Here is a 144,179-nt window from a genome sequence, read left to right as displayed (position 1 = left end):
ACCTCAGTAAAAAGATACAAAAGAAAAGTACAATTGATTAAATGTAGAGGCAAAATATTTATGTTTTTGTAGAGGTGGAATATTTTCCAGCACAAGATTTTTATTTGGATGGCGTTTCTTAAAAAAAGTGTAAATAGTCAATCATGGGAAATTATTAAATGTGTTGAAAGGCGAAAGGCGTCAGCAACATCCAGAATAATGTAATTAGGTATTATATAGGTACTCGTATAACTTTACTAACTATTTAAATCAATACATTCAACATAAGGATTTTAATTTTGTGCAAAGATAAGCAGACCGGTTTTTCTACTAAATATTATAAATTTAACAAAATTTTAATACCTTTTTTAATTGACTTCCAAATCTAAAATTAGGAGGTTATCATTGTAATTCATCTAACGACCTACAACTTAGAATGAAAAAAAAATTTATGCCTATTAAATACTTATCGGTTAATAAACTAATTTTGTAAGCATTTCATACCAAATTCATGGCAAATAAGCCAGGCCACTTACTACAAATTTTATCTCAAATAATGTAAGAGCATGTTTACTAGTAGACAGCTTGAAAGTTAAGTAACACATCGGCCGGTGACCGCAAGCGCCAAGTCGGAAGCATTAGGGCTCCATCTCGGCTGAATTTCCACGCCCGTGCCCGCTCCTCGACACGCCTTTGCACTCAGACGTGCACAATGAAGTGGAATAGTGTACTCACTTGGCAATATTTCCACTTTTTCCTATAGGTACTTTGTTTCTTGGCGTTGCATCGGGCCATTTAGCTTTGTTTGAACGATTGGTGTTTGGATTTCTATTATTCTTGAGGTTGTATTTTGATACGGTTAAAAAATAATTCATCAATTGACCGACGACGTCTCTTATGAGGAACATAACCTTCGAGAATTATATTTGATATGCGTCTATACGTAATACAATGAAACATATTAAAAGAAAACAAAAATATTGTATTTTTGATAACGGCATTGAAAACAGGTATGTAAATTGTAATTTTGCATATCTTTTATTCATAAATATGTAGGTACTTATAATACTTTCATAATTATTATTTACAAATAATATTCAGTTACCAACGAAGCTGGGGGCTTTTATCGATATAGGAACTCCCTACATATCTTTAAATTTTGCCGCCTGGCATGTTGTGATCTTTGATTCTAATTAGCTAAAACAGGACCTACTTAATTTTTGCTATGACCAGAAATGACCAACGACGCGTTTGCGCACAAAGTATCTTTACTTCGCAAAAAATAAACCACTCATAAGTCGGGGCAGTTTCCACTGGAATGACACCTCTGGGCGTCTTCGCAGCCCGACAAACGCCCCGTGAAATTGAAACAGACTTTACCATGCATTCCAGGGGCTCACGACATCGAATTCCTTCCTTCGAATCTTTTTCCTCCGGTCATTTTCCCGTACTGTGTAAGAATTTCGCAGATTTACACACACATCTATACTTAATTTAGATGTTGTCGGAATGTGTTTGTGTAGGGAAGGGATTTTCTTATGTTTAAATATTACCTACTGTTTTTTAAAAGTTATATTATACATATTAAGTTATGTTATAAAAAAAATGTTACTAAAACTATAATAAAATTATGTAGATATAATGTATGTATAATAAAACAAATCATATAGTTTTTAGGTACGTATATAATTAGCTTCGGCTCGTCCTTTGTTCGCGTAAAGCTCATTATTTATATTATCTAATTATGGTATTTAATTTTATAAAACATTTCATTTCAATTATATCAGGTAATGTAACAATAACCTAATTTGTAAACAATCGAATGACAACCTACGTGTATTTAAACAGCGTCCGTGAAATTAGTATTTTCTAGAACACAAGTTGTTAAACTGTATCACTTCTAATAACTTATTAGCCGTAAGATATCCCTCATAGGTGTAAGTTCGCCTTTATACTTTCTTAATCAAATGTATGTCTCCAAGTACATGTAGGTATTTGTTTGTTTTATTTAGCTACTTAGTTATAGCTTCCTATAGCAATATTGGTAGGTACCAGTAGCTAAGAGTAAGAAAATGGTATAATAATAAGCCTAAACGTGAATAATCATGACTCATAAGTATCAGTATTCATGTTGAGTATGGCTGCTCATTAAAATGCGTACAATAAACGGGGCTCGGACCCATTGTGGCCGAGCCACTTTTACCGCGTTTCAATCTGTTGTTATTATTGCCTTCATTGTTAACCCATCCCACTCGATTTACTTTCGCACAAATTCATTTAACCAATTGTAACGACCAAGCCTTAAAGATCAAAATGACGGTGATAGAAACTGAAAAAATTTCAAAATAACATTTGCGTCCCGTCCATTGCACACCGATGATTTCATTTTACTCCCCTGGCCTTTGCTAGCGTCTATAGTTTACGGTAACAGCTTATCATCAAGACAACCGTATGGTTATTTAACTGATTTGCAAGACCGAAAGTGATTCTAAAAGTGTCCCAGAACAAAATTTTGTACGAAAGCACCAGAGAAAGATTTATCTTATTTTACTTTTTACGCGGTCCGCGGGTTGAGTCATATCCACAAATTGAAACAAGTAGTAGTACACACATCTATTCGTTTTGTACCTATCTGTATTTAATCTACTGTGCACAGTAACCATTAATTGTTCTAGAAAATGTCCGGAGTTCACGAATAGTTTCCAGTATACGCAAGGAGATATAAATAATGTGAAAACTCTGAAGCCTAGCAGATGTCCGCAGCCGTGGCGTGTCCTACTGGCGACGCCCAGGGCCTGTTCTCAATATCTATGTGCTCTAGACCCGCCCACGCCATTTTCATGTGAGGAGTTATTAGCCCACATTAAGTCTATTTTAGTAACTTACTGCATAATTTATAGACTGAACTTACCCTTTGACTATTAATGAGACATTTACATTTAGTACACCTGTTACAGAAACTATAAATCGGCAGCTAAATTTTCAATGTCTAGTTGTACAATTTTAGTTTTCGCGCGTTTGTACTTACACTTACACTTATAATGTTTTTTTTTTTAAGTTTCTCGATAAACTTTCGTTGGTCTAAAAATAACAAGTTAAAACTATAAGTAAAGTTACATAAAGTTACATACTACTTTACTTTATTTTACTAAATATCCATTATGTGATGTCCCGAGTGACAATTTTATTTTTAGGTCAGATAAATCACTTTTTAATAGCTTAACAAATGTGTCTAACGTAGTTTCTCGGCTTTCTCCTGATTTAAATAGTTCAATCGAAGTACGCTTCCAAGTTAAGTGAAACTTTAATTTCCTCGTACCCCTCGTAGTGTTGTCGAGCAGGTTTCAGCTCGGCTGGGCGCGACACCTTTTACATTTAAGACTTTGGTAGCGCGCTGGCGCTACACTTAGGGCGAGTTGTCGAACCGTCTGCTATCCCAAGTTACTACACTTCAATCTTAAGATTGTAACTACAATGTTCTAAAATTATTTTGGTTCTAAATATATAGTGTTTATAATATATTTAAATATTATATTACTCACAGTCTCAACTCTATTTTAAAGAACATAATTGGAACTTTTTTGAACTAATTACGTACCTATCTAAATATATATACTTAGTATAACTTTTGTTATAATTTTATCGGGCCGAGTGTAAGGGAGGACCGATATAGATTCAGGATAAAATGGGCATTTGTACCCTAGTTAGTTATATGTACTCTAATTTCCACTTCGATTGCGAGTATAACCTCTAGCCGCCCAGAGACCTATAAAAAGGTCTCCTGTTCCATTCTAAATTGATGTTGTTGGTGTTGACGAAATAAAATTTCATTTTGCTTGGCGAGGTTTGACGTATGGGCGGCTAGAGTAAAATATAGAAAAATAAGCTAAAGTAAAAACCGGGCAAGTGCGAGTCAGACTCGCGCACGAAGGGTTCCGTACCATAAAGCAAAAAAAAACGGAAAAAAATGCAAAAAGAAAACGGTCAGTGGTCACCCATCCAAGTACTGACCACTCCCGACGTTGCTTAACTTTGGTCAAAAATCACGTTTGCTGTATGGGAGCCCCACTTAAATCTTTATTTTATTCTGTTTTTAGTATTTGTTGTTATAGCGGCAACAGAAATACATCATCTGTGAAAATTTCAACTGTCTAGCTATCACGGTTCGTGAGATACAGCCTGGTGACAGACGGACGGACGGACGGACGGACGGACGGACGGACGGACGGACGGATGGACGGACGGACGGACGGACGGACGGACAGCGAAGTCTTAGTAATAGGGTCCCGTTTTACCCTTTGGGTACGGAACCCTAAAAACTAGCGACCCGCCCCGACTTCGCACGGGTTAACAAATTATACACCTAAACCTTCCTCATCCTTAACGGTTAAAATCAATAGAAACATTAAATTTCCCCGCGACATCGTCATCGTTAGCTACACAAAGACGCTACAGGTCGAGGAAAATAAATATGTCTGTGATCTATCAGAATTAGAAGACCCTTTTCCTGTCACTCGTATGATCGATGTGCGGAAATTAAGACGATCTTTTTCTAAGAGCACCAAATCGGCACTTCATCACGACTTGGGCACATAATCACATGGTTATGCTAAAATTTTGCATGGCGTATGCTTGGTTGCACATTCTTACCAGATGAGTTTTGAACGAGTACTTCCTATTTTAAATCCTTTGTAATTTAAATCCTTTCTATTTTAAATTATAGGTACTTTGCTTTTAGTCTAAGTTCGTGTTAAGGAAAAACTAAAGATTACAATATGTGTAAAGCCTAAAAAAATTACAGCTGATGTAGATGGCGCTGTACGGCTCCGTGCATTATGCGGTAACTTGATTTCTCAATATTTGTTGGACAATCCAGTGACTACAAAACATATGGGACATTAAAGCGCTATTTTTTATTAATTTTAGCTTTCACATAGGTAGGTACTTAAAATAATTCTAGCCTTCATGCATGATATATCGGGTGTGGCCTGTAACACGAGCAAATAATTTAAACATATATTTTACTCCTCAAACGGTGACACTTTTGTTCAACACCTTTTTAAAAATTATGAAGTATTTAGATTCCCTATATTTTTCATACAAAATAAATATTATCTTCAATGGACACCATCGCCACGCCATATCATTGCGATTGATGTTGCTTGTCACGCTTTAAACATAACAAAATTAGCAATACATTGCGTCTTAGAATAAAGTGTATTAAAAACCAAACCACAAGTTATTTTTAAAAGTCGCTGTACAAATGTTGATCAGTATGAGGAGTACAGCCTATAGTTAAATTTTTTGCTCATATTACAAGCCACACCCAGTATTTATCGCTGTCGTAGTACCTGCCTATATAATAACCTAAAAAAAGAAGATTTCAAAAAGACTAAAATAAATAAGTAACGGCTCGATTCGGGAAATTAATTAGAGATTTACTAGATATGAAGATATGTGACGTTCCACGGCATAAGGTACCGCAATAATATTATTGCGGCGCTATGCGAACCTTTTGCCGTGGATCGTCACATATCTTTACTATTTCATATTTAGTGAATCTCTAATTCATTTTCCGAATCGCGCCGTAATATGCGTTACCAACTGATATGTTACAAGTAAGTGCCAAGCCAAATAGTAACAATACCGATCAATTTTATGCCAATAATCAATTTTATGTCAATAAATCATAATAAGTACATCTCACAACGTTAGGTACAACCAAAACTCACTAATTACTACCTACCACAAGTTAATAGCCATAGTGAACCATACTAACACATAAATAATGAATTTTTATGTAATGTAATTAAAAAAATAATTTAATTATATTTTAGTAAATCACTGAATTAAACTTTCACGATTTTTACACGTTCTACCTTCCAAAACTACCTTCGACCATTCGAGGACGGTGTTTCGAGTTCCCCTTTCTTGGAATTGAAGTCAGGTGTAAATAACCAGATTTGACGAAGCATGTTGTGAATACTACTTTTGGGAGTAGCAACTTATGACGTAGCCTGCGCTGTAGATCCATATTGTATTTTGTGCTAAAAATAACTACACAATATATTAGAAATGAATCTGTATCATAACAAGAAATAATATCGTAAAATGAATGCCTTTTTGTTTATCCAACTCTCGTCTTTTGACCGGTGGAGCCGAGAGCGCATTCTGTATTTGCCAAAGGCTTCACAGCTCATGTCGAGGGATTGCCAATCCAACGGAATGCCAGTGAGCGCCGGCCATTTGTGAGGAATCAAACGAATCCATTGATTATTTGCTAATCATGACCCGTGATAGGGGGAATGTTATTAATGTTCCAACTTTTTATACGGAAAAAGGTAACCTTTTCGTTGGTAGTAAGGTTAGAATTTTTTAGATCTCTTAAGAGAGAAACATTCTAGAATTCGATAGTTGAGATAAATAAAAAGGTCTAATACTTATGTACAGTGCGTGAGATCTTAGAAGAACCTTCGTAATTTAGAAAAAGACTTCGGTTATCGGCGGTAATGCACGAGGTGATACTGCTGTTCTGCTTTCTTAATAGCTGATAAAACTTTTTGAAGTTATCGTAAAAAGTTAAGTGGACAATTAGCATCAACATAAAATAAACCCTAATCTAAAGGCACTTAAATTAAATTTCGCTAGATAACTATAAGGCGATTAGACTTATTGTCATAATTTAAATAAAATGGAATCAGAATTTGAATTTCGACCGGAGGTAAATTTGAAAACAGAATGTCATCTCACCATGTATCGCTTCTGGAAGAAATTATATAGAGCTGAGAATACCTATCGCATATTGGATTTTCTTCGATCATACAATCAGACGTGGCACGCACACGCATTAAAAGACGTGCTTGGAGTGTCGATGGACGAATGAGTAGAGGGCGTGCACCCAGAAGATGGACAGATGTGGTCCAAGACGTTAGGGGTCATCCATTAATTACGTCACACGAATTTCTAGGTTTTTTGACCCCTCCCCCCCTCCTTGTCACACTTGGTCACATTTGGCAAACCCCTCCCCCCTAGTGTGACGTCACATTTTTTCTACGAAGTCGCCTAATCGAATTAAGTAAGTACCTAAGTATTATTAATATTTTATCAAATTATTTGTGACGATATAAATATTAGTAATTTTATAACCCAAAACTGCTTAGGAAAGTAAATTAAACGAATAAAAACGATAATCGTTTTAAAAACTTGTTATTTAAATGTACAGCTAATAAAATAACTATTGACAGATATACCCTTTTTGAAACGTGTCTCCATTAAAATCAATTTTTTAAATATCTAATGAAATAATAACGAATATATTATGGTGGTATTAACTGCTCTATATAGTTCAAGACGAGAAAAACGACTGCACTCTTTGGGTGTTGGACTGCCACTAATTCGTCAACCAAAGTAATTGAAACTGTCATTTTCTATTACACGATTACGTCCGATTATAGCCGAGACCCGAAGGTTCTTCTAAGATCTCACGGACTGTAGGTACAACTAACAGTACGATGAGTCGATGACGCAAATCAGAGGATAGAGTATAAGTTAAAATTAAATATATAATTTACATTTATATTGACTTTATTATGATTTATTTGCATTTGCATGTTGTTATTTTATGCAATCCCAGTTCAAACTAGGTACCAGTATAAAGTAAAGTACCTAATAGTCCTATAGGGACCGTGTGCGTTGGATGGTCTGCCATCTTGTGGCCTGAATCGGAAACATAAACTGTACATTGACACCTCACGTGTGTGGTGCCGCCACAGTTTATACAGGCTCTCTATTGAATGTAAACCAAGCAGAAACCGAAATTGGACTTTTGATTAAAAACCCAGCGGAGATAAATAACTTTTTTCCCAAATAAAAAAGGCTTCAGGTGAAGTGAAGCGAGCTAGCTTTGTCCCATGAGAATCAGGAACTGGAGTGAGTTTGCAGTAATTACGTGCAGGTATATCCGCTGGATTAATTAGCCAGGAAACTGCAGTTTTAATCTTTATATGTACAGTCGAAGAATTTAATTTCCGACCGGTTTCGTACTTTGTCACAGTGACAATCAATATGAAAGTCGCTAGAGACATCATACTGATAAAGTACAAAATGGGTAGAAAGTTAAATTCTTTGACTGTAGGTACTACTTCAGTTTGGTAGTCAGATGCAAGTCAGATGGTAGTATATTTCCGCACAGGCCGCATGTAATCGAATATTGAATTGGAATCAGTGATAGCTTTTGGCGTGGAGGCCTGTATTTTTAATTACTGTATGCATGGTGAAACCACAGACTTTGTTACATTGTTTATACTGTCGTGTAACTTGTAGGTATCTTATTTTATTTGACTTCAAGGAAATGCATGGATGGAGGAATGGATAAGAATAATGTTTAGAACAAAATCAACAATTTCAAAGGTTATAAAACACAGAATTTCGCTTTAAGGATGACTTACGATAGTCCAGGCCGTGCCCGGGCCGAAGCGTCCGACATGTCATTTTCTATGACGGCTGATCGGTGATCACGTGGTGCTTTCCATAGAAAACGAAGCTCCGGAAGCTCCAGCCCGGCCACGGCCCGGTCTAACGTGAGTCATCCTTAAGGCTTAAATTACAACTGAAAGTGATTTTTTAAAGTATACATCTGAAATAAAACCGGCGAGTTCCTATTAATTATTAAGAAATATATAAATAGGGGACCCCCATAGGGTAGGTACGTGGAGCCGTAAAGATCTTGACGCCATAAATTACCGTGGTCCGCGAGGAGGCAGCGTACCGACCTCTCGCCGTACATAAATCGCAGATAGCACCGCTGCGTCTGCGGTGCTAAGCTAACTACCTCCATTTGTTTACAGCACCTCTGATTACACAGCCTGATAGTTACTTACATTAAATAATAGCACCTTATAAATTAATGGCGAACGATCTCGCACACTCTCAGTATGTTTCACCCGAACCCTTGAAATTTCGACCTTTATTTACTTAATTGAAACTAGTTCTTAGAGAGACACTCATGTTAAAATACATGCGATGGTTTAATAATCGATAGTGCTCAGAGATATAACATTTTAAATTAAATATAATATAATTTTGCCTTTTAAGATACCAGAGTAAAATAATTTTATTAGCGCCACTTGCACTATCTCACTAACCCGGGGTTAAGCGATTAAAATTAATCCAGTGTAAAATTGTACTGGTAATCATGGTAACTCTAGGTTTACCCGGTTAACCTCGGGTTAGTGGAATGGTGCAAGAGAATAATAAACGAGTGTAAAAAATACGGTATGTTTTTTTTATCAAACAAATATCCTTAACTTTTAATGTGCCGTGACTGTTTATTTATTACCCTTGACTATTGATATAAATTCAATCTTCTTACCTTAAACGATATTTCTTTTTTCATAGGTCATAATTACGGGTCATTCTACTCGTATTCTGCAATAAATGCTTAGTGCACTCTTAAACAGGATATAACTTCCTACACCCAGTCCGGATGTAACATGTCGTTAATCCTGTTTAAATTCCACAGATGTAGGAAACCTTGTTAGGAGTATAATAGGAGCAAAGCGTTAGGGCGTGCGACGGAAATCGTGGGTCGTACCAATAAGTTTATCGGAACTTGTGTACCTACATTAGATTTTTGGATCTATATCGGGATAGTTATTTTTCCATTCCTAATATTTATATCCCCCTGTATTTAGCATTTGTTGGTTACAGAAAAGCATTTGATAGCATAACCCATTCTGCCATAGTAACCGCACTAATAAATCAAAATATTCATCCTACCTATATAAACTTAATCAAAAATATATACAGCAATAGTACTCCGGTCCGTCGTTCCCTATACAACGAGGTGTTAAACAGTGTGATCCGCTGTCTCCTAAACTATTCACAAGCACCCTCGAAGAAGTTTTTAAGAGGCTGGCGGTTTTTTGGGAGGCTAAGGGAATAGTCGTCGGTGACAGAAGGCTATCAAATCTTCGTTTCGCCGACGACATTGTTCTCTTTGCCCCTTCTGCAGCAGAACTACAGCAAATGGACTTCAAATGAATCGCGCAAAGACTCAAGTGATGACCAATAGCAAGGAACGTAGTAGTGTCGAGGTGGACGGGCAGATCATACACTATGTTGACGAGTACATCTACTTGGGCCCGCTAGTCTCTTTCAGTACCTAACAGGCAAGACAAGGAAGTTGAGCGCCGTGTTCAAAATGCCTGGAGGAGCTACTGGTCCATGAAGGGCGACCTTCCTATGTCACTGAAGCGCAAACTCGTTGACATGTGTATTCTGCCTGTTCTAACCTACGGCGCTCAAACTTGGTCACTCACAGAGATTCAGAAGTCCAAACTGAAGGTTTGCCAACGCGCCATGGAGCGCAGTATTCTAGGTGTCAAACTAACTGATCGCATAAGAAACACCACGCTGCGCTTCAAAACCCGCATTGCTGACGTAGGCGAGAAAACCGCTAGGCTCAAATGGGACTGGGCCGGTCACGTCTACCGCATGCATCCGGAGAGGTGGGCTAGCTTAGCCACCAAGTGGATGCCGGTAGAGAGACGTGGCCGCGGTAGGCCCAAACGGAGATGGCGAGATGACCTGGACAGCTTCCTGAACAACTGGCCGGAGGAAGCACCAAATCGGGAGTCGTGGAGATTAAGGGGAGAGGCCTTTGCCCAGCAGTGGGACACCCAAATAGGCTAAAAAAAATTATATCAATATTTTTTCTCTTTATTATACACGGTGGCTAAAAAATAATTGCATTCCTGTTGCGAGGAAGGTCTTGGGACTATATTGAGCAACTTTTACAGAGGTAACAACTCCGAAATCGCGAAAAAAATGTACCCTCCCATAGAAAATAAACCAGCCAAAATGTATGAAAGAGCCAAATTTTTCGCTAATTTGGGGTTCCATAGTAAAAATTGCTCAGTCCCAGAACCTCCCTGGCAATGGGAATGCATTTATTTTAGCCAACTTGTTTAAAATTAAAATGATCTCCGATATTTCGAGAGCAAATTAGCCCTGGCCTCGGAGAAAGACTGGCTAACTTTGACATCAACGCCCTTTAGCTGCGCATGTTTTTGAACTACCCAAACTTAATCTCTTGTTCCAGATCGGAAAATAAGAAATAAGTTTTTGGCAAAAATTTCATTTTTGGTACAAGCTTTTATCGCTGAATTTACTTGTCTTACGACAGACAACTAATACTCATCGAGACAATTCTAAAAACCCCTAACACAATTAGGTAGTGTTGTTTCATCACAGAGTTCCTATGGACACCTCCTGTCTCCATCATCAGATCAGCTCGATGGTACCATAATATTGCATTGTCATCCGATTTATACATGCATGCAAAATTTCAGCTCAATCGGAAACCGGGAAGTGGATCAAATTTTACTTGCAAGATTTGATTACAGACAGACAACGGTCAGGTGAAAGTAAATAAAAGCTTGTAAAATACCGTGTAATGTCATTTAAATCAAATCCTTAGCAGCCCTTAGCAGTACCCTTACAAAAATAATTAACTATAACTTATCAGTATCTAATATCATATGTATTTACCTCATCAAAAAGAAAAGCATTCGTAATTCGTAACCTAGCGGACAGCGGTAAGAGCATGTGACTTTCAATCACTGGATCTCGGGTCGTTTTTCGGTGAAGGAAAACATCGTTAGGAAAGCGGACTAATCGCAATAAGGCTTTTGTTTCCCCTCTATGTTGGAAGGTCAGATGGCAGTCACTTTCGTAAAATGTGCCTACGCCAATTCTGGGGAGTACAGAAAGCCGGGACAACGCTAGGAAGATCAGGATGATGACTATATTCAGCCCAGATGTATGATCCCCTTGGCAACACTCTAGTGCTCTCTGAAGCAGACATCCATAGATTTACGTTTATATGTACCAATAGTATCAGATGGATAAGTAGGTACCTATTTGTGTGCCTCCATTACGATAGAAAAATACAAGCATGAAGCCTAAAAAAACCTTTAAAGCATCAGTCGTGTATTTGTCAAAGCGGAGTTGACCTTTCGGATTCCCAGCGTGCAAATAGGGGGCGGCGGTTGGTTGACTCAGCTCTTGATTCGCCGTGTTGCGAATGCACGCTCTCTCGTTGTTGTCACAGCCCGTTGCACCCCGGATACGATCATATCATAGATTACATAATAGCCATGATATTCAGATAAAAATAAACTATAGTTCGTTTATTTTAGCATTAGAAAGAACTCCACAGAAGCAAGCGTGCAGTTTTTATCAGGCTCTTTAATTGTTAATAATTATTGAATTATCTAATGTAGCATGGTCAATACATCTAATTTACTTCAAATGATTACCGCTAAAAGTGCCGGATTTGGAACCACAAGCTTACTTCTGCGAAGTTCTTTCTAATGCTAAAAAAAACGGACTATAGCCACGGAGTGGGTGCCACAATGTAAATGCCGGCATGGTCGGCCTAACAGGAGATGGCGGGACGACCTGGACACATTTCTCAGCAGCTGGACAGATGCTGCACTTAATCGGGAGGATTGGAGGTCTAGGGGGGAGGCCTTTGCCCAGCAGTGGGACACCTTATAGGCTTAAAAAAAATCAAATAAAAAATATGTAAAATAAATCATGATATGACCTTACGCGCTTGGGATATGTGCAGTAGAAATATTTCTTAAAATGATTTAAAGTCTGGCACATATTTTTGTCTATGGCGATTAAGACTATTTAATTGTGAGGTCGCTGTGATAATGACCAACAAAGTATTTTATTTAACCTCCTAAGTCCCTGCGTACATTTTTTGTACATATTCCAAAATCTATTTTGAACTTTTATTGTGTAACTAAAGGTTCCAATTTCAAAAACAAAACAATGCTTCTGGGTTTCAGGAGGTTAAAATTTTCACGAGCTTATCGCGAGGTCTACAACTACATGTCACAGAGCCACTAAATATAACTATGATGAAAAAAAAAATCTTAAAAAAGTGATCTTTGATTTTAGCGCTGCGTGTCTGCTGTTGCATTATTTAATCTATTCTCATACATTACGAGCTACGAGTAACCTATACTGAGTAAAAAACATCGTACCTTTTTTCATTTAGACTGCAAAGTATATTTTTCGTTCTACTACAACACAGCAATAAATATACAAAATAATTAAAAATAAATCTGAGGCCGCTAACGGAAACTGAAAAGAGTAGCTGGGATCAGTTGAAAACTGAAAAGGTATTCGAAGTTTACGTATTCGTAGATGAGCTCTCGCCGTGGCAAACAATAGTCGTAGAGTAAAGAGTACGTGGCATTTATGTTTTTAATTACTTAGCCAATCCCTTGAATCTACGTCAGTATTTTTCTGTTACAGAAAATTATTATCGTACACAGTATGAGCATTAAGATATTATGTTGCAAAATGAAGTCAACTAATTAAACTAATAAGCAAGACTATACAAAATTACACACTTAATTTTAAAAGCCTAAGAAAACACAGAATCGCTAAAACTCATCAATTAAAAATACTTAAAGCCAAAGAAAACACAGAACCGCTGAAACTCATAAATGTAAAATAATCAAAATGTTTCAAAATGATGTAACGCTGCGTCTTACGTAAGCGAACAACTCGCAAACGCGACGCGGCGCGGCGCGGCGGGCCCAAGGCGTTCGCAACGAGATCAGGATCACCCACGTAGGACACTTCTACGTATAGGTATCAAAGGATTGATTCACCCCGCGCCGCATCGCTTCGTTTCGCGTTCGCGTGTTGTTCGCCTACGTAGTACATACGCTGCGTAAAAAGGGTAAGTAGTATGTACCCTTTTTCGTTGTATTAAATCTTGCTAAGTAGTCATTCAATTATAAGTAACAGCAACGGTGTAAAGTGCTAAAGCGAATATTGCACCACTAAACTGTAATAAAAAAAACTTCTTACTTAACTTCTCTGAAGCGTTGGCTTCCTGTTCTTAAAACTCCATTGCTTTTTTGCTTGAATTGGAGAAAGAACTTTTATTTGCGAGCTTTAAAACAGCATTCAACATCAACACCTTAACCATGTAATGTTTTGTATGTCTTCCCGTTTATAGAACTATCACCTTTTTTTTATCCAAATGCAAAGCTAGTTCGTTTTTTTTTGCATTAGAAATAAGGTCTTGATCTCGATGTGTCTTTTAATTAAAAAAACACATTTTAAAAATAAGTTACGGCAAATATGTAACAATTATGAATCTAATACGATCATTTATATTCTTCTGCTTTTATAAGTAATAGTTTATGATTTTTTTAAAGCGTTTTTCAATAAAAAGACATGTCAAGATCGGTTACCTTCTTGCAAGTTCTTTCTAATGCTAAATTTTAGTTTTAATTTTAATGTTGTTTTTATTATCACTTTATTTGTTATTGGTAAATAAAAAGATATATATATAAAAAACGGACTATAGGTAGAGTTATGCTTTAAGCAGCAGTATTTGTAGATGTGTATCTATTTAATCTTTACTGCACAACACCATAGTATTAGTATACTTCTTAATATTTTCCATTGTCCATGATTTTTTAGTATGTTATTGACACAATGAAAACCTAGGTTTATTTATAGGTTTTCCTTTTTTCAAAATTTGCAACACCTATATCCTGCGCGAGATAACTGTCAAAGCTAGGGTTATTACGAGATCCAAATTTGGAATTCCCTGTCAATTTTCCTGATTTGCAAATATTTTTCCTGACGCTCATGTACAAAATTTATATAAATTCCTGACAAGCTTAGTATTATTTGTAAATAGTCATCAATAATTAGTATTTAGCATGTTTTAATACCACCCTATGTAAAAATTAATATGGACGCAATAAAGATATATGAAATATGACATTTTTGTATTCCGGCAGCATTCCTGACAAACGGCTAAAATTCCTGACATGTCAGGAAAATCCTGACATCTGGTAACCCTAGTCACGGCGCGGCGCTCTCGTGCTACATAAATAGGTAAGTAAAGCTAACAAAATAAATTTGCAATAAACCCGTTACAAATTGTGATTTAATGTAAGTGTTCAAAACCAGATTTTTTTTGTTAAACTAGAGTTAATTAGTATTTTGGGCCTTGTTGCCTGATTTAAATTTCTAAATAAATAAAGATCGCAAAATCATGTCAATTTTATGAGTCGTACGACAGAATAGGAAGATATAATACGAGTTTCAGAGGGCCTACCGCCAACCACGTTCGACGTGTTGCCTCCCTGTCTCGCTTACGTAAGAATTTCAAGTGCGACAGTGAGGCAACACGTCGAACGTGGTTCGCGGTAGGCCCTCTGGCTCCGGGAAACGCAACGAGGCGTGAGCATAGAGCGGCCCGGGCCCTAAATGACAGGCAGTTGACATCGGCTCCAGCTTTATTGTCTTCAATCTTGTTTGTGGCAGTTTACTCCCGTGATAATATTTTCATGAGACCTCTGGCAATTTATTAGCGACGTTTTTACGAATTGCGTTTCATTTTTTTATTTGAATTTGCGCAGTGATGGGAAGGGGGCGAGTTAACGTGCGTCAACTTCGCGAGTTAATTAAAATGTAGGGACTCTTTGTACTAGTAGGCACGTAGGTACATCATCATTATTGAAATAAGCATTGCCTTTGTGTGTTCTTTTTCAGAGTTAATCTTGTTAGCTTGATATGATACGACATCTTCACTTGATTCGTGTCTTTCTTGTAAATAATGCTGCCGCAATATTTACCAAAAATATTTAATTAACATGCACTGTTATCTACTTGTGTCTAAACATGAATTTCAATATCATAAGAATAACACACCGATTCTAATTCAATCTTGATACGCCATTTAAGCGTCACAGAATTAATCCGAAGGTATTTAGGTATTATAAGCGTAAACATCAAGAGGTTTCATATCTCATTATCTCACCCCTATCATTCATTTTTGAGTTTACAGAAGGAATCTGATTCAATTATGCGCTTCTATGGCAGACAATGAGCAAAGCCTATCACGGAATCTGGCGCGTTATGCTCAAACCTGCATTAAATCAAACTTGGTATTGAAATCACATTGGCTGCGAGCGCTCGTTTGCTCTAAAGTACAATTGTATGTGTGCGAGTGCAATGCATAGATATTCACTTTAAATTAGTATTATATTGGTATTGAAATTTCGCTTTTGCATACGGCCCCTGTTGGGCACACCTGACGCAGTGACATACGGAGCCTCTTTGTTCGATGCTGTCTGTCTCCAGACCATTTACCAATCTATATAATCCATACAAATCTATGTGCAATTCCACTGGCCTGGATTGCTTTACCGTGTTTGTGGGTACACATAGACATTCGAATGGGCTGTTGTGGATGTAATGGTAAATCATACAGCTGCACATATTTGCACAAACAAACGTGATAAGAAAAAAATGTGTGTGTGTGTGTGTGTGTGTGTGTGTGTGTGTGTGTGTGTGTGTGTGTGTGGGTGTGTGTGTCAACCCCGACGCACGATTAGAGTTTACTCCTTGCGAGCGATTATAAAAGACATTCGTGATAAAATTTAAGATCAAAACTCTACCATTTGACAGTTGTTATTTGTTGATATTTAATAATTTAATAAATAAAGTTTTCCCATGCAGCCGTTGCTAGATAAGTTGCGTAAGAAACATAACGTACCGTAACTTTTGATTTCACTTCCCATAAAATCGATTCATAAGGAGTAATCTCAAAAATTTTTTTCAATAACATTATTTTAAGCAAAAATAAATACTAAAAATAATGAGCAAAAATTTGTTACCTAACTCAAACAATTCTTTAAAATTAAGTTGCTTCGAAAGTTGGTTTTATTTTTCAAATTTAATTAACGTGCCCCGCGTTACCCTAACTACATTCAACAACATTTATTTACATTGCGTTTTGTAGATTAATGTAATTATAACTCGTCTGGCTCCATAATGTAAACCTACATTAGTGTTTTAATGATCGTTTTGCTACAATAACGTTAACGATGTTGCAAGCTAAGTATAAAGGATTCGCTGTCACTGACGCGAGTAAGTTTACACTTAGTTAATTAAAAGATTACACACGAATGGGTAATTAGGTAAGGATTTGTTCTCTCATCTGTTACGCGTCTCGTCGGGGAGTAAATCCGGCTGGAGGCAATCATCGGGCGTTAAGGTAAACTCGGCGAAAATCTTTTTTTGCATCTTTCGCTTTATTTTTTATGAAATATTGGAATTGTGATTTAAAAAATCCCGGTTATGGTATTCCCTGTCAAACAAGTTTCGGGCCGATTGAAACAAAACGTCACTTTTGACAGTGACACTTCTTCTTCCTCGCGTTATCCCGGCATTTCGCCACGGCTCATGAGAGCCTGGGGTCCGCTTGACAACTAATCCCATGATTTGACGTAGGCACTAATTTTTACGAAAGCGACTGCCATCTGACCTTCCAACCCAGAGGGTAAACTAGGCCTTATTGGGATTAGTCCGGTTTCCTCACGATGTTTTCCTTCACCGAAAAGCGACTGGTAAATATCAAATGATATTTCGTACATAAGTTCCGAAAAACTCATTGGCACGAGCCGGGGTTTGAACCCGCGACCTCCAGATTGCAAGTCGCACGCTCTTACCGCTAGGCCACCAGCGCTTGGCTTTTGACAGTGACACTGACACATCTAATCCATATACTTTCTAGATTTATTAATTGACGTGCCTATCTTAAAGTTCGAATCGGGCAGTTTGTGAGCGAAATTCCAATTTTCTACGACGATAACCCTTGGCGCCTATATATTTTGAATTTGCTGCTTTTTCTACTGACGGAAATGACTTGACAGTCATCAGTCATCCTGCTGTAAATAAGCAGCATCATCGGGTCATTCTGGTCATAGACCTGGTTAAAGATCTAGGTACCGCTACGCAGGCGAAGTTTTAGACCTTCTTTTCGGTATTCCTTGACATAAAAAAACCGGGCAAGTGCGAGTCGGACTCGCGCACGAAGGGTTCCGTACCATAATGCAAAAAAAAAAAACAAAAAAAATTCAAAAAAAATCGGTCACCCATCCAAGTACTGACCACTCCCGACGTTGCTTAACTTTGGTCAAAAATCACGTTTGTTGTATGGGAGCCCCATTTTAATCATTATTTTATTCTGTTTTTAGTATTTGTTGTTATAGCGGCAACAGAAAAAATACATCATCTGTGAAAATTTCAACTGTCTAGCTATCACGGTTCGTGAGATACAGCCTGGTGACAGACGGACGGACGGACGGACGGACGGACAGCGAAGTCTTAGTAATAGAGTCCCGTTTTATCCTTTGGGTACGGAACCCTAAAAATAGGTATTATGTATTGAACGAATTTGCAACTAACTCATGCCATAAGTAACGCATAATATATGGTTTATTTATGTTAGCATATAGAAGGTTTACCTACTAAGTTACACGGTATATACATGTAAGTCAAACAAAGGATTAACAGTGGTATAACACACGTTTTGTTTCACAAATATTTTTGTGTGATATTTATACGTCATAATTAATTTCATAGAGTCAGACCAAGCATAGTCTGCAGCGGATTTGTTAGCCCACGCAGTGAAAGTGTTATTTTAAACGTCAAACTTCTATGAAATTACGAGTATGACGTATAAATGACACCTTGCACAGCATGGGCTATCAATTCCGCTGCAGACTTTTTTGGTCCGACTCTAGAAGTATGAAGTTTAAAATCACACTTGCACTGCGCGTGCTCTCAAAATCGTTGCAGACTTGTCTTGGTCTAACTGTATCTACCTACTAGAGTGAAGTGGCGTAAAATGGGAGTTTTTGCATCAGACCTAAAGTTAAATGGGAAAGGTGTAATGGCTGATATAAACGGCGCGCGAACTCGCATGCGATTTTAGTTAGATTGCGGACTGTTGGTCAGGTTCAATTCAACCGACTGATCAAAAACCGCAATGTAATCAAACTCGCATGCGAGTTCTCGCTTCGTCTAAATGAGCCTTACATGTTTTAGTAATGTTTGCAACTTGTGGTGCACCAGCCCCCATTACCAAACGGGTTTGACACATGTCGCGCACGTCTGAGACAGTGCGGCGTACCGCAGCACCGGAATGCTGACCATGAGAGATACCTTTGATATACCAAACGCGTGAATTGGAATTACCATATGGTGATAGTTAATTAATTAGTATATATGCTAGTTTAGTAGTTACTCTGGAACAAAATTCTAAGTATGAGAAAATAGTGCCTTCAAATTCCTTTAAAAATTTCAAATGCCTACGTAAGTACTTAAAATAATAATAACCTCAATCAAATGGTGGTTGCACACTGGCTGTTATAAAATGTTATTCATATTTATACCTATCATTGTGTGACAGGGACAACATACTAAAACATTATCAATACTACCATTTGTTACCCCTGTCACACTATGTTATAACGTTTTATAACAGACAGTGTGGGACCACCATAAGGACGTTTTTGACCTAAGTAGGATACTGACTTTGACAGCTAAAATTACTAAAAATGGGATTAAATTATAGACGATGAGTGCACCCAAGTTGACTGACAAAAGTAAACAAATAAGTTTAAGAGCAACCGGAGAAAACATCGAAAGGATAATTATGTTGATAGAAAATTTCTTATTTATTCGTTACCCGATAGAAAAACAAATGGCCGAGAAGCTCAAGTAACATCGTTATTTACGGAGCGCTCCAATACTGGCAATAAGTATAATACAGGGTTAAACAACTACGGGTACAAGAGCCAAGGGGTATAGTAAACGGGCGATTGGATTTGAAACAAAGCTAACGAACCGTTGAATCATGTAAACAGGAGTAAGACGACCGTCTTGTTTATCTAAAGAGCCTTTGCTTCATTAAGTAGGATCCAATTTACTGTCAACAAATTTATCCTTTCAGCGCTATTGTAGTATGAAACAACTTTTAGGATTGATAGTGGTGGAATACAACAACGTCTTACAGTAGAACGTATTACGTCGGGAACATCATTGTGACTACAGTTGACTGATTGGGACTTCATCAATAATTTAATTAATTATATTTGCGAGTTCCTATAATTGGCTCTGTAATGTAATGCTATCTAAAATGTCTAATGTATCATTCATTTTCAGCTGTTGGCATCCCTTGTATAAATAAATAAATAAATAATAGCAAGGGAAGAACATGTCTAACAGTCACTTTAAATAGTAACATTTTGATTACTTTTGAGTAATCGCGTTTTTAGGGTTCCGTACCCAAAGGGTAAAACGGGACCCTATTACTAAGACTTCGCTGTCCGTCCGTCCGTCCGTCCGTCTGTCACCAGGCTGTATCTCACGAACCGTGATAGCTAGACAGTTGAAATTTTCACAGATGATGTATTTCTGTTGCCGCTATAACAACAAATACTAAAAACAGAATAAAATAAAGATTTAAATGGGGCTCCCATACAACAAACGTGATTTTTGACCAAAGTTAAGCAACGTCGGGCGTGGTCAGTACTAGGATGGGTGACCGTTTTTTTTTTGCTTTTTATTTGATTTTTTTTTTGCATTATGGTACGGAACCCTTCGTGCGCGAGTCCGACTCGCACTTGCCCGGTTTTTATTAAAGTTTCTAACGTAAGTCATCCTTATTTAGGTTATCGAAAAGACGTAGATGTTTAAATGTATAAAGGTGTGTTTTTTATTACATACTATAAGTCGTAACAATTAATGCCATTAAAGTCAGCTTACTTACATAAAGGTAATAACACAACAAAAAATAATTGATATCGTTCTTCAATGCGGACCTAATAAAGGAATTGCTGAATGAACCCACTTCAGAAAGCAAACGGCTAAACGGAGCGCAAAGGGCAATGCATCACAACTAGGAACTTTTGTATTGTAAAGTTTTAATTAATTGCTTTCCCAACAAAATAAACAGAACTTTAAGTCTATAAAATAAACGTCGATATCAGAATAAGAATAACAGGTAAACGTATATTTTACCTTTATATTCATATTATAAATAACCTAACTTAAAACGAAAAATAAATAAAGAGGCAGGTAAACAAAATTGTAAAAATATATAACCAGGTAAAAAACTCTGTTAATGTTTATATTGTTTATAACGTCCCAGACTGCCTAATTTAAGTAAGAGTACCAACAATACTTTCTTTACACAACAGCTGCTGAGACACCCGCACAGGCGTCACTAGTTAGTTTAAGCAATCTAATTGCGAGTCGAAATACGCAAATTAATTTAAAATACGTGAGCTTCGAACGGCCCAGACTTGTTTGTAGTACCTGCAATAAATTGCAATTAAGCAAGCTGTTCTGTGTCTTGTTATCGAGTTAGCAGCCGTCAGACCTCTCTCGTCGCAGACACACTCCAACGGAGACGCTTTAGAGGAAATTATTAACACCCAAGTTAGTTTCATCAATACGGTAAAACTCTTTTTTTGAGAGCTATATAAATTGTAATAACCCGTAGCGCGGTATGCGAGCGGTATCCATACATTTAAAACTAACAACAGAGGCATCACTGGTACTTAAGTCCGATGCACATCAGCAATCATTTTTTAAAGAGTTTTTGAGCATGATTACCATCTCAAATAAGGTGAAAAATTGCATAACTAGGCAGATATTCCTTATATGTAAGTACCTTATAGGGTATTGTTAAACCATCGACTTAAACTTAGTTATAAAGTTAGGCCTTACGGGCACTAAGAATGGTGCTAGTTCAGCGGAGTCGCTCACGGATTCGAGCCAATCGTGCAGTCTAGTAGTGACACTACTAAACTGGCCCTATTCTGTGCCCGTAAGGCCCGTCTTTATAAATGTAAGTCAATGTGTCAAACGTATTGATGGCGATCCGGAAAATGCTAATAAAAAATAGGCCCCAAACTTTGCTTGACCGTTTTTACATCTCGCGGTCTCGAATCCCCCTCAAGAGGTCGAGTGAACGAATATAAATGAATCTTATATTTATGATACTTTTTTCGTAGCTTTTGTTCTTGGTAGCGTTTTATTGCTCGTGAAAGGGTACGAATTGTTTTGCTGACAGATTTACGAGCTAACATTCGGCGTTTATTTATCACAAGCAGTTTTATTTTCAGATTAAAAAAATAACGATAAACAATGATGTGTTTTTGAATGTGTTTTTACTTCGTAGATCAAAAATCCAATTCTGTTTACTTTAGCTGCTGTCACTAATTCCACGCAGACGAAGTCGCGGACAAAAGCTAGTCGTATATGTTTTCCACACCTACGGCCCGATTCGACAAATACTTATAAGAAGTCACAGCGGTACGATACCGATCTGTCAGTGTCAAAAAGTCGAAGTTGAAGAAATTACACTTTTGAATGGGCCATCATTTGGTATTGAGTACACGTCAAAATACACATTATGTATCCCAAACAAATGTATTCATTGCAACATTCGGACAAATACAAAACTCACATTGACGTGTTGATAACGTAAAATAATTATTTGAAACGGTAAAAAGGTTTGAAGAACAAACTGCCGTAGGCATTTTGACCGCTTTAAATAAAACGCCTATCAAAAGCCAATGAGTAACTTTTAAATTAAATTTGAACAAAACCTCAGACCCTTTTTTGAAGCCAGCACTCGAGTGATTCCGCACAATCGGTAATGGTTTTCAATATTAGAAGTTAAATAAAAAAATTACGGCACAAATAAGTGCGGAACTACCCAGAAGGCTTGTGTGCTATTAATGCTATTATAATACAATGTACAAAGCAAAAAGCGCTTTTATAACGTTCCTCATACACATAATACAAGCCTCGATCATCTAAGTATACCTAATCCGTTTGCCTTTATCTGTCATTTTGACCTATGTAAGTATTTATAAGAAAACGATAAAACAAATTAAATAATTTTTGAGTAGGTAATTTAAGACTTAAAACTCTCGCGTTTTGTACACACATTTAATTACACAAACGGGTCTACCACGATATACTTTCTTTTTTTTTACCTTAAAATCCGACGTTACAGCTGAGTTGCACTAGCTGTGGTTAAGGAAAGACCTTATTATACGGAAGAATTAAGTAATTGATTGTAAAGATTTATGTATTGGTCCGCCTGATATTTCTATGCCTGGCCACATGTCCCGCCCAACTTGTATTTTACTATGGTAATGACAGTCTTGTCATACATTGTCTATCGTACATTTTCCAGCATTTTTGGTGCAGCGGAGTGGTGTTAACGAAATTGGTATAAATAATTTCAACCCTAATGATTAATTAGCGTTAATTACGTTAATATTAACCTTAATTTACCATTTTAGTTGAAACTGACTATACCGATTCCGTTAACACCACTCCGCTGCACCAAAAATGCTGGAATATCCCACGTCTTGCACCTTTACTCGGTGCAGCACACTCGGTCTTGAAGCTAATCGGAAATCGGAATTATAGTATTTTTAGGCAAACTCGATGTAACTTTATGATTTTGTGTTCATGTCATAGTTTATTCTTCAATAATATTATAGAATTTAAAGTAATGTTTAACCTGAAAATAAAATAAATTCAATATAGCTAATAAGTACTTAATAACAATACAATTGATACCTACATGAATATCGATTCAGAAACATAATTTTATTAGTAAACTTTTCTGATGTAGTTTAAGCTGCACGTTTTACAACTTAAAGAAATCTGAATAACCTTGAAAGCTTCTTCTTCTTCTCCCTCGCGTTGTCCCGGCATTTTCCCATGGCTCATGGGAACCTGGGGTCCGCTTGGCAACTAATCCCAAGAATTGGCGTAGGCACTAGTTTTTACAAAAGCGACTGCCATCTGACCTCCCACCCCAGAGGGTAAACTGGGCCTTATTGGGATTAGTCCGGTTTCCTCACGATGTTTTTCCTACACCGAAAAGCGACTGGTAAATATTAAATTATATTTCGTACATAAGTTCCAATTTTATTGGTACGAGCCGGAGTTAGAACCCGTGACCTCCGGATTGAAAGTCGCACGCTTTTACCGCTAGGCTACCAGAGCTTAAAAATAACCTTGAAAAGCATGCGCCAAAAAGAAGAATAAGGCCCACTTGCACCATCCCTTTAACCCGGAGTTAAGCCGTTAAACCGTTCACCCAGTGTCAAATTGTACTGGTAACCATGGTAATACAAGGTTTAACCTGTTAACCCCGGGTTAGTGGAATGGTGCAAGTGGCCCTTAGTCATAATTGCCAGATTAATAATGAAACAAGAGTTACAGAGCGCGGTGTAATTTTGTCACCACGCTTTATTACGCACGTACGTATGTACATATAACCGTGCGGTAATTAACTGAAATTTGATTGCTCTGCACAAATTAGACTTCTATTGATGCTGCCAGCAACTCTAATAGGCATCGCTTGTGACATAAGCACATTTGCATATAAATCAGAGCGCCTCTAAACTACGTGTTAAGTATTGCTGAATACGAGGTGTCTATAGTAAAATGTTCCTGTTACCTACAAGTAGCATGGTACTGATTTAAACATTCACGATTTTTAAACAATGATTGATTGATTTTTTCCGTGCTCTTATAACCCGGCAACCTTCAAATCAAGAGTGAACAGGCACCTTCTGGGCGAGCTCGCTCCATCGTAGGCCGCGTCTACGCCTCGGCTAGTCTGTGGCCATGAGTAAGCCCATTCATAATAAAAAAAAAAATATTAAGACCAAGTGCGGGTAGTTCGAAAAACTCGCGTGGCTAGATGTTGATGTCAACTATAGCCAGTCTTCTCCGAGACCACGGGGACAACGCCGTCCTCGAAAAGTCGGAGGTAAATCTTAAATCTTAAATACGCGATTAAGTCCCGTTGTACAAAGTAGCATGGTCTCCCTACTTCTTTATTATTAGATTTTTTTGCGTGACTGTAAACGATCGCTAAGTAAAATATATTTAAATCTTTACATATAGATCTTGGCTCTCAATTCGAACGTTTTTGGAATTAAAAGACATCAGTTTGCTTTCATTGAATGGATTGTCATTGAGGACTTAGAGTTAAACCGAGAAAATTTTGCAGCGATTTTGATAGCCCACGCAGTGCAAGTGTAATTTTAAACGTCACCTACAACCTACCTACCTGCATGTTACCTACAAGTAGCATGGTCTCTCTACTTTTTAGGGTTCCGTACCTCAAAAGGAAAAAAACGGAACCCTTATAGGATCACTCGTGCGTCTGTCTGTCTGTCCGTCTGTCACAGCCTATTTTCCCGGAAACTACTGGACCAATTAAGTTGAAATTTGGTACACATATGTAAATAAGTGACCCAAAGATACAATACAATACAATACAAATACTCTTTATTGCACACCTCATTACAGAAAATAATACAAATAATACAGGAAGAAGAGGTTAAACAACAGGCGGTCTTATCGCTAAAAAGCAAAGATGGACATTTTATTTATAATTTTAAAATACAAAGGGTCGAAGTTATTCAAGAAAATAGCCACCAAGACCAAGACCATTCCCGGCTTTATCTCCGAAACTACTGGGTCTAAAATTTTGAAAAAAATACACAAAATAGTTCTTTACCTATAGATGACAGGAAAACCTATTAAAAATGTGTAGTCAAGTCGGACTTATGTACGACTCGCACTTGGCCGGTTTTTGTTACTATTCGATTTGCCCATTGTTTGATTTTTTGTGTGATGTTTTGATGTGACAATCACTAAGTAAAACCTATTAAAATCTTTACATCTAGATCTTGGCCTTCAATTCGAAGGGACGTTTTGTAATTAAAAAGACATCAGTTTGCTTTCATTGAACGGATTGTTATTGAGTACTTATAGAGTTAGACCGAGAAAATTTTGCAGCGATTTTGATAGCCCACACAGTGCAAGTGTAATTTTAAACGTCAAACTTCTATGAAAATATGAGGTATAAATAATACTTGCACTGCGTTGGCTATCAAAGTCGCTGCAGATCTTTGTTGGTTTAACTTTACCTTATTTTTTAAATCATCTGGAGAGTGAGGGGATCACTGAATCGCACTTGGGCAAAGCCTACAGCTAGTTTAGGCAGTTAATTAATATTTCCCGGGTTTATTTTCCCTCAGGGTTGAGTTGTTCGACTTTGTAACTTCCAGCGTAGTTATTCCAGGCTCTGTGTTTGCACTGAACGCTCTAACGTAAACGATAACTACTACTGAGGGTCTACCGCGAATCACGTTCGACGTGTTAATCTCTTGTTAGTCACACTTACTTACGAATTTACAAGTGTGACAGAGAGGCAACACGTCGAACGTGGTTCGCGGTAGGCCCTCTGGCATTTCACTTGTTTGCTTTCTTATTTTGCTTTGTTTTGATATAACAAAGCTCGCGAAAATTTTGACTCCGGTTGATGTTGCTAAGAGAACATTAAGTAAATAGCCGAGATTGTTAATTGGGGTAATAATAACGCTATGAATATGAGTGAACATATTGTTATGGCAGTTGCCCGGACGTCTTTGCAATAACCTCTCTCTAAGTCTCATTGTCTACCCAAGCTTCAATCCATAGACGGTATACTGTTCACTTTTTCTACAATAATCCCAATGCCTGCTGCGACCGGTTCATGCCTGGGTGTCTATCATCCCGAACTTTAAGATACGTGAATTAATAGATCTAGAAACGGTATGGATTAGATGTGTCAGTGTCAAAAGTGACGTTTTGTTTGAAGAAAAATCGGGCAATATTGTTGCATTTTGTTGGGCCTGTGGACAGGTTTCAGCAGGCGTTATACCATGACGATAAATCTCTCCAAGAGGACTCTGCGTGTTGGATCTGGATCTCCACGCAAGCATATCAAAAGACCGGGATGTACAGGCCCGTGAAATCCAAGAAGACACTAGGTATATATGATATTCTTAACATAATAAGTAACCATAAGTATTTAATATGTTCATTTATATATGATTCCTGATCAAAACCCAATCTTTTAAAGTTATATTACAGCGAAGCCCAGCTTACAAATGTTGGTTTAAAACCATGTCCCCGTTAAAACTTTCCTCATGAATAATTTACGAAATTTCGCCAGAGATATGGTCTTGCCGCAAAAGATAAGAATTAAATTACGCGAAATTAATTTTTATTATAACATCTAAGTAAAATATAAGAGAGGTCATTTGAATAATTACATATTAAATAACTTTTATACAATTTAGCTGATTTTGCGTTTGGCTTAGATACTTCTACGTAAAGATTTTTTAATAAGCTAACAGAAACTTTAGAAATGTAGGTATGTACTTGGGTACTAGTTAGGTACAGTCACCTGCAATAATATGTTACCCTTCGAAGTCCGCAAAAATATGTGACACGCTCTTATGGCTCTACAAATAAGATAGTGTCAGATATTTTTGCGGCCTTCGGTGTAAAATATTATTGCAGGTGACTGTACTTATTTAGAATAAACCCAACATCACAGCGTGCGCGTCAGCTCTGAACTTTTCTGTGCTAAAAACGCAGAGGTTTGTGCAGCGCTATGCACCGGGTGCGGGAACGCGATGAACAAGTTGGGCGCTTCTACGACTCCTCAGAATTCTTTATTCCTATGAGTCCTAAGACTGGTCTGATTCAAATCTCTATGAAGTACGTTAACCGGAAGAAATAAACTCCTACCTTCAAGGTTGACATCGCTTTTGTACATGAAGTCGCCATCAGATATATCGGAGCGGCCAAGGTGATCACAATATCTGAACGCGCACTCTAATGCCTTGACAATATAGGCGTGTTCAGATATCTGTGAACACCTTGGCTGCTCCGATATATCTGATGGCGACTGTACATATTTACCTATGTGTTTATTTCGTATTATATTTGAAAAGCTTATGTACCTACATCAGACACTTTATGAATAGAAATAATTTATTTGGTGTAAAACATAAAATATTACCTATAATATTATTTCATTCTAATATATTCTAACACCAAATTTCACCAAAATGGATCCCACTCAGCATATACCGAAGACTAAGATACTTAGCCATGGCGCTGGTTTTCAAGGCAACCAGGGAAAAAACAATAAAAATAAAATAGAACAAAACCAAGCTAACATGTGGTAGAAAGTGAGTTTACTCTAATATTAATAGACAAACTGATTTAAATAATAATATTGACAGTCGGCGTTAGTTCTTGTTGTGTTTCAATATATATGTAGGTACATATATCACCCGGACCCGAGTATGTCCTTAAACTACGTCCAAGACCACCGGTGAACGGGCAGCAGCGTCCCTCAAATTCGGTGTACTCGACTGCGATCGCCAACCCGCCTGCCAAGCGTGGCGATTATGGCATTCACCCCCCATAACAAGGGGAAGGCCTATGTTCAGCAGTGGACGTCTTATGGCCGAGATGATGATGATGATGATGACATATATCAAAAAGTTTGTTAAGTATATGGGTAAGTAGATGAAAATAATGATTTGACTCGAAATCTTTGGAAGTGGGGGTTGAAGTGGACAGACCGGCTTCCCGTAATTTTCTCAAGTACCCTTTCCTATTGAGTGATGGCACTTATGCTTGAATTTATAATATTACTGCTGCTCTAGCCCGGCGCTAAGTGATGCGGAATAACGATTTATTGTTGAGTGCAGCCCTTTTTAACTGCCCGTTATCATAAGGTACTTACTGTCCTAAGCACTCGACACTTGACCTCTCGTAAGTTTTGTAAAATTAACAGTATCTGGATCTTTTTCAGCTTGGCTTATACTTATTTAGTTCTCTTTTTAACATATAATTATTGAAATTAATGCTAGCTATTTAATTTAGTAAATATCACAATAAAATAGAAAAATAATAAAGAAGAAAATAATTACGTAGGTATGTTATTATTATAATACTTAGTATTTTTATTACGAGAAAATAATCAACACGGGGAAAACCAGGAATTTTCATGCTATTCAGAAATCGCTGTATATTTTTTCAACAACATTTTTCATCTTTCATTTACTACTTCCAGCACCTCTAGCACAACTGGCCGCGACAGGCGTGAGAAGTGACAGATCGGCGCGACTTGGCGGCTTGTCGCGTGTTGGCAGCACAACTCACGCGCGAGAGCCGCGACAAACTCGCGATCAGGTGTCACTGTCAGAAAATGACAACGATCGCGACTTTGAACTAAAATCCGTAGCACAACTGCCTATTTTGAGACAAAATATTCTCTCGTCTTTATGTCAATCCGCGAGTCGAAGTCTACGCGACTTTATAACGCGACTCGCTCTCGCGGGTGGTTTGCTTGTACTTTTTTAACTAAACTCTTGATAATTATAACTTAAAAACAAGTTTCATATATTATGTAATAATATAATTTGTATAATTACTTATTGCCCTAAGGAATACGGAAGTATGGAACAATCACTAAATGCGTTTTACGCACTCTTATGTTGATTATGCACGGTGATACCTACAAGTACCACAACACACCCATCATGTTTACAACTTTAATTTCAAGCAGCTAGTTTGTAGGTACTCAATTAAGTAATTAGGTACATATGTAGGATTTTTAAATTTCAATTCAGGTTCGTAAGTTTGTAAAAGTAATCCTAAGACTTCCTTACACAAAACTTTCATCAACCTAACAACGGAGCCCGCTTGCTTGTACATAAATGAAGCCGATGAGGTGGGTAGGTACAAATGTTCAAAACAAACTATCCAACTTATTAAGTAAGCCATAGTCTTAGTAGTAATATTTAGGATCACGGTTACATGTCTAATTTCAACAATCTCTTACTATTTAGGTACCGTTTGGAACCTTCCTCGGCTTCAACAAAACATACCTATGTACATGTGGCCTGTGCCCGCTGCATCGTACTGTAACAGAATGATGTAATACGTGGCTATAACAGGATCATGTCCGGCTCAAAATCATGCTTTGTATGAAATATTATCAGTCATCACCCACTAAACCATTCCGTCCCCTGACAACACCATACCGTGACGTGACTGGACCGAGCCGACCAACAATATTTTGAAGGAGTTATTACGCTCATGTCATAGTCTGCGTAGGTAGCATAGGTACGGTTATCATAATATATGGTCTACCATATTGAAACTCCTCTAGATCAAACCCGTGTTCTAGATGTTTCACTTCATGTTTGACAGGGCCTGATACGATCATGCTATGATAAGTTGCTGTCAGCATTAGGTATGAAGTGGGCCTTGGGGAGCTAATTAATCATGGCTTCTAGGAGTTCTAGGTACTTACCTACCTACTTTATTTTTGTTTCTTTTCAGGTAAAAATACAGGAGAGAAAAAAAACAATATTTAAATTAATAGTATATTGCTTTGCCTTATATATTCTTGCAATATTCGACTTCTTATTATTAAACCTAATATATATTAACATCTAGAACCACTATAGAGAAATTGTAAGAATCTTCTTTATTACCCTTGAAAAGTATTTTCTCTCTTCCTTTTTCTTCGACATGCGGCGTAGGACAATTAAATATCACCCTGGAAAGAAAATTGGTTTATAAACAAGACAATAAAATATGGTCATGACTTCATCGAGGACTATGAAATAAGCTTCTCATATCAATTTGTCACATCATAAACAGTTAGGTACACAGTACACACACATGCCATCCATTATTGGCACAAGAAAAACTATATGAAACTTATTTGAGAGTTACTGTGGCAGCTTAGATAGGTACGCCATAACCATTAGGGTTATTATTAATAGTTCACTTCGTCGGTGGTGTTCTTAAAGCTAAAGCGGTTCTCACATCTTAGTTAATTTAGAAAAGCGGACAGCTCCGCGTTTGAAACCTACAAGCTTGCCTAGTGTGTTTCTTTTCCTGAATCTCCACTTCGGGTCCCGTTGGCACGTTCCTGTTAATAATATTTTCCTTTGGGTGCTGGGATATCAATCGTGTCTAGGATAATGCTGAACTTATTCTGAAAAAGAAAAACACTATTTACAACAGGAATATGAGAACAAACCCAATAATAGCAATTCCATTATTATAGTTACTTACAAAAATATTTTATTTAAAAGGTTTATTAAACAGAAATTTTTAAACAATATATATTTTAAGGAATATTATCAATATTAATTATATAAGGCTCTATTACTTACATTTTTTCATATTTTTTCCCATAATTAAATGCTGACAAAATTTGAAAGTTCTTTGACTTTGACAGGAAAAACTTAACCATCGACAAAAAACTAGATTTTTTACCACCAAAGAACGAATGATTTAGCGCATCCCTGGTTTCCGATTCAGTGTTGCCACTTGCAAATATCGATTTGTTTAGACTTTGATTTCGCCGGGTAACACTGACGAGTCGCGCCGCGACTTTGAGTTCTCTACGCGGCTGTTGCAGTCGCGGGTACAAGTTATGCTACGGAAATCGACAGATTTGACAGCCGCGGGAATGGCGACTCGAGTCGCGGTCTAAGTCGCGGATGCAAGATGTGCTAGAGGTGCTGTATTGGTATTATTGTTCTTACATAGGTACCTACCTATCTTTTGAGCTCGACGTAAACATTCGCCGTTTTCTTTGTTTAAAATAACATTAATTATCCGGTTGAGTCTACGCGTGGGCTTTTGTAGGCCCGCGCTTTTTCGACAATTCGAATAAAAACCGTTTTTAATTGTCTTATTGCTGGAATCAGAGCTACATTGTCTAATACAAAGGTGTACTAATGAGAGAGCACGGGGTACGGCAGGAATGTTGATTAGCTACTTAAAATACTTGTCGCAGAATTGGACGGAGTTGCGGGCACCGACTCGGTGCTTCGTTAATATGTATTGTTTATTTGGATTTAGCTCATTTATTCATTGTACTTATGTTGATGTAATTGTTTCTTGTGCTTAACCTTTTCTATTTTTTTAAATCGTGCGTTCAAAGTGACGGAAGGTTAAAGTGGTGAACACCGGCCACCGGCATATAACGTTTTTACTATTAGAAGTATTAGAACAAATTAAATTATTTTCAGAAAATATTTTAATTTGTTTTTATTACAAGTAGAAACACTACTATATAAATTATTAATTGAAATAAATGTCATATACTAAGAAAACGTGACCAAGGCCTCCAGTGCCCCAGGGTGGAATCGAACCAACGTCCTCTGCTATCGCGGCAGGTGTCACCGGGCCACAGCGGCATAGGTCGAATTTTTCCAAGTACTATATGCACTTTTTACTGAAGGCTTATGGCGCCCCCCGGCCATCCCTAAGATAAAACAGTATGGTTCGACCTTCTAAATGGATCATCTTTTAATGAAATAATTTTATGTGTACAAACGCTATAGTTAGAAGTGATGAAAGAGCTTGTAGACGTTCTTAGTAGGGACTTAAATATTTATGTTTAAGGAAACAAGATGGCATAGTAAGTTTTCGTGAATTCGTAACAAATGAATAATCTCAACTTAGTCATAGGTATGTAGTCTGGAACATGAAAGGCATATTTTTCATTAGCTTTTTCCCTGTTCCCTGAATTTTGTTGCATGGGAAATTTAATTGTTCATTACTGACTTTCATCCGTCCATCAATTGTGGTTGGTGCAACTGGCCCCTAGTGTCCCACAGCTAGTCAAATGTCTACCCTCATTTTCTCTCCTCAAACAATCCATAACCGACTTCCAAATCTCAAAAGGAGGTTATCAATTCAGTTGTATGCATGGGTACCAGGACACCAGGGAGTAACGGGAAACGAGAAAGCAGACGAGCTGGCGAGGATAGGGGCGGAGACGGAATACATAGGTCCGGAACCGGCTCTGCCTATGTCAGCTGATGTCACGAAGGGAGTCATAGAGAAGGTAAAAGAGATGGAAGCACAGAGAGAATGGGAAGAAGAGACTGGACAGACAGTCGAAGATGATGATCAAAGGTATAGACCACAGGAGAACCAGGTATCTTTTGGAACTAGGTAAGAGCAGTCTGAGACTACTGACAGGTATCATTACAGGTCACAATACTCTCAACAGACACCTTAAGATAATGGAAATTAGTAGAGACGCCTCCTGTCCACATTGTGGTAAGGAGGAGACCAGCTTACACTTACTAGCAGAATGTACTATGTACGCGGCACCGCGATATAATACATTCGGTAGAGACACACTAGAAGAAAACGAACTAAAGGACGTCGAACTCAAAGATGTCCTTCTGTTCTGCAGGAAAACAAGAAGATTTGAGGAGAATAGTGTGGGAATGCCGCCGGGACAGTAACCTGCAGCTCCAACTCCAGGGAACCGGGCTGAATGAACGCGACAAGCGATCGACAGCCCGCCTGCTTCCGGCCGGGCGTCCCTACACTACATCTACATCTACAGTTGTATGTTTTTTTAATGTTTGTTACTCCATATCTCGGTCATTAAAGGACCGATTTTGAAAATTATCAGGCAATCAATAAAGCCGTAAAATCCCGTAAGTATGGGGGCGCGTGGCTCTGCCAAAATTGCTGATGACCGCGAGCAGCGGTGTGGTGTTGTGCCAAAAACCAATTTGCTGCACTAATAACAACACTGCCTATTTATAGGGAGCGTAAAGCCAGGAAATTAGAACGAAACAATAGATATGTCGTCGCCTGAAACTTGAGATGGAAGATATGGCCATTGCGCGAGTTTTTAAACTATGTAGGTACTGTGAAAATTTACTTCTAAAATGTTGACGTTCGTAGATCTTTGATCATTCTCAAACAATTGAAACCTCTAATATTGATTGATTCCACGAAAATACCGTATACCATTTTATGCTGTTTATGACCATAAAAGGGCCCACTGATTAACAGTCCGCCGGACGGTATCGGCCTGTCAGTTAGAGCAATAGTTTGACAGTTCCAAACAACTGACAGGCCGATACCGTCCGGCGGACTGTTAATCAGTGGGCCCCGTTAAAGAAACAAAGTTTTTTGAGGAATACTAAAAATGAATCCTAAATACTTTGCGGTACCTAATGAGTTTTATAAGGTTTCCCTTTTACAGGCAAAATTTTCAATCAACACTAATTAAATCGTTTTCCGAACGACCTGAACAAAAACTTTCCCCGCTCTCAAAAACAGCGATAGAAATACACCTGGACTTTTGAACGCATATAAAAGTTTTCCAATTTACAGGGGCTGATTGGAAAATTTTTGCCGGCTAGGGTGTTAATCGGACCTCGACTTTCCTGATTTTTGGAGTGTCTACTGAAATAAACATTTACTTGAGAACCGTTTTAGTTTCCTATTGCAACAGAAGCACTGTTAAATGGGGTGAGTAGGTGCCGTTGTACGCGTTCTACATATAGGTACTTATGTATATCGCTACAAAACAGCTTGGACAAATATTTCTTTTAAATTTATCTTTAAATAATGTTTAATTAAAAAATTACCTACATATATTAGCTATATCGTTTTGTCAAAGTTATCAGAATTAAAATTAAAACCCATCTACTGATCTTGTTTCAAAGTAAAAAAACTTTTCTCATGAATATTTCTGAGTTATGAGACCGAAGCGGAAGATAATAAAATTCGGTTTGATTTAATTTTTACTGCAGCCCGCAATGAACAAAAGGGGCTTAATTGTGCATAATAATTAGGTTTATCTGAAGTACAGTCACTAGCAATACCTTTCCCAATGAAACGCGCAATATTTATTTGTTTTAAGTACAACGGAGAAACATTGTTGTAAGCAACAAGACCCTTGCTTGGTTGGGTTAAGGTTAAAGACTCTTGAGGTAATATTGATACCCGAGCAAAAGAAGTGTTCTTGGTGTTGTAATGTCTTCAAGGCACGCACGAAAACGAACGAAACGCTCGAGTGAAACCCAAACATTTTCACATCACCAACGCGAGGAAACTAGTATTTAGTAGTAGTCATTACAAATCAAATCTAAAGTAATGGTAACATGCCATTTCTAACCACAGCTGCACTATCGGTGCTGAACGCGTCGCTGTCATTGTCAATTTTCATAGTAAAATGAACAGTAATGCAGCTGTCGTTGGAAATGGACTGTCACCTTAACTGTAATAAATATTTATTACTTATTCAAAATCATTACTTAAAGTCAACTCTATTAGTCAATATGAGGAAACAAATCATAAGTTGTATAAAATTAAATTACTTTGCTACTCATGTGGATAAAATTCATCAGTTTTTGAAGAATAACGGACGCTTGTACGACGCTGTGGTGAAGATAGGTACTAAAAATACGATTGTTACAAATATTTAAATCCGTAGCCTATACTTGCATCTATTTATTCACAAAATAAAATGTCGTAATTAACAGATTTTTTAATTATAATTGTGTCAATTTATAACTAATACGACTACAAAGAATAGTTCACTATCGTATGTACATCCTCGGGTCTCAAAGTAATATGTAAACCAAATTGTATCAAAATCGGTTTAGCGCCATAAGCTTGAGAGGTAACAGACATACGTACATTATATGAAAATCAAAACGGTAACAAGTTGTTTTAATCAGAATTGGGCTCAATGTCTTTGTAATTGAATGCTGAAATAACATTTGTACGCTCCTTCAGTAATTACTCGCGTAATTTAATAACTGTGTTTATCTGCAATTAGGACAATACTAAATGTTTACCAATTTGAGACTATTACGTAAGTATATAAATAATTTATAATTATTCGTTGGTTTTCGTTTAGGTACATTAAGTTAAACGAAAATTGACCTTATTTTAAGAGGATTTTTTTTTATATTATAGGACATTTTTGCACAAATTGACTAAGCCCCACGGTAAGCTCCAGCAGGCTTGTGTTGTGGGTACTCAGACAACGATATTATATAATATATAAATACTTAAATACATAGAAAACAACCGTGACTCAGGAACAAATATCTGTATCATAATACAAATAAATGCCCTTACCAGGATTCAAACCCGGGACCATCGGCTTCATAGGCAGGGTCACTACCCACTAGGCCAGACCGGTCGTCAATTGGATGGCCGCTTCTCCATACAAAGGTAGTCTTCATTTTCCTCTCTGGATATTGGCCTTACCATTTCTTTATATCGACCATACCATTTAATGAAAAAGAAAATTTGCGAAATCGGGTACAAGTAACCTTTAAAAGACAGAAAATAGAAAGGAAAGATTTTTAAAAAGGGACGTCTAGCAGAGACGGTTTTGTAAAAGAGCATTTTACGAGTCATAATATGTGTGCCAGCCTCATGATATTTGTAATATTTTTTTACTTTAAATTTTTATACAATTTTAACATGCATACCATTATTGAAAACCTCTAGGGTTTATGTAATAGTTGGCGAGATCGCGCGATCCAATCCGCGTTTGCTTAATACTATTATTACATTTATTACATGCTTAGTTGTGGTTCGGTAAACCCAACTTAATCTATAAATATCAAAATCTCTGCTTCTATTTTATACATTAGTCTAGACTATCAATCTGTTTAGTTTTGTCGATAACGAAAGTTAAATTCATTCATCCCAGCAACCCAAAGCTTATTAGATTTTAATTCCCGTCACAATTTTATTTATACGCACCTCAAACCTGGAGGCCAATTCCAGTTAACATTTTGATAGGTATCTAAATGATGTCATTTCGTTATCATACGCAAATTCATTTCACTCTTCGCCCGGGCAAATGACACTATTTAAATAATTCCAAAATGTACGTTCGAATTGGCCTCCTGTATTAGATTTAAGAGAGGCGTTAGTAAAGTTGAAATAAAATAAACGAGGGCCCGTTCCGGAAGGCGCCGGGAAGGCGCCTACTTATCTGCATTTACTGTGTAATAAATGTTTATAAACTTTAGCCATAATTTCCTCTTTTAAGATGGAATCTTGTGGCAACTTGCGTTCTGTTCAAACAAGCATGACCTCATTAATCGAAAACTACGATGATTCCCAAAAACGTGATTAGTTACTGTTTACGGTAGGTAGTCACATACTTAAAAATAAATCAGTGTAGAAACTAAAAAACCTATAAGTATAGTGTACCTACACGGTAGAGTAGTACTTAAGAAGGTACCTCAGTATGTATAATATTATGCGGTAACGCCGCCTGTTCACCTTTTGTAAAACAATTATGTACAATTAAGTAAAAAAAAATCGCCTGTTAACATTTACTTTTAATTACATATTTTATTATCCTCAGTATTGTTGTTGTTTTCTTTATTGAGATGTGCAATAAAGGGTATTATTTATATGTGTCAGTACGTACCTAATCAAATACGTTACAATTTCAAATGAAAATTTCAGAAATATTATCAAAATTATAAAATAATATCTATAATAAGTACATCTTATATTGCTTTGATAATATTTCATCACCTTTCTCATCGCTCTTTCTTTGTAAATATAAAAAAAAAAATACATATTTAATTTTTTCATAAATTTATGGCACTAGAAAAAACCACAAAGCTCACGCGTTACAATTATTTAAGGAAGCAACACACATTCGTTTCAACGTTTTTACACGGCGATTACCAAAATTAATCGTTATTCTGGCAGCAATGATGAATGACACAAGGAGCGAATTCAAGTTACGTACAAATTGCGAGCATAAATTATTACGCTTTAATAATTTCGCGTACGGCCCGCCCTCTCAATCACTGACTGCGATCCGCCAGGTGTCGCCAACATAAATCCAGCCTAGTTAAAAATTACAAAGATTACTTCAGGTAGTCCAGGTATTAATGAACCATTAAGACCAGCTGAATAAGGTACCTACTGCGAGCCAAATTCATTAGAAATGGTAGAGAATAAAGGATGACTCACGTTAGGACGGTCCGGGTCCGGGCCAGGCGTCCGACACTTCTTTTTCTATGACAGGTGACGGTGATCGCGTGACGCTTTCTATAGAAAACTGAAGTGTAGAACTAGAGCTAACTTATTTACAACATTGTACATAACTTTATGCAATTAGGGCTCGTTAAAGACCAGGTAAGCGTGTTGCAATCAATAACAGCAAACCAGTATTGGAGAGCATCAGTTGAGTGCATCCTATGACATATTGAATAGGTACCCCGGCACCAAGGTATCGTCATAACATGAAACGCTACATATGGAAGATGTAAGTACCTGCTTGTTCAGAAGCTCTCGGCCTGATTCGAACTTTAAGATACGTCAGTTAATAGATCTTATTTCTTTCTTCAAACAAAAACGTCACTTATGACACTGACACATCTATTCCATACCGTTTCTAGATGTAATAATTGACGTATCTTAAAGTTCGAATCAGGCCGAGAGCTTCTGAACAAGCAGGTACTTACATCTTCCATATGTAGCGTTTCATGTTATGACGATACCTTGGTGATACTAAAAGAAGAGAAGGTGCCTACACAATGGACGGAGTCTGAAATAACTCTAATATATAAAAAAGGCGATCCATGTGATGTATCTAATTATAGACCGATAAGTCTCATGTCAAGCATCTACAAACTGTTTTCTCAATGCTTACTGACAAGAATAGGCCCAAAAATAGATAACATACAACCAGTGGAGCAAGCAGGATTTAGGCCTGGCTACTCCACAATGGATCACATCCAAGTACTGAGCCAGCTAATTGAGAAATATAAAGAATTCAACTCTCCGCTGTACTTGGCATTTGTCGACTACCAGAAAGCATTTGACTCTATCTCCCATGAATCAATTAAAACGGCACTAGAATATCACAATATAGAGGAAAAATATATAAAGTTAGTAACTAATATTTATGACAACTGTAGAAGTCGAGTAAAGCTGGATAAATTAGGACCATATTTTCAAATAGGGAGAGGCGTCCGCCAAGGAGATCCACTGTCTCCAAAAATATTTATTGCAGTTCTCGAACTTATATTGCACAACATTGGATGGAAAAACAAAGGTATCAAAATAGGCCCTAAGTATTTAAGCCACTTAAGATTTGCTGACGATATCGTATTATTTTCCAATAACGCAGAAGAACTTTCAAATATGCTACAGTGCCTCCATCAGAGTAGCGAATCAGTGGGATTGGAAATTAACTTTGAAAAAACAAAGCTGATGACTAACTACAAGGAAAAAAAGATAGAATTAAAAGGAAGAAAAATTGAATATGTAAAGGAATACATATACTTGGGCAAACTAATATCATTCTTGGATACAGACACAGCAGAAATAGAGAGACGCATAACATCGAGTTGGAAACGCTACTGGTCACTAAAACATCTGTTCAAATCAAAAATGCCAATACCACTTAAAAAGAAACTTATGGACTCGTGCATTCTACCAACATTGACATACGCCTGTCAGACGTGGAGCTTAACGAAAAAAAACGCCCAAAAAATTTCGGTTTGTCAAAGGGCGATGGAAAGAAGCCTACTCAATGTCAAGATTAAAGACAAGATTAAAAATAAGAACATTCGAGAAAAAACGAAAGTAATTGATGCATTACAATACGTCAAGAAAATGAAGTGGAGATGGGCAGGACACATTGCACGCTACGACAGCTCAAGGTGGGCGAAACGAGTGACAGAGTGGAAAGGACCAGGGAGTGGAAACAGGCATGCGGGACACCCGCTCAAGCGCTGGGTGGACGACATCAAGAAAATTGCCGGCATAGGGTGGCCACAAGTGGCCCAAGACCGAGACAGGTGGCAAAAGCTGGAGGAGGCCTTTACCCAAGAGGGGATCCCAAAATAAATAACATTTAGGCAACTTTATTTAAAACATGTCAATGAGAGATCATAAATAAAAGGCTTTTTATTTTATTTTATTTTTATTTTATTAAAGTTCGAATCGGGCGTCTACTTATTTTCTTTACGCTGACCTTTTCGTTAAACGCGTTTTCTTCTTTGAGTCTAAAGTTGTTTTATAATATTCCTAGAATTATTCAAATACCCGTTATGTGGTAATAATGCTCGTGAGCAGTGGGACCTTTCATTATTTATGTTTGTTTTACTATTAGGTACTAATAATTTGTTATTTTCTCTGCATCTAAGTTAAATGGTCAATTGTTTTAAATATTTTATCAAGAATTACGTAGAAACTATTGCAAATACCCTATGCAATAATTTTTCTAGCTCGGAGGAACAACTGTCCAATCATAACATTTCAATAAGCAGGTAATATTCTCAAATCAATACTGTTCAATCTAAGGCTTCCTAAATCGAAAATAAAGAAAATTTTAATTTAGTGGAAAAAGCAACGAACCGTTCCTTTTTTATAGCTGGCCAATTGAAACGTTTCCAGCTCTCTGAATAATTCATCTTTCGTTTGAACAAAGACGAAGTGGGCCGCGCGGCGATTCTTTGATCTTTTGTAATTGGAATCGATGCTCATATTAAAAAGAGAAATTCTTTAGAGCAACCGATGAAATGCACCAAAGCCATTTCTTCGAGGCGATTAGAGACGGCAGTGATTCGTGATCGACCGGAGAAACATTTCAAAGTTGCTTGCGATTTCTTTTATGTGGAAATTTATTTATTTGTAAATTATATTAGAAATATTAGAACAAATTAAATTATTTTTCCGAAAACTGCAGCGATAGCAGAGGACGCTGGTTTGATTCCAGCCTTGGGCACTGGGGGCCTAGTTCACTTTATCTTAGTACTAGCTGTTGCCCGCGACTTCGTCCGCGTGGACTCTTATCTTGAACATTTTACATCTTGAGTACCTATATGCAAACTTTATACTTAATACAAACTTTTAATATAATGTTAATGCCCTTTTACCAAGTTAGAAGTTCCTAGCTTGAAAGCTTGAAAAAAAAATGTTTGATATTCATACAAACTTCAACTGCTTTTGCACCACGTTGGGGGATGAATTTTCAAAAACGCTGAAATGAGTTTTCTTGTATTTTAATTTAATACCTTTTTGCAAAGTTTCAAGTTCCTAGCTTAAAATAAAATTTGCACCCGAAGACGAACTTTCATCCCCTTTTTAACCCCCTTAGGGGTTGAATTTCCAAAAACGTTGCAATTACTTTTTTTTGTAATCAGCTATTACGCCTTCCTAAGAAGTTTCAAAGCAATTGTAGTGGATTCAAACTTTCAACCCCTTTTTAACCCTGTTAGGGGATGAATTTTACAAAACGCTTAAATTACTTTTCCTGTCTTTTAATAATATCCCTAAATACAAAGATTCAAGTTCCGCGTTCGAAAAATTTTTTGATATCCATACGAACTTTCAACCCCTTTTTCACCACCTTAGGGGGTGAATTTTAAAAAACGCTGAAATTAGTTTTCTTGTATTTTAATTTAATACCTTTTTGCAAAGTTTCAAGTTCCTAGCTTAAAATAAAATTTGCACCCGAAGACGAACTTTCATCCCCGTTTTAACCCCCTTAGGGGTTGAATTTCCAAAAACGTTGCAATTACTTTTTTTTTGTAATCAGCTATTACGCCTTCCTAAGAAGTTTCAAAGCAATTGTAGTGGATTCAAACTTTCAACCCCTTTTTAACCCTGTTAGGGGATGAATTTTACAAAACGCTTAAATTACTTTTCCTGTCTTTTAATAATATCCCTAAATACTGTCTTTTGTAGTTTCGGCTCTGCGTTGATGAATCAGTCAGTCAGTCAGTCAGGACACTTGCATTTATATATATAGATAGATAGATATGACATTAATTTCAGTTTATTACTTGTAAATTATCCCCAAAATTCTTACAAAATTGTTTGCAACTTAAAAATACGAAGTAGATATTGCTTAAGATTATCTCTGGAATAAGAACGACGTGTAAGTATGTTTAACATGCGATTTATGTGATAATACGGTGCTACGGAAGCGAGCGCCTTAAGTTTTCCTTGGCTGGCTGAAATTTTATGAAATATTGTAATAATATTTCACTTGTGCTTAAATAAAAAATAAAAAACTATATGTTTAAATCATATAAGTTTTTCACATTGCGTAGCATGATTATAGCACATACCTATACGTCTCGAATTATAAAGAGTGTACAGTCATCAGCAATAGTATGTATCTTACACAACTAGGGCCGCAAAAATATATGACGTGCTCTTATTGCGCTCCAAATAAGAACGTGTCACATATTTTTGCGGCCCTAGTTGTGTAAGATACTATTGCTGATGACTATGTATGCTTAGGCAGATACATGATTTATAATTTTTAAGGTGAGTACAGATTGTTTTTTCCGATAGATAAGTAACCGAAATGTTAATATCTGGTGTCCAGCAATATTACGGTCGATGTCTATAACAAAGTTTGGTAACAATATCAGTTGCAAACTTAGGCAATAACATGCCAATTTTGTACAATTATATCAAAATGTTCATATTGGTACAGTCGAGCAATATACATAGGGTATAATATTATTATAACAAACAAAACACGACTTAAAGTATTTTAGAAAAGAACCTTCTGATAGGTAGGTATATTAAAATACAAACAAAACATTCAGAACTCTGGAACACACAATGTCACTCATTCCACTTTCAAAAATTAACTTGGTTTTCATCCTTCTTAATAATATGTATAAGTATGTAATATTAGCTATAAAGTGATGAAATACGCTACTTATATTTCCATTTATAGTAAGCGGATTAAAAATAAAATTAACTAGCAGGTACGTGACCATAAACCTACCTTACCACAAATAACTGCCGAAACATCCATCAGCGGACTTATTCAATCGTTTACCGTATTTTTCCGCGACAAATTCCAAATTTAAACGGGTTTCCAATGGTTGTTACTACTATGTATGGTATTGCGATTTCTGAGAACACTTGACAGCACTGCACCGCTGATACATTATCGCCACTCATGCGGGCGCAATACAAGCACTGCATATGCTATAGTTAGCAAATATTGTACATGGTACTTAGGTATTTGCTAACTTGTCATCGTGTTAGCTTGGGCAAGTAAATGCATGTGATATGTCAATAGAGTCTGGCTAATGAAATATGAACCTGCAAAAACGCGGCAATTTGAAGAAATCTATAGCAGGCAATTCTTTGATTACAAGGATTGAATAATCTTAAATATGATACATATGATTTTCGGAAACTGGATAACCCTGATTTTATTTTCATTATTATTCAACAGTCTAGTATGTAACCATAACAAAAGAATATATATATAAATATTTTGAACCTTGCTAATTGCCGCGTTTTTGCAAGTTCAACTTTCATTAGCCAGACTCAATAAATTAACTACAGATATCGTTTGTTTTTTCCGTACACGAAAAAACAGGATGATGTTGAGCCTTTCCGAAGCCAGAAATAGAGGGCAGGAGCGCTCAGGTACGTGAAGTCGCTACTCGTCAACAGCTCACCACAAGCTGCCCTACATTTACTTATTGCATTTGTAAAACCGTTGGATAACGGGATAGTCACATCCCTATACCATAAATTGTTATTACGGGTAGTTGCTACGCAAGCTCCTGCTAAAAGAAGAATTCCACTAGCATCCATAGAAGCAAAATTGGGAATTTCATGATCTGTCTGGTCATACAGCTGGTTTGTTAGTGCACGACACCTTGCATTTTTTGACTATGCGCTGAAACTTGGCACAGTTGATTCTTAGCTGGTCAGGAGCAGATACAGACCCGGAGCCATCGAGAACCACCTCTCATTTAGTGGGGGGAAGGGGTGGAAGTTCGACGCTGCTGCGCTTCACTTGGAGCTACATTTCTCTAAAATTTTACCTATTAGGGCATGTGATATATCATTTTTAACCGACTTCCAAATCCCAAAGGAGGAGGTTATCAATTCGGTTGTATGTTTTTTTTTTTTATTTTATTTTTTATGTTTGTTACTTCATATCTCCGTCATTACTGGACCGATTTTGAAAAATATTTTTTTGATTGTATGTATATGCATACAGATTGGTCCCGTTTTTGTCAAAATCCAGTTCTGATGATGGGATCCATGAGGAATCGACGGAACTCCTCAAATCTTAAAGGCATACATATGGTGATTTTTGTGTTTTTATCAACAAATCAAGCATATACATTCAAAAACGTGACATTTGATGAAGTGGAACTGCTGATGATGATCAGAACGGAACTCTTCAACGACGCATAGTTCACCTTTGGCGATTTGTCCTCTTCGTTATGTTTGTTAAGCAAGTTAAGTTTTTAAGCCACAATTTTATCAAGCTTGAGTTCTGATGATGGGATCCATGAGAAATCGAGGGAACTCCTCAAATTTTAAAGGCATGCGTATAGAGATTTTTGTATTTTCATCAGAAAATCAAGCATTTTCATTAAAAACTGTCGCATTTGATGAAGTGGTACTGCTGATGATGATCAGAACGGAACTCTTCAACGACGCATAGTTCACGTTTGGCGATTTGTCCTCTTCGTTATGTTTGTTAAGCAAGTTTAGTTTTTAAGCCACATTTCTGTCAAGCTCGAGTTCTGATGATGGGATCCATAAGGAATCGAGGGAACTCCTCAAATCTTAAAGGCATACGTATAGAATTTTTTGTATTTTCATCATAAAATCAAGCATTTACTTTAAAAACTGTCGCATTTGATGAAGTGGAACTGCTGATGATGATCAGAACAGAACTCTTCAACGACGCATAGTACGTTTGGTGATTTCGAATTTCGATTTTGACTTGGACTGGGACCCGGACTCATACCCGGATCCGGTTCGGACCCGGACTCGGACTCGGACTCGGACCCGGACTCGGACCCGGACTCGGACCCGGACTCGGACCCGGACTCGGACCCGGACCCGGACTTGGACCGGGACTCGGACCCGGACTCTGACTCAGAGACCCGGACCTTGACCCGGAAAACCACTATGATACCTAAACTAAATAAGCCACTATGATTACCTACCATAAAATGTGGGTATGATGATGCCAAACCCCTCCCGCTCAAACTCCCGTACACCGCACCGCATGCGCCGTTAAGTGGGTTAGGTTAGGTTTGAACTGCGATCCTCACAGAACCGAACAAAAGTGGGTTAGGTTTGGTTAGAACTGCGAGTCTTACAGAAACGAAATGCTACTAGAAAAGTGGGTTTGATTAGGTTCGAACTGCGATCCTCACAGAACCGAACTGCTATCAGAGAAGTGGGTTAGGTTAAGCTAGATAACTACGACCCTTACGGAAACGAAATGCTACTAGAAAGTAGGTACTGGTTTTACCTCCTTTTCTACATAGTGCACCATCTACCATAATCTTTCACCGGGCCCCATAGAAGTCGGATTTTTTTTCTTAAAAATTATTAGATAAGTAATCTATTTTTAGAACAAAAACAATGCACTATCTAACATTTTTATTTTCGCTAGGATGAATATAAAAAAAAGGGAGAAAATATATTCTAAGGTCCCCTTTTTTAGTAATTCGTAAATAACTCGTAAACGATGGCCAATAGCAAAACTTGTTTTATTACATGAATAATTTACATAAAAATTCCTACAAAAAAGGTTATTCAAACTTTTTCGCTAGGGTCAATATTAAAAACGATATTAAAGAGAGAAAATAAATTGTAAGGTCCTATTTTTACCATATTTTTCACGAATCATTTATGTCTTTTTTATACTTAAGCTCTTAAATTTTTAAAGTTAACTGACAACACGAATCCATCGAATATTTCCGCAGCGCGTGACACCGTCCCTATTAATAGCATAAAAGCACTATTCCACAGGTATTGAACAGAAGATTTCATTACGCGTAGTGGCCGGTATCGTCTTTATGGTGTCATAAAGGGGAAATAACATTAAAGGGGGGTGTAAAAACGACGACCTGTGGCATATGGCTGCATTCAGCGACAATTCCAAATGGCACCTTATGAGGCTTCCGTGCGGTTAGTCGTATTGAACACGACAATATCGAAGGCTTTTAAAGTTGTAAAGTGTTTTTGCGATTCCTTTTTGTATTGGCAGTAAAGGACAGTGCCAAGTTTGGCCTAAGAAAATAGAACAGGCCATACAGATGAGCATTGCTAATAAAATTTTTGAATTTTATTTGCCAACATAAAAAATTTCTACGTAAACTTCTATTCCCCAAACCAAAGAGTATGTACTAAAATTTGGGCTTTGAGTCATTTATCGCTGAAAGGAAACTCACATGTCTTATTTTGGCTGGAACGAGTCATTTCGCCACCTAAGTTTGTGACCAGCTAAATCAACCTGGCCAGACATTTTGTAGAAATATAATATATTCTATCCTCATCGAGACAGGACATCTTTAACTGCGACAAGTATTACTCTATTTATTAGGGTTACGTACCTCATGAGGAAAAACGGAAGCCTTATAGGATCACTCGTGCGTCTGTCTGTCTGTCCGTCTGTCACAGCCTATTTCCTTGGAAACTACTGGACCAATTAAGTTGAAACTTGGTACACATATATGTAAATTAGTGACCCAAAGATGGACATATTTTTTTAAGAAAATAGCCAAAAAATAACCACCCCCCTTTATCTCCGAAAGAAGAAAACCTATTAGAAATGTGCAGTCAAGCGTGAGTCGGACTTATATACGGAACCCTAGAAACGCAAGACCGACTCGCACTTGGCCGGTTTTTACTATTAACACGTAGCATTGTTCAAATAATTTGCATTACTAATACAATTTGTCCTTTGATAACGTTATTAGTGCCAATTAACTGGTAACCTCAGCACGTGTATGGCAATTAAACGGAGTGATACCTTACTTCCATTAGCCCGTATTGTTTACATCAATTAACATGCATGATCATTTTAATGCGTTCGCTACGTGTGGCGCCGGGCTTGTGGGTTTATGCCATATTGGCGTTTTAACTTTGATATAGTGTTTATATTAGCGGAAAAATGGCACAGGATATCGTGAGCCTATGAATTATATAAATTTATAACATACATTTTGCGGTAAAATGACAACTGTAAGCGTCAATTTTTGGAGTTGATATCTTATTGTAGAATGAATGTGGGTTGACACATTATTGCTTATCAGAATTGTATATTACTGTAGTCGAACTGTAAATCTGTCGGTACTTGTATAACGGTGTACTCAGAAGAATTGATGGGTCTATGACACTGCTTTCTTCAGTCCACTCAACATTTTGCAATTTAAATTGCCTTCGACTTGACTCAGAGGAATTTTCTCTTACATACATTTTTTTTTAATTTTAGTTATCCCATTATTTTGTTTTTCTTTAATGAGCTAATAAGTGGTGGAAACTGTATTGGTTTATGAAGTTTGTATAGACATTAGTTATAAGAAACATGTACCGTTTGTGCCCAAATAAACATTAAAACATTAAAAACATATGTTCCAGGTGTGGAAACGACTTCCTGTTTAGGTTTTGTTGAACTACTCCAATATTGATTACTACAAAAAAGTTTCTAAAGAGACAGCAACGCCACAGTAAAGTGCCTATTACCGTGTGCTGTCGTATTAAAAAATACATCCGTAAAACTTTGTAGTGGATAATTGCCTTGTTAGTCAAGTAGGTAGTGTAGAAAGTTACAGCATTAACAAAGTCAGACGGAGGCAAGCGTGAGCGAGTTACTCGAAGAACAAAGTGCCTCGTTTCCACCTAGACCAAATAGTCGGTCAGTGCATTAGCTAGATGAATGGGTATGCCGTAGTTTCTACCAACTTTACACATGAGTACAATCCGTTCACTGACTTGGAACAAGAGTATTTGTATTTCGATTTAAATAATTGTTTATTTTTGATTTTATGACTTGTGTGGCAAAATCTTGAGAGTAGTTCACACACGCAAATAACGGCGCGATTCGGGAAATGAATTAGAGATTCACTAGATATGAAATAGGCGGCTGGCGCTTACGTCGCATAGCGCCGCAATAGCGTAAGCGCCAACTGCCATAAGGTACCTTTTGCCGTGGAACGTCACATATCTTTACTATTTCATATCTAGTGATTATCTAATTCATTTCCCGAATCGCGCCATAAGAACGTTTTTGTCTGGGGCCAATATTTTATTTGTAGGTTTTTTACTTTTTAGGTACTTTTAGTTAATTAGTTTAATTCTTTTTTCTTTGTCTATATTATTTTGCTTATATTTAAGTTTAGTTTTTAATTAGTTTTATGTTTAGATTATGTAGTGTATTTTTAATTGTATTATTGTTTACAAATTAATTGGTTATATACTTAACGAAGTCAATTTTTGTCTTGCTGGAATATGTAGGTATTCAATAGCTGAATTTCGTAATTGCGCACTACAAGTAAGTATGTACTTTAATCAATATTAATAAACAAGGGAATAGTATTAACTCACATTATAGACGAGCTAACGCGAATTTCTACCCCAAACTTTTCCATACACTTTCGTCGGGTAGATGCACAAATCTCTGTTTTGACATTTTGCTGGGACATCAGTCAGCCACGACCACGACCAGTGTAACCTGTGTCGAAACGTCGGTAAATCAAGGTTATTGAATAAAATTCGCGTTAGACCCGTCTATAATGTTAGTTAATAAATAAAATAAAATAAATAAATAAATATTGGGGACATCTTACACAGATCAACCTAGCCCCAAACTAAGCAAAGCTTGTACTATGGGTGCTAGGCGACGATATATATACTTATATAGATAAATACATACTTATATACATAGAAAACACCCATGACTCAGGAACAAATATTAGTGTTCATCACACAAATAAATGCCCTTACTGGGATTCGGACCCAGGACCATCGGCTTAGCAGGCAGGGTCACTACCCACTAGGCCAGACCGGTCGTCAAATAATATGTAGGTAATATGTGTTCAAAACGCGAAAGTTAAAAATATTATAAGGGAATAGTAGGAGTAAAGCGAGCAACAAAGACAAGGTGCTAAATACGAAATTCACATCGCTTCAACTAAAGCAAATGTTAGTGAATTGCAATGCAGGGACATGCTTGTTTTTGATTGCTCTCTGAACAGCAATTCAGGCATAATCTGGTATACAACCTCGCTGGTTTCAACAGAAAAAAATGGTCTTAATTTACATTTTGTTTTACAAGCATATGAGGTAACAGTAAAGCTATTTAAAAAAATGTTGAGCAACAAAAAATAACAATACCTTGATAATCTAAATAATAAAATATTGTATTTACCGCTGCTTTAAAATTATCACGTTTAGGGTAGGTGCCTTTTACAGTTCTGTTCAAAGTTCTGACAAGCAATTCCTTACTCAGTATCCAAATTTGAATATAATTGTTTAATTGTTTTTGATTAGAACAAAAATAAAAAAAAACATCATTGTGGCTAACATTGAGCTCGCTGTGAATGGAACTTATAGTTTTATAATTATAAAAAAAACACTGTTCGGTAGTATTTAACTACCCAATTAATACGCCATACAATTTTTAAACAATATTGTATCGCTAAATGCAAGCATATTTTGTAGGTTTACTACCATCGCTTTTTAGGCAAGTCTTCAAATGTTCTCCGCAGTGTATTTATAATCTAATAATTATCTCATGATCTTAGAAAAAAACACAACCTCCAAAAAGGCATTTTCTAATGAACCTAGCAAACCCTGTTATATCCAAGCAGACATGTTATGATGTAACTTTTTTATTAAGCCCATTAAGGTATCATGGTTTTATAGTGCTTGAAAAATATTAAAATGCTAGAGTCCACATACGCCGATTCAACGAGTCAGTTTGCTCTCATTCGCACAAAATGCACGCTATTTACAATCCCCGATTTTTTAAATCTGGGCATTTGTGCTGAAACACCAGGTAGCATATATATGAGATTTAAATGTATTGTTTTACGAACCAAATACGTTTTTTTTATTTTAAGTTATTCAGTGTGCTGGTACTTTTATGCGGAGCCATACCCACGTATAATATATGTACTTACTACTTTTAGGTAATTAATATTACAGTACTCCGTCTGTTTTGTGATATATATGTTTTTAATGAGAAGTAAAATGATATACGTACTTCTTACATGATTAGTACTACTACTAAATAAGTGGTCGTTACCAACAATTTTATATAATCACAAATTTAAAGTATAAAGCCCACATGCACCATCCCGGTAACCCGAGGTTAAGCGGTTAAACCGTTAATCCAGCGTCAAATTGGTTAACCTGGGTTAGAATGATGCAAGTGGGCCTAGGGCGATATATAACCATGACCTCATCATCATCATCATCATCTCAGCCATAAGACGTCCACTGCTGAACATAGGCCTCCCCCTTGGACCTCCAACCAACCAACCACAAGAACCATGACAAGTGCACAAAAAAGTTGTTTCACCCATGCTCAAGTAACGACAGCTTTTGTTTAATAGTGGGTTAATAAAATCTGCTTGTTTACGATGTTGCCAATCGGCCGCCAGTCGTAACCTGCCTCCTGCATCGGTATTCACATCGGACACGACCGACTTCATTAAAATGCGTGGAACAATAAATGTGCCCGCGAGACCTATTGTGGCGGGAGAGTTTCAACCGCGTTTCAATCTGTTGTGCGTTATTATTGCGACCATTGTTAACACTGACTCCCGCTCGCAATTTATACTGTTACATTAAATCGAAACGCAAATTGTGGGCTAGTATAAAAATAAAAGTTGTTTACCAACATCATCAGCGTAGCCTATAGGGTAATGGATGGGTGTACCCTTGTTTTGCCGACAAACTTTTCATCGAATATTATTTCATCGACAACGATTCATCGAAACGTTAGTACTAGTAATATTGTTTGGCGCTATTTTGTTTCATATACTATTTATTTCAATTTTTCTTACTGCGTGGAAATACTATTCAACGAATATTATTTGATCGCTGATTCATTTCAAATTATTTTAATTTGCACAACTACTAAACATTGCAATTCATTTGTTCGACGTATTACTTTAATACATTTTTATGTCGTACTACTCATTTATACATTTTTCTGTTGTAAGAATTTTAGATTTCGGTTAGGTTAGAACTGCGACCCCACACAGAAACGAACGGCTTTCAAAGTAGGTTTAGGTTAGGTTAGAACTGCGACCCCACACAGAAACGAACGGCTTTCAAAGTAGGTTTAGGTTAGGTTAGAACTGCGACCCCACACAGAAACGAACGGCTATCAAAGTAGGTTTAGGTTAGGTTAGAACTGCGACCCCACACAGAAACGAACGGCTTTCAAAGTAGGTTTAGGTTAGGTTAGAACTGCGACCCCACACAGAAACGAACGGCTTTCAAAGTAGGTTTAGGGTAGATTAGAACTGCGATCCCACACAGAAACGGCTTTCAAAGTAGGTTTAGGTTAGGTTAGAACTGCGACCCGACACATAAACGAACGGCTATCAAAGTCAAATATCACAAATTGAAATAATTTTATGCGTAATAAATTTTATTAAATGCAATCCAAAATGAAATAAGAAAACCCGTAAAGAAATACCACGATATAAACTATATATGAAATAACTCGAGTGCCAATTAAAAGTCCCCGATGTAAATTTACTAGTATCAATTCTTCGACGCAATGACTTGTCGATGAAATGAAAATACTTGAAACGTTGTCTTCGAAATAACATTCGATGAAATGTCTGTCGGCAATTCAAGGGTAAACCAATGGATGCTGATAAACAGTAATGTGTTAACCCACATAAGCACCATTTCGAAAGATTTTTCTTTGTCTAAAGAGAAAGAAACAACCTTTGGGTAGCGAAAACAAAGCATTTTATTTTATTTAAATGCTTTGTTTTCGCTACCCAAAGGTTGTTTGGAGGAGATCGCTCTTCAGCAATAAGACCACCTGTTGTATGCCTCAATGGTGACAGGTTTTTATTAAAGATTTATGTTTTTTGAGTTATTCATTTATTTCGTAAACATTATTAATTTAATCATACATATTTTTTTAAATATCATCAGTGGCGACTTATCTACATTAAATAAGCTGTTATGATTTATACAAAGGCATTTTTAACATTCTTAGTTTTGTGGTAAATTAAAAACTGCCATGTAAAAACTCATTTCCGGTCTGTCTCTAAAAATTACTAGCACCGCGTAACAAACCCAAAAGCCAATCACAGAGCTGACAATCACAGACGTTACTGTGAATTTCATGTTACGTTGAAGTTCAGACAGATCTTTGTAGATTTCATGGAATCTAATTGGCAATCACGACAGGCAATCACGGCCCTATTCGAAAATATTTATAAGAAGTCACAGCGGTATCATACCGATCTGTCAGTGTCAATAAGTGACATTTCTTCAACAAAAAACGTCACTTTTGACACTTACAGATCGGTAACGTACCGCTGTGACTTCTTATAAGCGTTCGAATAAGGCCGCCAATTCGATACATTCAAAGGGTAGACTCAAACTGTTCCACTAAATGCGTTGAATATACCGAGTGTGCCCTGTAATATTAGCAAAAAATTAAACCGTAGGCTATATTCTTCATATTGACCAACATTTGTTCAGCGACTTTTAAAAATTACTCGTGGATTGATTTTTAATTCACTATAAAGTTTATTCTAAGACGCAATGTAGGTATTGCGAATTTTGTTATGTTTAAGGCGTGAAAAGCAACGTCAATCACAATGATAATGGCGTGGCGTGGCGATGGCGTCCATTGAAGATACTATTTATTTTGTATGAAAAATAAGGAGTCTAAATACTTCATAATTTTTAAAGTTGTTGAACAAAAGTGTCACCGTTTGAGGAGTACAATCTATGTTTTAATTATTTGCTCATGTTACAGGCCACACCCGGTATAATGTTATATTAATGCATTTTATAGTTTGAAACTAAATTGTACAGTCAAGTGTTAAAATATGTGCAACTTACTCAAAAATATGTCCCATAGTTATTAATTCGCTGACATAAGAGCTATGAGACATATTTTTGAGTATGTTGAGTGCACCCATATTTTTACACATGAGTCAGCACAAGTGGCATCCAAAAGTGCAAGGATAGACGTCGACCGTAATGCCTTAATATTACAGTTGAGACTTTTCCATACACTTTTGAACGCCAGTGTACATGCATTAAACTAGTAGCTATTCGTAAAATCTACAGTTAATTTTCCTTCAAGTAAAATTTAATGTTTTCTATTAATGTAAAGATTTAAAACAAAGATAATCACCGCATCATCTTTTGTAAGCATCTAATTTAACACCTCTTACATGAATAACGTTGGCCGACAGTGGAAAATAATTAAAAGTAATAAATCTCTCAGCAGGTAACAAAAAAGGTGAAGAGCTTAATAACCGTCGCATGTCGGCGCCTGCAGAAGCGTGGGAGCCTCCATGTGTTTGCGCAGATTAAATAGGTTTACAGATACCCCAGTTTCAATCTCCTTCGTCAACTCAACCAACCTGGCCTAGGGCCTGGGTCAGGCGTGGATCACTCCGCGATTTTGTTGCGTCGCAACAAGTATCTATACAAGTACCTACTTGTATAGCTACCACGACCTACATCCGTCCCACACCAATTTTGGTGGCTTGCCATAGGCCGCGAGTGGCGCTTGCGCCACCTAGCGGTCATGTCTGTCCTAATCGTAACAGACGCGTACTATTATTTATTCTGTGCCAGGGTCCGCTTTCCTGCTCAATCTTCTCCACTTTGTCTGATCTTCGGCATCCTCAGGTGTGAGATTGTTCTCTTCCATGTCCGTTATCACGATGTCCAGCCAGCGCTTCTTAGGCCTACCGCGGCCTTGGCGACAAACTGGGGTTTGGCACCCCAGTTTCAATAACAATGAAAAATGGCATCAGCGTTGTTAATATCCATAAGTGGTCAAAATATTTGAAATTCATTAAGTTTTGTCTTTTGTTAGCAATGTGACTTACAAGAGTCATAAATTTACACTCTTTTTGTATTTTTGGTAAGGGTTAAGGTAAGGAAAAAACGGAAGCCTTATAGGAACACTCGTGGGTCTGTCTGTCTGCCCGATCATTCCCCCCTTATTCTCTAAAACTACTGAGTCTAAAATTTTGAAAAAAAAATACACAACATAGTTTTTTACCTATAGGTAGATGGCAGGAAAACCTATTAGATATCAAGTAACAAGTTTTTTCGAGAGTGGTGTATTTTTTACTGTAGTTAATAGTTATGTAATCTGTGGTAGATCCTGACAAAAACACCGCTGTTACAGCGAGTGATATCCTCCTGGCATCCTTATCCATCGCGTCTGTCCCCTTTACACGCAAAAGGGACAGCACTATGTACACCGCAAACTACAGCGTCATTGAAATCATTGAAAGCTTTTGTAACACGAAATAGAATGGACACTTGAATTAATTGTCTGTCTTAATTTTATTTTAATTACGATCGTTTCTTAAGTTCAATCTGTTATTGTTATTTTTAATTGTCTCATGAAAATAAGTTTTAATTTTTTTGTTTATAACGTGATTGACCGAGCGAGCGCGAAGCGCGACTCAAGCGTCCGATTCAGCTTGTATGGGCCACAAATGTTTTCGTATCCGGCTGTCCGTCTTCTCTACGCGTCTAATTTTTCAACCAAACCTAGGTTGAGCAGATTTGATTAGGTAATTTTTTTTTTCTAACTGATTTCGCTTATGGAAGTATTTTAATATGGCGGAGCCAGGGTTCCGAGGTCTATACCTCTCAGACCCAAGTAGTTATTGACAGTTTATATGCACGGTATTTTATTGAGATCTTTCCGACAAGCTGAAAGTTAACTCGATTACGTTGTTTTATCACAGTTTATTTCTACAGCCACTTTTCAGTCTCCTCGCCAGATCACCCCACCATAATTTTGTATTGTGAACGAGTGCATGTCAAATTTCAAAACAATAATATAAATACAATAATATATGTAACTACTAACGCTCGACGTGTTACCGATTCAAAGTATTTGCTAAGCGTAACTATACAACAATATCGCGGTTTTTCAACACCATGCCATTACTCAGATACCTTATCCTAGTAAGCCGCAGTTTCGTGGAACTCGTGTCGTGGTTGCTCCACACGCTTCCCTACAGCGATATTGGGGTTAGGTGTGGTATTTATGACCGAGACTGGATAAAATTATGGACCGCCAAGCTAATATTGCCAAGAAACGCAGCATGTGGCACTTTCCCACGCTACGCTTCGTAGCGCAGCAGCAAAACCCGTAGCCGTAGAGCCCGTAGCGCATGCAATGTTTCATTTCGTAGTCATGCTTTGAGATCTACCCACGATCTACCATTTGTAATGCTACGAGTGTCACACATGTTTTGCATTCCTATTTTATCTCCCTTTTGTTTAAGCTTTGGGAACAAATCATAAAAATGCTGGAAAATGTACGATGTCTGGTCATTACCTTACCTACATACCTGGAGGCCAATTCGAACTTTCATTCCGATATCAAATAAAATGACGTCACTTTTTATTTCCCTCGTACTTGTGCGTACTTGTAACGCCAATGCGTGAGCGAGACGTACGGGCGAATGATAAATTGATAACAAAATGACAGCATTATGGCATCAATGTTAGTTCATTAGAACTTTAGTATTAGATTGTAAAAAAGTTTTAGTTTACATGTGGTAAGTTTTACTTACCTATGCACTATGCATATATCTAGTGTGATAGTTGACTAAACATGCATTTTTGTAAAGTTCCAACTAAGGTACGGTCGGTGCCCCAACTGAAGTACCCAAGTTGTCATATTGTATAGAAAAGTGGATATTCATGTTAGGAAACCAACTGGTACACACTATGTTTGTACACACTATGACAGCTTCCAGTAAATACCTAAATCATACAAGAAACTTCATTTCTAGACAATAGTTGTGAGCAACAATCGGATACGACTAGTAGGCAAGTATTGTACCGAGAGCGCTTGAATAATTTACGATTGCGCCAACTTCAGCGCGGGCCTGTTGCCTTCTGATTACGAAATCAAGTCATTTTGAATCTTATATGTATTCTACTAAGGTTACTAATGGTCAATTCACTCTCACAGGTATACATACATATATGAAACCGGTCCGAAAGTTGCAACTTCAATAAAACTTCAGTGAAACTTACTCAAACGCGTCGGCCGGTGAAAGCTGTTTTTAACTTCTACCCTCGAGGGATCACCCCTATAAATATAGAGTTAGTCGATGTATAAAAGTGGATAACATTTTTAGGGTTCTAGCGGAATTAACATTTCTTTGTGAGAGATCAAAATGAATACTGTAATGTATTAATTTTATCATTTATGGTGATATTCATATTCATATTCATATTTATTTATTGCAACCATGGTATTTCTATAGATATTACAATGTCTGGGTAGTTCCACATGGACCCTGTGAGGGCATAGCAATTATTACATGCTTAGGATCTAATCTTAAATCTATGTGTATAATATGAAAGTACTTACAATTTAGTTTTTTGTTTTTAGATGAAAGTCGAATTGAATTTCTTTTAATTGTCAGTATGTGTATTCAATGGATTATAATGACTTAATTAATACGGAACCAACCCCGAAATCGCGAAAAAAATTTGGCTGATTCATACTTGTACATTTTGGCTGGTCCATTTTCTATGGCACGGATTTTTTTTTGGGATTTGGGGGTTGGTCCCATAGTAAAAGTAGCTCAGTATAATCCCAAAAAATCTCTGGCAACAGAAATACAGTTATTTTTGAGCCACCGTGTATATACATATTATGTATATACACGGTGGCTCTAGTTAAGTTGTTCTTTTACTGTCAGTTTAACGTTAGACAATAATTATCATCTTTCACCTTCAAGTACCTACTCAAATGTTTCTATTTAAATCCAAATAAATACTTCCCTATTTATATATAATTGGACGGAGCCGTATTTTGTAGATAGATCAAATCAACCCTTTATTTAGAATCTCTTCGCAGAAAGGGTATCGACCCCACGCGAACCTATGAACCTCACAAACCCAAGGTAAAGCATTAAATACGGTATCTCAAAAGCATTAAGGTATACTTTAGTTTAAACATTATTACTTGTTCAACCTGCGCATTTTGTAGGTGAATAAAATTTCAACGTCTATCAACTTCAAAGAGTACAAGTCTTTTACTACGGAACCTTATGCTAAGTTAATTTCTCACTTGACTGGGTTTTTCGAGTTTCACTCTCGGTCGAACATAAGTATTTTTACCGAAAGTATTGTTCAAGTTTCTTGATATGTATCGATGTTGTGAAAAAAGTGAAATACGGCCGTTCGGAATTTCTCTCGAAGTCGATGGTGTTTGGATAACTTTTGCTCGAGCTCGCGAAGTTGCTAACTTTGTGAATATTTTTATAACTGGTGTGAGAATAGCACTGAATTTTGTATGGAAATCGTCTTTTTTGTTTCGTAATAGGGAAGACATATTGAAATAGTTGTGTTCGTTCTACTATTGCATCTCATTCTTCACTGTACCGTTTTTAATGGGTTGTGCACGTTGTGATATAATATGCGGCTACCTCGCACAACGTATCAGCATTGGGATACAGCGAGGAAATGCCGCCAGCATCCTTGGTACAATGCCTGAGGGACCTAGTTATTAATTTCGTTTAGTAGTTCCACTGTATATAATATATTGTATTACACCTAAAATCCAAGACCACCGGTGGACGGGGAGCGTCCCTCAAATTCGGTGTACTTTACTGCGATCGCCAACCCGCCTGCCAAGCGTGGCGATTATGGCATTCACCCCCCAAAAAAGGGGGAGGCCTATGTTCAGCAGTGGACGTCTTATGGCTGAGATGATGATGATGATGACACCTAAAATAAAATACGTCTTTATTTGGAAGAAGTGAAGATGTACTTACAGGAAAACAATTAAGTCAATCTTGAGCATGTTTTCCTATTAATTTTTTTTATAGATAATATAATGTAACCACACATGTACACATATGTTTTATCTAATGTAACCAAAATTCCTATCTTTTCGTAAAATAAAGTTTTAACTTATGTACTTACTTATAATAAAAACACATCGGCTTTCTTGTTTTTCCGACTTCTTGCTGCAGCTCGTGGGAATTTGGTATCCACTTGGCAAATAATTCCAATTGGCGTAGGTACTAGTTTTACAAAAACGACTGCCATCTGATCTTCCAACCCAGAGTGGAAACTAGACCTTCTCGGGATTAGTCTGGTTTCCTCACTATATTTTCTTTCACCGAAAAGCGATTGGTAAATAAGGCCCAAAAAACTCATTATTCCATTACCTACCGTATTAACCTCCGTATTAAAAGTTGCACGTCTTTACAGCACAGTTATCAACACTACCGATTCTCGTTCTAATACCTACTTATTACATGGAATATGTTTTGATTCTAACTTACCTACTACCAGGATGCTACACTCTATTCACATATTCATAACAGTATTTGAACAACAATCCAATTGGCTTCGACGACTGGTATGCAAGAGCTATAAAACTTTTAACTAGTCCAGTCAGAGTTTGTTGCTTTCGACTTTAAGTTCACATCATGCTCAATAAGTTTATCGCAAAAGCTGCCTTGCTGCTATCAATTAAGGTCCATGTTAAAAATTAAGGCAAATATAAAATGTTATGTTACGTAAGTTAACAGTACCTAAATGTAGGTAACAGTCGCAGACATTACTTATACAGTCTGGTCTGATATATCGGAGCGGCTGAGGTATTCAAAAATATCTGAACATGCACTCTAACACCTTGACAATAGAGGCCTGTTCAGATATTTGTGAGTACCTTGGGCGTTCCCATATATCTACGACGAATGCGCTAGCAATTACCTGGAGCAGAATTTATACATATTTTATCCATGCAATAGTAAACTTAGCACCGCGTAGTTTGCGTTGTCAATGTTCACAGGGAAAACTGCAACACACTATATAATAATAATAATTTAGCCTACATACGTCCCACTGCTGGGCACAGGCTTCCTGTCAAGCACGAGAGGGTTTGGGCTATAGTCCCTAAGCCCAGACAAAATGAAACACGAGTATGATACTGCTATTCTACTTTCTTAGTTACTCGCAAAGCAAACAAGTTTTGTGAAAATGATGGTTATTTACTTATGGTAAAAAGTTAAGCAAAAAATAGCCTTCAATGAAAAGTAAACCCTAATGTTAAGGCCAGTGCACACCGGCTGATGATGCGCAGCAACCGATCACGATCATCGCAGCTACACAAAAAAATCTGGACGTATGACTTAGACAGCAAGGAATTTACTGACATACAACTCTAGACGCTTGTGTACAAAGTAAATAAACTAGTCGTTGAAGTTCACACTCGTTTTGGAGTACATACTCCAAGTTGTGTATAGCCATCTACTCAATACGCCAGCGAGCTCAGCGCTCAGCGTAAGTTCCAGCGAAACCGTGACCTGAAGACCTGTTAGGACCAAGCCTAACTTAAGATTGCTCTATTCTGGTTCAGCTTCACTAGAATGTTCGGTTCGCATTCCTCGGTAAACGATTAAAATAACTATCCAACGTCGCCCTCGAGCAGAGAGGGTGTGCAAACACTCCACTTGATTCATATTATACGCGTATTGATTTGATGAAAATATTTTCTTTAAATGACTGGGCTACGCGTATTAACGAAGAAAGATAGTCTGAATACAAGTATACATTATAGCACCTACACCGAACACTATACTATAGTTCGTTTTTTTTAGCATTAGAAAGAACTTGAAAGAAGGTAAGCGATTTTGTCATGTCTTTTAATTGAAAAACGCTTTTTAAAAATCAATAACTATTACTTATGAAAGCAGAAGAATATAAGTGATCGTTTTAGATTCATAATTGTTACATATTTGCCGTAACTTATTTTTAAAATGTGTTTTTCAATTAAAAGACACATCAAGATTGTTTACCTAATTTTTAATGCTAAAAAAAACGAAGTATAATTATTGTCAACCTTCAAGTAAGCCGAAATGGCTCTACTCGTAACAACGTAATAAATAATTACTTAATAAAATTCTAAACAAATGCGTATCGGATCGCAATTTGTTGGTTGTTAAATAAATGTACTTATCTGTCTACAAGTGATAATAAAAAAACGTTTGACTACGTATATACCTTCACTTATTTTTTGGATTTCATTAAATTTTTATTTTCTTCTTCTTGATCGGGTCACTCTTGACAGAGCGGTCGTGGTCATCATTGGAAGTCTCCTTTTGTGACACGTTTGACGGCTCGTCTCCGCTCCTCCCTGACAGCTGCGCGTTTATTTTAGCGGCAATAAAAATACACACATTGAAGATGGCGGATATATGACATTAAAAAAAACCGGAGCGGTCGTCGCTGTTCAAGTGTTTACCTTGTATCTTCGCCACTGAAGGGTTAAAGAAGGAAATAACGACACTAAGTAGGTATATACTAGAAAAAATCCTGTTTTCCTCATCTTTTTTACTGACAGATCGTAACGAGGCAAACCTGATGCGAGGGTTGTGTTTATTTTCTACGCAAATGAGCAGAACAAAACACAAAACGAAACGGATGGCATTGCTGATACTTACCTACGCTTAACGAGAATTTCAATTTTTTTCTATCAGAAAGGAAACTGCAATGCGTACATTCTGTGAAAACTAATTATTTTTATGAAAAGGCGAAAAGTATTGGTTTAGATTAGGTTAATAAAGATAAATAAAGAGAATAATACACAAATTAAGAATTATTTTACATACTATTTACACACAAATCAAAACACTGAAATGCGTTAGACCAGGTATTATTATCGCATTCCGAGATTAACATAAATCTGCTTAAGTATACGGAAAATTATAACACCCACGCCCTTTAATTGACATGGAATATGACCAAGCCTTCCTTATTTTACGGGAATTTAATACTCTATTATATTATTTTTAATGAACTCAATTTGTGTAAGTCTATTAGCCCCCGGAAACTTTTCCAATAAAGTCGGCTCGCGTTCCGGAGCGGAAAATCGAGCGATTTATTTCTTGATATCTTAATCGAAAGTTCTACGAATAAACACGGAAATTATGTTAGTTTCGTACAAATTCAAATATATATATTACATAATATATATATATATTATATAAACAAAATTAGAATACGCCTGAGAGTTATTTATTGATAATAGAAGAGGTATTAGCAAATAAATACCAATACGAGGTGAGGTGTGCAATAAAGAGTATTGTATTGTATTGTATTGTATTAGGTACCTAGGAGTAATTCCAGCGGCAAAGTTTTTTCTTACGGCGTGATTCTGATTTTAATTAAAGTCAAAAATTATATCTCGATACGACTGTTCTTTTTTCTATAAACAAAAACGTCACTTTTGACACTGACAAATCCGATCCATATTGTAACGAGATCTTATTTTAAACGTACCTATATTCAAACTCTGCAACTGGGCTGGTCAGCAACATTAGGACATGATGTCACGATCCTCAGCATTGAGGGAACGACTGATGATGATGATATTCAAATTAGAATCAGGCCATTAGACTTCACACATGTCTACTATCGATTTCTCTTTGCCTTTGATGCAAGAAACATTATGTATAATCGTGTGGAGACATATATCATTAGTTAAACCGTAGAGTCCACATCACGTATTCATCGAATACGAAGGTAAATGGTCGTTTTGTGATGGGACTCGATTAAATTAAGTTGCTGCAGCGAAAAAGAGAGCAATTTCGATTCTCATAGAATTCAAACGAGTTTTTTATTCAAACTCAAGGTTGAGGGGTACACTAGGACAGAGACGGTTTCACTCCATTGGTTTAAAAGGGGTATTTTAACTTTTGAAAATGTAGTATTATATATGTAATTGACAAACTGATAAAAGATAACTAAGATTATAAATCGTCATTCGACTTGAATATTTTGAAACACAAAGAACTAGAGTCTGCCTGCTTTACCTACCTAGCATCCAATTGGGTTCGATAAATGATAAAACACATTATTATTTAGTAAAACAATTGTAATTTTCTTAAAATAAAATCAGAACAAAGCCAATAGTTACATATATATTTGAGTTGTATAATAGATTTATGTAGAATGCTACTATTTAGTACGGCTATTCTATAATTAAATAATTAACCTAATGCTATACCTTTATTAAAGCTATATGGCTTACAGCAATTGACAAAAGAAACATTCATTCATATTAAACAATTTTAAGTCCTACTTAATGACAGTCATGTGAACAGTTTAAATGTAACAACTACTTAGAAAAATTAAATAAACATATACATATAAGTAGGTACAAAGCAGCTTTATACTATCTAAATCCATAAATTGATATGCGCGATGTTCTGATATTAATGTTACAAAACATTTCATTAATAACAATATTAGTATTAAGTAAAATAATACTTTTAAATATTTATTTTAAATATATGGAGAGCTTCAATAAAGAAAATAAATTTAAGTTAGGATCCTTATGTCCCAAAACAAATTACCTTGTATTTAGTAAGTTAATTAATTAAAAAGTAATAATATATTTTTACATAACTTATGTATTGTTCGTATGATCTGATTAGTACTTGTGTAAAGTATACAAAACCGTTTATTTTTATACACGATTGATTCCTAAATTATACTATGTCCACTACTTTGTAAATTACTTAATTAAATATAAAAGACCCGATGTTGAGGGCAAATCTATCCGAAAGTATTTTAAGTTATTTAAGAGGCCGATGTTTTTTCAAACTATAATTTACCTATAATTCTTTACTAATAACTATATATTACATTTTTAGGATAATTCCATTACAACTACACTGGGATATGGATCTATAATGCGAACTTTGATTATGTAAGTATTGATATGACATGATCAGCTATTATTACAATATCAACGATTCTACATTTTTTAATTTAACTTAAGGGAAGTATATTTTTTTAGCAATACTGTACAAGATTATATACAAAATAAGAGTTAATTGGTTTACATTGTTTTCTACGTAGCTTAATATACGAATGCTCGTCGTTATAACACTGTATAGAAGTCTTCAGTACTGAGTCCAGCTTTTGGCTGAAAATAAAACACAAATAAATTAATAAACGCACATATACCGGGTGTGGCCTGTAACATGAGCAAATAATTAAAACATAGATTGTACTGCACAAACAGTGACACTTTTGTTTAACAACTTTAAAAAATTATGAATTATTTAGACTCCCTATTTTTCATACAAAATAAATATTATCTTCAAGGGACGCCATCGCTACGCCATAATCATTGTGAATTGACGTTGCTTGTTACGCCTTAAACATAATAAAATTCGCAATACATTGCGTCTTAGAAAATAAACTTTAAAGTGTATTCAAAATCAAACCACAACTTATTTTTAAAAGTTGCTGAACAATTGTTGGTCAGTATGAGGAGTACAGGCTACTGTTTAAGTTTTTGCTCGTATTACAGGCCACACCCGGTATAAAATGCCATAAAAATAATAGTTGAAGAAGTATCTTATAAAATTAAAACTAAAAAAAATCTTGAGAAAACAATGTTTAAAAAGTTTTGTTTTTAGCCTCGCCAACCCTGTGGTTTAAGTATTAATATTTTGAGGCATTAACGGAATGAAGTTGTGGCAAGTGCAACTCATAATGCAACTGCAAAGTGCAAGTATAAGTGGCATCCCCCGTTCGGGCAATGACGGTGCCTTCCAAGAAAATATTTATCTTACCTTTATAATGCATATCTCGGTGCATACTCGGGCAAGATTTTCCGGGATACTGAAACAATATTATTGTAAAAATAAATTGGCTAAAATTTATAAGACGTAGTGGCGTTAACGAAAATTGTATGGAACAACAATCCTGATTGAGGAGAGCAGGAGAGAGAATCGAATCGTTTTAATGAAGGCTTCGCAAATTAATATGGTTATTGTTATTATGAAAAAAATTAGATGAATTTGGATCGTTCTAAAATTTTATGATTGTGGATGACCGCAACTAGTATGAACTCAACTCCGTCAAACTACGTTTAGTATGGTTTGACGGAGTTTAGACGCAGGCACAAATCTGGAGAATGACCCGTTTAACAAAATTAGGTTTGGATAACTAGTTCGCTCTATACTCGTATTACCTTGCTCAGGTCAAAGTCGATATTGGTACGCAGAGCTCGATGATGGAGCGGCTGTGGAGGCCTAAAGTTGTTGCCAAGCGGCGCCTTGGGGTGGCGCGCGTCGCCCTGCATCAGCCGACGTAGCCCGTGTAACTGTAGCATAACCATGTGTTAACTTAAGTACGTGTTTTCTGTTTATAACAGCGGCGGGCAACCTTTTAGCAGACAAGGGCCACATAGTAGTTAACGAAGTTGACTCGGGCCGCTCTTTGTTAATATTTATGACTTTATCAGACATTGTCGTTTGTCAATATTACATACAAAATAGCCAGGGAGGCGCGCGGGCCGCAAATGAGAGGTTCGCGGGCCGCAAGTGAGAGGTTCGCGGGCCGCCTGTTGCCGACGAATGGTCTAAACGATCAAATCAAACTAATAATTAAAAAGAACGTATTTAGTTATAGGTAACAACGTACTATATTTAACAAAATAAATAATTAAAACAAAATAATCTTTATTGCAACTTTGTTACATGACATTGGTGCTTGGCTCTCAAAGAATGTTTCCCTATGTCTCAAGAGCCAGTTCCTTCCTGATTACCTAAAAGGGTAGGTAATCTTACAATGTTACACAATGTTTTAATTATGTAGGTACATAAATTGTTGTTCCTGCGATACTTATAGATATAACGGCGCGATTAGGGAAATGAATTAGAGATTTACTAGATAAGATGTGACGTTCCATGGCAAAAGGTACCATACCCCTGCTGAATATTGGAGCGGCGTTAATAATAGCGTAAGCGCCAGCCGCCATAAGGTACCATTTGCCGTGGAACGTCACATATTTTTACTATTTCATATCTATTGAATCTCTAACGGTTCGATTCGGAAAATGAATTAGATTTCTACTAGACTTCAACAAGTTACGATATGGATAATTTAAAGATATTTGTAAGATAGATATGTCAAATTTGACGTTTCCGTGATTCTGGAGGTCCTCTTGAACGATTTCGACAAGTTATGACTTAGATATCCAAGTCACATCTATTCGATATCTAATGTGGATCTAGTTGATCTCTAAATCGTCTCTAGATCTTGTGATTATCTCGAAATCCGAATAGGCCTGTAATTCATTTCCCGAATAGCGTCGTAAGATAATTTTTCCGAACTAGTATGTTGAAAAATAACTTAATTTGTCTATAAGCATACACTATATTCAATTGTCGCATGTATTAAATATTAATATGGTAGACGTGGAGTCTCGGGGTGGCGCGCATCGGCCGCCTCGGGCGCGCGCCACACTGCGCCAGCTACAACTTGTAATTTACAATCAGACTTGTATGAACAAGTTATCAACTACTTTGTTATTCTTACAACAAATCAACCAATTGTGAAAATTATTTGACTGTGGTAATAACTCATTTAGCATACGTGTTGATTATTTCATGGTGATGATATACGAATAAAGAAACATACTCCTATACAAGGTGGAACCTTGACGTCCAAAAAGGATTTGTCAAGGATTATGTCACAAAAAGAAACAGTCAAAAAAGTTCAATAGTTTTTTTTTTAATATTAATTGCTTCATCCTGGAGTTTCTTAACAAAAATTAAAAGTAAAAAAAATATCATAACTCGAAAACTACGAAAAATCGGCTAAAATACATGGGGTATATTCTGATAGCCCACGCTATGAGGAATCTAATAAAAAATTTAGGACGTCAAGGTTTGGACCATCCTGTATACATTTGACTTGTTGACATTCAGCAAATTACTTTTCTAACCAAATCCTTGTCCTCACACTGATTCAACATCTCTTATGCTTATTCTTATTCTTATTCTTAATCGAATTACCTCAAATTCAGTGCACTTACTCGAAGACTTTTAGCATTATTGGATACGATAACAGAGCGTTCCGCTTTCGTTATTACGTTGTAAACATGTACAAAGGCAGCGAGCGATTTCAGGTAAATTGAAAATTTTTCCTTTTACGTTAGTGTAGTGTGGAGCCTTAGTAGAATTAACGGGCTGCATACACGCGACCGCTGTTGATTCGACAGGAAAGCGGACATAAAAGGAACCTCAAGTGTCGAAAATTATCTTGAGGTAATTGGCGTCCGTGATTAACGTGGCCCGTGGGAAGTCAGACAAACGCGGCCCGATTCGAGCTTTAAGATATTTAGGTACGTCAGCAGTTAATAGATCTAGAAAAGATATGGATTAGATATGTCAGTGTCAAATGTGACGTTTATTCAAACAAAAACGTCACTTTTGACACTGACACATCTAATCCATATATCGTTATATTAACTGAGTTACCTTAAAGTTCGAATCAGGCAGGTAGTCTTGCAGTGAGAGATGGGACTTTAGTAGCCAAGGTAACTAAGCTAGGCTAAGCCCTCCACTCCTAATGATGACAGTATCCAAACTGCCATGAAATGAGCCGCCGCATAGGCGTAATTTTTTATGCAATAACAATAATTATCATTGATGACAAACAGACAAAGTGAACAGTTAGATCCGCCTAATGTTAAGCGGTTACTGTAGTCTATGAGCAAGTGCTTCTGCTCCTATTTTTAATTACCCCATATTAATCTTTATAGGAAACCTCGGCAGGGATTTCATACCACAATCGTGTCCGCGAAAGGAAAATCCTCTAAAAACTTGACGTGCAGTTTTTGGCACTGAATTAAAGGTATATTTCAATTACTTTCGACTTTGGTACTTAGTTAGACTTATGTAAAAATTGTTTGTACTTGTAAATAAAATATTATATTTTATGTTTTAGGGTGCGAATTGAGAATACGAAAAATATGAATTGAGGACGATTCGGCGCCAGGAAGTGGAGACGGGTGCTGGCGTCACGGCGGCATCTAGTTAGCGTAGTTTCTGTGTATTCAGCCGTGGCCGGGGCAGCGTAATAACATTTTCATTTGTGCTCACGCTACAATAAACAACTCACGTCCCTCGCCTTCAGACAAAGACTCCGTCGTGAATTATGTACGTGTTAAAAGTAAACTGAAAGTGCCGCGTTGTGTGGCTGTTAATATAAATCATTGCTTATGTTTTCCGTTTGCGTTGGGGAAATTAAGTGCTAGTGGAAACTGTTCGCAATCTTGGAGTTGAGTGAACGCCGTGTGGCTATTTCTTGAAGCGCAATCTAGCAGCTTGCATGTGCATGTCTTAAACAAATGGTGCGCGTAATGCAGTCCGCTGAACCCATTTGTATACACTTGTATGCGTCATAACTGGAAATATTATTTGATGTTATTGCTAATTTAAAACTGTTTTTATTATATGTATATGATATGTTGTTAAGGCCGCCGGAAGACGCTGGATGCGGGTCGCTTCCAACCGGTACGAATGGAGGTCCAAGGGGGAGGCCTATGTCCAGCAGTGGACGTGTTATGGCTGAGATGATGATGATGATGATATGCAATATTTATTTATTTACATACCTATTTAAGGGGCGTCCAAACCTTGACGACCAAAAACCGTATTTTTTACATGTTTATGCAAGTAGCTGACGGTCTTTCCACCGCATATTATATAACCGGCATTTTTTTAAATTCACGATAGCACCTAAACTATAATCTGACGAAGTATCAAGCGGGAGGCGATGACTGCCGATATTTGCTCCTGGCCCGCGATCTATTAGTTTGACAGTAAAATAGCGCTATTTAAATCAAAATTTATTATGGGCAAATAGCCGTTACGGACGAAATCACGATTTAACTCCACTACTCAACAGCTTTAAAAGGCCAAAGCAGGTAAACGGTATTTGATTGATGGTGTCATGCTATTCTCTAAGGTAAATTAGTACAATTCATGGTGGTCGGTTAATGAGTACCTGTTGCTTAGTGATGTAGATTGGCTTGTTGATAATGATCCACGTGACGGTCTCGAAGCAGGCAGGGGCCGTTGTGGACCCGTCGTACGTCATGTAGTAGTCGGTCTCGGGCAGCAGGCCCCGCACCGACAGCTTGTTTATTGGCATCTCTGCTCCTGGTAAGTTAAAGAGGCCCACTGATTAACAGTCCGCCGGACGGTAGCGGCCTGTCAGTTGCTCGGGCAGGCCGATACCGTCCGGCGGACTGTTAATCACATGCCCCCAGAATAGGCTATTTGACTGTATTTAAAATAAATTATTTTACACCAAAATAAACCACCAGAAGATTAATAGAGAAACGTAGACAGCAGTTATTTTTAGACACAATTTACATTTTTAAACGAGTATAAAACTTTAAAGAGTAGGTAATTTGATTGTAACGTCACATGCTAGTGTTTCATATAAATTCCATAGTAGCAAAATCGTTTTGACAGTTCAAAAAAAGAAACGGATTTGACTAGTAGTCAAATACCCTATTCTATGATCATTAAGGGCCACTTACATTATTATCTAACTCGAGGTTAACCGGTTAACCCTGGTTACCAGTACATTTGACATTAGGTTAACGGTTTGACCGGTTAACTCCGGGTTAGTTTTAACATGTTACTTGTGTTATTAAAGGTTTTCACAAATCTGCGCGTCATCGTGGATGCCACGAGCTATAGATAGGCAGACCTATACCTATAAATATAGTTACCGCTATAATCCGCTATACCGATATAAATGGATTCAACAAAATCATTTTCCTCATATAAGACAAACGCCGTACGTATATTTTATCCGCTAGGTGGAATGAAGGTAGAATAAGTTACAGACGTGGCCAGCATTTGATTTATGACTTTTAGCGATATCCGAAGTTGGTATTAGTTACGGCCGCAACTGTATGTCAGATAACCCGCGGGATCGGATTGATAATTATAATAGTACATTGTGTAACGTGGGGAGTAAGTGAAACTGTGGAGAAGAGGGAATTAAAGACCCGAGTTTGCAATATTCTTACCCCCGGAGTTACACACAATGTTTTCATCACAATTGCGAAGAAATAACAGATTTTTAAACTAAATGTTCAAAGGGATGACCCCTTGATTATTGATCGATTGAATGGCTTTGTTGTTACCATCTCATATGTACTAGTTATAGACAGTAGAGTTAATCTAGATTACATTATTCCGAGATCTCAGTATTTCGGTAAATTCATTCGGAATGCAGCAAATTGAAGCGTATATTTAATTGTTACATGTACAGATGGTACAGTATATAAATAGCGTTAATTTATATGCGGTATCTCGCAAATACCAAGATTAAAATAACATTCACCGAGAATCTAGTATGTAGGTGTACGTTACAGGTATATGTACAATACAATACATACTACGAGATATTCTAAGAGCCCGATTCTGATTAGTGATTTCTGGTCCAGAAATGTCACTGTTGACAGTTGACAGAATCATATCCATAACCGTCTCATAACAAGACTATAAAATCAGAATGTGGCTCCAGGACGTTACGACGTTAGAGTTAGACCAAGAAAAGTCTGCAGCGATTTTGATAGCCCACGCAGTGTAACTGTTATTTTAAAGTCAAACTTCTATGAAATTCTGACGTATGAATAACACTTGCACTGCATGGGCTATCCAACTCGCTGCAGACTTTTCTTGGTCTAACTCTAGCTAGTTTTGTCTTAGTTAGTCACTTACCCCCATATTTAATATTTTCTAGTTCTTCAGTCAATATCCTTAATTCAGGATTTGATAAATCTCCGAGCTGTAATAATAAATATTTTCTATTCATGATTGCTGGAGAAGGATAAACTAAAATTTATACGAGTAATAGGGTAATTTGCCAGTAACTGGCCACTTTTAGTAACTGGTCGCCCTGAACTAAAATGAACTATTCACCTACAAACAATTCATTTTACTGCCTATAAGGTTTCAATAACTGACCAGCTTTCAATAACTGGCCACCTTATACTAAAATGAATGAATTATATTTATACGTGAATATTATTATTCGTTTTTAGTTTAGGGCTAGTTACTAAAAGTGGCCAGTTACTGGCGAATTACCCTATAACCATAAATATAAATTGTGTATCTTGTCTTCAATAATAATTAATGAAAAGTAATTAAAACGCTGCCCAAATGTGGAATTCTGACCCGATAGTGACTAGCACTATAGTTTTTACCTTCACTCAGGCAGTTCTTAATTTGAACTAATAGCTTCGGTGGATAAACCAATGGTGCGCAGAAAATTCCAATTTCCTTAATTAATCCCGCAGTTTGGGTTGAACCTATGAATAGGCGCGGTCAGACACTATTTCGATATTTCCAATTACTATAAAAGCATACTTGGGTAAATAAAAATTAATAATTAATAAAAGCATTTCCTTGCTTAGTACATTATTGCGCTTTGAATTATTATTGGGCGAATCACGCAACTTAAATGGCCTTTTTGCCAAGTGAGTAATGACTGCCTACGAACCAGGAGGTCCCGGATTCGAATCCTGGTAAAGTCATCTATTGATGTGTTCATCACAGATAACAGTTCACAACACACAAGGCTTACATATTGAGCTTACTGTGGGACTAGGTCGACTTGAGATTGTTCCATAATATTTAATTTATTTATTTGCTAATAATTTCTTCAATCGAACTAATATGATATGAATCAAATGATTAAAGTTACCTGTAGGAGAAGCGAGATCGAAACAATTCCTTGAGCTTTGTGCAAAGCTTCAGAGAAATTTGAATAAAGCTGCGAATTGAAACCAAATATTTGAATCTGCAACAATTGAAAAGTTTGAATTAATAATTGGTCCTACAATGTGTTTCAGTGTATGCTTTGCAGCATTATACTGCACAAGAAACGTTCTTAAAACGTTTTTAAAATGTGTAAAACTTTTTGGTAAAACAATCTAACGTAAACCTTCCTTAGTGTGCCTGGCCGTGAGTGATTTTTTCTCTTCCATCCGGAGACAGCGTATGGCAGACGACTTTTCGATTTAGAGGTGTCAAGTGAAATTTACTAATGGTATTTAAAAAAATCTTTTATTTAACTTGATTCGATATCTCCTGTAATTATATGACATCTTATGTAGGTACACAGTTTACAATTAAATAATAAATACTTTTTTACTTTACTTTACTTGCACGATAACTCTGGATACCACAACCTAAGATCCTTTTAGTGCATTTTGTTACGTATGAGGATAATTTCGCTACGAGTTGGTAGCAATATTCCATATTGCAGGTAAGTTCGCGTACTTTTCTATTCGGAGTTTAAATTTATTCTCCTCGTTTATCTTTTCCATTTTTTAAATACGGACATCTTTTGCCAATTGCTTTCTCTACCAGGGACTGGACGTTCAGTCGTTCATCAATTCATCATTCATAATTATTCGGAGGTGCTCCTGGCTCCCGACTCGCGCCTGAGGTTATTTTTGCATAACGGTGACGTGATAAAAGTGTAAGCGGTCATCTCTGCCCTACCGGCCTACCCAAAGTGCTCACGTCTTAGGAAAGTACTTAACCCAATCTTTTCTCTAATTAATTATACTGTTTCGCATTACGATTAACGAAATTTATCTTGGCAAAAATCTCCACTTATTATCACTCCTCAGCGTGTTTCCTATTTTTAGTTTATTAAATGAATAATTTTATTAAATTGTTATACTGGTATGTATCTGTAGTAGGGGACTTCACGTGCCCGGTACTCGATACTCAAAATAGATAGATACTCAAAAGCGCGCTATTTTTCTACAGCTCTAAATTGTGTTTATCGTTTTATTAAAAGTGGCAATTTGTATACAAGTTTATTATTTAATTTGTTCTTTCTACGGTCGATATACATATATTTAGTACGTGTTAATTAGCTGATAAAATGTTAATAAAACATAGCGATCAACTGCTATACTTTAAAAAGGCATATAACACCGATTTTTTGGTTAAGATTTTTTCTCGCAGATAAAGAGTAAAAAATGTACACAAGAATGAGCACATGATTTTGGGATTTAAAGTGGCTGCGTAAGAATTTGTCACATAAATAAACACGAATCGCGCTTGAGTTGGCTCGCAGTCGTTCGTCGGGATTACGTTTGGGATTTCGGCGTCTCCGGCCCGATTCGAACTTTAAGATACGTCAGTTAATAGACCTAGAAACGATATGGATTAGATATGTCAGTGTCAAATGTACGTTCAAACACAAACGTCACTTTTCAAATGACACATCTAATCCATATCGTTTCTAGATCTATTAATTGACATATCTTAAAGTTCGAATCAGGCAGTCCATGTTGGAGACGGCCGATGCGTGTGAAAACATCTGTTACGCCTTCTTTTGAGACCTCTCGAAAGAATCTTTGATAAAATTTACTGTCGGAGTAACGTGTTTATTCGGCAATGTAACTTTGTGAAGACTTACTTTCTTGCTAGATAAATAAATGTTTTTTAGAAGAAGGAAATGGTTTGTTGAAAGTTGCTAAATTCATGTTTAGTTACTTTTCAAGAATATATCTATATTCAAATGCCTATCGAAGAAGCTATGAATATTTTGAAAAATAATAATTAATTAAGTACTATCTACGCTAAATAAAAATACATTAAGTACTAACTGTTTAATAAGGTTTGATATAACTATAGTGATTTCTTTTGGATTTAATCTAAGCCAAACTTAAACGAAATTAGTTGTTCGGTTTTTAGAAAGACATAATATAGGTACAATAGTAACATTCCTACTCTCCTATTTAACATCAAACATCATTTTATTTAGCAAAAAGCCCACAAGGGCATTTTTACAGGTCAACGTGGAATTTACTCGTACATACAGGCAAAAACACTTTAGGTTAAAAAAATTAACCCTCTCACACCGCTTAAATGTATTAAAATGTAAGTACAAAAGTTGAACAGAACTATAAAGTCCCTACTTAAAAAGGAATAAGTTTGTTGCTTACCTCAGCAGGAAACGAATATCCGTTGATGGCGTGCTCTGAACCAAATTGATCATGAAGCCCGTAATGTATATGTATTTCGTGAAACTGATACTTATAGGAGAGCGGGCCCCCGGTGATGTTGATGTGGTGTCGAGTCTCATTCTCCACCGTGAATATCACGGAATGACCCGTGTTGCTTATCAGTCCATTTATCTGCGAGCAATAAACGCCTTAGCAATAAATTGAGGTTAACAAATTGAATAATTACCTGAAATAAATGTTGAATTCGTAATGTGGATGAAATTTATTGCCTTGCTTTAAAATTAATCATGCGTTGTTCGTTAAATAAGTTAATTATCTGCTACAAAAAGGTACAAAATAACCGATGTGAAGTTAGATTTCGTTTGAAAACTGTTTGCCTGGAACTTCGTCTTCGTAGAATGATGGTTTTCTGGATAAAATCTATCCTACCCTAGAATATCCTTTTTCTCAAAACTATTTGTTGGCAACCCTTAGCGCGCGCCAAGATTCTACCTGCCGCGCGGTCGGCCAGGTGGTGGTGGCGCCCCTCCACCTGCATAAAAGGCGCTGCGACACCGGCGACCGCCTCTTTTTTGATTGGGACTTCGGCTTCGAAACATGACTGTTATTTAATGCATTTTGATTTATTGTACATTTATTTTTGATTAAAAAGTATTTCGGATATTTAACTATAGTTTTCTTTAGTAAATATCAATATTGTTTACATATTACAATATCTCCATTACATACTCAATCTCAACAAAAAGACATAATACACAAATATACAGAGTAATTTTGCATTTAACTTTATGTTCAATTGGTTACATGGCTGAATTTGTTTATTAGGTATACCAGACGCACACTTTCAGCAAACTTGTACCTCTTGTGTCCTACCTACAGCAAGTTAAAAATAACTAAAAATAAATAGATCTGTTTAAAAAAGGAATGTCGCATTCGCCAATGTCATGATAATTGACAACTTTACTGACTGTGAGTGGCTGATATTCGCTTGTTCAGGCAGATATTTGCGGGTTTTTTTTGAATAAAAATAAAGCATAACATGATTTTATTTCGTAACCAAGATTTTTTGTCATTGTAATGTATGGGTTCGTACACATTTAAGCCCCGTAATTAAAGGTGACAGTCCATTTCCAACGACAGCAGCACTACCGTTCATTTTACCAAACCGATGCGTTCGTACCAGTAGTGCAGCTGCGCGAGCTGTGGTCAGAAATGAAATGTTAGGTACCCTAAAAGTTAGAATTTGGGTCCGAAGGCTATTATACTCACCCTATGCTTATCTATATGTAAGAACCGTAGGTTGGGGTCAAACAGCAGTTTGTCTGGCTCCAAATTGACCGGCGACTGGCGCCGGCCCTTGTTGCAGAGAGACCATTCTGGGTTGATTAAACCCCAGAACGCTGGCCCTGTTACATAAATAAATTTATTTTTTCAATTATTATATTAAAATTAAAAAATCTAAAATAAACCACCCTGATCCGTACCTGGCTCAAAGGTCCCCATTACTCCCGCAACGTTTCCCCGCTGAACTGCAATGGAAACCTGCTGAACCAGATACGGGCCAGAGCTTGTTAGTAAATCTCTTTTAAAAATATAGTTTATGCTTAATATTTAACACGCGGCGACTTTTAACACCCGACATTGAAATATTTTTCTCAGCCCGGTTTATGTCAGATAAAAAAAAAATTCCGAATTCATTCTATTTACTCATTTTTTAAACTAACACTTTCGTTTTTTTATACTTCTGACAAAAAAAATGTGTTTTATCAGCTACGGTCCCTAATACCCAATATGGTGTCATATTTCTAACACGAATGTTACCTTCCGGAAGACCCTTTTCCATTAAATAAGCAGTGAATGCATCCTACCTTTGTGATAGTGTATTTCAAACCATTAACCTATGCTTACAAAATGAAAGTTAATAGCAAGGGTACAATACGAGTATAGGGTATAAATAGGTATAAAGTAGGTATAATAATGTTTTTTTAAGAATCATTTTACGTAAGAAATCCGTTCAGTATCCTAGGCTACATGTTGTTCTAATCTACTTTTGATTTGACCACAGTCAAGTAAAATGCAGGGACCGGATAACCAATTCCTCGATAAAAGCCTTTCAATGGGCATCACTTTAAGACGGTTAAAAATCACTGAAAGACTTACTAGTGACTAGCTAGTTAGTTAGTAGTTAGTTAGTAGACTGCTAGCCCACTATTACTTGACTAAATATCTTTTGTCGAAATAATAAAGGTAGCCTTTTGCAATAGCTTGTTGCCATACTACGAGTATATGCCTTGAATTCCCTTTATTATCGAAAAATCCACGTGAATGTAGTAAATTATATTGCAATTATATTACACTACTTAATTGAATTTTACATATTACTCAATTACCATTCAATATGGCAAAGTACTCCAATAGGGATATGAAAGTAGCCAAAGTGCTTTGGAACGCGTTCACGGTTTTATTATTTACGACCTTGAAAATTGCATGGAAGCCGGCGCAGCGGTTGCGGTCACGCCCACTTTATGGCCACGCGTTAGCGAACTTTCCTTTAAATGCTTTTTGCGTTCAGAACTATATTTACACGTGATTTACTGCCCAAATTATGATAGTTGGCAGTACCAGGTATATGTATTGTACAATACACTGTAACTAGAAACTAAAATAATACATTCAATGAAAAGACGACCGTTATCTGGTTTTAGCTATCTATAAATGGAAGGCAGGTTATCTGGTTTTTATTTTAGCTAAGTATCTATAAATGGAAGTCAATGAAAAGGCAGTTAGTACAGGTACGATCTCTGTCTTTTTTCTGTTTTTTTTTTTTATTTTTATTTCTGTCTTTTTTATGGACACAGAATTATAGGTATAACTTGCGCCTCAATTGTTGGGTTGAAAGAAGTGTCCCACTTTTGGATCATGAGTATAGGGACAAAAAAAGGGTGAAATTGTTTTAAATATGATTGGCTGTGACATTAATGAGTTTTTTTTTTCAAAAACCTACGTTTGTTATAAAGATGTAAGTGCTGCAAAAGTACCTACGCTCATTTACTTGTTTTGTTTTTTCATATCGTTGTACGGAACGGAACACTAAAAAAATTAAGAAACCCTAGACACCAAGCATGAACTAGGTGCGAACAGCGAGTAACGCGGTGGCTAACTATTTGAACTTACTTCGTTGCCGGAGAGCAGCAAATTGATGAACTTACGGTTGAACATGCATACACTCGAACTATTCAAAATAGTTAAAAAGGACTTTCTATTTCCCTACACATTCTGTTCTAGAAAACACAACAGACAAGAATAAAATCCATCTATGTTAGGTAAGTATCGTACTTTTGGACTTAGTGCACTTTATTTATAACATATTTTTTGGAAGGTTTTAGAATCTTTTCATGAATGAAATCGTGACAATTAAAGTGCGCTGTGGCATGAGTCTTATTTAGCATAACTAATACAAGTACATACATCGAAATATATTGACAAAAATTTTAAGTACTACACAGATTTAAACTTTCACGATTATTTAACATTATGAAACTACACAACAGGACTTAATCGCGTATTTAAGTTTTAAGATTTACCTCCGACGTTTCGAGGACGGCGTTGTCCCCGTGGTCTCGGAGAAGACTGGTTCAAGTTGACATCAACATCTTATAGCCGCACGAGTTTTTCGAACTACCCGCACTTGGTCTTGTTTATCAGTTTGTTGTTTGTCAGTCTTCTCCGAGACCACGGGGACAACGCCGTCCTCGAAACGTCGGAGGTAAATCTTAAAACTTAAATACGCGATTAAGTCCCGTTGTGTAGTTTCATAAAAATTGTACTTTTAAGAATAATGAAATGTGTAGTAATTCTCCTGGCTATACGCCCCCTCTTATAGGTACCTAAGTCAAATGAATAAAAGAAAACAGTTCGTTTAAATATCGCCTAGGCACATTTGAGCCCTCTGGGACAGTAGTACTACCATCTAGTTCAACTGGTAGTACAAATAATACACCCTAAGGTCACTAGTACTACCAGTAGTACTAGTGACCATAACGGCAGACCGGTAGTACAACTGTCCTGTAGTTTGTAAAAAAGTACCAAATTCAAATACAAGAAAACTGATTTCAGCGTTTTAGAAAATTCATCCCCCAAGGTGGTGAAAAAGGGGTTGAAAGTTTGTATGTATATCAAAAAAATTTTCGAGCGCGGGACTTGAATCTTTTTATTTGGGGATATTATTAGAAGACAATAAAAGTAATTTCAGCGATTTGTAAAATTCATCCCCTAACAGGGTTAAAAAGGGGATGAAAGTTTGTATGGGGTTAAAGTTTTCTTTTGAGCTACGAATTTGAAACTTCGTTAAATGATATATTATTAAGATACAAAAAAAACTTATTTCAGCGTTTTATAAAATTCATCCCCTAAGGTGGTGAAAAAGGGGTTGAAAGTTTGTATGGATATCAAAAAAAAATTCAAGTGGTGGATTTGAATCTTTGTATTTAGGGATATTATTAGAAGACAGGAAAAGTAATTTCAGCGTTTTGTAAAATTCATCCCCTAACAGGGTTAAAATGGGGTTCAAAGTTTGAATCCATTACAAATGCTTTGAAACTTCTTAAAAAGACATAATAGCCGATTACAAAAAAAAAAGTAATTGCATCGTTTTTGGAAATCCAATCCCTAAGGGGGTTAAAACGGGGATGAAAATTCGTCTTGGGGTGTAAATTTAATTTTTTAGCTAGGAAATTTAACTTTTTGGAAAAAAAGGTAATACATTAAAAAACATGAAAACTAATTCATCATCCCCCAAGGTGGTGAGAAAGGGGTTGAAAGTTTGTATGGAGATCAGATATTTTGTGAGTGCGGAATGCGGAACTTGAATCTTTGTATAAGGGCATAGGTACCTATTATGAGAATACAAGAAAAGTAATTTCAGCAACCAACATCAAAATCCACTTGACTTAAAACTTCATACAACTTGCTAAAAAATAAAAGTACCTACTTAATTTCAACATTGCTTGGATATGAAAATTATAGGTACTAAAGATGTAAAATGTTGAAGATAAGATTCCACGCGAACGAAGTCGCGGGCAACAGCTAGTACTGAATAACTTTTACTATGGTGCTAATGACGAAATCTAAAAAAAATGTCTTTTTCATACATTTTTACCGATCGATACCGATCGACCATAGTAAAAGTTGTTCAGTATAACCTACCAAATCACCCCGATCAAGGTTTTCAGTGGGTTAGAAAACACGTTATACATATTTTGTTTACATCATATGTACTACCAGTTGAACTTTTAATACAGTGGTCTATGACAAAACCCGAGGGATATTCTTGTATTTTTAGAAGTAGTACTAGTGACCCTAAGGTGTATCATTTGTACTACCAGTTGAACTAGATGGTAGTACTACTGTCCCAGAGGGCATTTGAGTGGGTCTCAATATACCTTTTATGAAACAATGCGTAAACAATTTCATTGTTACACAGGTAATATGCAATCCCCAAAGAGAATAATAATCAGGAACAGTGTGAAATATAAGTACGCGTATGACGCGATAACACACCTCACCATTTTGCCAGTAACACGATATGAATACAAGATAAATCGCCCGTATAAATTTCGCGTCACGTAAACTGCTAAAAATGTTATCGGCACGAGAAATTGATACGGCTGGCAAACGTAATGTTTTGCGTCGCTTGTGGTAGGTCAATGGATTGAGATTTTACACGAACCATATTCGTACCGCTTTGCCTTTGAGCGATTTATCGGGTTAAACCATACCCGAGTACTAATAAAAAGGGGGTTTCGGAATGTTGGTATTTTGATGGGACCGCGTTTGTGGATTTTATCAAATTAAAACCTATTATTCCGCTTTAACCACTTGTTACTAATTTAATTACTGTTTTATGCTGAGTGGAGTAAATACCTATATTGTTCCATTTATATTGAAATGTAATTTAATTTAGCTTTCAATGCTAATGGGTTTTGTCGCTCATTGGCTCACTATGTGACAATTTTAAGTGCAGAGATACATATTTCAAATTGGTTGAAGTGACTATATATTTTTGTAAAACAAATTATCTTTAAGTGTGCTATTTTCATGGCGAAAATGTGTGGCCATTGTGAATATATAAAAAAAACACGACTGCAGTTTAAACGTGAACTGAAAAGCTAAAAATAATGTTTAGTTACCTATGTTATTTATTCAACTTATTGAATGTAAATTAGAAAATAAGTACCGTAAAACGGGGTGAGTAGGTTTCGAGGGAGAGTTGGGTTATGAATTTGGAGAGAAGGTTTGAGAGGGGGGTGATAAGAGATTTTAAGGCTACTGCTACAAAAATAATGTATTCCAATTTAAAAGGGGGCTATAGTAATACGCATAATAAAAAAAATCGATCCTTCTTCCAAAATCACCTTTGTATGAAAAACCCTCTCACCCCAAATACGAGGCACTACGGGGTGAGGTGGGTTTTCCTCTTTATCGTCAAAGTTATGAAATGGAACTACCCAAAATAAAATACAAACTAAAATACAAACTAAAATACAAACGTCCGAACTACTTATTATATACACCATTCAGTTTTCACATGTAAAAATAAAATTTTATCGGGGTTTGAAAGTCAAATTTCACCCAACTCACCCCATTTTACGGTATTCAGTCAGGATCTTAAACAGCAAACGAACAACTATTAGAAGTATTAGAACAAAGTAAACTATTTTAATTTGTGTTATTTGTGAAGTAGAAACACTTTATAAATTATAAATTAAAATAAATGTCATATACTAAGAAAAACCGGGCAAGTGCGAGTCGGACTCGCGCACGAAGGGTTCCGTACCATAATGCAAAAAAAAAAACAAAAAAAAGCAAAAAAAAAACGGTCACCCATCCAAGTACTGACCCCTCCCGACGTTGCTTAACTTTGGTCAAAAATCACGTTTGTTGTATGGGAGCCCCATTTAAATCTTTATTTTATTCTGTTTTTAGTATTTTTTGTTATAGCGGCAACAGAAATACATCATCTGTGAAAATTTCAACTGTCTAGCTATCACGGTTCGTGAGATACAGCCTGGTGACAGACGGACGGACGGACGGACGGACAGCGAAGTCTTAGTAATAGGGTCCCGTTTTACCCTTTGGGTACGGAACCCTAAAAAGTGACCAAGGCCTCCAGTGCCCCAGGCTGGAATCCTGCACCTGCCGCGATAGCAGAGGACGCTGGTTCGATTCCAGCCTGGGGCACTGGAGGCCTTGGTCACTTTTTCTTAGTATATGACATTTCAGCAAACGCAAAAGTTTAGACTCATTTAGGATCGTTACTAGTAATACAAATATAACAGTGCACGCTCACCTGAGATTCCGTCGTAGGTCCACCATTCCTCCCAGCTGACGCCACTCACGGCTGCAATCAAACCGACTCTAATTAAGTCTGCACAATTCTCATTATGAACACTCTCGACTAGCCGCCTCGAGAATGAAGCGGCGGGCGGGCACGTGCTCTCTGCTTATAAATTCTTCATACTTCATTTTGCCGTCCTTGGAAGAAGAACGTCGGAAGAAACGAGTCAAATAGTACACGTAAGGGACTTTCTTCCATTTGTGCAATTTAATACTCGTGGGGTTATACCCGTACAATGCAACGGAGCAAATCTAAAATGTCATATAAACATACGCTTTTCAATTGTCATGATTACATTTGTGAAATGTGCGCTGTTCGTAGCGATACCGTAGCACACCTGCGTTCGTAGCGGTTGTGTAGACATGCAGTCGTAAGGATTAGTATTAACACTGTTTGTGGGAAAGACTAGGCGCAAACTGGGGCCGAAATAGATGGACTGAATTCCAACTGCAATACGGATGGAAAATACGGTTAATTGAAAACCGGACTTTGCATGAATTAAATTTAAAAGTAGTCTGTCCCTGGTATATTCGATTCCGTACTTGCGAAACAATCTAACTGGCTATAATTTTTTTGACGTAATTGGTGTTGATAAATCAAAACGGAGAACACACTATGGGTATCACAAATTATTCGTCTAATTAAATATCTTGCACCTGTGCTCTCCCAAAAGTACATAAATATTATTGTTTAGGCAGCAAGTAACGTTTTAGTGTACTCTAGAAGAAGAAGATAGTGCAAAGACTGCCTTTCAGCCACATTAGAGTCATTAGTCATTACTGACACATCTTAAATTAAAATTTAAACGTCCATGAGCTGTAATTATTGTCTATCATATCGGATATCGGAGGATCCTTGGACAAAACCAGGTGCTGGAGAATGCCCTAAGTCATCAAGTCCTTCTTTCTTGGTTTTTAAAGTTATCTTCTTGACAATAAACTTATAAACAACTTTTATAATTTTTGGTTCTTGGTGGTCGTAGGTATCCGACATCTGATATCAAATCGGACAATGTGAAAACGCTCGTACGCACAGATTGATCCATAATTATACAAGTATACAGAAATTTCGTGCGCACATACTCGTTTAAATGTAGGCACTATCAATTTCAGTACTATCGTGTATCTGCCCTGCTTCATGTAGGCGCCTTTAATTCATACCGACCCCGGCAATATCCCTCCTAGCGTGTAGCACGTGGGCCGAACTATTGACCGTACAGACCAGTGGGATTGCATTCTGTTACAATGATAAGAAGCATTTAAGGTAAGTTTACCTGGCCCCAATTTCACATCGGTGACAGGTGCGACAATTGTAAAACATCACTGTTGCTGACGTCACAGGCATCCATGGGCCTCGGTTACCGCTTACCATCGGGCGGGCCGTATGCCTGTTTGCCACCATCATTGTATTATTTAAAAAGACTTTATTATATCGGAAAAAACAGATATTTCTCTTGCGAAGATAGAAGAAGAAGATATTTCTCTTTGCTAATATCTAGTAGGTACATGGGATGTTCAAAAATATCCGATCGAACATCACTTTATTCATTTGACTACATACAATATACAGGGTGATTTCTGGGTCGTGATCCAAAACCACTTTTTCTGACTCTGTAAATGATCCACATTATAATATGGTAATATTTGATTAAAAGATAATTACTTTAATTATTCTTATTTTTCAAGTAAAATTAATGTTATACTACGTAATTATGGTCACCCTATGACTTTTGACATACGCTGTATGGAAAGCGACAAGACGTCACATTGAGTAGGGTCACCAAATTGTATACAAAAATGTTTTTTCCTACATGTCATCTGGAAAATAATCATCATTATTGGTGATAAACAATAATTAACAACATCATTAGGCTCATCTTTGGATTCTGTATGATGTCTGGCTCTCTTGCTCCACGACCCCGAAATCACCCTGTATCGGTAGGATTTTTTTTTAATTAGGTAGATATTACTCATCGGCGGATTAAGACAAGTTGATAATTGGTACCAAATTGTATAAAAATCTTTTCTCACAAGGGATTTGAGATTAATTACATAAGTACGAGTATGACGTATTTGTCACTTCCCTCCGATGTCATTATATGCGGATTCTACTGAACCTAATAGAAAATACTAAAAACTGTAAAACTTTAACATTAAAACGGTTTCAGCTTACGGAAGAAGGATTTGCAGAAGATTAAAATTTCTAATTTCAGCTTCCTGGAGTTCTCTTAATTAAGATTATGAGATTATTATACTCATAATATTTAAAAGCAATTACCTAATTCTAAAATACTCCGACTCGTGACTAAAAGTAAATTGCCTGTGCCTACAGTGTTTACATCAATTAGTTTATAATATAGGTATTGTTTCATTAGAGTAACGCTTCAAATTTTATTAAACTGTGCTTATACTGTTGAAGTTACCAAATTATTAAAACATCACTCTACTATTACTAAAATATGCAAATTGTCGTGTGCTACTCTGCAGCGGCGCCACCATAATGAATACCAATGAATTATATGGTGAAATGATGTACCTAAAAAGTACATCATGTACCTATAATGTTTATGGCCGTACCTGTGCTAGGAAACGAAATAATCGGCATTGAAAGTGGCGCCGCTGGGGAGCATACTCCCCAGCGGCGCCACACAGTACTCATAGATAGAAATGATATTAGCTATTTTTTTCTTATCTAAATTGATGTACTAATGCTGTTTATTACGTACCTATTGAAAAAAAGAATTATTTTGCATTGATTAGTGATTTTATTTACATTTTAATTCCGCGTTCCGCCTAAACGGTATGAGTTGTAAGAGAGGCGCGCGGGTGAGCGAGATGGAGATAGAAATTCTTCCCGCGGGACCGCGCTCCCGCGGCCGCTCCGATTTTCAATAATAAATATATGTATTTGTTTATGCTTTCGTTATGTTTCTGTACTTCTGTATCAAAAGGAAAATTATATTAAGTACGTTGTATTTTTTTATTTTTAAAAGTATATAATTAAATAACATTTTCTGTATGATAGAGTCAGACCACAGAAAGTATGCAGCGCTAAATAAAAAGTAGCTTTTAGAAATCAGTGTGTGCCAACACCATAGAAAATGGATTAAATAGTCTTGATACTTGTGAAATTTCGACCATATTTCGTCATACGTTGTATTTTTTTATAATTAAAAGCTGATATTTAAAATAAAATGTTAGCTTGAGATAAGAATTTTATCTTGTTTCATTGCGATTTTCATTAATATTTTTGTTTTGGCTTTCGTTATGTTTATATTTCTGTAGAAAGAAATTTAGAGTTTGAGCAGCAGCATACGCAGGACTTCGGGCCTTTAGGCGTTGGGGTGGTGGGTAGAAAAACTCATTGTGGGTAGGCAATACTGGTTTGGAACTGATCTGCTCCGCTTCTTTCCTGAGTGCATGTTTTCTCCTCAAGCGTGGAGGTGCTATGTGGCATAGTATTGGTAGCCAATGGGAAGAAGTGGACTTAACCGTTCCTGATATACATCGCATAGTCTCATTCAGTTTGGTATCCACCTTGCCCACGTGAGCGCTTTCTGACCACACTGGGGCACAGTATTCCGCTGCTGATTAAACCAGTGCGATACCAGTGGTGCGCAGGCAATCGGCAGATGCTCCCCACGAGGTGCCACATAGCCTATGCAGGATATTATTTCGCGTTGATAGTTTCTGGGAGAGCTTCACAAGATGTTCCTTGTACGTGAAATATCTATCCAGAGTAATTCCAAGATATTTTGGGTGCTGGTTGTATTTGAGCTTTTTCCCTTTGTTTTTCCCAACGGTCTATGTTGGTTAATAGGTAGCCATTTGGTTACTCAGATGGAAGCACGATACCTTCAGTCTTGCTTGCACTGGGTATTGGGCGCCAGTGTTGAAAGTATTTTATTAGCCTTTCTAGGTCGTCGGTATAAGGGTTGTTTCTCCAGACGTGAAATTTTTACACTGGGCTACTAGTGCAATGTCATCAGCGTATATGAATTTTATAGCGTCTGTAGGTGGGAGGTCGTGGATATATAAATTGAAGAGCTGAGGAGCTAGAACAAACCCTTGTGGCAAGCCATTATTTAGTTTCTTTCTCTTGCTTCTAGCGTCTCCCAAGAACACTTCGAACTCCCGCTCGCTCAACATACCAGTTATGAGATCCGCTATCTCATTGCTTGGAATCACCGATAATATTTTGTAAACTAGACATTGTTTCCACATGATATGCTTATGATACGGATAAGCAGTTGTCAGGACTATAAACACTGCTGTGGACTTCAAGGCTTTTTAGTATCCAGCTTCAATATGAGTCGTAAGGGCCAGTACTTGGTCCGTGCAGCTTCTTTCACTTCGGAACCCAGCTTGTTCAGGTGGAGTTCACGGTTCAACTCTAGAGTTAAACCGTACAATCGCGGTAACCGAAGACAATACATATTATACCTAATACGTAACGTATAAGTTAACAACTCAAAATTTGCATTAAGTAATTTAATTTTCACTACACCAACCGGTAAAAGCTCTCTTGATTGTTCAAAAACTGATAGCAAAGTTGCATTTTATTCACATGTGAGGCAAAGCAATCAAATGCAAATTTTGAGTTGTTTTCTTATGTTTGCTAGCAGAATTGACTTTTAAACTATCGCTCATGCTTTGAAACCATGCTTTAGCTTGAAAACCAGCGGTTAAACAACAACTTTGCCTCCTTGTAAAACAACTATTTTTCTTTTTACAGAAACATAAACATAACGAAAGCCAAAACAAAAATATTATTGATAAAAATAAGTTCAAAAACTATAACCCGACTACTGAAAATCGCAATGAAACAAGATAAAATTCTTATCTCAAGCTAACATTTTATTTTAAATATCAGCTTTTAATTATAAAAAAATACAACGTATGACGAAATATGGTCGAAATTTCACAAGTATCAAGACTATTTAATCCATTTTCTATGGTGTTGGCACACACTGATTTCTAAAAGCTACTTTTTATTTAGCGCTGCATACTTTCTGTGGTCTGACTCTATCATACAGAAAATGTTATTTAATTATATACTTTTAAATATAAAAAAATACAACGTACTTAATATAATTTTCCTTTTGATACAGAAGTACAGAAACATAACGAAAGCATAAACAAATACATATATTTATTATTGAAAATCGGAGCGGCCGCGGGAGCGCGGTCCCGCGGGAAGAATTTCTATCTCCATCTCGCTCACCCGCGCGCCTCTCTTACAACTCATACCGTTTAGGCGGAACGCGGAATTAAAATGTAAATAAAATCACTAATCAATGCAAAATAATTCTTTTTTTCAATAGGTACGTAATAAACAGCATTAGTACATCAATTTAGATAAGAAAAAAATAGCTAATATCATTTCTATCTATGAGTACTGTGTGGCGCCGCTGGGGAGTATGCTCCCCAGCGGCGCCACTTTCAATGCCGATTATTTCGTTTCCTAGCACAGGTACGGCCATAAACATTATAGGTACATGATGTACTTTTTAGGTACATCATTTCACCATATAATTCATTGGTATTCATTATGGTGGCGCCGCTGCAGAGTAGCACACAAATTGTCTAGCATGGTAACTGGAAAGTAATCTTCCAAAGTGAAATAATTCAACTAGGGGCCCGATTCGGATTTTGAAATAGACATCTATTAGATATCTTTTAGACATCACCAAGATACGATAACGATATGTTTAAGATCTAACCTGTCATATTTGACATTTGCGCGATTCAGGAGATACTCTTGAACGATTTCCACAGGATATGACTTAGAGATCCAATTCACATCTAATAGATATATTACTCTATCTAACGTAAAAGTGACATTGGTTGCCCGAATTGCGCTGCAAAAGAGAACTAGTTGATATCTGAACTATAACGTATCTAGAATGGATCTAGTACGTGTCGTCTCTTGTGAATACCTTGAAGTTCGAATACGGCAGTAGTAAAGATATTCTTAACAGCAATACATATTTTCAGGTAGGTATTTTATAGTTGTGACGGAAGGTCCATAATGTTCGATTACCATCGGCTTACCTAACTTTCAGCCAGTTTACTCGTAGCACAGAATAAATAATAGTACTAGGTACAGAAGACTCACTCTCTAACAAAACGCGTCTGTTACGATCAGCACAGATATGGCCGGTAGGTGGCGACAGTGCCACGCGCGGCTTATGGCTTTCCCCAAAATTGGGGTGAAACGGATGTACTTTTAGCTACCTGTAGCAAAGCGACGAAATCGCGGAGTGAGCCACATCTGCTCGTAGTACCGAGGCTGCTGAGCAGGAGGATGGGCGCCGGGTAATAGTGCCTAGTCATAGGGCGGATAGGTACGCCATAGTAAGGAATGTGTTAGTAAATATGTTTTTTTCTTGAAATTGACAAGCTACCATAATATATATGGCATGTAAATACATGGCACAATACAACGGCATTTTAAACAATCCTTCATTGCGTGGCAAATAGTAATTGAAACTCTGTAATGTCATTCGGGATGTATGAAAAACTACTTATTACTTATTTTGTAGCCTATCGAAAAACAATTTATTTATTTTCAAAACCAGGAGAGGTATTTATTTTATTGGTAAGAACGCCACAACAGTTGTGACAGTTATTGGTAAGAATGCCACAACAGCAATATTTCATTTAATTTAATCTGAATACCGCTGCAGTAGGTAGTCCGCTGTATTACCGATCCATACGAGATAGTTTTTCTCATAACTTACAAAATACACAAACACAACAACCATGAAAACACAAGCAAAAGCCTGCATTCGAAACATACACCGATCTCGAAACTTACTCGATACACGGTTGATTTATGATTTTAATTTAAATTTTTGCATTCGCTAGGCGAAGTTCGCCACGGACGCGCCGCTTGCATCGCAAATATATGTCGCGCTCCAGGATCGTTTCCCGTTCGCATTCGATACAGCTTGAACGAACTGTCGACTTTTAATCTTTTAATGCTACTCAACAAACTCCGGCCTTCGGGGATACGCTTTCATGTATTCGAAATATTGGCCGTATTTATACTAGATACTTTTGTACTTGCGTTGGTACGAGTACTATGTTTGCGTACTGAATGGTCTATAAAGATGCTCAACTTTCAGGTATCGCGTGAAATCGTGCAATATGGATATTGCATCCCTTTGAATTACCCCAGTATGCCAATGCTGTTATGCTGACGTTAAAACTCTCGTAATGCTGACGTTGTATAGCCAAATTTACCTAACGCACAGTATGATATCTTTGTGTATTATTGACTTAAAGAGACTTGTACCGTACACGAGAATATCTTGGGATGTTTTAGGAATAAACAGGTATGTAGATAACGTGAAAATGATGGTTTTTTTTTCACATGTTAAATAATTGGTTGAATTTACGTTTATTTAGATTTGGTTTGCAATGTTTTACAGTAAGTATATTTTTCTCGCGTTGGTGTGGTGAAAAATTGTGTGTTTTACTCAAGATCAAAGTTTGTTTAACCCTCGTCATGAAATACTCGCAACATCCAAAATTCCACCTTTCAAACCACTCTTTACGTGACGCGGTTCAATTTTGGAATCTTTCGCTTGCTTGGATATCAATATTAGAACAAGTTAAACAACAACTTTGCCCATTTAGTGTAGTGTGTCTTGTATTAACAGAATAGATGCAAATGCAAGTTGTTGGCGCCTCAGGTGCCAGGCGGGGAAGTTAATGTTAGCCCTCTCTCGAACCAAGTCGCACTTTCTAATCATTTAACTAAGTCCAAATGAACCTTATTTATAAAAGTAAGTTCTTATTGTAGGTTCATATCAAATACACTCATTTATTCATAAAAAAAAAATTTTTTAGGTAAATAATTAAATAGGTAACAAAATCATTTTTAAAACAACCGTATTAAAGATAAAAATTAAATGTTAACAACATTACACTTATATCTATCAGAATATGAACCGTGAGCTCAAAAACAATATAAAAGGGAATGACGGTTCATATCTCGGTCGATATAAGTCTATAGTTCGTTTCTTTTAGCATTAGAAAGAACTTGGAAGAAGGTAAGCGATTATGGCAAGTCTTTTAATTGAAAAACGCTTATTAAAAATCAGTAACTATCATTTATGAAAGCAGAAGAATATAAATGATCGTATTAGATTAATTATGAATCTAATACGATCATTTACTTATTTGCCGTAACTTATTTTTAAAATGTGTTTTTCAAATAAAAAACACATCAAGATTGTTTACCTTATTTCTAATGCTAAAAAAACGAACTATAGTGAAACTAACCGTGAATCATTCAAAACTGTTATGTTACAACATGACAATAAAAATATTATATTAATTTATTAAAAGACTAAAAAATAATCGCTTCCTACGAGTGCTAACCCGCAACCTTCTGGGGAAGGTACAGTCGACGTCAAAAATATGTTTACACTTTTGCACCTTACTCCTTTGTACTTAAGGCAAAAAGTGTAAACATATCTTTGACGTCGACTGTACATTACCGGCCCAGTCGGTCGCGATTATGAAAACAAGAGCCCAATTCTGATGTACTATTTCGTTAACGTTTTGGTTTTGATCTGACACAACTTTGACGATCGACTGCGCTGATTATGGAGCGCGAAATGCATTCGGACGAATGTACTAAACATTACTAACTAATTACCCTAGTGTTGCACGCTTTGGGGTAAGTTACTATAAATAAGAACCTACCCGAAACTGCAAGCCTATTATGGATCGCTTTATCCACATTTATCCACGTGATAAAACAACTGTCACTTTTTAACTCTGCGGGATAGAAAGGGACGGACACCGTTTTATCACGCTGTCACGTAGACAAATACGACCATCATATCCGTACTGGATAATACATATCGCTGGCTCAATATTACAGGGTTCTATGTTACATTTTCAAGATAGTTAAAATTCGACTTAATGTCACTATGACAATGTTCAGATTTCAGTTCGATAAAAGTGAAACATAGAACCCTGTAATATTGGGCCAGCGATATGGAAACAACATTGAAATGTTTATGCATTGTTGCGTTTCGCGAACGCGATTGGAACGTGAAAGAGCGAAGTGCCCGCCTGGGAAATGCCAGTCAGCGTCTGCCTTAACTCTGCCGAGTCTGGAGCTAGCGTTCCATAAGCGGAACTCTGAACGTCTCAAGAGAAAACTGTTAGTTTATTGATTTAAATTTACTTAGCCATATATGGATCAATGCACTTTCTATAGAAAACAGGACCAACATTCTGTACACAGGATACATTTCATACATTATATATTTAGGTATGTATGCTGGCTATGTTTTCCATAGAAACCACACCATCTATTGCTCTTTAGTAGGTAACTTTTTATGCTACTCGTATAGGAGGCAAATGAGGAGATGATTCGCCTGATGGCAAGCAATTACCGTTGCCCGCAACACCAGAGGGGTTGTAAGTGCGTTGCCGGCATTTAACAAGCGTATTCTAATTTTAATAAGAGACATTTCAAAAGTATCTTTTCTTCAAACTAAACCGTCACTTTTGACACTGACAGATCAGATCCAAATCTAATTGACATCCTCTTATTAAAATTAGAACACGTCATTAGATAAGAGTACGTTCTTTTCTTGAAGGTTTGAATTATGGTAACTTATTTACTTGTAAAGCAGCAATCGATCTAATAGTTAGGTATCTGTTCTGGGTTTAATTTGGCGTTACTCGCAGTGCATGTTGCTGTGAGTTCAGACGCCGATCTTGATTTAATCTAAGTATCATAATATCGCAGGTTTCCTGTATTTAGATGAAGATTTATGGCTAAAACGACGGCAATGGCTATGCTGTAACTAAAAGAAAAAATAATAATTAAAATGCTAGTTGGCAAGAAAAACAGACTGCATTAAATGGAAACGAAACAATTTAGTCATAATTATTTGACACTAAATGATATTAAAGTTACCACAGGTGTTTCTAAATGTATAAGACCGAAAGGTATTGATATCGGAATAAAATGAAAATGTGAGCAATTCGCTCCCAACGATCCCCACAAAGAGCTTCAACCGTGCGTCGGAAATGAATCAGTTTCCGTTTTGAATGAGCCAAATGATATACAGTATATAACTGCATGAATTTGCAATCTAAATTCGACTTTAAGTTCCATGTGAGATGGTTCTAATTTCAACACAGTGCGCTCGTAAAATTTTAACAGCATGCACGGCTTGCGGGACATTGCACTCTTTGTGAATTTTTCATGCAAAGTTCACAAGTGTTTTAAAGTTAATTGCTAAAAACTTTAAACATCATTAGAAAAAGGAGTTGGAGAACTCGAAATCGGCGCCATCGACTAGACAGGGCTATAACCGCGAAAATCAAAGTTTGCAAATTGCGGGCATTTTTATCTGTCACTCTAATTACGCCGTCATTGGAGTAAAAGATCCCCGCAATTTGCGAATTTCGGTTTTCGCGGTAGCCCCTCAGAAACGGCTTTGGACAGAGTAGCATGGCGGTCTTTGGTGTCGGAAGCCAAGATTCACTTCGGGTCGTTGCGCCACAGCAGTTGTACGGTTACCATCAGTTTGTCACTGACATAAACGCCGTCGAGAACGTAATTTACTTTCTATACATCTCGCTCGCACTCGCATATTAGTGCAAACGGGATGTATAGAAATTAGAAAGTAAATTACGTTCTCGACGGCGTTTATATCAGTGACAAACTGATGGTAACCGTATAGTAGTAGTAGTAGTTAGAGAAAAATAATATTCGATGCAAAATGAAAATACATAATAATATAAGTTAAAATTACATTCCGAATGCATTTGCTTTATGGAAGAGATTTTCCGACGCAATGAACCGCGACGGGCCGAGCGAAACTGTTATCGGTGTATGACATAAATAAATAAAATTCACGTGGAAAATAGGCAATTTCACGGTGCATTGGAAGTTCTTTGCGTGGCATGTGCAAGCTTGCTTGTCGTCGGTCGCGCCAACAAAAGCGTCGGTGGTGCGGGTAATTTTAATATCTATCCAGTTTTCCAGCAAGTACCTACTTTGTACTTTACATTTGCTGTCAAAAAGTTCGACTTTATAATAACCAGCCGTTGTGTACGCACAAACTTTTACATAAAACAATTTCAAACCGAAAAAAATGCATATTGTCGCGCTTAGTACTATTAAACTACAGCTATCCCCCATAGTTGTGTTTTTTTATTGTTTGATTTTTGCAGTTTAAGGTGGTTCGCCTAGGTTACTCAAAACTTAACTCTCGCTAGATGGCACCACTTTTGCAAAATTTCAGATTTTATTTTTTTGTGAAATGGTCTTGGTATTTGTATACTTAAAAGTATTTTTCGCGCACTCTTTAAGTAAATATTGAACTATTAAAATAAACATTGAATACTTCATTGTGCAAAAACCACCTTTTTAATTCGACGGAGTGTTGCTGTCACGGTTTTTCCTACTATTACTCACACATGCAAACAGTGTTTCCGTGATCCTTGTAGTAGACAATTTCACACAACGTAAGTATGTTGCAATAGCGTAACGGTATGTTCGTGGAAATACGTGCAAGAGGATTGGGGTTCAAGACTGGTGCGAGTAGGTAATTCCTTTTTGTTTCTCCTTTGTGTTATCTTACCTTTAAACGAGCAATTATTATATATATATATATAATTTATTTATTTATATATTTGGATGGTATCAGAAACGGCTCTAACGATTTCGATGAAATTTGCTATAAGGGGTTTGATCTCTTAGCTAGGTCTATGAGAAAACGCCAATTTTTGAGTTTTTATGTTTTGTAAGCTTTGGTCGGTCTCCCAGATATTCAATCTGCGCTTCAATCGCAACTAATCCCAGAATTGGCATGCGCACTAGTTTTTACGAAAGCGACTGCCCTGACCTTCCAACCCAGAGAGTAAACTTATTTGGATTAGTCCGGTTTCCTCACATTGTTTTCTTTCACCGAAAAATAGGTATCGGTGTATAAATAGGTATCAAATGCTATTTCGTACAAAAGTTCGAAAAATCATTGGTACGAGCCGGGGTTAGAACCCACGACCTCCGAATTGCTTTCCGCTAGGCCAGCAGCGCTTCCCCCACATACTCAGTGTTATCAGGTTTTTTAAAAATCAAAAACGATTACTTATGAAAGCAGAAGAATATAAATGATCGTATTAGATTTATAATTGTTACATATTTGCCGTAACTTATTTTTAAAATGTGTTTTTCAATTAAAAGACACGTCAAGATTGTTTACCTTATTTCTAATGCTAAAAAAAAACAAACTATAGTAATAATTGTGTTTTTCATTCATAGACAAAATCCATTATTTTTAACCACAGGAAATTTTATACACTTCTTTTTAGGGTTCCGTACCCAAAGGGTAAAACGGGACCCTAATACTCAGACTTCGCTGTCCGTCCGTCCGTCCGTCTGTCACCAGGCTGTATCTCACGAACCTTAATAGCTAGACAGTTGAAATTTTCACAGATGATGTATTTCTGTTGCCGCTATAACAACAAATACTAAAAACAGAATAAAATAAAAATTTGAATGGGGCTCCCATACAACAAACGTGATTTTTGACCAAAGTTAAGCAACATCGGGAGTGGTCAGTACTTGGATGGGTGACCGTTTTTTTTTGCTTTTTTTTGTTTTTTTTTTTTTTGCATTATGGCACGGAACACTTCGTGCGCGAGTCCGACTCGCACTTGCCCGGTTTTTATTGCAGTGAGGATGTCCTGATTGTAAAAATCAGAGAGATTAGGTAGAGTATAATTTCTAATTATCTTTGTAAAAATAAAAGAATACGTGTATCCCATACTTAATAATCGATATATGATAATAAGAAAAATTAAATAAAAATAAAAAAACAATACGAAATTTAGGTGTAACAAAAATACAAAAAGTTATGTTCCAGCATACAATGACTGGGGATCGAACCGGGAATCTTCCGTTTGCAAGCAAAAAAGCGACTGTTTGCATAACACGCCATGATAGTTCTTAGCTAAGCTGACGAACTTCTCGCTTAGGTCAATTAACTACCTGTCAAATATCAGTGTCAACAAAATTGCACTAAACATGACGGCACTCCAAATTCGAGCCGTGGTCAGCCCGGCAACGTCGGAAATGGTATGGCAACGTCGCAAATGTATCTGTACACGACATTTGTGACACACACATACGTAAAATTGATGAAAAGTTAACTATGATTTTTGCATGATTTCTGTATGAAACATTGTTTTCCTGTTAATTTCGCGCAAACGAATATTCGAAAGAAGATAAATGCGGAAATATTTGTGTACTAATAGTGTGTAGTTACTTAATGAGCTTTGATTGAATTTTGTATGAAAAGCGAACCACCTTAAAGTTAAGATAAAGATAAAGATAAAAAATAGTTTATTCAAGTAGGCATATTACAATGCGCTTATGAACGTCAAATAAACATAAACCGGCTCCAACCGTACACCTCTGCCCCGTGAAGATTTCAATCCCCCCTCAATTGGAGGAGGGTATCCCAATATGGGACCGGCAACAAACTCGGCGGGACACATCTTTTCAAAACATTATTACATCTTATAATTAACATGCATTACGAGTAATTAAGTTGAATGACTGGTCACTGATATGGTTAATATTATTAGGCACATGGATGGATTCATAATGTTCATATCCAGAAAGGAAAATGCGGACTACGTCAGTATGGAGAAGCGAGAGTGGCCTATCCTCATAAACCTTTACCTAACCGTGTTCGGAAGTTCCCGCTGGCCTTCCGTCTGAATCAATATTATTCAATTACACAAACGGGTCTACCGCGATATAATTTCATTGTTTTTACCTTTAATTCCGACGTTTCAGCTGAAACTTTGAGTTTGTGTAATTGAATATGTGTACAAAACGCGAGAGTTTAAAGTGTTATATTGAATCAATATTAGTCCGTTACCATCTTGTTAGTCATATTTCAATAACCGACGGAACCATTAGGAAGATCACCGTTATAGACTAGATCTAGAATGTAATAACGATATCGATATTAGCATAGAAGGCCGCAAATACGATATCCAAAGTCCTTTTAAGAGGTCGTGATAATATCACTGCCGGATAAAATTCCAAATTTATTAACACTTACACGTTTTTAAGTCCTTTCATTTCAATTAAGTCCGTATTATTTTAGCTAACTTTGAAGGTAGGCGTCAGAAGTCGTAGGAGGTTATAAACGCTATTGAACTTTTCAATAAATAAAAGAAAATATATATTACTATCGTTTTTCCAATAAAATTTATTGATTTATTGTTATTGTGATTGTGAGTCGATATTTAATTATTTTATTAATTTAATAATACAAATCCGGGCTGTGATTAAATCGTTGAAGTAGGTGTCAAATTGTCAATATTCGTGCGTCACACTCGTACAAATGCAGCTGCACTCTAAAGCTGGTTCACACAAAACGTTCTAGATATCATTTTAATACATGAAATGTAAATACGGAAATAAGGAGCGGCATTCGAAACCCTCTAACAATATCATCTAAATTGATTTGACAACACTCCTAGTGTGCATAAATACCTACACATTGTGTGCGAGCGAGTCGCACTGAGTGAAACATTATGCCGCACTTTTTATGTAAGTATGGAGTGGTAGGGGTTTATCCGCGCCTGAACTGAATGATTTTTGTGCATTTAAGTATGTATTTTACTTCATTATTTTATAAGCGTTTATAAAAATTTGAGCGCATACAGACATTATTATATTGAATGTGAAATAAAAGGAAATTGTAATAAAATTGTACAGATTTTTAGGACAAAAACGCAAAACCAAGGTATAGTCAGGGGTGCGAAGCTCCTGACTTCGGCCAAACTCGGCTCCGCTCGGCTCAGCATTGCTCCGAGCAATTATTAGGGTTGGCACCACTTGACTTCCTTTTGCGTGCACGACCACAGATAAGATAATCACTTGAATTTTGACAACCCTAATTAGCCGAAAGGGATAGTGCCATGTATTAGAAAGGGATAGCATGATTCGACCCTGAACCGCTGTCAAACTTCGGTTTTGTAGGAAGCTTCCTTTCTGTACGGTAGTACTATTATTTATTCTGTGGTATAGTGCGACATGATAGTGCAAATTAAATAAAATTAAAACATTTCCATAGGTACTAAATTGTTGCCATATTTAAGCATTTTACGTGTAAATGTGACACGTAGGAAGTGGCGCCCTCAATAATTTTCTACAATTACTTGTCGGACTATAACTTAGCGATTAATTTCAATCCTTCTGTGAAACTCAAATAAATAAATAGGGGGGGTACCAAAACAAATTTTTGAAATTGGAATGCCGCTGAAGGCCCCCGGTTTGAATACGTAAGTGCATCAACGTGTCGCTGCGAGAATACCGTTTCATAAGCCACAGCCATATTTCGTTGTCGGTGTTATCTCGGGCGAAATGAGGAAGGCTACCTTAAACTATGTACTCGTTATTTTATCTAGTAACGTCGGAACGTAGAACTCGATCTAAAGGTGAAATGCAGAACTCAGTTCTGTCACAGAATTGTAACTAACCTGATAAAATTTCTTAACGAAGCTAATATAATATTATATATTCTATATTTTAAATACGTTTTGTACTACCTTCGTTTATCGAGCGTATTTAAATACGTAAGTATTTAAATAGGTATTTAGTTAGAGTTATTATTTTATACCGTCAGGCAAGGAATATCAAGCAATCTAGCAGTATGTCAAGCAATATAGCAGTAAGAGTTGCCTGAGGGTTTCTGCAGCCTGTACGTGTTTAATTTTAATTACCTACGAGTGGCTGGCGTTGGTAAAATTATTTTGTTTAATAAAAACGGATACATTTACATAACATTTAGCTCTAGATAGCTAATTTAAAAAGATTATCACCGGTCTTTTGTAATTGACGTATACAGTAAGAAATATTTGTTGTGCTATGTAACATTGTATGTAGGTACCTACATTGTAAAAAAACCGGTGGGGGCCGAGTGGTTATGACGTCCGACTTTCAATCCGGAGGTCGCGGGATCAATTTTATACCACATCCATTATTTTATGCTCTAGCAAAAAATAAATTAGTCTTAACTATATAAAATATTGTGTAATGTAGAACCCTCTAAAGCAAAGTTAAATTAAAGTCGTATAAGGATTTGGTGGTCCGGCGGGCTTAAGGCTCGGCCACCTGCTCCCATGCAACCTAGTTCTGAAAATGCCATTTGCGGCGCCTTTTGTACTCATGTTTACTTTTATGCAATTTGTTGGAATTTATATTTCTATTTTGCAACGTCTGTGCGCAGTAACTAGGCCTGTAATTTGCGAGAGAAGATTTTCTGTTCTTTTGGAATTAATTTTCAGTGCACCGTAATAGATAAAAAATGTAATCAATTGTCTTTATCACTTGTTATTTTGAGGTTCACGCTAAAAAATATAGTAAGGTGGTGGTACGAGTGCTCAACGCGGTCCCAGTACATGTCATCTTGAAACATAAAAAGTCATTGTCAATAGAGGTGACAGCAGGGTGCGCTTTAGCCTATATGTGGCAAACAGGAATAAAATAAGCAAGACCTATAGAAAAAAAAATTACTGTCTGAAATAAAGGATTACTACTTAAGACGCAATGTTTTGCGAATTTTGTTGTTAAAAGCGTGACAAGCAACGTCAATAATTACACTAATGACGATTGAAGATAATATTTAATTTGTATGAATAATAGGAAGAACGACTTCATCATTTTTTAATATCGCTGAACAAATGTTGGTTAGTTTGAGGAGTACCTACAACCTACAGTTAAATTTTTGCTTGTGTTATAGGCTTAGAGTTTTTAATAACTGGAGTCGCCTTTAAGAGCTGCCCCTCTGCCGAAAACCTTGCACAATTGTGCAAACTTTTGTATGGACTGTTATGGCTATTTGTACGTTACGTAGAACTCATGTAGAAATAGCAATACATTTGCCGTCCCCCTCCCCCGCAAAAATTGGCAAACTGCAAAAAAAACCGCAAAAATTGGCGAATTGTACAGAAAATGACGTCTCCGTTACTAAATGCTGTAAGGTCACATCCGGTATACGATAATCGTCTATTGTTCTCGATTTAAAAGGCGTGTAAACATAGGAGAGACGCGGAGAGCAAACAAGGTCATAAAGCACGTCAGGGGAACGCCTATATATAATCAGCTTAGTGATAAATTGGCAAACAGCACGCAAGCGACACAGCTGCTTCCGGATCCGGACCGCAACTGACGGCTGTCTTTGCTCGCTTCGTCAACTATTAAGCCCCCTCCAGACTCGTGCGCGAATCGCGGCGCGAAGCCGCGAACGCGAGTGTGGTGTCGATTTTCGCAGACAGCGAAATCGACTCCACACTCGCGTTCGCGGCTTCGCCCGCGATTCACGCGCATAGTCTGGAGGGGGCTTTATAGTTAGACCGTAAAAAGTCTGCAGCGATTTTGATAGCCCACGCAGTGCAAGTGTCATTTTAACTAAACGTCAAACTTCTATGAAATTATATTATAACGTATAAATAACACTTACACTGCGTGGGCTATCAAATCCGCTGCAGACTTTTATTGGTGCGACTATACCTATTTTATTTACACTATAATAAGTGTAAGTAAACTTGGTAATAAGCGACATGTGAATTCTTGAAAAAGATAAAAAAGATTGAATTAAAAATGGCGAGGATAATTACCAAGAAATTGGGAAAGGTCAAAAGTCACTAACTGTTGTCTTTATTTACGAGTATTATTGAGAGCCTGTTGTGTCCCACTGCTGGGCAAAGCCCTCCCCCCGTGTTTTCCATTCTTCCCGGTTTTGAGCAGTCTTCGGCCATTCTTTTGTCTTTAAAATATATTAATTAATTTGCTTATTATAAGTAACTAAACCTCTTCCAGATTGGAAAAAAACATGGATAAATACTATAAATAGCTATTTATGTAGACTTTATAAAAATTCTAAAACTATTCAGTTACATCGTCCTCGGGTTCGTCTATGAATGTTTTTTGTAAGTTCCTTTTTTTTCTTAACTCATGAAGTACCTTACTTTTATTTAATGGCGGAATATTTTACTTAGCTTAACCGCACGGCAGGTGGAGGAGACTAAGCCGCGATAAAAAAAACGCTAATTACTTTCGTTTCTTTATTTGGTTTGCTAATATTGTAAGAATTTGCGTCCGACCATTTAAAAATAAGGTCAGTAAAATCGAGTTGTTGTTGTTAGCCTTAGAAATACCGCGAAGACGGCTAGAGTTAGACCAACAAAAGACTGCAGCGATTTTATAGCCCACGTAGTGCAAGTGTTATTTATAAGTCATCATTTCATAGAAGTTTGACGTTTTCTTGGTAACACACAATAACTTTCCATACGCCTTGCAATGAAACTCGTTGGCTGAATTATGTCGAGGATATAACCAATGGAGACGCCATGTCTAAAATTTTCGGTACAAAATAGTCTGCCGTTTTTTGCGGGGGAGGGGCACATCAAATGTGTAGGTACGTCATGTCAGATAAACGTCAGTCCATACATATGGTTGACATGTGGTTGACCATTGGCCGCCTATTTTCGACAGAGGGGAACGCCTGTTAATGGCGGCTCCATTGTTAATTACTCCGAGTCTATAACCGTCTAGATAAGGTATGGTAAGATAAGTCAGTGTCAAAAGAAATGTTTCTATTTGAAGACCTTTACTGAAAATAGTCTCGTTTGAGTCGAAAATAGATACAGTAATGACCAATATTATTCTGGAATATATTTTAATTTAAGAGTATAATGCCCAGTTTCAAAGTTTATTGCTTCGCAAGTAACGAATCGAGTATAACTAATATAAAGGCCGTTAAAATGGTATTTAGAAAAATGTATCGAGGTTCGAGGTTTCCAGAAGCTATTCTAATATGTATTATATTACACGTCTTGACTACATTTTAATATACTTACAGGCTGAGTTGTAAATCGCGAATAATATTGTTGATATACACCGTGTTTTTATTGAATTCCGTTAACTTCGGGGTATGGTTAAGTACGTTTTAGATAACTAATTGGCATAGTTAATTTTCAAAAAAAAAAATTTTTTTGTTTTTTTTTTCCAAAAAAAAATAAGCTTCAAAAGTAATTAAATGTAGCATATAGCGTTGTTGTAACACAGGCATTAATTACATTTAACTCAACCAAACAATTGAAATCTATGAAATATCAATGTCATTTCGAACATTGATCGACCGAGATTGTAATTAAGTTTAGTAGCAAATGTATGAACTCATTCTAAACACTAATCAATATGTAAACCGGCCCTAAGGCAAGTGTACACGCTTGTAGAGGCATTATAGGAAAAAAATAAATTATTGATTATCTCCAAAATGGAGTTAATTAGAATATCGGTGTCTTTGAGAAAATTACTTGATTTAAGCTCAGGAATGCACCCTTGAAATTAACGGAAATCAATAAAAACACGGTGTATATATTTTTATAGGACCAAACTGTAGCCTAACAGGCCAAGTCAAGTTTTAGGTACATAGTTACCTATTATATCAATTTCACATTTTAAGTGGATGTACCTAATTGATAAATATTCCTAAATAATTTTAAGTAACATTAGGATATTTTATCTTCTGAAATTTCATAAGCAGCGCGAAACATGATACTGATAATAAAGATCAAAATATACTTAAGTTAAATTTTAAAAAGGAATTAAATTCAATGAAGACAATTGCCAGTCTCAGTGCTTAACTGGGGTCCTTTTGTTGACATAATTTATAAATCATAATGTATTGTTTGTCATATTATCATTAGGTAATCCTATTTCGAGGTTATCCTATAGAGTCGGACCAAGAAAAGTCTGCAGCGGATTTGATAGCCCACGCAGTGCAAGTGTTATTTAACCGTCATAATTTCATAGCAGTTCGGCGTTTAAAATAAGACTTGCACTGCGTGGGCTATCACATCCTCTGCAGACTTTTCTTGGTCTGACTCTAGATAGGTTAGGTTTGCTTTATGGTAATCCTGAAAATATACGCGTTTCTGAAAAACAAATTATGACTAAGGAAAATGCGGACAAACAATACATTATGACTTAAAACTTTAAGACCCAACTGTCGTGTAATGGAGTTAATTTTATTATCCACGATTTAAAAATACCCAGTTTAAGGTGACAGTCCATTTCCAACGACAGCAGCACTACCATTCATTTTACTATGGAAATTGACAATAACACCGACGCGTTCAGTACCGGGAGTGCAGCTGCGGTTAGAAATGGAATGTTACCCTACCGGTACTGAACGCGTCGCTGTCATTGTCAATTTCCATAGTAAAATGAACAGTAGTGCAGCTGTCGTCGGAAATGGACTGTCACCCTTAAACGTACCTGTAATTGATAACAGTAGCTGCAACAATGCCGAGTTTGCAGCCGCGCCGAGAAGACCGTACATGTCTATGGCATTTTCCCTTTCCGTTCCAACATTGGAAATAGTCTATAATTTTGTACGCTTATAATTGTGTCTTGCTTCTTGTCTCTCCATTATTATTGAACTTAGGTTACCGAATCGTTGGGAAATTGTTACGTTCCATTTCATTGCATTTACCTGAAACAAATAAAGGATTTGTTAAAAATATTCACTATAATACTTACATTTATACACTTATTTTCTTTATATTTTCGATTCATTATACGCGATTTAATCCGTGTACATAGTTTTACTTCATGAATGACCTCGAGGCATCAACAGAAAATACCCTTTATTGATTTCATCATACGGTTCAAAGGTAAATATTATAAAAATTATGAAACAGCTTTTAAATTGCTCAAATTTCATATTTATATTGAAACCATTACAAAAATAAAATTTAGTGAACGCGTTTGTATTTGCAGAAGAAATGTTTATTTAATCATTGATTTTATAAGTAATGTGACTTTTTACCTCCATGTTTCACCCAACTTAATTAGATAAAAATAACACCAAACACTCGTCTGGGAATAAAACCCGATTTTACCTACTAAACTCCTTGAGCGCCCGTGCAAAATTATGCGTGGCTAGATAACCTATAGATATAGTCGCCATCAGAATTTTCGGAGCGGCTAAGGTGTTCATAATACCTGAACACGCACTCTAACGCCCTGATAATAGAGGCGTGTTCTGATATTTGTGAGCGCCTTAGCCGCTCCGATATATCTGATAGTGACTGTACACTTGACCGATTTTTATAACATTAACCAAAGTGTTACAAAGTTTTTGAGTTTTATTCTAGCTTGAGCCCTAGTGAGTAGCGGTCATTAGTGAAATAAACCTACATTTACCTCAAAGCTAACCATGAAGGTTAATGCATATAAGTAGCTCGGTTTTCGGTAAAGATATGTTATTTTTTCCGAAATAGGTACATTATATAATTATGTAATTTTAAAAACCCGTTTGTAGTGAAAGTGCGTTTCTCCTAGTAGTTTTCCGTATCGCCTTAGTGATAATGCGTTTTCACTAGATAAACCTAGAGTTATTAATAACGGCCTTGGTGAAAACTGGTTTTATTTAACTGGAATTTTCAGTCATAACTAGTTTTCGCAAAGCCCATTGGTAAAAACTAGTTTTCACTAATTATTCAAAACTAATTTTAGCTATTTTCGGTTAACTAGTTTTGAATGAAAAAAAAATCAGTACAAACTATTTTTCTACAAAAAACTACTTAAAACTACTCCAAACGTTTTTACTGAGGTGACATAGAATACTAGTTTTAACTAGGGAAAACGCGTTTTTACAAACGCAAACGCATTTTTACGGTATCTTCCACCACAATAAAAACAGACATTAATATTTAGTTATTAGTCACAAGTCATTGATACCATATTATTATTCGTTGGATTATACTTCAATTTCACAATGAATTTTATCAGATATCTAACTTCATCAGTAATCGTCGGACTCCGTAACGAATACGAGAGGCCCGTTGTCCATATTCATAAAATAATTACGGGCATTGATATGTCGCGCCCTTACAACTTTTTACTGTCAAGGGTTTGTTTGAGTATAAATAAGCGTAAAAAGTTTCGAATCACGCGAAGCAGTCGTTAGCTGCTTCAGAAAGAGGTGAAGGCTGCGGGTGTCCCAACGGCCGCTGTGTGAAACAACTAAGAATCCCTAAAATAACGACAAAATTCTTCTAAGTTTAAAAATCACTATTGCCGTTGTCCCGACGGTCGCTGTGTTTAGCAACTAGGTAAGAATGAGAAAAAAAAGTTTTTGAATAAGTAATTTTACAGTTTAACTCACTTGTCTTAAGTCACTCGCGCCACATTAAAACAAATGAGTCTATACCATAAAATTGTTCAATGTAAATACACCGTGAAATTTTAGTGGTTGTTTTCCCGCAACGAAATGATTCTGCTATCGATACACAGTCGATGTGTAATCTTTTTTTAAATAATGTTAAGAAATGCCAGATTTATAAATGTGTCGAATGAAACTCGAAAGTGACCTAACACCAGTAGTAGCACTGCAGTAGTACCTACCTAATTCTTTTGAGTGAATGAAACAAAATAACCTAAAAAGTAGTTCCATTTATTTTTCCTTCACACATTTTACGTGCAGTTAGTTTGCAGATCCTTAAAAGTAAACATAACAAGTTAAGATCAAGCTTTTAATGATCAAAAACTTAAACAAACACTTAAACTACCCGATACCGCAATAATTGTTCGAACTGCAATCCGCCACGTTCAATACACAATCACCTCTGCCCTGTGCATGTGCTGGCGTTTGAAACTGCCCGTGGTTAAGCAGCCGCTGTGTTGCGGCGACAATTGTTCGTCCGTGTGGAACTTGGGGGTTTAAAATCCCCCGAAGACGCAGCGACTGTAAATGGTCCGGTTCCGCGTAAAGTCGCCGGGCGACGTGGGAGTCGTAGTTAGCCCTAGCGTACAACTGCACCATCGCGACGTACTCTAAATTAGAATATGCGTAATGTCGATCCATTTTACTAGAAATAGCAGTGATGACATTGACAGGATCTGTTATCACATTAGTTTAATAAGCGAAGAGGATGTAATTATTCGATTTACCAAAGTTGACACAACGTAATGGCTATCATCAAACTAATAAAAAGGTTTTATTTCAACTGTTAATCGTGAAGGAACAGTCTAAGTAAATTTTAATTTCAGTTGTCAAACAATAAAGCACTCTAGCTTGTTACACAGTTTAAAAAAGTAACATGTGCTTGTTTATCTGTTTACAATATCGGGAACTGTCGTCGACTTGCAGTTTTAGTGTGTTACTATTGTTTTTCGCTTGTTCGAGTTTAGGTTATTTTTTTGTAATTTTTTTTTTGGAAAACAGTTTATTTATAAGTTTGTCTATCATAATTCGAAAGTACTACCGATAGAAAATCGCCCTGCCGCGGGAAAACAACCACTTAAATTTCACGGTGTATGTATCAGAACAGTTAAATTAAAAACCGGGCAAGTGCGAGTCGGACTCGCGCACGAAGGGTTCCGTACCATAATGAAAAAAAAAAAAACAAAAAAAGCAAAAAAAAAATGGTCACCAATCCAAGTACTAACCCCTCCCGACGTTGCTTAACTTTGGTCAAAAATCACGTTTGTTGTATGGGAGCCCCATTTAAATCTTTATTTTATTCTGTTTTTAGTATTTGTTGTTATAGCGGCAACAGAAATACATCATCTGTGAAAATTTCAACTGTCTAGCTATCACGGTTCGTGAGATACAGCCTGGTGACAGACGGACGGACAGCGAAGTCTTAGTAATAGGGTCCCGTTTTACCCTTTGGGTACGGAACCCTAAAAAAAAAGGTTTTGCAACTGCATTATTTGGCATATCAAATGAATGGGTGTGACGTGTGATATTTTTTATCGAGTTGAATTCAATTGTAACTCCCATGATAGTACCCAACAAAACTCAAAATTAGGTATGTACAGTCACTTGCAATAATAAGTTACACAACGCAATAATATCAGACAAGATCTTTGCGGCATTCGAAGAGTAACCTTTAAAGCAGGTGACTTTACCTAAAACTATTGTGAGTTAAGTAACTCATTTAATGAGTGATAACAATGTATAACAAAATTAAATAAGCATGGTATAAGTAAATTAAAGGACAACTACATGCGTGACTCACATACTCGTATTTCATTTAAATAACAAAAACAGTAATATGAAGCTGCGAGTAAACAAAGAGGGTAAACAAAGCAGGGTACACGGATAATCTTTGTAAGCTAGGTAGTTGTTACGCGTGCGAGGCTATTAATAGCGAATTAAAACACTCTATGAAAATAATCAAAATTGTTTGCTGAATTTTATAATCTAGATAGCTCTCAGGATTACCCACTTTTTAATGGAACATAAATTTCGTTGCAATAAAAGCTTGACACAAAGACTGTACCTATAAACAGAGCGCGCACCGCAAGTGGAATGTCATGGAAATATTTTTGAAAGGGTTCGCTATTTCAAAGCTTGCTCGTCGTCGTATTGAATGCGTTTTAATGAAAAAACATGCGCCGATTCGGAATAGCCAAGGGAATTAAAACCTCCGCGCACCGCCATTTCAAATGCATCGGTTGGAATTTTCATTTGTCCGAATATTATGCCGGGAGGGAATTTTGTAGTGTAACTTGTTCAAGTTTATGGTCGCGCTGTTATGTGCTCGGGAATAATAAATTACTGATTGGATTAGTTGCCATGTTGCTTTACTTACTTACTTACTCCTCTGGCGCAGCGACCCAAAGTGTGTCTTGGCCTCCAACACGACTGCTCGCCACTGATCCCGGTCTTGTGCCGTGTCTCGCCAGTTCTCAACCCGGAGCTCGCGCAGATCAGCGTCCACCACATCCGCCCATCGATACCTAGGTCGACCAACCGGGCGGCGTCCTATCGGTTTTCCCTCAAACGCTCTTTTCACCGCCCGATCACCTTCCATTCGCTGAAGATGGCCGAGCCACCGAAGCCTTTGCGCCTTTGTCACACCAATGATGTTTGGTTCAGCAGCTAGTTCTTCAACTTCGGCGTTCTTTCGGATTCTCCAGCTGCCATCGGGTCTCTGCGTTGGGCCGAGGATTTTGCGGAGAATCTTCCTTTCGGCCACCAACAGCTTATTTTCCTCCTTCAGAGTTAGTGTCCAGGCTTCACATCCGTATGTTAAAATAGGTCGTATCACGGTCTTGTAAATTCGGATCTTAGTTTTTCTGCTGAGAAGCCTGGACACCAAGACTTTATGCAGAGCTGCGCCGCATCGCAAGGCATTCTGAATGCGAATGTCGATTTCTTCGTCACGGGTATTGTTGTCGTTGATTGTACAACCTAGGTATTTGAATTTGGCCACCCCTTTGAACACAGTATCTCCGACATGTAGATCTGCAGGTTTGCCTCGACCGGTTTTATAACGTCGCATGTGGAGATACTCAGTTTTATCGTGGTTAATACGTAGGCCTACTTTCAGAGCTTCAGTCTCAAGGGTCTTAGTCGCCACCTGGACCCCTTCTCTACAACTACCCAATAGAGCCAGGTCATCTGCATACCCCACCACCATATGCTTTCCGTTTAGCTCTAGTCCAGCATCCAAATCTAGAACTTTCCTGAGGACATACTCCAGCACTAAATTGAAAAGCATTGGTGATAGGGCATCGCCCTGTTTTAGCCCCGTGTCCACTGAAAAAGCATCCGTCAGATCGCCCTGCACCCGTACCTTCATATTACTGGCCCTCGTTACCGCCTCAACCATGGTGACTAACTTGTTCGGGATGTTGAAGTTCCTCAGTATGGCGTATAAAGAGTCCCTGTCTATGCTGTCGTATGCCTTAGCGAAGTCCACGAACACCATGTGTACAGATTGTGCATATTCCCATCTTTTCTCCATAATCTGCTTTAGGAGGAAGATCTCGTCAGCCGTACTGCGATTTCGACGGAACCCACACTGATAATCGCTGAGAATCTTTTCCGCGTACGGTTCCAGTCTTTTGAGGAGTACGTATGACAACACCTTATATGCAGTTGGAAGCAATGCTATACCCCGGTCATCCATGCCGGTCGGCCATGTTGCTTTATTATTTAATTTTAAGTCTGTTATTGCGGCAATGTTTTGTGAATTGGGATGTACAGCTATTTTGTTTGCTATTGCATAATATGTTATTGAAATACCTAATATGTGACAAAGTTAACGGTAAGTATAATTAATTTTTTTTTTCATAAAAAATGTAACCAGTAAATTTAAAAATTAATAAAACAAAATAAGGTGCAGGGGGACAAATTCGGCTGCGGGGAAATTTCAAGTAATCGAAAGTTCTTTCATGTTTTACCTTATTAACTAGAGTCACAGTCAACACAACACATCTTTTTCGCTATCTGGACATATCTGGAAGATATATTGATTAAGTGGTTGAAATTTCCTCGCAGTAGGAATTGCTTCCCTTACCTGCACCTTAGCAATATTAGGGTTTACATTTTAATTTGAAGGAAACTAAATACCTAATACGACTATTTCTATATGTAGCGGTATGCATCAAACATCATTGTATATTGCGGAATTAAGATTATACCAAACCTAGGCGGATTATTAGAGGGCAATAATTTCAATGCGATCAGCTAAGTCGCACTAATAAACCATTAAGCGTTGCAACTTGTTTTGAGATAGCGTAGGATATCCTAGGAATATCCAGGTAAGTCTGCGTATATCCTATTCATCATCGGCTTAAAGCAGAATCATGTAACATAATAATCTACAACTAGGTACTAGGATATACAGGCTGAAATTGTTATCTCTGAGGAGTGGATATTGGGTCATACTGAACAAATTTTACTATGGGACCAACCCCGAAATTGCGAAAAAATATCAGTTGTTCCATTTATAGAAAACATTGACTCTGATTCACCGAAATGTTCATATTTTTTTTCCTTTTCTACATTATTATTTTGTGTAATAAAATTTAAATATAATAATGTCAATATCCATAGAGAAAAATTGGGACTACGTTTGTATGGAAAAGCAGTCGTTCACATATCGTCTTAAATTAACTATATTAATTATAATGATAATGAGATGTTACGCTAAAGGTGACAATCCATTTCCAACGACAGCAGCACTACCATTCATTTTACTACGGAAATTGTCAATAACACCAACGCGTTCGCAGTAGTAACTAGTGCAGCTGCGGTCAGAAATGGATTGTTGCCCTTAAGGTGACAGTCCATTTCCAACGACAGCTGCACTACTGTTCATTTTACTATGGAAATTGACAATGACAGCGACGCGTTCAGTACCGGTAGTGCAGCTGCGGTTAGAAACCCTTAAGGTGACAGTCCATTTCCAACAACAGCTGCACTACTTTCATTTTACTATGGAAATTGACAATGACAGCGACGCGTTAAGTACCGGTAGTGCAGCTGCGGTTAGAAATGGAATGTTACCATTACGCTAATGGTAGTCTGGTCGAAATCTTCGAGTGTTTCAGCCGCTAATTCTGCGTGGGCAAATAATATGCAAACTAAACATAAACCATTCTTATTTCTTTCTATATGGTTATAGGTTCTCGCGGGCTTGGTTTCCACAACTCGACGCCATATTAATGCGCCTATTTTGCGTGGTGAGTTGGCGGCACTATTCTTGCCAACCCAACTCTACCAAGAAGCCTAGCCAGACCCTCGACGTTGCCGACGACTTCTGGGAGGTCTTTCTATATGTTCTTTGTAAGTAGCAGAAATCCTCTAAACTTTTGACTAAGTCCTCGTTATCCTTGGATAATAAAAATAGGTAATTGAAATACAACATTTACCGCATCTATTTATTTTCGATTTCTTTATATTTTTCGTTTTCGTTGTAACTGCAATCAGCCACATTCAATGTTAATTTCACTTGTTACGGGTTATGCAATGTAGAGCGATGAAGTGTTAAAAACACGTAGTTACCTTGTTATTTTCTATCTATCTAGAAAATAGGAAGGCATATTTTCCATGAGGCTTCTCAGTTTCTATTACATATATTTATTATTTATTATATTTTGTGTTAGCAATAATAACTAACACTTTCAAAAATTTTAATTATCTATCAAACAGAACCGAAATTCCCAGCCAGGGCAGCCCTCTATATAGACAACACAACTATTAATATTAATTGGGTAATTTTAGTGATAAGCCTATTATAATTAGTTTTATGTAGATAATTATGTTTAATAACCAGACATCGTAACTTTTACAGCATTTTTGGTGCAGCTGAGTGGTGTTAACGGAATCGGTATAAACAATTTCAACCCTAATGATTCATCATCATCATCAGCATCTCAGCCTATATACGTCCCACTGCTGGGCACAGGCCTCCTCTCGAGCGTGAGAGGGCTTGGGCTATAGTCCCCACGCTAGCCCAATGCGGATTGGGCTAGCGTGATTGACCCTAATGATTAATTAGCATTAATTACGTTAATATTGACCTTAATTTACCATTTCAGTTGGAATTATCTATTTTATACAAATTCCGTTAACACCACTCCGCTCACCAAAAATGCTGTAAACGTTACGATGTCTGTTAATAACCCATTATTTGTATGTTTTGGTTGAACTGTCAATGTAAAGTTGGTTAAATAAATAAATAAATCATATATTTATTTGTAAACATAGGTTTTTACAGATATAATTGTACACTAATAAAGAGTATCACTATGTTTAGCCATTAGCCATATTTTCCAGATGGTGCATGCATATACAAACTTAATCTATAAAAATAAAATATAATTTTGTTATTTACATTCCTACATATATACCTATATAATTAATATTCTGTATCAGACAAATATTCTCCGATCGAGTAGTATGCTTTCCCAATTAAAAATACACAAAACAAACAAATATAATCAAATAAAAAAAAATTAAAACGGTTCTGAATCGCTGACGCTGGCATTCAGGCGAACGGATGGACAACGTTAACTTTAGTTTAGTACGTAATACGATTCCGATTTGTTCCTTTCGGGTATGAATCCAAGATAAAAAGTTTTACGCGATTTAATATAATGATGTTATCATAATAAGTATACGGCTAATTAAAAAAAAATCTAAGAACGCGTATATAGATTGTTTTGTTTATATAACAAAACATTCCACACATTACATACAAACCAAAAGCAATTATAAGTTAATACTTTAACTATTTAAAAAACATCATTTTTTTATTATTTAATAACTAGTGAATTAAATAAAAGTTGGTAGTATTTTTAAGTAAACAAACTATATTTTATATATATTACAAACTAAACAATAATAAAACTAAACTACATGGAATATAAAACTTAAAATAATCATATAAATAGACTTATAAATAAAAAATACTCCCTAGGTCGCTGTCATGTGTTATGGTGCCCAGTAGACTGGCAGCGTTACCTCGTTGGATGGCCAGAATTTTAATGTTTTTGTAATGGAACACTCACCTAGCATAAATCTTTCACGATTCGTTCCTTGAACTATTTGTTTAATTACTTTTAATAATAATTCCTTTGTAGCTGATAACTGTAGTACTTAATAAAAATTGGATGGTCGGAAAACTTTAATAAGTAATAAGCAATTAAAAGTTCCAGAGTTAGATATGAATACTTACTTGATACAAAACAGGTGTTGTTCAGTTCTTAATCACTTCATAACAAAGTAATATTCATTAAAATACACGCCATAAAAACTATACTCGATTTGGAATGACCAAAAAAATACGCGTACAACTTAAGAAGTTAGCGGTTTATCGTAAAGTTCCCGCCATATTACGTAAAATCCAACCTTTGAATTCGTCCGCACGCTAGCATGTGCGCGGTGCGACTGAAGGCTTGTTTCGCTTCAGCCGACACATTCCCGCTTTCCTACCTTTCAAGTTTTCCTTTAACCTCTCGATACTAAACGACCAATCATTTTACCCGTCGCTTTTGGATAAAAATCTCTATAACAATGCTGTAAAGTCTGAATTCGAATGCTTACGCTATATCTTAAGACACTTGCTCTATACAAGTATTACAATGCTTGAGGGCTTGGCTTCAAAATGATCGAAGTTCGCCATATTCGAGAAGGGAAACTGTACAATGTGACTGAAACCAAAAGGTCGTATTTCCAATAGCAGAATGCAAGCAAAACGATGCGGCGAGTTTGAAAACACTTGATTTTTTTCCGTGCGCGACAGAGATAGTTACAGTTTTCCGCGTGACAAAGGGATCGGCCTACGCTGTCGGGATGGTGGGGATAATCTTAAAAAATCTGAGACTGTCAGATTAAAAAATAGTTCACTTAGTTTCTGAACAGGCATTTCGATGGTGCGTGTATTGTGTGTAAAAATGACATGTAGAAACAATAGTTATTTGTTTTACAAGGGGCAAAGTTTTTGTTTAACTAGTGCTAATATTGATACCCGAGCAAGCGAAAGATTCCAAAATAGAACCACAAGCGTAGCGAACGGTTAAAAAATTGGAATATTGAGCGTTGCGATGGATGTAGGAGTTTATCGCCACTTATGGATAAAATGCAACCTTTTTATATTTATTTAAGTATGAAAAGAACCTTTGCAAGCTGGTTTGGTGAAAATTACTGAATTCATATTTTGTACTTCTTAATTTTGCGTACCTAATATTTCGAAATGTGCATTTAAAACGAAATACCTATACCTAACACAAAACACTGACACAATATTGGAACAAATGGTTTTGGTACCAAATACAACCTACATTAAAGAATTTTGTTTTCAAAAATAAACTTATTTTCATTCATTTAATATTCGACTACTGCCAAGACTAGATATAATTATTCATCTAATATATGTACATCTAACATTTTAAATTTAAGAACTCAAATTTTCTATCAATAACATGAGACCTAAGTGCAGAGTCTCATTCATAAAACATCAACAGGGAGCTGCCTCTCAAAGGACTAAACTCGAAGCAAATGTTGTTTATTTTGTTTAAGAAGAAAGCCTGTATACAACGGAGAGCGCCACATGTCAGGGCATGAATAAAAGAAGAGCTATGCTTCAGACTTTCAAAAGTTCAACTAGTATTTTTCAAAGCAATAGCTACATTTTTCATGGCGTTATAAGTGGTGTAACTTACACCGTGTAAGCCATTTTGTGTGGAAGGTCCACAAACCAATTTTGGTTACAGAGAAAACAGGAATGACGTGGCCTGTTTTATCAAAAAATATTTAGGGGTCCCTAATAATTGACACGCAATATTATAAAATTAATCAGCCTATTTCCCAGAGGGGTAGGCAGAGACCACAGATTTCCACTTGCTACGATCCTGACATACCCATTATAAAATTAAAAGAACATAATCAAGTACTAAACGAACTTTAAAGTTACTTCGCCACAATAAATAATAGTACCTACCTACTACCGTACAGAATGGACACTTCCTACAAAACCGAAGTTTGACAGCGATTCAGGGACGAATCGTGCTGTCCCTTACTTTTATGGCACTATTTAGGGTTGTCAAAATTTAAGTCATAATCTTATTTATGGTCGTGCCGCAAAGGGACGTCAAGTTGTGCCAACCCTAATAATTGGTCGGGGCAATGCTGACCCGGACGGAGCCGAGAATGCCCGAAAGGAGGAGTGTCGCCCGTCGCCCCTCTGATGGGGCTACCGCCGAAACCGAAATTCGCAAATTGTGGGGATCTTTCTCTTTTACTCCAATGAAGGCGTATTTAGAGTGACAGAGAAAAATGCCCGCAATTTGCGAACTTCGATTTTCGCGGTTATAGCCCTGGCTTCGCGACGTTTTGAGTGCAACAATGCTCTCGTTGTCCCACAGAAGAGCAGTCTAAATTATATAATAACAAAGTATACCTGTAGGGCTAAAATGGTTGGTTTTTTATCATCCATCATCATGCCTGTCATGTTCTAACAAGTATGTGCGTGCGAAAGTGACCCATGACATGACAAGTAATAAAAATGCGACCATGATACCGCTGCAGGTCTACATTTTTCCCGGCACTTGTTGTAACCATGAGTAGAAATGCATGGAAGTATAGATCACAAATGCAACACTTTTAGTCAGTGTAAATAATTAAAACGCTATTAAATAGGTACTCAATTTAACTAGTGTCAATAGCAAAACTTATACAAACTATTATTAAAATTAAGTATAAACTAAATAAATTAAAACTAAAACTAATTAAATAAATAAATAAAACTTACCCACCTACCTTAGGTCCCCCAGATCTGTCCCCTGCGGAAGAGTACCCATAAGGCTGGCTACATTCCCACGCTGAATAGCTATGCCTATTCTTTGGCCTAGGAATGAGCCCGCCCTAGTGTCATAATTATCATATATTTTTGTCAGTAATGCAAATAAACAACATTAATATTTATCATCAAACAAAGCTTAATTAATATAAACATGTTTGATAAATAACAGAATTTAGTTTCAGATTGCACAAAGCGTTAACTAAAATTATATACGCGAGCAATACATTGTTACATTTGACCCTAAATTTGTGCAATAAATTATGGTTTACTTTGTCGTTTATGAGGCTGCAGACATAACCCGGTGGAGCATGTGTAACAGATTGCGACAATAAGAGAGATTGTCTTTTTTATGAAGGCCCGCCGCATTGCCGACCAAGTCGCCACGTTAAAAAGTATCGTTTTGAAGATGGTGCTAAGATTATTGACAATAGTTTTGACATTTATTTACAAACAAGATAATTATATACAGTGGTATTACTAAAAGAAATTATAACTAGCTTAAATCTAAAATAGACCTTTGAGGCATTGTACCAAGGATGCTGGCGGCATTACCTCGCTGTATCGCAATGCTGATACGTTGTGTGAGGTAGCCGCCAGCTCTTCTGTCACCAGTTACGTCAACCAGACGCTTCGCGATTTCTGCGAACAACTGAACAACTGCGCTAAGACCCCATGGACCTGGACCTAGATTTTCAACTCCAAGTGGTACAAAATGGTAGTCTCAACCGAGGCTCTTATATTTGTTACGTTTTAAAATTTCGGCGCTTACCGCCGCCCCGCCCGCTTTAATTAATTATCCATTAATGTAATGGTGATATTTAGACTGCATCAGTGTTACCGCTGCATTATTAAGGTCACTTCACTGCTGCAGAAAATATCAAAAAATCAGGTCAATGTCAAATCAACATTGATTTTGATAGCAAACCAGTCGATAATCCGCACCAGCATTCGTAATCGACCTATACGAAACTTATACCTAAATAACCTTTTCTAAGATGATATACCTAACCATTTCAGACCTCGAGTGCATGCATTTTTACCTTCTAAACTATTTATTTCCATTCGCGCGAGTAGCTCCGTAGCCGGCCGTTTGTCTCGCGTACCTGAGAGGTGTCCGGTTGGGTGCAAGAGTTAATTTCACGGGGTATTTCGCCCGCTGCTCTAAGAAATGGTTTCTTATACCTGGTTATAGTAGCAAGTACATGGAATGAATAAGTTTTCTTGCACAGTAAGGTAAACGTACTGGTGCTCGACGCGGTCCCAGTACATGTCATCTTGAAACTTAAGTCATTGTCAATAGAGGTGACAGCAAGGTGTCATCTATTAGCATGTCGAGCACTTGTAAGTTTACCTTACCCCTAATGGAAATATCATTCGATAGCGTGACGTGACGTACGAGTTTAGTCTCATTTTGTATGGAATTTTGAATTTCCAACACGTTCCTGTTTGACGCGCTGTTGAAATGTACACTGTGCATGATTTTATGGCAGATTAAAGAAAAGCATGTTAAATATAATTTTCAAAAATTGTGGTATTATGCATTTTTTCTAATTAAATGAAAAATCTTTATTTCAGGCAACTAGTGGCCCCTAGATAAGTAGAACAATCAAACTGTTGCAGATACTTTTAAACGGATTTGTCAAGGTATCTCATATTTCGGAAAGTAAGTATTTGAGGATGTCAGATACTTTTGGTGCGTTGTTTCATACGCCAATTTTGATGCTAACTGTACGAGTACTCGTACAACTACCCAAGGGTCAAACAGAAAACTGTGTTATGTCTTTCCTGTATACATAGACAAGAGTTAAGGGCTATATAGGTAAAAGAAAAATGTACTGTTCGCGCGAACACACTAGTGTTCTCTCCTGTGGGCAATAATTAACAGCTTGTGGGCATGTAAGTAATGATTTTATCATAGTTCTCTAAATAAAAGGAGAACCTTTTCACGTGGTTATCCACGTTAAATAAAAAATTAACCTTTATAGCCCTTAACTCTTGTGTATGTCTACAGGAAAGACAAAGACACAGTTTTCTGTTTGACCCCCAAACGTTTCTTGCATGAAAAAATAGTAGTAGTAGTAGTAAAACACTTTATTGTACAAAAAACAAAACAAAACAGGAAAAATAACATTTATCATTAGTACAAAGGCGAACTTATCCCTTTAGGGGATCTCTTCCAGTTAACCTTTGAGCAATTGAGGGAGAATTGGAGACGGTAGACATCCGTACTGTACCAACAGCGTAAATAAAAGAACAAGATAAGAAAATTATAATGATAATAAAAACGAAAAGTTTTTTAGTTAATTATAATATTAGCAACTTACCTACAACAAATATATACATATATACACAACTAAATACATATGTACACAACTAAATACATATATATTCTAAAAAACATATTACATATATACCTACATAAACTACAATACCGCACACATCCTTTAAATTAAGTTTTGTCTGCTAGCCATAACCAATAATAATAGTTTATCGCTTCTTGTTATATCGCCTCATGTCGGACACCTCCCTTAACGCCAAGGTGCCCTCTACAAAAAGTGCATTTTGACGTCCTGCAAGCCTATTATGGATCGCTTTATCCACATTTATCCACGTGATAAAACAACTGTCACTTTTTAACTATTATGCGGGATAGAAAGAGACGGACACCGTTTTATCACGCTGTCATGTAGACAAATACGACCATCATATCCGTACTGTACGGATATGATAGTTCTTGTCTACGTGACAGCGTGATAAAACGGTGTTCGTCATCCCAGCACGGTGTTTAAATGTGACAGTTACTTTATCACGTGGATAAAGATGGATAAAGCTTTCCATAATACGCCGGCTGTTTGGTACAGTTGACTCCGATCAATGGTCCCGTGCATCACCTTATGCACCGTACCATTGTTTTAAAGTAATATAAAAAGTTAGTGATGCTAAAATCGTTTCTAGTAATATAATGCGAGGTATCATATAATAGTAGCATCTGTCACGGTAGCAAGCAGTTCAACTTTCATCTCCAGACATTATCTCACCGAACAGTTGGATCGTACGAAAGTTGCGGGCGATTATTTTCTTGACGTATTTCACAATGGCGGGGCTCCGTGCCATCGTTTTATTTCTGCAAAATTCACGATGCATCCGAGAAAAGACACTTTCATATGCTCTGAACTTGCTCGGTAAAAGGTAACTAATTTTAAACGTCGTACGAGTATAACTTATGATGAAAATAGCGAGTTAATTTTGTTTCGGTATGGCCTTTGCGAGTACCTAACTACTTAAATAGGTATGATCTATATATGAAAATTATTCAAAAAATGGGTCTGTGTTGTCTTTATTTTATAAACAAAGTAAAACAATTGATCATTTTATCATAGTAAAACATTTTAAGTGTAACATTTTTTACCATGGTTTGACTCTTCAAAAATTACATTTTTCTGAGTGAATCTACTCGTCATAAATTACCTCGTAAAATACATTTGTTTCTAAAATGCTAAATAGAAGTAGTAAATTCAGAAACGACCGCAGATATGACACTACAGGTACATTGAAGCGAAACGCCGCTACGTTACGTTAGTGAAACTGAAAACAAATCACCGTGTATCTGCGCACCGAGACGTTTTTATTTTGTCTGCCACGTAATTGAATTTTGTGGTCCGTTCCATCATAGGACCGATGCGCGGATAGATTTGTTTACCGGCTTTGAAACGGATTTTGTCCGGCGAAATGTATGTTTCCAACAACTTCGGGAATGGACATCGGTTTATATTAAACTTGAACTGAGGACGTATTGCACGATGTCGTTATATTTATTTCCTGCAGGACATTACGTTATGTATTCGCGACCTCATGTTTATTTCGACGCATGCCTCGACGTCGAGCAATTGAAATGAAGGTTGCAAAAGCTCGGTGTCACGTAGTGGAACGTTACACTACTAATGTAATTTCGTGAAAGGGGTCCAAATTCTTACATCAAACTATTTTTTTACGCATTTTTAATGATTTGGAATAAACTTAGGCATGATTTTAAAATAGTTTAAATAAGACAAGAAATCGCTGTATATGGTTTAAAGCTTTTAGTTAGTTGATATAGTCATGTACCTACCTACATACATAAGTATTATGGAATCTACCTATAGGCTAAATTATTTATAATCCTTTCATTTTTAGGGTTCCGTACCCAAAGGGTAAAACGGGACCCTATTACTAAGACTTCGCTGTCCGTCCGTCCGTCCGTCCGTCCGTCCGTCCGTCCGTCCGTCCGTCCGTCCGTCCGTCCGTCTGTCACCAGGCTGTATCTCACGAACCGTGATAGCTAGACAGTTGAAATTTTCACAGATGATGTATTTCTGTTGCCGCTATAACAACAAATACTAAAAACAGAATAAAATAAAGATTTAAATGGGGCTCCCATACAACAAACGTGATTTTTGACCAAAGTTAAGCAACGTCGGGAGTGGTCAGTACTTGGATGGGTGACCGTTTTTTTTTTTGCTTTTTTTTTGTTTTTTTTTTTGCATTATGGTACGGAACCCTTCGTGCGCGAGTCCGACTCGCACTTGCCCGGTTTTTTACTAATTAACTTCACAGTGGATAAGGCCCACATATACGCGCAGAGTGACCGCGTTGGTCCCCTAAAGATGGAAAAATACGAGTATGAATCAACATCTGCCTTCATTCACACGTTTTTGCTGGATTGCTTTCGCATTCGAGAAAGTAATGGGTTTTTACGCTAAAATGATTTGGATATTCATTGTTTTAAATGAGTTTTTATTAAAAAATCTTCTGAAGTTTGAAAAGGAGAAGTGGTGCATGATTTTGTTATAAAAACAGCACTAAAATTGCGTAGTAAATAATCTAGGTACATCTAGTTAATATAAACCCGTCAGACTTCTTTAACGTCAGATAAATACATCAATAGGGAGGAAACTGGATAAATTTCTCGTATTTTAAATAACAGAATAACTTTTCTGTTTGAGAAACGATACGTTTAAAGAATACAAAGAGCAGAAGTTGGCACAAAAGAGGCTATCACTCACAAGTCATAAGAATAGAGTCAATAGGTGTCAAAACGCTCTTCAATTTCCATTCAGCTGAATCAGTATAAATAATTCAGTATTGGCTGGCGTTGATGTTACGACTTTCTTTTCAAGTTGTTTGTTCTTGAACTGTAGGTATCATATCTAGAAATTAGGAAACTCACCGTACATAACTTTAGAGTCAGTCCATGAAAAGTCTGAAGCCGGTTTGATAGCCATGACACTTGCACAACGTGGGCTATCAAATCCGCTGCAGACTTTTCTTAATCCGACTCTACCCATGTTTTTATCTCAGTTTGGCATGCTTTAGAGCAAAGCGATGGGATTATTGAAGTCAACAAGGGATAGGTTTTGGGCATCTTAAGTAGATTATTTTTTAATTATTATTTTATATTTTTTCCGATAGAGTTCTTCCTCGTGTTGTCCCGGCACGTGCCACGGCTCATGGGAGCCTGAGGTCCGCTTGGCTATTAACTTTTTTTTCCGATAGTGTTGGTTGTCGGGTAAAAAAAAGAGGTTCCTTAATAATATTTAATAGCAAAAAAAGTGGTCAAAGTTATAACATTTCAAACTTTCGCGTTTCCAACAAATATTAGATAAAACACATTTATATACCCTGGTCTATCACACATTTGTTAAAAAGGTAACACCTTTATTTTCGATGCTCCAACACAGCTTTCACTGGTCGCGGTCGCGGCTAACTGCACGGTAACGAATAGTAGTAGTAGCTGGTAGTTAGCCAATGTTTGGGGTTTTTAGAATTGTCTCGATGAGTATTAGTTGCTTGTGAAAAAAAAAGTGTAGTCAGCGATAAAAGCTTGTACCAAAAATTACCTTTTTTCCAAAAACTTATTTATAAATAAAATTATGTTTGTATGGCGATGGCGAAAAGGAGATGGCGGGACGACTTGGACGCATTCTACCCCAAATGGTGGGAAAATGACGATGACAGGGTCGAGTGGAGAAAACGAGGGGAGGCCTTTGCCCAGCAGTGGGACACCAAAGTAGGCTAGAAAAAAAAAGAATGTGTGTATGTAAATACACGTAAAAAAAGATTCCATTAAATTGAGGAAAACAAATCTACTATAAACAAAAATGACACTTTGCAACAAAAGAATGGAGAAGTTATTAAAATCACTCCATATTTAAAGCAAAACAAGAGCTGTCTCGTTTATCTTACGTACTCTTGAAGAGGGCTCTGTGAAGGGCTTTATCATAATAAGAGGCGAACTTTCGGCAGCCAACTCTAGACCTTTTTTAGAAGCATACTCCTCGGTTAGTGGACAATTCAGCGATATTTTGGTTGGTACATTTTAATTAGGACAACCTTCCAATTTTATCTTATCTAGACTCGAGTGCTTTTGACCTTTATTTTGTGCTCTTGCACTTACAATTATTTGTATGGTGTCAGTATTCAAACGGGTAAGTTTTTGATACATCAAAAAGCCTGTAAAACATGATTTTGGTTGTGATGAAAATGTAATTTAAATATCATGACGTAAAACAATCACACCGTAATCCTACTAGCTCAAGAAAAGGAACAAATTTTTCAATAATCCAGACATGGCGAGCATTCCGGAACACAAACGGCTATTCTTCGCACAAGATTTACAATGGCGTAAAAAAGCGTCCCAGTGAAAAATAATCTGTTTTTTCTTGGAGCGTTGCCATTGTGCAAATGGCGGGAAATTCACGCCATATAATAACAATCCATAAAATATATAAAACTTAAATTCATTGTTTTTCGCTTGCATATCTATGAACGAACCTGTTTTTAAGTAAATATATATTCTGGCCATAATAGTAGTTGTGCCCTGTATGCTATAGTGACGGACTGTAAGCCAGCAATAGATTTTTATGAGCAATAACTTCCCGGCCAAAAACTTTGAAACATGTCAAGTGAGGTTTGTAATGAAATTTCGTGTCTGTCAGCTGCCGCGTCGTTGGTGGGTTGAGAAACGGTATCTACCCAAGCACGTAGAAAAGACAGTCATAGCTACCCGATTGCAAAATTTTCAGTTTAATGATATATAAGTACCTATTCCGTGAACAAAGTTTTGTACGGGACACTAAAAACATAAGAAGCTACAAAATAAGTTCGCTGTTTATGATTATGACGTTATGTGTCAGTTTATTGTGGTTATAAATAGTTGTAGAGAAAAAATAATAATATTTTAAAATTATAAACACTACAATATAATTATCTATTTAACTGTCGCAAACATTTTTGCTCTTATAGATTTTCCTTAATAGGATAAGTTCATTTATATCGGGTGTGACCTGTAATACGAGCAAATAATTAAAACATAGATTGTACTCCTCAAACGGTGAAACTTTTGTTCAACAAGTTTTAAAAATTATGTAGTATTTAAACTTCCTATTTTTCATAAAAAATAAATATTATCTTCAATGGACGCCATCGCCACGCCATATCATTGTGATTGACGTTGCTTGTCACGCCTTAATCATAACAAAATTCGCAATACATTGCGTATTAGAATAAACTTTAAAGTGTATTAAAAATCAAACGACATGTTATTTTTAAAAGTCGCTGTACAAATGTTGGTCAGTATGAGAAGTACAGCCTACAGTTTAATTTTTTGCTCATATTACAGGCCACACCCGGTATACTAACCCTATAAATAAGTATTTCAGTTACCTGTCTTTTGATTTTGTGTTTTCTGTACAAACTCTTGTTATGAAATCATAATTATAAAAGTAGGTAAACCTCGCGAGCCCGATAAGAAATTTCATTGAGGGCGCCACCTCCTACGTAAGTAACTGTCACATTTTTGATGTAAAACCCTTAAACATGGCAGCAATAAAATTTAGTATAGATTTTTTTGTTGCGTTTCATTTAATTTCTACTATTTTATGTCGCAATATAATGAAAAGCACAAACTTTTGAGAAATGTTATTTGAAATAAAATATTCGTCTGTCGTTTGTATCGAGTGCAACGGAAGTCGCTGACGCCCCCCGAGGCTGTGAGGCTTCGCTCCCGTGTTTATATCAGTTTAAAACTTCACTCCGTCGATCGGATTGCTTCCTTTAGAAATTCAAACACTATTCTTAGTACAATGTAGTTGTTTGATTTACTACGTACAGGTCGTATTCTACACATAACATGCATCAAAGCTACATGGAATAACTTTTTATTTAGGTACCTACCTAAGGTACCTACTTGCGTCGAAGAAAGTCCATCGTTTTTTTCTTTGGTACTAGCGAGCATGAAAATTCGTTTTTCACGCCACTGTTCGGAAATGTGGCAATAGATGGTCTAAAACCAAGCTGGAAAGTAGGCAATAGCTGTAGCACCTGAAGCACCACTACTACAATGTTTCATTGTTGTCATCATCTGTCATTGGTGACAGTTCGCTACAGCAATGAGTATCATTTAAAACATAAAAATCAATAAAAGGTCTTTTTTGCGCAACTTTTTCCTTCAAAAATAAAATTAGGTTATTTATAGCACCAAATTCTTGTTTAAAAAAAAAAAAGAAATATCAAAACCATTCACTTCATTTTTTTTTAACAATTATCCATTCAGTTCACGCTTAAGGCGTTTTTTACTTTTGTAGCTGTTTGTGGTTTTATTAGCAAAAACGCTTCTAACTTTAGAGTCGGTTTGAAGCAAATAACAGAAAAACGCCTCTTAAAAGTGGTAAAAAAAGTAAAAAAAGGCGGGATCTGAAAATACCTACTGAATTGGATAGTGTAAATTATGTTTGACTAAAAAATATAAGAAACGCGTATCTACGTTCGCTATAAAAATGAGTTCTTCTAGTGAAGAAAATGATATTCTTACGCCTACCGAAATTCAAGAGACAGTACAGGCAGTGGCTAGTAATTTGCTACCAGAGAAATCGCGGGCTAGTACTTATAGTTATGCAAATGTTTTCTTATTTCCTCGCAGTAGTCGTGAAAAGCACTATGTAATGCCTCGGCCGGAAACGCTAAAGATGGACTCGTATTATTAGAGGGCCTCCACTAACGTGTCGGCCCTCGAACTCACTCGTCCATCTTTTAGCGATTTTCCGTCCTCTCCTACAATGTACTATTCCTTAAGCTACTGCTCCCAGAAAAACTACATTTTGTCACTACTTTGAAAAAAGAACTTGTATCTTGTTCTGACAATCAAAAGAAAAACGTGATAACCACGTGATAACTCTGTATGGGATGCATAGACTTACTGCGTTTCAACTTTGAGTAGCAGTGAGAAATACGAGATTTTTTCAAGTTAGTGACGATTTGATAACGACTAGTTGGCCTAAAATCTTATTGAATCCCCACCTAGTAATATTAGTATCCAAATATATAATTAGCACTACAATGAGCCTCAGCGTTTGTATATAAACAGTTTGGCTTGAAAGTTTGGTACAACAATATCATAACCCAAACGGGTTTAAATATAAAAATAATATATCGTTAGAGCGCGGACAACCTGCTACTACCTCTGATGGCTTCTTGATGCCTTTATGATGTTATGTCCACGACAAGGGATGCGAATATTCCGTAGGATAGGATTTTTTGCATATATCCCTTTGAGCCCCTAATGTTTCACTAAATAATATGATCATGGAGGCCGGTTTTTGAATTTCGATCGCTCGATTTCGTGTATTTCGTTCAATAATATCTCTAAATATAGCTTAAATACTCTCACTCTGTAAATTGTACTTATGTACATAATATATGTGTAGGATGCAGGTCGCCAGGTGGCAATACGTTTTTTTTTCTTCATAACAACACGATAGCCACGGTACCTACGTAGTGTGGACAGTAAGAAGTATTAGTGAGATTTATAATTGTTATCTAAGTAGCGGCGAACTAGGCGAGGCAGACTTATTGCCGGGTCGCGTGCTCGCACCTAATATATTATGGTGCCTTAGCCAAAACGTCTTTGTTTGCCACTCGCCCACTGTTTACCAACAAATACCGCATTTTAAGGTCCTGTTTCGACCTCAAATAAATTTAAAGATACAACCAGTGACACCTATTGAAACGAACGCTCCGAGCTTATCAATTAGCAAGTTGTCGGTGTGGTTTTAAATTTTAAAATTTAGTTTACCCGTTTTATTTAGGTATTTGCAACTACAAAATCAGATTAAGATTTAACTGCTACCTACCTACATTTGAAATAGAGACATTCAAATACTACGTATACCTAATAAAATATACTGAAAACGTACCTACCTAAATATTAACGTTTTGGCGCACATACTCGTACATTTAAATTTCAAGATTACGCCTGCTTTTAAACTTTACGTGTCTTTAAATATAAGAATAATATATTTTAATCCAAAATACCAGTGCTTTAAGGCGAAAGTTTTCAACCAGTGCCAATGCCATTGCGTTGCCAGTGATACACAGAGTCGATCGGCAGAGAGCCACACAGAGTCATAGCTCTTCGGGTTTTTTTTTTGTTGATAAAAGGTAAACATTTGACCACAATCTCACCTGATGGTTAGTGCCGATGCAGTCTAGGATGGAACATGCTTACCTAAGAGATGTCTATTCACTCTCGATTTAAAGATATCCAAGCTATAGTGGACTGGGAACAGATTTGCAGAAAGTGAATTCCACTCCTTAGCCGTTCGCATGATAAAGCTGGATGCATTGCGCTTAGTGCAAATCAGAGGCAGAGTACTTAACGTTGCCACGTTGCTTGTAGAACCGATGACGGATAAAAAAGGTGCTCAAGTGGCAGCCGCGTACCGGGAACACAGGGAACGCAGATGAACGGAATGTTGTGGTCAAGATGTGGGCACATATCTTATGGGTATCTTTGTTGGAAGTCCATTTTCAGCCATGGAAATATGTCGGCTGATAAGATCCATTTCATCCATTAGATAGCTAGTAACATTAAATTATAAAAAATGTGCTTTCCAATACTAAACCTTGCTTTTCCAACCTTCAGTTAAGTAAGTATGTGCGGGATAAATCTGTGCCAGGTACGTATAGCAATGTACAAATTGCAGAACATTCCCAAAAAGTGGAAACGTTCTCGAGAATGTTCTCAGAACATTCCTGCAACATGGAAATTATTGTTTAAACAAGAGAATATACTTGAAATAAAGTTAAAATAGGCATAAATTAAAACTAAATGTTATTATGCATATATTATTGTCTATTACAGTTAGCTATTTTGTTGATGTGATAAATTTACCAATAAGTTGCTTAAATTCTCACTGTATATCAGAGAACATTTCGACTTTCGACATTTTTTTCCAAATTTTTTTTTTGTTTCATTAGAATCTAGAGGCCTCTATTTCCCGCCATGCCAAATCTCAGCGCGCTCGGACCAACTTGAAAAAAATTAAAAAAATGTCGGCCATATTGTTTTTTTTTTAATGCAGTTTGTTTTGTCTCGGGGCCCTCTATGACATTTGGTCGAGCACCCCCCACCTATCACGCACCGTTTAAAAGTTGCCATACAAAATAAAAGTGGCTTGTTTTCGCGCAATTGTAGCATTTTTCAAAAAAAGAATTTTTTCATACGTATCTAAGGGACCCCGAGATTCCGTGACCAAAATTTCAGCGCGCTAGGACAAAATTTAAAAAGTTTAAAAAAAAAGTCAGCCATATTGAAAAAAAATGGTGGCGTCAAAAACTGCCAGAGTTCCTCTATGACATTTGGTCGAGCACCCCGCACCTAAGTCTGACCGTTTGGCCGGGCCGTCATACATTTTTCTGACCGGAAGCGGACGAAAAAAGTCGGTATTTTCTGGGGGTAAGGACTACACCTAAACTATCGTGAATATTCATGGTATAAACTACGATAAATAAATAAATTCTCGTTCTCGAGAACATTCTCAGAAGTTACCGAGAATTTCTCATGTGGAAAGTTTCGCAACTTTGGAAAGTTCTCGTGCGTGCATTGCTAGGTACGTAATATGTGATAATTTATTTAAACTCGGGATATATACTGGCCCTGTCAAGCTGATGCATGCAAGTCGACCCATGTCAAATATAACAAGGTGCAATATTACACACATATTTTATTTGTAATATTACACACATTTTTTATGTACTCGTATTGCCCATAAATAATGGTTCCGAGAGAGACACGTAGGACCGTAGGTAAATAATGGAAATATATTATGGACATTTTTGGTAGGTAACAACTTTATACCTCGTCATCTCGGCATTTTGTCACGGCTCATGGGAACCTGGGGTACGCTTGGCAACTAATCCCAAGAATTAGCGTAGGCACTAGTTTTTACGAAAGCGACTGCCTTCGTCTTCGTACCTTCCAACCCAGAGGGTAAACTGGACCTTATTGGGATTAGTCCGGTTTCCTCAAGACGTTTTCCTTCACCGAAAAGCAACTGGTAAAAACTCATTTGTACGAGCCGGGGTTTGAACCGGCGACCTCCGGATTGAATGTCGCACGCTCTTACCGCTAGGCCACCAGCGCTTACAACTTATACCTACGAGTTTCCGGATTTTCTTTGGCCCGGGACAGCATTACAAGAATTATTACAAATTTATATATATAGATTATGTAACTTATCATAAGTTTTAAACATATGGATATTTTTTGCGTTCGCTTTTCGCTTAATATCCAAAGCTGAAAAGTTAATTAACGCGGAGACGGTTGTGTCCCTGGTTGATTCAATTTATTGTACCATAAATTATTTTCAGTGCAAAAACTGAATAGGACGTTCAGACATTTAAATTTTTTTATACTATTTTCGAAGAATTTCAGGATAATGTTCATAGGTAGGTTGTTCATGCAGATTGTTCAAATCATTTCTAATACACTTGTTCGCATCAATACTTAGGCTTTTTTAAAAGTTGAAATATCTTTTATTTCGCCATTTGACATTTTAATAGGTTAGGTACAAAAACTATTTTTCACTACAATAACGATTAAAGTTAAAGAAATAAAGATTCAAATTTTATTTGTGTTAAGCAGAAAAGAACAAGCAAATACTGCCCTGTTACATGAGTAATGTAAAGGTTTGCAACCTTTACAGCCTTTTTTATCTGTGACTGGCTAGTCACGTTATTTGAATTTATAATCTGATCTCGCTGTCAGATGGAACGGGGTATGAATCGGCATTCCTAAAGAGGCAGCCATCAAGAGTAGGTAGCTGACTTATATGCTTGTTGAAAGAATATACAGAAGATCATATACCTGTGTGTTAACCCTTATCTTGGCAAGGCTCAAAATATGTTAAATATAAACATTTTTGTAGTTTTTTGTCACCTATTGAGCATACTAGACTATTAAAAAATAAGAAAAAAAATCCAGGATTTTCCAGTTTCGGAAAATCATATGTATCATATTTGATACAATGCCAACAACTCGACAAAATAGTTACCTACTTTTTAGAAGAAAAATGAAGATTTTAATAAAAATAAAACATGTAATGCAACAGAAATTAGCATTTACTGCTAATTAAACGCAATCTAAAGCATCAGATGACTATTAAACCTGTAAAAATAAATTATATCTACGAATACCTGATCACATGGGCGGAAAATTAGATCCCGTAAAGTTTCAAAAAAGTCGCCAGCAAAAAGTTGAGTAAAATATGAAAACAAAACAAATAATTAAAAGTAAAAAAAAAATCATTTTTTTTACTTTGGGGCTATTTTTTGCCATATACATATTTTTCCGTGCTACGGGCTACGGCGTAGCAATAATGCTACAGCGTACGAATATATAGTTAAATAACATCTAGTACTTAAAAAAATCAAAGTTTAATAACTAAATAATACAACAACTAATATTAAATAATTGAAGCATGTTTTGTAACCCCACAAAAATAAAAAATCATATAAAAATATTTTGACGATAACTTGGCAATGTATTTAATGTAATACAATCCTTTCGATATGTACATTTCTGAGTTCTTGGCAGTGTATCAAATATAATACATAACAGTTTCATGTAAGGTTCTGTGTATTAAATGTTTTTAAATTCGAAGGCATTGTAAATATGTATGCACTAAGAGACAGTAAAGATATCAAAATGTAGATTTTGGAAAAATATATACTAACATAAGAAATAAATGCAAAACTTCCAGTACGAACCGAAATCTATTGTTTCCGCGGCGCCATGTTGATTATTACTAATTAATTTACAATGACACTCGTGTCAATTATTTTTTTCTATAAGTAAGGAACTATAAACTCGACATATTGATGGCAGAATTATTGTGTAAGGTAATAAAGTGAACCTGCTAGATTTTTTTAAGTTCCATGTATTACGGGTGTTACGATGCCAAGATAAGGGTTAATGCCCTCAGCGTCCTCCCTTACAGGCCGTCCCCTTTGTACTCTTTATTATACTGTGACAGTAATATCTTGTGTAAACTGGGTGTTACTAGGTATACAAATAAACAGTAGCTAATATTTACCTAAAGCATAAAGAAATAAGTAAGCTTAGAGTGCTCACTCCATATTATAAAACGTATTATTAATAAGTTTTAAACTCGCTTAAAATGTAATACCTATTAAGCTTCAATATTACAAATTAGTTTTCGCAAAGCTCCCCTGAACTTACTATCAATGAGTTTTCGTCTACATATGGAGTGTGCACTCTAAGCTTACTTATAGGTATAATACCTATCTATTCTCTCTATGCCTTAAACTTAGCATATTTTGGGTGAAATGTGACCGTTGGCTATTGTAAACTGATTTTTTTTTAAATAGGAGCTGTTGTTATTAACTATTGCAATAATATTGAACAGGATATCAAGTTTTGTACAGGTCACAGCTCAGATCCCTTCATCAACAAAATTATATTCTAACCAGTGAACCGATTTTCAAACATAGCTGTGCCTTCTTCCATGTAGGTATTTCAACTGTTGTTTATACATATGTATTATTCGCATTGCATCTCGCTTGTACCAATATACAAGTAGGCACGAGCGAGAGGCTCGGTAAGTGACGTCAAATTAGTTAAGATCAAAATATTAATTTATGTTCATTAAACGTATTTCATAATCGATCTTAAGAGTTCTTATTTATTAAAACAAAGGAAACTAGATTAAGTAATATGCTACAATCACAAGAAACAAAATACCTACCTACATATTTTTGATTCTAGAGGTGGAGACTATTTGACCTAAAGTGGGGATCGTGCGCGCCGAAAAGAAGAGAGGAGAAGAAAAACTGTACCACAAATAGTTGAAAAGTCGCTTGCATTTAGTTCTAAGCAACATTAACATTAGTTAGCGAAACAGGCATTACACGACAGCTAACCCCCAGCTAATACGCAGCGTTTTGAATGGGTAAGTATAGTGTTTTACACGGCAAACAAATACAGAGCGGAATGAACTGGCGTTCCGGCCTGTTCGGACGCTCGCTAACGTAGGTTGCAGCGTTAAAGTTACTAGCAGTACATTGCTTAGTGCTGCTACGATGTAACCTTCAGCTCTTCTTTTTCTTCGCGTTATCCCGGAATTTTTCCACGGCTCATGGAAGCCTGGGGTCCGCTTGACAACTAATCCCAAGAATTGGCGTAGACACTAGTTATACGAAAGCGCCTGCCATCTGACCTTCCAACCCAGAGGGGAAACTAGGCCTTATTGGGATAAGTCCGGTTTCCTGACGATGTTTTCCTTCACCAAAAAGCGACTGGTGAATATGAAATCATATATCGTACATAAGTTCCGAAAAACTCATTGGTACGAGCCGAGGTTTGAACCCGCGACCTCCGGATTGCAAGTCCCACGCTCTCATCGGTAGGCCACCAGCGCTTCTAGAAGTAAAATCAGCGATTTGGCATAAGACTTTTTATTAGCCTAAATCCATGAATTGGCGGACACTGTTTTTTTTAAATCAACAACAATCTCCCGATTTAGGGGAGAAACCAGGCGTCATTTCCACTGTTTTCTCTTAACAAAAAGATCTAGTCTCATATGTAACATCTAATTAACTACAAATAAGTAAAATATGAATCAGTAACCACATCTTTAATTTTGAAATCCATAGCATACTTGAATTTAGTACAAGCAATTTTTTGCTAAAACAGACTACTTTTCGCAATACGGAGTTAAAGAACTGTTTTTTTATTGTGATAGAAGACCAAAGGCTTTTACGAAAACTAATTTACTCTAATGCCCGTGTTTATTACAAGAACAACCAGGCATTGTATGTAGAAACAAAATTTTAATATTTTTTTCAAATTTTCGGTTGGTCAGCGAATCAAATCGGTCGATTTGATCATCCCGTCTGAACTGGACTGGAGTATTCAAGTGTCAATCTAATGAGTTTAAGATGATATTCGGATTGCGACTTCAGCAGCGTTGCAGCGGCGGACAAATGGCGATTTCACTGTCAATTTCTTTGCTATGTTGTATTACTATTCCTGATGCAATGTTGCTGCGAATAGAATACGAACATTCACTCCGTCACTCATTTCATAAAAGATCCGATATTCGCAGTATCATCTAATCATCGCATGCTTACCACTGCTGCAATATTTCCGTGTAATAGTGTTGTAACTACAATGTGTTTGGAGTCCAAGATTTACTCGTCCATTTCCGAAGCCGCGAAAATTTACGAGTGTATCGAACACCTTTTGAAATTATACTTGGATTGTTTGGATTGCCTGCAGCGCCACTGCGGTGCAGGCCGAGGAAATGGCGTCATTAGCTTTTCTCGTATTTCTTAAAAGTAGAAATTTACGCGCACCTTGCGCTCATACTATTTGTTCTTTTAGGTTTTATTGAACAACTTTTTAATGTTTTTCTTCGTCATGATTTATTTTTAGGGTTCCGTACCTCAAAAGGAAAAAACGGAACCGTTACAGGATTACTCGATAGAATATTTGTCTGTCCGTCTGTCAAGCCTATTTGCTCCAAAACTACTGGACCAATTAAGTTGAAATATAATTAAGTACAAAGATGAGCGAGATGGGCGAGTGTTGTCAAAATCATATTAATTTAGGTATAATTAGTTTAAATCAACCTGCAAGTCCTTATAAGCAGTGCCGTCCTTACCATAAGGGCACACGGGGCCCGTGCCCAGAGCCCCCATCCTCAGGGGGCCCCAAAGGACAGACAGTAACAGTATATTTTCTTACTCATAATACTTAGAAGATCATAATACCTAGTTTAATTTGCTTTCTTTACTTTCCAAAAGTGCCCCAAAGTCTTATGTGCCCAAGGGCCCCAGCATACGACGGCCCTGCTTATAAGCTTGCTTGGGGAGGCGTTAGCTGCATTCCGTACCTATTTTATATAAGCGCTCCCCAAAGTACGTCTATTGTACACTTTGTTGCTCCCAAGTCAAGTGAACATTTCTTGAGATAAGGATACGTTTCACTATCTTTGAATAATAGATTAAGATATATTTTTCACTACTTATGCTCGTAAATGTTGTTTGTGTAGTGTGTAGGCTTCATGAAATGGATTTCTATGTAGGTACTTAGGTAGATTGTATAGTTATGATCTTTAAGGATCCTTATTTCCTTAGCAATAGAGATCGTAACCTACTTAGCTGTCATACAACTACCTACCGGGCTGGGTGCTGTTGTCAACCCAAGACGCGGCAAGAGAGCGGGCTTATGACATATTCATTATCCACAAAGTTAGCTTTTATCCAAGATAGATCGAAATTATTTATACCAAAATTTAGAGCAATTAAACATCATTTAAAGGTCGCTATAAATGAAACAGTGTCGTACAAAATGTATGAGAATAAATTAATAACCCATCAATAATTCTGCTTCGGTGATGTTTTTAATTGCTCATTTTATTCGTTTTATTTATTAGAAAATAAGTAGGTATGTAATAAATATGTTAGTCGTAATTATTGCCTGCATTTGGGTTAAATTGTATTTATTTGTATGTATGAGATTATTGCAAGTCACATAATCAAAATCGTTAGCAATTGAGTTTAAATTTGTCACATAGTTAAAGTTAAATAAAATTATAAAGGGAACCATATAGAGACATGTATTCTTGAAGTATCCTAATCTACTTTTACCATAAAACATTTAAATCGCCAATTGGAAAATCGTATTCGAATATAAAGTGAAGCCTAAAGGAATTCGCCCTCGCCGGAGCAGCGTACGTCTTCCCGAGTTCCGGCGGCGAGATAAACCGCTTCCTTTTCCTGGCCCTTTGCCTAGCAGCGTGTACAGTGTAGCGGACGTGGCACGAGACAAAATATACCTGAATACCTGCGCGATAATACCTTCCTGACCTTAAGCTACCTATTTATAAAACTCTCCATAAAACCTTGCAAGTGTATTAATCGATTTGTTGAATTCGGTGGGCGCAAACTAAAACCCACTAACTAGCTTTAAAGCTCTTCGCCCGTTGCGTTAAATCCTGCAAATTAGTACATACATGGCATCACTACTGCGTAAATCAAACCCCACAAACTCCGACGTTTCGGCTCGGTTTACAGATTTGTTTGACATCCGGCAAACGAATGTAGAATAAAAATTGGACGTTTTTAAACAGACCGGCGGCTCTGCGTTCACACGCTCGCACGTAATTCAATCTTGTATCACTTTGACGAAGCTTTATGTAGGTAACATTGATCCCGGCTCAGCTCACTGACGGCTCCGACATACCTATTAACGGTGAATCCTTTTACGTCCCAGCCCCAGTTTAAAACATTCAACGAAAATCGAACTTCTAGTAGTTTCCAACCTCGCGGATACTACAAAACCGAGCTTAATTACTGCGCCCGCCTCTACCCTCTTCATTATCAGACCAATGAGTTAAAGCGTCGAACTCGGGGCAATAACTAAAACTAAACACGTTTGTAACAAGTTGTTTGTTGTGTTATCAGCACCGAGCCAAACGTTCCCATCCGCACACTCACCGCAAACTTACGCCCGCTCCTAATGAAAACTTTGTCTGGCGAATTTTATACAAATATGATTGGCTTCAATTTCAAAACAATGCACGTCTGTTAATTTTGATTTGTGCTGATAAATATGTACACTAGATCGATAAATTTGTGGAAATGTGTGCGAACGCGAGAAGTAAATCAGTTGAAACAAATGTGGAGCATCAGTCAGCGGTGGGGCGCCGGCCGTCGTTAGCGGTCGAGCCTGTGCGATAAATCTTCAAGCGCCTTGAGAACACCTATAAAACACTTCAGTGATTTCTATAAATGATTTCACAACAACGTTTGCGTCTTAATAGTCAGCACCCATCATAGCCTCGAAGATTCAAAGCATCGATTTGAGTATAATTTAACAAGCGGCTTGATTTTAATGACTTTATTTATTTTATTTATTTATTGAGGAGATAACACAGAAAAACATACATGGGATGAACATAAAACTTAAAGTTACATAATTGGCCTTAAATACAGATGCTTCCATAAACGTATCTCACAGAGAACATATGTATATTTATACCACTTACCTAATCCTAATACTTAACTAACATGCGGTTCACAATATTTCAAATGTTAAGTGAGACTGTACCTATGTATAATATACTATACTATGTATGTACTTAGACTAATGTAATAGGAAGGAAGAAGTTACCTATTTGTTTCTATATAAATTTGTGACTGCTGCCTTAAACTGGGCGCGGGATTTTGAGAAGAGATCAATCTCGAGAAGAGACTTATTGTAGTGGTCGCACAGTCTGTCTGACTTCTTCGCAAATGAAGGTCAAATTTACGAAAGTAGACGAGGTGTTCAGAATATCCTACACCTACACACGCTCTAAGGTCTTACTATTTTATTAATAAATTTCTATAAAATCTTTTTTAAACATCGTGTGTAGTTATTTCGGCAGCTAAATATCTTTATATCATTAAAGAATAACCGTGCAATCGCGCCCACATGTAAAAACATTTCATATGTTTTGATCTGATGCATAAGCTAGGTGGAATTACACAGGAAAACTTGCATAAAACATGCTATATTTGTTTGCAGTATGGTGAACATTAATCATAACGAACAGGAGGTAGCGTCAGTGTAGCGAGTGCATGTGCATTCAGGTTGGTCTCACGTCTCACCGCAACAGCCCGCCGCAAACAACTGCACCGGACTTTTAATCTCCGCTGAGCATCGAACTTGCTGGCTTGTGGCTGGACCATGATTATGCTTGTAACTTTAAAAAAAAAACGATCAATCGCTGTGCAATGTTTTCATTTTTCATATTCATAGTCACATATCTTAAGTCGTAAACCTCGTAACTCCCCCGCAGGAGGAGTGGAGGATATTGTTGTCCAAGGTAACAATTACTAATTACCTTGAAATGGAGTTACGAGGTTTGCGACTTAAGCCGACGATATGTGCATCAAGGGTTATTAATCAGTCTAGACCGTTTGCCACGTACTTTTCTCGTAATTAAAAATTAAGATAAATACACTATTAGGATCAACTACACATTTAACAGTGTTGATTTTATAAATAATATGGAAACCTTAGCTTATAATATGCTTAGTGCTTAATTTTATCAAAGAGTCATTTTATTATATTGGTACCTACTTATATGCGTTTGGACAATATACACAATAAAGTTGACAGATGCAAATGCTAATTGGAAAGCTTTTTTGGCTACTTGAATGTGAACATTTAACATAAGTTAATTGAAAACCCTTCCAAGTTTTTTCGTTGTTGTTGAAACAATGTAAAATAAATATACATACAAATTAGAAAACCATTCTCAAAGGTCATAAACAGACATCGTAACTTTTACAGCATTATTGTTGGTGCAGCGAAGTGGTGTTAACGGAATCGGTATAGATAATTCGAACTGAAATGGTAAATTAAGGTTAATATTAACGTAATTTATGCTAATTAATCATTAGGGTTGAAATTGTTTATACCATTCCCGTTAACACCACTCCACTGCACCAAAAATGCTGTAAAAGTTACGATGTCTGGTCACAAGAAATACTTGATAAAATAATAATATTCAGTATTAAAATCCATATTGAAATAGTACTACAGCTGGGCGGGCGGCCGGGAGGCAGTAAAGCTCGACTATAGGACATATGGCACTCACTAATCATACTTTGCTTTCTGTTTTATTTCGCATTTCCATTACCGTATTTCAAAAGGTATTGACATATGAGGCACTTTTACGAGTTTTACGCTGCGCTTACTTTGCCGTAAATTTAATGCTACTTTGTTCTATGCCCTATTTTGAATTTTGTTTAAGAATAAAACGCCGAAATGTGGTGAATTTACTTCATCATCATCATCATTTCATCTTATTTACGTCCCACTGCTGAGCACATCAGGCCTCCTCTCGTGCGCGAGAGGGCTTGGGCTATAGTCCCCACGCTAGCCCAATGCGGATTGGGGACTTAACATACACCTATGAATTTCTTCGCAGATGTATTCAGGTTTCCTCACGATGTTTTCCTTCACCGAAAAGCTAGTGGTAAATATCAAATGATATTTCGTACATAAGTTCCGAAAAACTCATTGGTACGAGCCAGGATTTGAACCCGCGACCTCCGGATTGAAAGTCAGACGTCATATCCACTCGGCCACCACTGCTTAATTTACTTGCAGTAGGTAAACATGTCTTATCTGCCTGCTGTGGCCCCCTTTCCAATTTCAGTACAATAGATAACTTTTTAAATTAGGTTGGTCTTAGATTTTACGGTTATTATCAAAGGCGCCACTTTCGTTATTTCGTAAGTATACTAGTAAAGGAATTTATATAGTTAATAAATATGTATTAAATATATTAAGAGCGGCCACTCACGTATTTGAAGTCGAAAAACTAAAGAAACGTGAAAATATATTTAAATGTCTGTGTCTCACGGAAGTTTTGTTATTAAAATTAATAATTATTAATTCAGTAGCTGCTTGCAATGTAAACAATGAAGAAAATTATGCAGCACCTATTGTTGCAGAAATCTTGGGGTTATTTCTATTTAATTTATTCACAATTTAGTTAGTCATAACTAGAAATAATAACGGTCGCTAGACGTCGAGTTTACTCATTAGGCAAGCTAAAAGTAAATACATAGTTAAAAGGTACTCAATTGCCAAGATCGTTACGCCGCAGTGGGAGACTAGCTTATCTCATGTCGGCGAGTAACGCCAATAATTATCTATACGGTCCTAAACAATAAACAATTACACAGCAGTTATCATCAACTGGCACAAAATAATTTGGCGAACTCGTGGCGTACGGTGTCGTAACAGCATTATAATTCTCCGGAACACCGCCGACACTGGAAAATGTTACTTTAATCACTTTATACGACGTTCTAGTTTGTATTGGTCCCGTTATTGCCTTAAAACGCACGATACGTCTGATTTATGGCGCTTGCCTTCCTATCTGTTACCAGATTTACGATTTTACTATGATTGTGTTGGCATTAGCACTTAAACTGTAATTTATTACGTAATTTCGTACGTAGAAAACAATTGTAGCTTTGAGTTTGTATTCATTTGTGACGGAAGGCAGGGATCTGGTAGGCTGACAAATAATTTCATTTCTCTTGTAAAATATTCATCTTACATGTAGTAAATACGTCCCTCTACTATAAAAACTGAATTCTACCTACCTATAGTAACAAATCTACAAGGCGAAAATCAAACCACTAGAGTTTACAAAACAGGTGTACATTTGTGGAAAATTCATATATGAGTAGTAAATACATAATATATCTATTTCGGAAATGGAAAAATTTCGATCCCCATACCTATGTAAAATTTTGAATTTTCGTCATTTTGAAATAATAGGAAAACAAATATATTAGGAAAATAAAAGATACAACTTTTTCAAATATACTTAAATATTTTTATTTTATTTGTGTTATTTTATATAGACATACCCCAACCGTATATTAATAAATGACACACCACGAACCATATATAAATAATAAGCTAGAATTTGAAAAAGCTACAGACGCTGCGCTGGTTCTATTCCAGCCCTGTACAAGTGTACACTAACGCGCTAGAACGAACACTTTTTCTTTCGTATACCTACTCCAGTAAATAGTCAATAGTATTCCGCATTCCAAAACATAACAGCGTATTATAACTTTATAAGTAATACGTGACACATTTATATTAAATGCATCTCGAAAATTTTCCACAAAAAAGGATTTTTCTTTGTCTAGCTCACGTGAACATTTTCCATCTGAGAAATTCTTCTTTCTCCATAATGCCACACTCTGCGTGACACCTGTTACACCTGTACGAGTATACGGAAGTAGGTATGTACCTAGGTAGAAGTACTATATAATAAGTGTGAAAGCTGCAAACGACATCGTCGGTATAGGGGAATGTTTTTTAGGGTTCCGTACCCAAAGGGTAAAACGGGACCCTATTACTAAGACTTCGCTGTCCGTCCGTCCGTCCGTCCGTCCGTCCGTCTATCACCAGGCTGTATCTCACGAACCGTGATAGCTAGACAGTTGAAATTTTCACAGATGATGTATTTCTGTTGCCGCTATAACAACAAATACTAAAAACAGAATAAAATATAGATTTAAATGAGGCTCCCATACAACAAACGTGATTTTTGACCAAAGTTAAGCAACGTCGGGAGGGGTCAGTACTTGGATGGGTGACCGTTTTTTTTTTACTTTTTTTGTATTTTTTTTTTGCTTTATGGTACGGAACCCTTCGTGCGCGAGTCAGACTCGCACTTGCCCGGTTTTTTATTAGTTACTGCTAAATTTGAATTTGAAGATAAAAGTTTGATTTGCTCATAATTCATGCGTACCAAAAACAAAGTATTACTCGTATATGAATAATTATATACTTGTATTCGATACTTGCACACAAAAAAAAACCAATAAACTTAGAAATGAAACAATATTATAAAACTTAGGAATGAAAAAGCCGGCCACCACATAAATAGTAGCCTGGTTCAGCTTCTTTTGCAATGAAAATTCAAGACGATGCGTAAAATATGCATAGATATTCTGGGCCCGATTCGGATTTTGAAATGGACATCTATTAGATATCTTTTAGACATCACCAAGATACAATAACGATATGTTTAAGATCTAACCTGTCAAATTTGACATTTGCGCGATTCTGGAGGTACTCTTGAACGATTTCCACAGGATATGACTTAGATCCAATTCACATCTAATAGATATCTTGCTCTATGTAACGTAAAAGTGACATTGGTTGCACGAATTGTGCTGCTATTGAGAACTAGTTTGTATCTAAACTATAACGTATCTAGATTGGATCTAGTACGTGTCGTCTCTTGTGAATATCTTTAAGTTCGAATACGGCAGTCTGTTTATACGTAGGTAAACACTGAACAGTGATTAATTTGTACGTATACTACGTATTAGCTGCGGTAGGACGGTTAGTTTGCTCAACGGCGACCGGCGTAAACAACGTACAACTAATGTAATAAATAATGTATGGGCCCAAGCAAGGATGTTAACGTCAGTGTTGCCAACTTGGCATAAATAATGCCAGATCTGGCATATTTTCACTGGCTTTGGCACCCAAATTTTCCATTTAGCATCTGGCATATTTTTTTGCGTAATTTAGTCTAAGCCAAGTTTTCACCAACTTGGCAACAACAATATGCGCCATTTTTTATAGTTCGTCAAGCAAATCTTGTCAGTAAAAAAAAGCAGCAAATGTAAAAAAAATGTAGGCGCGAAAGGTTATCGTCCCATAGAAAATTTGAATTTATGTGCGGTGTATTTTACAAAATATTTTTAGACACCACATTATTTTAAGTGTGTATTTTCAAGTGACATTTTAGCATTTTTTTTAGCATATTTCAAAAAACTTTGGCATAATCTAGACATTAGTCTAGCATCTTTTCAAAATCCGAGTTGGCAACACTATAACGTAGCTGGGTACACCGAGGGTTCAGAGAAACATTTTCATGATCGTGCGGTTTATGATATACCCACCTCTTAATATTAGCTCATGAACCCTCTGACGCACGGTATTCAAAATTTACGAATATCTTAGGTACCTGCTTATAGCGTTCTAAATTGTTAAGGTTAGTTATGCGCGACCTGTACGTCTACCAGTTTGAAACTGACATATTCGCTAGTGCGTAACTTATTTTCTATGCATCTCGCTCGTACTCGCACATTAGTGCGAGCGAGATGTAAAGAAAGTTTACCACCAGTTTGACACTGACATATTCTAGCGTGTGCGTAACTTGTTTCCTGCATCTCGCTCGTACTCGCACATTAGTGCGAGCGAGATGTATAGAAAGTTTACCACCAGTTTGACACTGACATATCCTAGCGTGTGCGTAACTTATTTTCTATGCATCTCGCTCGTACTCGCTTATTAGTGCGAGCGAGATGTATAAAAGGTTTACCACCAGTTTGACACTGACATATTCTAGCGTGTGCGTAACTTATTTTCTATGCATCTCGCTCGTACTCGCATATTAGTGCGAGCGAGATGTGTAGAATAGAAAGTAAATTACGCAGACAGCGAAACTATCAGTAAAATTAACACTGCTTAGGAAGTCGTGGTAAGGCTACTTGTACATTATTCGCAGTACTCCTTGCGCAATACCAATATGACCAAAATGCGACACCTGAAAAACGTTAACACTACTTGTGTCAGTATTCAGTAAAAGGAGTTTATTTTATTTTACGCCCCAAAATTTACAATATCAATTCATACATTGCTAAAGCAATAGGATACAATTCAGGGGAATATTAGGAGAGCATCCCGGGGGAGATCACCAATGATATATACTTATAATTTATAACGATGTTAGAAATGTAATACATAATTATGTACCTAGAAGTTCTTTGACACAATTCGGGAACCTTAAAATAATAACTACTTATTAGGTACTCGCACAATAAATTCGCACTGAAACCACATTATAAATAACAACAAAAAAAATTAAAACAACAAAAACAAAACAACAACAAACAAACGAAGAACAACAAAAAAAGCGGATAAAATACCAAAACAAAGAAAACATTTATAATATCCACGAGTATTACCGTTCGTTTCATTTGAGGCGACGTTAGCATGTGAATTTTTACTCAGAACAATAATCATCGAAGCACGGCAGTTGGGGTAAAAGAGAGTATTATTCCAATACCTTACAAGCCGCAGGTGAGTATAATTCTCACAAAAACTAGATTAAGCGCGTCTACAATGTCTCATGGCTGCTACTGACTTAGAGGTCACAATTACATTGTGTTTCTTAAATGTTCGACTCGTCGCTAAGAAAGATAATGAGAATACATGACCAGGATAGCATCGCAGCCAGCTTTGCGTTATTGTGTCCCGCCTGCGAAACAATATTGGAAGCAGGAACATGCATATTTATTCAAGAAAGAAAATATCGGTTGCCACTCTCATGAAAAGGAGTTTGAAATTTAAAGAAATGTCTACCTACATAGTATTATGGAATATTTTTTGTGCGTACAAGGGATTTTTCATATATGTAGTAACGTAGGTGTACCTAAATACAGACCTTGATTTTGTTTTACCCTCCCTAACTACACGTCCGGTACTCGTACATAACAACTAGGACTGTAGTAGGTGTAGGTTATTTTTTAATTGTAGTTACAGGTGAATAATAACGACGTACCAAATGGTAGTTTCAATGAGCGATGGAACTCTTCTGTTAATATTACATCGAGCCACGTAGATCTGGTATCTAGTAAGTTATAGAGAAAGAACGCGGCACGGCAAGGCGCGTGAGTTGATATTGCTCTTACAATATAGAGGGATATTTCCGCTTGATGCATTTTTGATGTTTTTCTGATGTGGGTCTATCGCCTTGTACTATCTAAATGTGATGAATATTCAACGCGCTAGTGTTGAGTGGACGTGTCCAAGCTCATTTCATAATTTATTTAACAATTTTTTGTGTTTTTTCACGGAGCGATGCGGAGCGGAAGTTACCTATAAGTAAGCTTATTTAATGATGTTTAATATAATAGTAGGATTTAGTTTTTACTTATTTCTGCTCTTACTTATCTGAAATTTGACTCAGACCAAGACTTGTTATTAGGGTTCCGTACCCAAAGGGTAAAACGGGACCCTATTACTAAGACTTCGCTGTCCGTCCGTCCGTCCGTCCGTCCGTCCGTCCGTCTGTCACCAGGCTGTATCTCACGAACCGTTATAGCTAGACAGTTGAAATTTTCACAGATGATGTATTTCTGTTGCCGCTATAACAACAAATACTAAAAACAGAATAAAATAAAGATTTAAATGGGGCTCCCATACAACAAACGTGATTTGTGACCAAAGTTAAGCAACGTCGGGAGTGGTCAGTACTTGGATGGGTGACCGTTTTTTTTGGTTTTTTTTTGCATTATGGTACGGAACCCTTCATGCGCGAGTCCGACTCGCACTTGCCCGGTTTTATTACTAGATACCTACCTAATACCTTCATTGTGTCTTCATGTTAAATAGAAAATCATAAAACTTTTCCAAGAGGTTCATATGAATAAAAGCTATTTTATGTCTTATATTACACATATATACAGGGTGAAATTTAATTCACTGGCCAAATTGAAACAACCGAAAGAACTCGAAAAAATATTAAACACGTGTTTTTTCTTTTAATACCGCTCAGTACATTTTTTTCGAAATAACTCATCATCAAGTTGTCCTAAAAACCTCGTACGTTATGGTGAACCGACAACTACCCACTACACCCGCTTCTCTCTTATCAGTTAAGGTCATTGACACCCCGCCCCTCCCGCTGTTTGCAATCGCGTCACCAATTATGAACCCTATTGCAGCGAGATTACCTACATAAGTTGCTAATTTTTCCTTTCATACTTTAACGGGCTTAGAACCGTCAAAATGCAAAGGCAACCCATTTTTAATCTAAAATGTTATTTCTGACTAGTGATTATTAACAAAACGTCCGTGGCTTAAAAACAATGAGTAAAAACTAGGTCAGGAATCTTTGCATTCAGGCGTATTTAAAAAATTGAATCAACTTACGTAAGTCCCACGAGATGGTACTCTTGGATTCAATCCTTGTCTGCGAAGGCGTGGAACGGATTCCATTTCGTATAATCTTTGTGCACCACGTAAACACTCACCACTTAATAAATAACACCGTACCGCTTCGTAATATTCCCGGTTCGAAAACATTTTTTTTAACCTTAGTACGCGCGCGATTATTATTTTAAGGTTGGCGAGTGACGAGTGACTAATCATTTATGCTTACCGTTATGTTTACCGCTAGCGCGGAATGGTTTAGTTTAGACTACCCTCGAAATTGATAAACCTGCCTACCATCGCCAACACTAACTGAGTGGACCCTATTGCAACGATTATAAGGTTTAGTGTAGGTCAGATAAGGGTTTTGCTGATGTTGTTGTTAAAACCTACTATTAGGTTTGTTTACATTTGTGGTAATAGGGTGACCACGACTCGTGGAAAATATTTAAAAATTGAAAAATGAAAATTAAAAAAAAATGTACTCTTTTTTTTCGCTAAATAGATTCCTTAAGTGTAACCTAGTGCCGGGAATGAATATGGCCAGTGATTTAAATTTCACCCTGTATATTACACAACCTCCCTGACATTCACGATTTAATCAATATGAGAACTATCAGCCGCGAGACCCGAGGTCACAGCCTAAGAATTGTTCGCACTCCCACTACTACTAAAGCTGCATATCATTCCTTGTCCAACCGTGTCGTGGCGGCTTGGAACCGTCTACCGGATAGTGTTGTGACTGCTCCTTCGGTCAATGTGTTTAAAAACAGATTGGACAAGTGGCTTTTAAACAATAAGTTAGACTGATGTTACTAGTGATGTGATATGACTTTACAAACTTTGAACTATAGAGTACTGAACACTGTGTGACATAGGCTCATCAGCTAAATAGCTGCTCGCCTATAATTATATAATAATAATATTTTGGGATTTTCCCTTGTACAGTAATGTACGAGTATCATTAATGCCTGAAATATACCTACTTAGCTGGTTAGGTACAAATTAAACTAAAGTTTTAATATGTCTTTTATGTTTTATCTATGTTAAGCTAGCATAAAGAACTAAACGCTCCATTACCTACACTGAATAAAAAGATAACAAAAGTTTATTTAAGTATTACTGTGTCGCGGCGTATCCACGTTATGGCTGTTATTTGCCGTATTTCAGTAGGACAACAGCGCCCAGAGAGCCCATCAAATAAGAAGACCTTCTGTGCATAGATAAAGCCTGTCGGACTGTCATCGGCTAAATTGAATTTTGGTACGGCGGATTCTATACACTTAATAAATATAGGACCTTTGATTACATTTCCACAAATTGAAATACACTTTAAAGAGGTGCCATTTCTTATTTACGAATCAAATACATTTTTAACTTTACTAAATATAGTAAACTGACTACAAGTTGCCTGCCTAATTTGTTTTGATAGGTTATGAGTGGTTTTTAGATTCGTCTATTTTCGGTAATGGTTAGGTACATATTTTAACTACGATCGAAAAGTTAAAAATAATATGAGATGTCTAATCACTTACATTACTCATCGCTCATACTCATAAAATAAATTACTAACCCGCCAAAAAGTAACAATAATGGATTTAATAAGGTCTTTTAAACTTTTGGCAAACAGCTATTTAAAAGTAGGGTAACACGTCCTATCGAAACCGTGGGAGGCGATGATAATGGTCGGTCGTAAAGAAGTGCCCGATAGATTCCGCAAGTTGCCAACTTTTGGGCGCTGCTGTCATTAGAGGGCACTAATGCGGTCGCCACGCACACGTTACCCGGAATATATCACCATAATGCCCTGTATTGACTGCTGTTTTTACAAGCTTTTATTTGGAATGGGAGGGGATCGGGCTGTCAAGAGAGCATTCTTGGGGCGATTGACTGGTAGCCGTCCGGTGGGTCGGCCCAGGTATCGCTGGGAAGACAGTGTGATGGCGGATCTGCTTCAGCTTTGCGTCAGTAACTGGCAGAAAGTTGCGCAGGATCAGATCCTCTTACCGCTAGGCCACCAGCGCTTTCTAGGCCACCAGCGCTTCCGCAGCCGTAATAAAAAAAAACATAAAATGTCTAGCGCAAAAATCAGCGTCAAAATATCCAATCTCGGCCCTTTGTTCGAATAACGACATAAAAATAACTACATTTGACCAAAAAGAAAACAGATTACATTGCTACTAGATAAAATAATTTATAAGTAGTCATTTAGTTAAATACATTGTTTTATTATGAAGTTCCGTTATTAAAAAAAATGTTATTCAAAAAGTCAGTTTTTTATATCCGATCTCAATCCTAAACACAATGACTAGTAATAGAATATTCATGTATTTATTTTATTTTGAAAGCTATAAAGTTTATAGACCATTTACAAATTCGAAGTCAACTTTGTATAGCGCAAAGAAAAACATCCTCCTTTTGATTCTGTGAACGTATTAGCATTAGATTTGAATAGAACAAACAAAGGGATTGCTTTAAGATAGTGCCTTCGTAGGCGATTGTAAATTCAGCGTTTCACAAAAATCCCAGCTCGAGACACTGCGGAATAAACCCCACATACGTTAGCCCTTTCCTCGAGTTGTATAAACATACGCAGAGTTTTACGGCCGGAATGTTCGGTTTTGAATACGTAAAGCTAGAGAACTCATACACAAATGTAGTAAGCGCCTTTGCGATTCCACGTTGAACAGCGATTTGAAAACAACGGGAATATAACTCTGATTTAATCGTTTACGATTTTTACTCATTTTAATTCACGGGACTTTCGCGTAAATTAAGTTTTCGTGGAAAACGTTGTACCCATGACGACCACGAGCACTGCAACCATCACCGAGACCACGGAAACAACACCGTCCTCGAAACGTCGGAGGTAAATTTAAAACTTAATTTACGCGATTAAGTCCCGTCGTTGTGAATAATAGAGTAGAGGTTAATTAATCCTTTCCTTTGAATGACAATTAACCGACTTCAATTCCAAGAAAGTGGAAGTTCTGTATTCGGTTATGGCTTTTTTTTTAATGAATATTTACCGTTTATTCCGAGCCCCGTGGACCGATTGGAGCTATTTTGCAATGATTTTAGCCCAGTCGCCTAACTAGTAGCTTATAAGTTTAATCAAATTATTGAACTAAGAAACTTGACAAGTGGTTACTTGAAAATCACTGAACTTATACTCATACCTAGTTGACTTCTTGAAATAAGTCGATTTACAAATCATCTTGTAGAGTTAAATTAAGAGAAATTTGTAACGATTTTATAGCCTACGCAGTGCATTTTATAGAAGCTTGACGTTTAAAATAACACTTGCATCGCGTGTAGCTACAAAATCAGACTATTCTCGGTCTAACTCAATCGATATTTTATTAGTTTACAATCAGATTATTTGTAAAAATAATACGTACTTATACCGCACGTGCCGTATACCGTATTCGTGTTAAAATTGTGCAGAAAATTAGAAATGCTTCAGCAAATCCGAGAGTGGTGTTACCGTATTTCGCATCGAAAGCAAATCTCCCTGGCCATTTTGATAAATCCTCACAATCGTTCTGGCTTTGCGAATTGCACTCCACTGATGCAACTTGCATCTTGTATTACATTCTCTTTGTGGTATTAGTCCTAACGTGTAATAGTAGTGTGTTGCTTCATTCATTTAGTTCATTTTAATATATTGTAGTATCACTACTTTCGGCTCGATTCGGAAAATGAATTAGATAGGTATCTATTATAGACATCAAGAAGTTACGATATGGATAATTTAAAGATATTTGTAAGGCAGATATGTCAAATTTGACGTTTCCGCGATTCTGGACGTCCTCTTGAACAATTTCCACAAGTTATGACTTAGATATCCAAGTCACATCTAGTCGATATCTAATGTAGATCCCAAAAATCTCTAGTTCGTCTCTAATCTTACAATCAGTTTAGTTCAAGACGAACCGCCTTATTCATAAAACTTTATGGGCCTGGCCTGATTTAGTTAAATTATGTTTTATCGCTTTCTTACAAATACATAAGCCAAAGTGACAGATAAAGACAAACGATTCATAGCTATTTAATTCAGGCCAGTAACGCGTTATGAATAACGACAGAAATCTACCCATCATTATTTTTTTTGTTTTAATAAACTAATTAGTATTTGTACTACGCACGGGAACGGAATGATATTACACACATTTACAGATTTTCCATAATGTTTTCAACTTCGGAATAATCACGAAACACTTCTCAAAAACGAAGCTTAATTCGTAATAATGTTATGTGTAATCTTAATACTGCTTTAAATAAAACACT

The 144,179-nt window shown here is 36.7% G+C and overlaps 1 protein-coding gene and 1 long non-coding RNA gene across 2 annotated transcripts; both read right to left on the bottom strand.

Annotated features, from left to right (window-relative positions):
- Positions 1–30,145: 30,145 nt before the first annotated feature.
- On the bottom strand, positions 30,146–31,305 carry LOC134667043 (uncharacterized). Its single transcript, XR_010098587.1, has 2 exons — positions 30,657–31,305; positions 30,146–30,337 (listed from the first exon to the last, which is right to left on the bottom strand). It is a non-coding gene; the product is annotated as an uncharacterized LOC134667043 (long non-coding RNA).
- A 30,628-nt stretch (positions 31,306–61,933) lies between these two features.
- On the bottom strand, positions 61,934–109,772 carry LOC134667042 (carbonic anhydrase-related protein 10). Its single transcript, XM_063524344.1, has 11 exons — positions 109,391–109,772; positions 100,185–100,401; positions 79,791–79,841; positions 73,712–73,848; positions 72,422–72,613; positions 70,159–70,254; positions 69,174–69,240; positions 67,438–67,592; positions 63,614–63,745; positions 63,213–63,261; positions 61,934–62,557 (listed from the first exon to the last, which is right to left on the bottom strand). Exons 2-11 carry the CDS (start codon positions 100,246–100,248, stop codon positions 62,535–62,537), a joined length of 966 nt encoding a protein of 321 aa, XP_063380414.1. The 5' UTR covers positions 100,249–100,401; positions 109,391–109,772; the 3' UTR covers positions 61,934–62,534.
- Positions 109,773–144,179: the final 34,407 nt, after the last annotated feature.

This window comes from Cydia fagiglandana, chromosome 8 (genome assembly GCF_963556715.1).
Source record: "Cydia fagiglandana chromosome 8, ilCydFagi1.1, whole genome shotgun sequence".
NCBI classification, from domain to species: Eukaryota; Metazoa; Arthropoda; class Insecta; order Lepidoptera; family Tortricidae; genus Cydia; species Cydia fagiglandana.
The sequence above is the reverse complement of the archived record's forward strand: the minus strand, read 5'-3'. Positions and strand labels throughout refer to the sequence as shown.

Coding starts and splice junctions, on each gene's coding strand:
- LOC134667042 (XM_063524344.1), bottom strand. CDS start 100,248: ATGTACGGTCTTCTCGGCGCGGCTGCAAACTCGGCATTGTTGCAGCTA. Junction 79,842..100,184: donor GCTACTGTTATCAATTACAG/GTACGTTTAAGG, acceptor GTTTGATTGCAG/CCGTGAGTGGCGTCAGCTGG. Junction 73,849..79,790: donor GACCTACGACGGAATCTCAG/GTGAGCGTGCAC, acceptor TTTATGTAACAG/GGCCAGCGTTCTGGGGTTTA.